At 41.9% G+C, this 144,179-nt stretch overlaps 1 protein-coding gene and 1 long non-coding RNA gene across 12 annotated transcripts; both read right to left on the bottom strand.

Moving 5' to 3' along the window:
- Positions 1-33,831: 33,831 nt before the first annotated feature.
- On the bottom strand, positions 33,832-125,970 carry LOC134503251 (uncharacterized). Of its 11 annotated transcripts, XM_063311997.1 has the most exons (28): positions 125,667-125,968; positions 124,862-124,897; positions 123,915-123,941; positions 123,396-123,452; positions 120,633-120,662; positions 120,109-120,165; positions 118,466-118,495; positions 117,942-117,998; positions 116,303-116,332; positions 114,190-114,219; positions 113,666-113,722; positions 112,068-112,097; positions 111,051-111,080; positions 110,527-110,583; positions 107,424-107,450; positions 106,961-107,017; positions 105,200-105,229; positions 104,604-104,732; positions 102,929-102,958; positions 102,405-102,461; positions 100,315-100,344; positions 98,186-98,215; positions 97,662-97,718; positions 96,754-96,780; positions 96,229-96,285; positions 71,944-71,970; positions 71,420-71,476; positions 60,386-60,552 (listed from the first exon to the last, which is right to left on the bottom strand). In XM_063311997.1, the coding sequence occupies exons 1-28, from the start codon at positions 125,739-125,741 to the stop codon at positions 60,550-60,552; spliced, it is 1,221 nt and encodes a 406-aa protein (XP_063168067.1). In that variant the 5' UTR covers positions 125,742-125,968; the 3' UTR covers positions 60,386-60,549. The 11 variants fall into 11 exon arrangements, 5 of the variants coding, with proteins under 5 accessions (XP_063168067.1, XP_063168068.1, XP_063168070.1 ...); XM_063311998.1 differs by lacking the exons at positions 60,386-60,552; positions 71,420-71,476; positions 71,944-71,970 and adding exons at positions 89,359-89,526; positions 95,531-95,593; XR_010068517.1 differs by lacking the exons at positions 60,386-60,552; positions 71,420-71,476; positions 71,944-71,970 and adding exons at positions 89,500-89,526; positions 95,531-95,593 and having other exon boundaries at positions 96,754-96,783; positions 104,676-104,732; positions 125,667-125,969.
- Positions 125,971-135,558: 9,588 nt separating this feature from the next.
- Positions 135,559-138,798, bottom strand: LOC134503256 (uncharacterized). The gene is made up of 2 exons (XR_010068524.1): positions 137,712-138,798; positions 135,559-136,569 (listed from the first exon to the last, which is right to left on the bottom strand). It is a non-coding gene; the product is annotated as an uncharacterized LOC134503256 (long non-coding RNA).
- Between the last annotated feature and the right edge of the window lie 5,381 nt (positions 138,799-144,179).

Genomic DNA, 144,179 nt, shown 5'->3' with positions numbered 1-144,179 from the left:
GCCCCACTTTTCACCTTACTCTTAGTTAAAACCAAAGACGACTATCTGCTCTTTGGTTTTGACAAGATATTAACACTGTCTTTTGCTATCTTGCTGCTCTCACACGAAGGTCACTAAGGGTTAAATTGAACTAATTGATAGCAAAATATGTTGTGCCAGGTATAATGTTTTATGAATTGTCTTATGTAAGACTGTGAATGTTTTATCTCTATCTATCTCTATCTATCTATCTATCTATCTATATCAAAAGGCCATAGTTGTTTGCCATTAATTGCAACCTTTTCCAAAGGCTCAAGAGTGTGCATAAGATGCATGCTGACGTCCACAGATGAGGGCAACTTGCCAGACACTATTTCCCTCCAGGTTCTTTGAGACCATACAATCCCCAGTATCCAAACGCACCAAGGTTGAAGTACAAGGAACACTACAGTATATTGTTGAATGCTGATCTCTCCACCCGGTTCCCCAATCTGGGGCCATATCGCTTAAGACTATGTGCCAATTTTCTCACAGTTCGGTGAACCAGAAGCTGGTTTCATGCCCGGGACAATTAACACCATCCCTTCTCAGTCCCCGCTCACTGGCTTTTCCTACCTGCTTGTAGACATGTACTTTCCATGGCAAAAAAACCCCAAAGTTGTTTGCTGTTTTTTAACCTGGGGATTTCCTGAGGTTCCCTATCTACTGTAAGTACTAACCAGGCCTGGCCAGCTTTATTTTTTTCAAGATCAACGAAGGTTGCCTATGTGTTATCACCTGCTGGACATTGTTCTAATTATATACATCTTATGCCTAGCAGACTTGCCTTTTTCCAAGGCTGATTTAGGCTGACCGTTCCCACCGTTCAACATCATTTTTAACCAGAAAGTGATTTTTGTTTAAAAAAACAAAGAGAAGATGTTGATGCAAATGCAATTTTTTAATTTTTATTTTTGCAAAGCTTCTGCCATCCTCCAGTATAGCAAAGGGGCAGTTCTCATTGCCCATCATCTTCTATTACAAAGGTAGAGAAATCAAAATTTCAAAATTTATATCTAAATTATACTACTGAGATTTGTGAATTTCACTTTTAATTCAGGTTGGGGTGGCAGTGTCAAAAGCAATCAGGAGGCATTCCTTGGAATCTTGGTCCATCAGTCTGGATATATCCGATCTTCAATTACTGGAAAAAAACAAGCAAACCCACTATTAGCAATAAGCCATGTTTGATCTGCAGGTTTAAGTAAGTCCTCTGTTTAAGCTGTCCTCTGTTTAAGTCAGTTTAAGCTGTCCTCTGGCAGCTTTTCCAATAAATCAGAAAGTGCCTTTTCCAAAACATAATAAATTGGCAGAAAACTATTAAGAAATAAATGGTCTGATAACATGGTGGAGAGTTGAGCAATTCCTTGAACACCCAGGCAACTCATCAAGCCACTTAGCTGTCCTCCTCCCTACCTTGAAACAAAGAGATAAAGTTCACACTGTGGTGTTTGTCCAAAAACCTACTGTAGGCTACAGTGTAATAGAGGTTTAAAATTGGACAGTCATCTTTTCTTTCCTATTTTTGCCCTCAGACTGGTAACTAACAGCATGTATCTCTTATATTTTATGAAAATAACACATTCATTTATTTTTCCACCCGTATGATCATGAGGGAAACCTTTGTGACATCTTAGGGGGGCAAGGCAGCTTCCGTCATGCCCGGCAGATGGCAAAGCATCCTTAGCTACACCCTTCAGGAAGACCCACCGTCCCCTTTGTGCCCACTGTTTCTTACAGTGGCTTCTCCAATAGAAGGGGACACGGTCAGTGATTGGGGCAGGCAGAAGAAGAGGCAGGCCCAAGCTCTCTGGACCACGGGGCACGGCGGGGGGAGGCTCAGTGGCATTAAGGGCGGAACAGGGAGGGTGGAGGAGGAAGTGGACGAAGTTTTCCATATACATTTCCATGATGCAGCAGTGAAAAGGCACCCAGAGATGTTCTGGCCCAACTGGTAAGGAAAGGAAGATGGGATCTGGTTCTTAACCTCTCTTAAACACAAGAACGTTGATTTGATCCCTTTCCTTATCACTTAAGCACACTGACTGTTGCTGAGAGGACAGAGTCCTTCATCACACCTGAGGAGCAATGGAGGTTTTAAACTTTACACACAAAAATGGGTATTTCATTTCAAAATGGAAAGTCAGGCGTATTTGTTGCATTCCCAAATTAACTGATACCCTGCACATTCTCTAAATACACAGAAGATTTGCAGTACTCACCCCTTGTTGACCCTAAATTAAATCATAAAACACTACAGTTATTCCTCCACGTAATCATTTTTCCCCCATTAGTCACCCACAAAAACCCACTACTGCTCTGAAGATCTCTTAAATCAAAGCACTGTGATCTGATCCCTTTTGGTCTTGTTTCAGGATGCTGCCCATGTGAATGGGCGGCATAATTTATCCTTCCAGGAGAGAGCAAGTAGTTTCAGGGCAGGTTGCCAAGAACCCACCTCTGCAGCCACCAGAATCAGGCCACCCTTTCCTCAGTCCCTGTGATGTCCTCTGGTGGCTTCTCCAATAGAAGGGGACACGGTCAGTGACTGGGGCAGGCAGAAGAAGAGGCAGGCCCAAGCTCTTTGGACCACGGGGCACGGCGGGGGGAGGCTTCGTGGCATTAAGGGCGGAACAGAGAGGGTGGAGGGGAAAGTGGACAAAGTTTTCCATATAAATTCCCATGATGCAGCAGTGAAAAGGCACCAAGAAATGTTCTGGCCCAACTGGTAAGGAAAGGAAGATGGGATCCGGTTCTGCAACGTCACTTTGATTCAGGATTAAAAATTGATAACGTTGATATAATTGTTTTAAAAGAAATCCCTATGGGCAAAAGCCCCACCTCAGTCATGCAAAGAAAGGCCCCTCCCTTTTGCAGAGAACCACCGCAAAATCGATAGTAAAACTCATGTTTGCAAAAGTGTTTAAAAGCTGGAATAAAAAGTGTGGAATTGTTTTAGCTCTTAAGTTTGATAAAGCATATGTAAAACCTCTTTGGAACATCTGTCTACTCGCAATGTAAGAGCCAACATCTGGATGACCCCAGAAGAATGGACTCTTCGTTTCTACACCAGACAGAAAAAAGTTAGCTCAACAAAATTCCATACTGCTCCCATCCCTCTTTTTCCTAATCCTCTCCTTGCTGCTCATCTCTTCTCACAGATGGACCCTATATCAAAGAAAGAACATTCACCGGAGCTACTGTATATATTGGAGGAAGTGCCCAATCTTCTGGAGCAAAATGCTTCCTCCAGATCAAAGATGGGGCCTCAATGTCAGTCAGCAGCCCGTTTCTGCTTCCAGATCTTTGCAAAGAATTAATTTGGGGGACTGAAGACAATGCTCCGAAGGAAGGCAGAAGCAGCAACTTGAATATAGAGAGGCAAACCCAGGAGGAATTTGGCACATTCAACTGCTCTCTGGCTTCAGTGCTTATTCACCAAGGAAGTTAAAGTAAAACTCATCCAGGTCCCAGCTTAGAGGATTAAGGGCAAAAGAGTTTCTCTCAGTCTAGGCTACCAGTCTAATGGAGTTTTAAAATAGATAGATGAAGATGGGTATTTAATTTCAAAAGGGAAAGTCAGGCATATTTATTCCATTCCTGAAATACACCAATAACCTCTCTCAAACAGAAGCACTTTGATTTGATCCCTTTCCTTCTCACTGAAGCACACTGACCCTTGTTGAGTGGACAGAGTCCTTCATCACACCTGAGGATGGTAATGTTATTTTTGCAGTGCAGGGCAGGCTGCAGAGCACCCATGTAAATCAAAGCAGGTATTTAATTTCAAAATGGAATGTCAGACATATTTGTTGCATTCCCAAAATACACCAATAACTAGTACATTCTCTAAATAAACAGAAGATGCGCAATACTCACCCCAGATAGGCCCTAAATTTAAAAATAAAACAGTACAGTTATTTCTCCATTCTGTTTGTCTTCCTTTTAGTCACCCATAAAAACTTGGTAATGTTTTCCAAATCTCTTAAACTAAAGCAGCTTCATTTGATCCCTTTTCTTCTTACTGAAGCCCCCACCCCTCAACATCTCTTTGCTATTTGTTAGCATATCATATGCTATTGATGTCCAGCAATATATTATAGGACCTTTGGTTGTCAAATCATAGGGCAATGCATTTAAAATTTCTTTAACCCATAGCTGGCAGCCTGGTTTCGTTATATTCTAAACTGACTTTGATTCAATGATCTCAGGATAACGCACTACTTTTCAAAACTTCCTATCCCCTATAGAATCCGTCCAGATGATTTGAACTGGCAGGGTTGATGCACTCCAGGTTCTTTCAATTAAATGATGCCATTTATCAGCAGCCTGGAAAGCACTTTCTCCGAAGAGCAGCTGTCCCCTGGAATGAGGCTGCTTCCACCATGCTGGTTTCAGAAATCCTTGAAGACTGGCCTTTGGTGAGGATGACTGAAACCCCTTTGGGGGAGAGTGGGTATGTCTCTTGTGGTTACCTGTTTTTTTGACATCTTTTGTTCCTTGTCTTATTGTTGTAATGTTTTATTATTATTTTTCCTGTGGTTTTACTTTGTGAACTGTCCAGAGTGGTGGTGGTGGTGGTGGTGGTGATTTTTATCCTGCCTTTATTATTTTTATAAATAACTCAAGGCAGCCACCATACCTAATGCTCCTTCCTCCTCCTATTTTCCCCACAACCAGAACTCTGTGAGGTGAGTTGGGCTGAGAGAGAGTATTCCTGGGCTTTTCCAATCTGCTGGTCTCTCATGTGTGAACTGGCTGTAAATTACAGTGACAGAAGAAGTCCCTTTCTGGATTTCAACCCTTTATTTTGGTCACAGTAATGGGTAAGTGTTCTCCAACTGGTGGATGCACAAAAGACACTGATCACCTGCACATTCTCTAAATACACAGAAGATTTGCAATACTCACCCCAATTACTCCTGAGACCTAATTTAATAATAAAACAGTACAGTTATTTGTCCATGCAATCATTTTTTTTACCTTTTAGTCATCCACAAAAACTTAACACAGCTTTGCAGATCTCTTAAATCAAAGCAGTTCAACCTGATCCCTTTGGTTCTTATTTCAGATCTCTGCCCCATGTGAATGGGCAGCAAACTTCATCTAACCTGAGGATTGCACCTAGTTGTAGCAATGCAGGGCAGGTTGCCAAGAACCCCTATCTTCATCCTGCAGAACCACACCATTGTTACCCAGTGTCTGTGTCTCTTCAGGTGGTTTTATCACCCCACTCCCACACTGGTAATCATAACACTTATTTTCAACGTCTATGACTTGTAATCTTTTCTGGTTTTGACTTTTTTACATTCTGTAAGTGCACATTTTTTTACATTCTCTAAGTACACATTCTCTGAGTGCAGAGTCTCAGGAAAATTCCAATTCTCATGGAACATGAAATTTGATCAATTATATTGAAGGTTTCTGTTCTAGGTGTGATCCCCTCCCTCTGTCTGCAGCCATCTGGGAGGGTAAGGCAAGATCTCAACTGCCCAATTGCCCCATCCTCTGAAGAACTCTGCAGTTCTTCTTGGACCAGAGAGCCTTATTGTTGTGCTCCAGGAAGTGAAAGGAAGACCAAGAATTCTTATATTTCCTCCAGCTTTGTCTGGGGTTTTAGGAGAAATCAACCAACGGACCCACAGAATGACTTAAATTCACCACAGAACTTTGACTTTCTATATCTTCTGTCAACAGCAGGAATCAGGATCTGCTGGAAAACTTGGGGACACTGGAAAAGTCTGTATGAAAGCGAAAACAAATTTCCCTCTCAGGATGTCCTCTTAGAAAGGTTGAGTTGGGTTTTCTTGGTGGGGAGGGTGGTGGGCGGTGGCGGGGGTAAATTAGCATGTGTTAGTGATTCTACAGTGATGAGCAAAAGCCCCACCTCAGTCATGCAAAGAAATGCCCCTCACTTTTACAGAGCACCATTGCAAAATCAATAGTGAAACTTACCTCTTCAATAATCTTTCCAACCTGGAATAAAAAGTGTGGAATTATTGTTTTGTTTGAAAAGTTTAAGAAAGGATATGTAAAACCTCTTTGGAATGTCTATCTCCTAGCAATGTAAGAGTCAACATCTGGATGACCCCAGAAGAATGGACACTTCATTTCTACACCAGACAGAAAAAGGTTAGCTCAACAAAATTCCATACTGCTCCCATCCCTCTTTTTCCTAATCCTCTTCTTGCTGCTCATCTCTTCCCACAAAAGGAACCAGTATCAAAGAAAGAACATCCAAGAGAGCTATATTATGGAGAAAGTGCCCAATCGTCTGGAGCAGAATGCTTCCTGGAGATCAAAGATGGGGCCCCAGTGTCAGTCAGCAGCCCGTTTCTGCTTCCAGACCTTTGCAAAGAATTAATTTGGGGGACTGAAGAGAATGCTCTGAAGGAAGGCAGAAGCAGCAACTTGAATATAGAGATGGGTCCAGATAAAAGATGGGTCCCCAATGTCAGTGTGCCTGGCCATTTTGGAAAACACCCTGCATCAGCTGATTGGCTGCTGTACCCAGTGCCAAGCATTTCCACGCACCCCAGTATAAGATCGTTGCTGGACTGAAATACCAATTTGTTACTGGTGGCCTGATAAATGATACATACGAGTCATTCATTTTATCATTTCAGGTCTCTGCCCCATGTGAATGGGCAGCAAACTTTATGTAACCTGAGGATTGCACCTAGTTGTAGCAATGCAGGGCAGGTTGCCAAGAACCCCTATCTTTATTCTGCATGACCACACCATTGTTCTCCAGTGTCTGTGTCTCTTAAGGTGGTCCTTCCAAAAATCTTAAGATGCCTTTTCCAAATCCTAATATTTTTGGAAAAATGCAGACCCCACTCCCACACTGGTAATCATAACACTTATTTTCAATGTCTATCACTTGTAATGTTGTCTGGTTTTGAGTTTTTGACATTCTCTAAAATGCACATTTTTTTACATTCTCTACGTACACATTCTCTGAGTGCAGAGTCTCAGGAAATTTGGGGACCTGCTGGGGAAACCTGTCATGTCTGTACCAATTTGAAAACAATTTTCCCTTTCAGGATATCCTATCATAAATATTAAGGTTCCTGCCAGATAGCCAAGCGCTTGCAGATTACTCGGTTGTCGATGGAAAGGGTTCAGAACGTCTGCAGCCAGCGCTACCGGCTGTGATCAGACAGTTTCAGCCCGGTCAGTTTAAGATTTAATTGCTGCTCTTCTCCAACAAAGAGAAGGCCAGACCCCGAGTTTCCCTGGTACTTTCTCTGTTTACAGGGACCTTTTCAGGTCAAAGAAGAGGATCCCATTTCACCCTTGAACAACCGCGCTTTAGTTGAAATTGAGCTGCTATACAAAATCAGGAAAAAGAAAAAAACGTTATTTCATGAGTATTGGCCACTTAATCTGAGGAGGAGCGAATCTGGTAAATCCATATCAAAAATCCCAAAAGGTTATACATTGTTGAAGCAGCCAAGGAAAGCCAATGATGCTGCGCTGCTCATCTCTCTCCTGCCAAGGAGATTCCGGGGGTGGGTAGGTGGGTAGAAGCAGTGTATGGGACAGAGAAATCTGTTAAATAACTTGATTTCAAAATGCTTCCCCTCCAGCTTTGCAGGAGTTTTAATCCAATTATTCAGGCACACATGAGGACACTACTGAGCCAATTATCCAAAAAGAGGGGGAAAAGCAGAGTCCTACACAAAACCCTTGGGACATTCCTCAACTCAAAGAAATGTGAGCTTCTTGCTCGAAATCTATTGCAAAAGGTTTATGAAGTGTTCTTTCAAAAACATTACTCACTTCATTCACTAGTTGCTCCGTGGTGTCCTTTGCCCACAATGGAGAAATTCACAATGACATTCTCTTCTTATTTCTTTACAACATATACAACCAAGGGGGAGCGATTTGAAACCGTTTTCATAATATATTTACCTATGCTCTTACATCTCTTCTAATTTTTTAATTTACACTATGCTTGAGTAGCCATGTGATCCAACAAGTTAGGAGTCTGTCACAGAGAGACGCAGGAGTCTATCATAATGGTTACATCATCATCTTATGGCTGCTGTGCACCCTTCATCTCTTTGACCCCCAAACTTCTCATCAGCTGTTATTCATGCCTAGTGTCACATATCAACCACTGAAATCTCTCTATTCCTAGGGTGGCCACATCTGGGTCACAAAAATCCATGAGAGCTGTAAATTCACCACAGAACTTTGACTTAAATGCAACTTTCTATATCTTCAGTCAACAACAGGAATCAGGATCTGCTGGAAAACTTGGGGACACTGGTAAAGTCTGTATGAAACCAAAAACAAATTTCCCTCTCAGGATGTCCTATTAGAAAGGTTGAGTTGGGTTTTTTTGGTGGGGAGGGTGGCGGGCGGTGGCGGGGGTAAATTAGCATGTGTTAGTGATTCTACAGTGATGAGCAAAAGCCCCACCTCAGTCATGCAAAGAAATGCCCCTCCCTTTTACAGAGTACCATTGCAAAATAAATAGTAAAACTTACATCTTCAAGAATCGTTCCAACCTGGAATAAAAAGTGTGGAATTATTGTTTTGTTTGAAAAGTTTAAGAAAGGATATGTAAAACCTCTTTGGAACATCTGTCTCCTAGCAATGTAAGAGCCAACATCTGGATGACCCCAGAAGAATGGACTCTTCATTTCTACACCAGACAGAAAACAGTTAGCTCAACATAATTCCATACTGCTCCCATTCCTCTTTTTCCTAATCTTCTTCTTGCTGCTCATCTCTTCTCACAGATGGACCCTATATCAAAGAAAGAACATTCACCGGAGCTACTGTATATACTGGAGAAAGTGCCCAATCTCCTGGAGCAGAATGCTTCCTGGAGATCAAAGATGGGGCCCCAGTGTCAGTCAGCAGCCCTTTTCTGCTTCCAGTCCTTTGCAAAGAATTAATGTGGGGGACTGAAGAGAATGCTCCGAAGGAAGGCAGAAGCAGCAACTTGAATATAGAGATGGGTCCAGATAAAAGATGGGTCCCCAATGTCAGTGTGCCTGGCCATTTTGGATAACATCCAGCATCAGCTGATCAGCTGCTGTACCCAGTGCCAAGCATTTCCACACACCCCAGTATTAGATCGTTGCTGGACTGAAATGCCAATTTGTTACTGGTGGCCTTGTAAATGATACATACGAGTCATTCATTTTATCATTTCAGGTCTCTGCCCCATGTGAATGGGTAGCAAACTAACCTGAGGATTGCACCTAGTTGTAGCAATGCAGGGCAGGTTGCCAAGAACCCCTATCTTCATCCTGCATGACCACACCATTGTTCTCCAGTGTCTGTGTCTCTTAAGGTGGTCCTTCCAAAAATCTTAAGATGCCTTTTCCAAATCCTAATATATTTGGAAAAATGCAGACCCCACTCCCACACTGGTAACCATAACACTTATTTTCAACTTTGACTTAAATGCAACTTTCTATATCTTCAGTCAACAGCAGGAATCAGGATCTGCTGGAAAACTTGGGGGCACTGGAAAAGTCTGTATGAAATCGAAAACAAATTTCCCTCTCAGGATCTCCTATTAGAAAGGTTGAGTTGGGTATTCTTGGTGGGGAGGGTGGTGGGCGGTGGCAGGGGTAAATTAGCATGTGTTAGTGATTCTACAGTGATGAGCAAAAGCCCCACCTCAGTCATGCAAAGAAATGCCCCTCCCTTTTACAGAGTACCATTGCAAAATAAATAGTAAAACTTACAGTTTTAACAACCTTTGCAGCCTGGAATAAAAAGTGTGGAATTATTGTTTTGTTTGAAAAGTTTAATAAAGGCTATGTAAAACCTCTTTGGAACATCTGTCCCTAGCAATGTAAGAGCCAACATCTGGATAACCCCAGACGAATGGACTCTTCATTTCTACACCAGACAGAAAAAAATTAGCTCAACAAAATTCCATACTGCTCCCATCCCTCTTGTTCCTCATCCTCTTCTTGCTGCTCATCTCTTCCCACAAAAGGAACCAGTATCAAAGGAAGAACATCCAACAGAGCTACATAATGCAGAAAGTGCCCAATCTTCTGGAGCAGAATGCTTCCTGGAGATCAAAGATGGGGCCCCAGTGTCAGTCAGCAGCCCATTTCCACTTCCAGATCTTTGCAAAGAATTAATTTGGGGGACTGAAGAGAATGCTCCTATGGAAGGCAGAAGCAGCAACTTGAATATAGAGAGGCAAACCCAGGAGGAATTTGGCACATTCAACTGCTCTCTGGCTTCGGTGCTTATTCACCAGGAAAGTTAAAGTAAAACTCATCCAGGTCCCAGCTTAGAGGACCTGGCAAAAGAGTTTCTCTCAGTCTAGGCTACCTGTCTAACGGAGGTTTAAAATTGATAGATGAAGATGGGTATTTAATTTCAAAAGGGAAAGTCAGGCATATTTATTCCATTCCTCAAATACACCAATAACCTCTCTTAAACAAAAGCACTTTGATTTGATCCCTTTTCTTCTCACTTAAGCACACTGACCCTTGTTGAGTGGACAGAGTCCTTCATCACATCTGAGGATGGTAATGTTATTTTTGCAGTGCAGGGCAGGCTGCAGAGCACCCATGTAAATCAAAGCAGGTATTTAATTTCAAAATGGAATGTCAGACATATTTGTTGCATCCCCAAAATACACCAATAACTAGCACATTCTCTAACTACACAGAAGATGCGCAATACTCACCCCAGATGCGTCCTAAATTTAAAAATAAAACAGTACAGTTATTTCTCCAGTCTTTTTGTTTTCCTTTCACAGTAATGGGTAAGTGTCCTCCAACTGGTGGATGGACAAAAGACACTGATCACCTGCACATTCTCTAAATACACAGAAGATTTGCAATACTCCCCCCAATTACTCCTGAGACCTAATTTAATAATAAAACAGTACAGTTATTTGTCCATGCAATCATTTTTTTTACCTTTTAGTCATCCACAAAAACTTAACACAGCTTTGCACATCTCTTAAATCAAAGCAGTTCAATCTGATCCCTTTGGTTCTTCTTTCAGGTCTCTGCCCCATGTGAATGGGCAGCAAACTTCATCTAACCTGAGGATTGCACCTAGTTGTAGCAATGCAGGGCAGGTTGCCAAGAACCCCTATCTTCATCCTGCATGTCCACACCATTGTTCTCCAGTGTCTGTGTCTCTTCAGGTGGTTTTATCACCCCACTCCCACACTGGTAATCATAACACTTATTTTCAACGTCTATGACTTGTAATCTTTTCTGGTTTTGACTTTTTTACATTCTGTAAGTGCACATTTTTTTACATTCTCTAAGTACACATTGTCTGAGTGCAGAGGCTCAGGAAAATTCCAATTCTCATGGAACATGAAATTTGATCAATTATATTGAAGGTTTCTGTTCTAGGTGTGATCCCCTCCCTCCCTCTGCAGCCATCTGGGAGGGTAAGGCAAGATCTCAACTGCCCAATTGCCCCATCCTCTGAAGAACTCTGCAGTTCTTCTTGGACCAGAGAGCCTTATTGTTGTGCTCCAGGAAGTGACAGGAAGGCCAATAATTCTTATATTTCCTCCAGCTTTGTCTGGGGTTTTAGGAAAAACCAACCAATGGACCCAAAGCATGGCTTAATACTCTCCCCTTCCTCTTCTCTTATTCTCAGTTTTCCCTGAATGTAAGTAAACATCCCCCACAAAAGTCCATTATTCCGGTTAAACCAACATGCTTTCCATTATGGACAGAACAATTCCCTTGACAATTGAGGGATGAGTAAGACCCAGAATCCGGACTCCAAGAACACCTTTGAGAAATACAGGTGCAGAGTGTTACTTTATGCTGCCTCACCCTTCAACGTTTCTGCACATTGATTGCGCTATAGGACCGAAAGAAGGTAGCAAAGGTTCCTTGGGCCAGCTTCCGTAGGGCAGGGCAGGTGGCAAAGCAGGATGAGCCCAGCGTTCCCCTTGTGCCTGCAGTTTCTTACGCTGGCTTCTCCAGTAAGAGGGGGCACAGTTAGTGATTGGGGGAGGCAGAAGAAGAGGAAGGCCTATGTCCTTTGGATCATGGGGGGTGGGAGGGGCGGATGTTTGCTGGGATTAAGGGCAAAAGAGTTTCCCCTGGTCTAGTTTCAGGAACCTATTTGATCTAAGATTCCATTGGAAAAAACAGACCGGTCTCTGTGTTTATGGGTAAGAGGGAGGAGTTAATAAATGCCCTGTGCACCTGAAGCCTCTGTTGGCCTCAAGAGATGCATTTTGAGCCTAGATTCCCCCAGGCCAAGTAACTTTCTTATATAACAACACCATTGTTATATAACATCCCTGGGAAGTTGGGAATATCTCCTCCATAACTACATAGGTTAGAGGTGGGCAATTTTCCTAAATTTACAGAAGACCTGTAGCAATCACCATGTTTTTGACCAATCCTCCCTAAAATAAATATATGAATGAAAGAAAAAAATTAACTTTTATTTCTCACTCTTTTTTTTATTATCTATACATAAAAAGCCATAACTGTCCTGCATATGTATATTTCACGAAGGGGATTGAGAATTCTTTCAAAGCACTGGTGGCCATGTTCTGCGTACAAGGCAAAGCATGTTCACACTATGGTGTTTATTCAAAAACCTACTGTAGGCTCCCAGTGTGAGGGAGGTTTAAAATTGACAGATGAAGATGGGTATTTAATTTCAAAAGGGAAAGTCAGGCATATTTATTCCATTCCTGAAATACACCAATAACCTTTCTTAAACAAAAGCACTTTGATTTGATCCCTTTCCTTCTCACTTAAGCACACTGACCCTTGTTGAGTGGACAGAGTCCTTCATCACACCTGAGGATGGTAATGTTATTTTTGCAGTGCAGGGCAGGCTGCAGAGAACCCATGTAAATCAAAGCAGGTATTTAATTTCAAAATGGAATGTCAGACATATTTGTTGCATTCCCAAAATACACCAATAACTAGCACATTCTCTAAATACACAGAAGATGTGCAACACTCACCTCAGGTAAGGCCTAAATTTAAAAATAAAACAGTACAGTTATTTCTCCAGGCTTTTTGTTTTCCTTTTAGTCACCCATAAAAACTTGGTAATGTTTTCCAAATCTCTTAAACTAAAGCAGCTTCATTTGATCCCTTTGCTTCTTAGTGAAGCCCCCACCCCTCAACATCTCTTTGCTATTTGTTAGCATATCATATGCTATTGATGTCCAGCAATATATTACAGGACCTTTGGTTGTCAAAGGTCCTGTCATCTTAGGGCAATGCATTTAAAATTTCTTTAACCCACAGCTGGCAGCCTGGTTTCGTTATATACTAAACTGACTTTGATTCAATGATCTCAGGATAACGCACTACTGTTCAAAACTTCCTATCTCCTATAGAATCTGTCCAGATGATTTGAACTGGCAGGGTTGATGCACTCCAGGTTCTTTCAATTAAATGATGCCATTTATCAGCAGCCTGGAAAGCACTTTCTCCGAAGAGCAGCTGTCCCCTGGAATGAGGCTGCTTCCACCCTGCTGGTTTCAGAAATCCTTGAAGACTGGCCTTTGGTGAGGATGACTGAAATCCCTTCGGGGGAGAGTGGGTATGTCTCTTGTGGTTACCTGTTTTTTTTGTCATCTTTTGTTCCTTGTCTTATTGCTGTAATGTTTTATTATTATTTTTCCTGTGGTTTTACTTTGTGAACTGTCCAGAGTGGTGGTGGTGGTGGTGGTGATTTTATCCTGCCTTTATTATTTTTATAAATAACTCAAGGCAGCCACCATATCTAATGCTCCTTCCTCCTCCTATTTTCCCCACAACCACAACCCCATGAGGTGAGTTGGGCTGAGAGAGAGTATTCCTTGGCTCTTCCAATCTGCTGGTCTCTCATGTGTGAACTGGCTGGAAATCACAGTGACAGAAGAAGTCCCTTTCTGGATTTCAACCCTTTATTTTGGTCACAGTAATGGGTAAGTGTTCTCCAACTGGTGGATGGACAAAAGACACTGATCACCTGCACATTCTCTAAATACACAGAAGATTTGCAATACTCCCCCCAATTACTCCTGAGACCTAATTTAATAATAAAACAGTACAGTTATTTGTCCATGCAATCATTTTTTTTTACCTTTTAGTCAGCCACAAAAACTTAACACAGTTTTGCAGATCTCTTAAATCAAAGCAGTTCAATCTGATCCCTTTGGTTCTTCTTTCAGGTCTCTGCCCCATGTGAATGGGCAGCAAACTTCATCTAACCTGAGGATTGCACATAGTTGTAGCAATGCAGGGCAGGTTGCCAAGAACCTAATCTTCATCCTCCATGACCACACCATTGTTCTCCAGTGTCTGTGTCTCTTCAGGTGGTTTTATCACCCCACTCCCACACTGGTAATCATAACACTTATTTTCAATGTCTATGACCTGTAATCATTTTTGGTTTAGACATTTTTACATTCTCTAAGTGCACATTTTTTTACATTCTCTAAGTACACATGCTCTGAGTGCAGAGACTCAGGAAATTTCCAATCCTCATGGATCATGAAATTTGATCAATTGTATTGAAGGTTTCTGTTCTAGGTGTGATCCCCTCCCTATGTCTGCAGTCATCTGGGAGGGTAAGTCAAGATCTCAACTGCCCAATTGCCCCATCTTCTGAAGAACTCTGCAGTTCCTCTTGGACCAGAGAGCCTTATTGTTGTGCTCCAGGAAGCGAAAGGAAGACCAAGAATTCTTATATTTCCTCCAGCTTTGTCTGGGGTTTTAGGAGAAATCAACCAACGGACCCAAAGAATGACTTAAATTCACCACAGAACTTTGACTTAAATGCAACTTTCTTCAGTCAACAACAGGAATCAGGATCTGCTGAAAAACTTGGGACACTGGAAGAGTCTGTATGAAACTGAAAACAAATTTCCCTCTCAGGATGTCCTATTAGAAAGGTTGAGTTGGGTTTTTTTGGTGGGGAGGGTAGTGGGTGGTGGCGGGGGTAAATTAGCATGTGTTAGTGATTCTACAGTGATGAGCAAAAGCCCCACCTCAGTCATGCAAAGAAATGCCCCTCCCTTTTACAGAGTACCATTGCAAAATCAATAGTAAAACTTACATTTCCAACAGTCTCTACAATCTGGAATAAAAAGTGTGGAATTATTGTTTTGCTTGAAAAGTTCAATAAAGGCTATGTAAAACCTCTTTGGAACATCTATCTCCTGGCCATGTAACAGCCAACATCTGGATGAGCGCAGAAGAATGGACTCTTCATTTCTACAGCAGACAGAAAAAGGTTAGCTCAAGAAATTCCATACTGCTCCCATCCCTCTTTTTCCTAATCCTCTTCTTGCTGCTCATCTCTTCCCACAAAAGGAAACAGTATCAAAGAAAAAACATCCAGCAGAGCTATATAATACAAGAACTGCCCAATCTTCTGGAGCACAATGCTTGCTCCAGATAAAAGATGGGTCCCCAATGTCAGTGTGCCTGGCCATTTTGCATAACACCCTGCATCAGCTGATCGGCTGCTGTACCCAGTGCCAAGCATTTCCACACACCCCAGTATAAGATCGTTGCTGGACTGAAATGCCAATTTGTTACTGGTGGCCTGATAAATGATACATACGAGTCATTCATTTTATCATTTCAGGTCTCTGCCCCATGTGAATGGGTAGCAAACTGAATCTAACCTGAGGATTGCGCCTAGTTGTAGCAATGCAGGGCAGGTTGCCAAGAACCCCTATCTTCATCCTGCATGACCACACCATTGTTCTCCAGTGTCTGTGTCTCTTAAGGTGGTCCTTCCAAAAATCTTAAGATGCCTTTTCCAAATCCTAATATTTTTGGAAAAATGCAGACCCCACTCCCAGACTGGTAATCATAACACTTATTGTCAATGTCTATCACTTGTAATGTTGTCTGGTTTTGACTTTTTGACATTCTCTAAATGCACATTTTTTTACATTCTCTACGTACACATTCTCTGAGTGCAGAGTCTCAGGAAATTTGGGGACCTGCTGGGGAAACCTGTCACGTCTGCAGCAATTTGAAAACAATTTTCCCTTTCAGGATATCCTATCATAAATATTAAGGTTCCTGCCAGATAGCCAAGCGCTTGCAGATTACTCGGTTGTCGATGGAAAGGGTTCAAAACCTCTGCAGCCAGCACTACCGGCTGTGATCAGACAGTTTCAGCCCGGTCAGTTTAAGATTTAATTGCTGCACTTCTCCAACAAAGAGAAGGCCAGACCCCGAGTTTCCCTGATATTTTCTCCGTTTACAGGGACCTTTTCAGGTCAAAGAAGAGGATCCCATTTCACCCTTGAACAACTGCGCTTTAGTTGAAATTGAGCTGCTATACAAAATCAGGAAAAAGAAAAAAACGTTATTGCATGTGTATTGGCCATTTAATCTGAGGAGGAGCGAATCTGGTAAACCCATACCAAAAATCCCAAAAGGTTATACATTGTTGAAGCAGCCAAGGAAAGCCAATGATGCTGCGCTGCTCATCTCTCTCCTGCCAAGGAGATTCTGGGGGTGGGTCGGTGGGTAGAAGCAGTGTATGGGACAGAGAAATCTGTTAAATAACTTGATTTCAAAATGCTTCCCCTCCAGCTTTGCAGGAGTTTTAATCCAATTATTCAGGAACACATTAGGACACTACTGAGCAAATTATCCAAAAAGAGGGGGAAAAGCAGAGTCCTACACAGAACCCTTGGGACATTCCTCAACTCAAAGAAATGTGAGCTTCTTGCTCGAAGTCTATTGCAAAAGGTTTATGAAGTGTTGTTTCAAAAACATTACTCACTTCATTCACTACTTGCTCCGTGGTGTCCTTTGCCCACAATGGAGAAATTCACAATGACATTCTCTTCTTATTTCTTTACAACATATACAACCAAGGGGGACCAATCTGAAACCGTTTTCATAATATTTTTACCTATGCTCTTACATCTCTTCTAATTTTTTAATTTACACTATGCTTGAGTAGCCGTGTGATCCAACAAGTTAGGAGTCTGTCACAGAGAGACGCAGGAGTCTATCATAATGGTTACGTCATTTCTTATGGCTGCCATGCACCCTTCATCTCTTTGACCCCCAAACATCTCATCGGCTTTTATTCATGCATAGTGTCACATATCAACCACTGAAATCTCTCTATTCCTAGGGGGGCCACATCTGGGTCACAAAAATCCATGAGAGCTGTAATTTCAGCACAGAACTTTGACTTAAATGCAACTTTCTATATCTTCAGTCAACAACAGGAATGAGGATCTGCTGGAAAACTTGGGGACACTGGAAAGGTCTGTATGAAACCAAAAACAAATTTCCCTCTCAGGATCTCCTATTAGAAAGGTTGAGTTGGATTTTTTTGGTGGGGAGGGTGGTGGGCGGTGACGGGGGAAAATTAGCATGTGTTAGTGATTCTACAGTGATGAGCAAAATCCCCACCTCAGTCATGCAAAGAAATGCCCCTCCCTTTTACAGAGTACCATTGCAAAATCAATAGTAAAACCTACCATTCCAGCAGTCTCTACAGCCTGGAATAAAAAGTGTGAAATTATTGTTTTGTTTGAAAAGTTTAATAAAGGCTATGTAAAACCTCTTTGGAACATCTGTCTCCTAGCAATGTAAGAGCCAACATCTGGATGACCCCAGAAGAATGGACTCTTCATTTCTACAGCAGACAGAAAAAGGTTAGCTCAAGAAATTCCATACTGCTCCCATCCCTCTTTCTCCTAATCCTCTCCTTGCTGCTCATCTCTTCCCACAAAAGGAACCAGTATCAAAGAAAGAACATCCAACAGAGCTATATCATGGAGAAAGTGCCCAATCTTCTGGAGCAGAATGCTTGCTCCAAAAAAAAGATGGGTCCCCAATGCCAGTGTGCCTGGCCATTTTGGAAAACACCCTGCATCAGCTGATCGGCTGCTGTACCCAGTGCCAAGCATTTCCACACACCCCAGTATAAGATCGTTGCTGGACTGAAATGCCAATTTGTTACTGGTGGCCTGATAAATGATACATACGAGTCATTCATTTTATCATTTCAGGTCTCTGCCCCATGTGAATGGGCAGCAAACTTCCCCTAACCTGAGGATTGCACCTAGTTGTAGCAATGCAGGGCAGGTTGCCAAGAACCCCTATCTTCATCCTGCATGACCACACCATTGTTCTCCAGTGTCTGTGTCTCTTAAGGGGGTCCTTCCAAAAATCTTAAGATGCCTTTTCCAAATCCTAATATTTTTGGAAAAATGCAGACCCCACTCCCACACTGGTAATCATAACACTTATTGTCAATGTCTATCACTTGTAATGTTGTCTGGTTTTGACTTTTTGACATTCTCTAAATGCACATTTTTTTACATTCTCTATGTACACATTCTCTGAGTGCAGAGTCTCAGGAAATTTGGGGACCTGCTGGGGAAACCTGTCACGTCTGTACCAATTTGCAAAGAATTTTCCCTTTCAGGATATCCTATCATAAATATTTAGGTTCCTGCCAGACAGCCAAGAGGTTGCAGATTACTCTGTTGTCGATGGAAAGGGTTCAAAACCTCTGCAGCCAGCGCTACCGGCTGTGATCAGACAGTTTCAGCCCGGTCAGTTTAAGATTTAATTGCTGCACTTCTCCAACAAAGAGAAGGCCAGACCCCGAGTTTCCCTGATATTTTCTCTGTTTACAGGGACCTTTTCAGGTCAAAGAAGAGGATCCCATTTCACCCTTGAACAACTGCGCTTTAGTGGAAATTGAGCTGCTATACAAAATCAGGAAAAAGAAAAAAACGTTATTCCATGTGTATTGGCCACTTAATCTGAGGAGGAGCGAATCTGGTAAATCCATATCAAAAATCCCAAAAGGTTATACATTGTTGAAGCAGCCAAGGAAAGCCAATGATGCTGCGCTGCTCATCTCTCTCCTGCCAAGGAGATTCCGGGGGTGGGTAGGTGGGTAGAAGCAGTGTATGGGACAGAGAAATCTGTTAAATAACTTGATTGCAAAATGCTTCCCCTCCAGCTTTGCAGGAGTTTTAATCCAATTACTCAGGCACACATGAGGACACTACTGAGCAAATTATCCAAGGGGCGGGGGAGCAGAGTCCTACACAAAACCCTTGGGACATTCCTCAACTCAAAGAAATGTGAGCTTCTTGCTCGAAGTCTATTGCAAAAGGTTTATGAAGTGTTCTTTCAAAAACATTACTCACTTCATTCACTACTTGCTCCGTGGTTTCCTTTGCTCACAATGGAGAAATTCACAATGACATTCTCTTCTTATTTCGTTACAACATATACAACCAAGGGGGACCGATTTGAAACCATTTTCATAATACTTTTACCTATGCTCTTACATCTCTTCTAATTTTTAATTTACACTATGCTTGAGTAGCTGTGTGATCCAACAAGTTAGGAGTCTGTCACAGAGAGACACGGGAGTCTATCATAATGGTTACGTCATTTCTTATGGCTGCCATGCACCCTTCATCTCTTTGACCCCCAAACATCTCATCGGCTTTTATTCATGCATAGTGTCACATATCAGCCACTGAAATCTCTCTATTCCTAGGGGGGCCACATCTGGATCACAACAATCCATGAGAGCTGTAAATTCACTACAGAACTTTGACTTAAATGCAACTTTCTATATATTCAGTCAACAACAGGAATCAGGATCTGCTGGAAAATTTGGGGACACTGGAAAAGTCTGTATGAAACAAAAAACAAATTTCCCTCTCAGGATCTCCTATTAGAAAGGTTGAGTTGGGTTTTTTTGGTGGGGAGGGTGGTGGGCGGTGGCGGGGGTAAATTAGCATGTGTTAGTGATTCTACAGTGATGAGCAAAAGCCCGACCTCAGTCATGCAAAGAAATGCCCCTCCCTTTTACAGAGCACCATTGCAAAATCAATAGTAAAACTTACCTTTCCAGCAGTATCTATTGCCTGGAATAAAAAGTGTGGAATTATTGTTTTGTTTGAAAAGTCTAATAAAGCATATGTAAAACCTCTTTGGAACATCTGTCTCCTAGCAATGTAAGAGCCAACATCTGGATGACCCCAGAAGAATGGACTCTTCATTTCTACAGCAGACAGAAAAAAGTTAGCTCAAGAAATTCCATACTGCTCCCATCCCTATTTTTCTTAATGCTCTTCTTGCTGCTCATCTCTTCCCACAAAAGGAACCAGTATCAAAGAAAGAACATCCGACAGAGATATATCATGGAGAAAGTGCCCAATCTTCTGGAGCACAATGCTTGCTCCAGATAAAAGATGGGTCCCCAATGCCAGTGTGCCTGGCCATTTTGCATAACACCCTGCATCAGCTGATCGGCTGCTGTACCCAGTGCCAAGCATTTCCACACACCCCAGTATTAGATCGTTGCTGGACTGAAATGCCAATTTGTTACTGGTGGCCTGGTAAATGATACATACGAGTCATTCATTTTATCATTTCAGGTCTCTGCCCCATGTGAATGGGTAGCAAACTGAATTTAACCTGAGGATTGCACATAGTTGTAGCAATGCAGGGCAGGTTGCCAAGAACCCCTATCTTCATCCTGCATGACCACACCATTGTTCTCCAGTGTCTGTGTCTCTTAAGGGGGTCCTTCCAAAAATCTTAAGATGCCTTTTCCAAATCCTAATATTTTTGGAAAAATGCAGACCCCACTCCCACACTGGTAATCATAACACTTATTGTCAATGTCTATCACTTGTAATATTGTCTGGTTTTGACTTTTTGACATTCTTTAAATGCACGTTTTTTTACATTCTCTCCATACACATTCTCTGAGTGCAGAGTCTCAGGAAATTTGGGGACCTGCTGGGGAAACCTGTCACGTCTGCAGCAATTTGCAAACAATTTTCCCTTTCAGGATATCCTATCATAAATATTTAGGTTCCTGCCAGACAGCCAAGAGGTTGCAGATTACTCGGTTGTCGATGGAAAGGGTTCAGAACTTCTGCAGCCAGCGCTACCGGCTGTGATCAGACAGTTTCAGCCCGGTCAGTTAAAGATTTAATTGCTGCACTTCTCCAACAAAGAGAAGGCCAGACCCCGAGTTTCCCTGATATTTTCTCGATTTACAGGGATCTTTTCAGGTCACAGAAGAGGATCCCATTTCACCCTTTAACAACTGCGCTTTAGTTGAAATTGAGCTGCTCCCATCCCTCTTTTTCTTAATCCTCTTCTTGCTGCTCATCTCTTCCTACAAAAGGAACCAGTATCAAAGGAAGAACATCCAACAGAGCTATATCATGGAGAAAGTGCCCAATCGTCTGGAGCAGAATGCTTCCTGGAGATCAAAGATGGGGCCTCAATGTCAGTCAGCAGCCCATTTCTGCTTCCAGATCTTTGCAGAGAATTAATTTGGGGGACTGAAGAGAATGCTCCTATGGAAGGCAGAAGCAGCAACTTGAATATAGAGAGGCAAACCCAGGAGGAATTTGGCACATTCAACTGCTCTCTGGCTTCAGTGCTTATTCACCAAGGAAGTTAAAGTAAAACTCATCCAGGTCCCAGCTTAGAGGATTAAGGGCAAAAGAGTTTCTCTCAGTCTAGGCTACCAGTCTAATGGAGGTTTAAAATAGATAGATGAAGATGGGTATTTAATTTCAAAAGGGAAAGTCAGGCATATTTATTCCATTCCTCAAATACACCAATAACCTCTCTCAAACAGAAGCACTTTGATTTGATCCCTTTTCTTCTCACTTAAGCACACTGACCCTTGTTGACTGTACAGAGTCCTTCATCACATCTGAGGATGGGAAAGTAATTTTTGCAACGCAGGGCAGGCTGCAGAGCACCCATGTAAATCAAAGCAGGTATTTAATTTCAAAATGGAATGTCAGACATATTTGTCGCATTCCCAAAATACACCAATAACTAGCACATTCTCTAAATACACAGAAGATTCGCAATACTCACCCCAGGTAAGCCCTAAATTTAAAAATAAAACAGTACAGTTATTTCTCCAGTCTTTTTCTTTTCCTTTTAGTCACCCATAAAAACTTGGTAATGTTTTCCAAATCTCTTAAACTAAAGCAGCTTCATTTGATCCCTTTTCTTCTTACTGAAGCCCCCACCCCTCAACATCTCTTTGGTATTTGTTAGCATATCATATTCTATTGATGTCCAGCAATATATTACAGGACCTTTGGTTGTCAAAGGTCCTGTCATCTTAGGGCAATGCATTTAAAATTTCTTTAACCCATAGCTGAGGTTAAACTGCCAAAACATAGGCACCCAGAAGAACGCATTGTAGATGCTGGTTCTGCCCTCCCCACCCAGTTAAGAGTGGGCAGTTCAGATGCCATTTTAGCATGTAGACTCAAGTGAGCATCTTGCAACTTTGAACTCCATGTTGTCCCCTCTTGCTACTTTCTCTCCAAGGAAAGTTTCACTCAGGAGGAACAGACATGTCATCTCCCATATTCTCGAAACGTTGAATATTTTTTGAATCCTAGCAATGAAATTTGAGTTCTTCTCAAAACTGGTCAGAGCATCTGTACATTTGCACATACATACCCACGCAAAAGCTGCAGAATTAATGTTCTGAAATATAAAATGGAAAGAACACAAAGTGAAATCAAGAGCCACCCTAGAGGTTCAATCTTATGTTGGCAAACAGTGGTCCCAATGTCTGTCGAATCTTTCAAAGCTACAGTGGCTTAATTCCTTGAATAAAGTTAGGGGAACACAACAGGAGGGGAAAATGCAATTTGGAATTTTTAAAATAAAACTTCAACAACAACAATATCAATAACCACAACAAGAGAGATTGTTTACTTGAGAGTACATCTAAACCTTTTGTGGTTAATAGACCGAGTTGATTAAACCAGTTTTATTGTTCACATGAGACATACAGGTAGTGCTGGACTTTAACCACAATTGGGATGTTGTGAATTCAGCTTCCCCAGTGGGCATTTTTGCTGGAAAACAGCAAAAACTCTTACAAAACACGGTCACGTGACCTCAGGATGCTGCAACCGGTGATAAATGCAAGCTGGTTGCCAAGTGCCTGAAATGCGATCATGTGACCATGGGTGGTGGTGGTGGTATGACATTTCGCAATGCTCGGAACTGCTTTACAGGCCATAAAGCACCCATTCCAAGGCCGTCATATCTTCAGACCATTGTTAAACAAACAGTCGCATATTGAGGACTACCTGTCTATCATTCCCCACCATAACTCAGTGAAGCATGTCCTGTGAATGAGTTTCTTCAGTCTATGATAGATCTATTTATATACCTCTTTATTTATATATTTATTTATGAAGTTTATGCCCCACCCCTCTCCGTAATGAAGTAGCTCTGGGAGGATTACAAATAAAAGTCATAAAAACCATTATAAAAATACAGAGAGTAGGAGAATTCCCCCAATGTTTGTGTACATTTCAGTTGCTCATTTTTATACATTTCAAGGGAAACTCCACTGGCAAAGTGGAGAAAAAGGATAATACAAGGTAAATGGACTCCAGATATCAGTTCAGAAATTGTGCATTGGGTTAATTTTCATCAAAAAGTGAGAGAGTTTTGGTCAGCACTCCTAGATTAAGTGTGTGATTTCCATACAGAGAGAAACCCATTATTTATTGGCATTTCCAATGAAAAGGGTTTAAATATCCAGAAAGGAGAAGGATCCAATAAGGTAAGTTGCTATACAGCTAGATGAACAAACATCTAAGCCACAGCAAGGATCATTACTTCGGTCGCTGTCAGACATCTTCCTGAGCACTTTTTGTTTATTTATTTAAAATACTTATCTGACCACCCATATAAAAACCAGAAGTCTGGGCAGCTCAAGGAAAGGAAGAAACCGAAAAACCAATGCTATTGTTGGAATTATCAGGGGTTGACTCAGCATTGTCTCACAAGCACAGTAAGCGGGTTTCTCTAGTAAAGACATCTCTATTGTGCTTCTGGGATGTCACATGGGTCACCTGATCTCCATTACTCTCTTGGCACCCCGACAAGCAGGAGGTGCTGCAGAATGGAGCTCTCGTCTTTTTCATATCACTTGCACGCAGCCATGTCTATTTCCATAGAAATGTCTACAAAGAACCAGTGATGATTAAATACTTTCTACTATGAATCTACCTGTATCCAGATCTACTGAATAAAAGTAAGCTATCTCTATTTTTATTGCTCTATTTTATTAACTACTATGTGAAGACTGAATTTATTTCTTAACGTAAGTAAGCTTAATGTGCAAGTTTTCTTTTGGTTCACACTTCTACTTTGCAAGATGGTTAGCTGCTTGGAGTTCTTTTATTAACCTTAAAAAAAAACTCCATCAGCTATGACAGAGGGGCTACTTGAATCACTTCAGGACCCCTGGTCCTTCTCATCCTTCTTCTTTCTCCCTCTTCTTAGAGCAGTTGACAATTCCTCTATCCTTCCCAAGCATGTCAACAAACCAAGAAGGATTAATGGGGATGCCATCTTGTGGCTCACCTTCTCTGGCCATTGTGATAGACAATCATGCCATCAAAGAGGACTTCAGGGCAAAAGTACAGGGCTTCCCTTAATAGGATAAATAAGAGCATTTCAAAACCTGAAGTAGGCTTTAGTCTCATCAAGTATGAGTGATCCTAATATGATCATCTATTAATTACTGCAAAATTCTAGGAAAGGAACAGATTACCACTACTCTATCTCCATGCTGCAAACTCTTAGAAACAGTGGCGCTCAGTAGAGTTGGTTATGCATGCAGGAACCTCACTCCTGGAATATTTAATGACAGATCAATGAAGGTAGAGCTCCAAAGACCTGATTTCTTCAACATGGGTGTCAATATCGATAACACTCAGTAGACCACAGTTACAGGAAGAGCAGATCAGGTGATCCTTTCCAGGAGGTACTATTTCTACGTGATATGCATGTGATTTCAAGGCTCCCGCAGTGTCCAAATATCCCCCTGTTCTTGTGCCATGTTCCATACACTAGTCTCTCTGCTGTGAAACACATTGCTCACAAATCTCTCCAAAGTGTCAACTAGTTCAGCCAATGCACCAAGGCCCAGGTTTATGTGGATGGTAGATTGCAATCTCCATCACGTTCATACGATCCCTTTTGCCCTTCAGTCAGCCAAGTCCCTCCTTACCGCAGGTGCAGCACTGGTGCCTCCCAAGGTGAGCAGGCCGAGGGCCAGGAAAAAAGCCACCACTTTGACTTGCATCTTTGTGTTCCTTCTGTCTCTCTTTCGCTCTGAAGAAGGGTTGGGGATACGGCCACCTGAAGCCTCTACTTATACTGGAAGTTATCGTGGGCAGAGCCCACTTTGGTAAACAATCAATCCTGGTAATCTCAAGAAATCTGCTTTTGTAAGCCCAACCCAGTGATTGATACAATAAAGGACCAAGCCCTTTCTCCCTTTCTATTCCATCCAAAGACCAAGACCTACAAATATTTTTTACCTTATCGCTGACTACACACCCCTTTCCCCTTCATTTATGACCCTGGGTTTCTTCCCTAATCACATTTGCACCCTCAGATTATTATGTGTTTCCTGGAGAAACATTAAATTTAAGAGAAACATTAACACATTAAACATCCCATTCCTGTTCCTTTCCCTGAAACGGTAAGGCAGTATCGATTTGTTTTGAGTTTCCTTCAGTTTATTCTTTTCCCTATCTAAAGATTTTTATCCTCTTTCTACCTATATTGACACCAGGTGGGGGGATGTTTTTATTTTTGAGTGAGTGGATATTTGTATTATGTATATGCATTTTGCTACACTTCTCCCAATGTTTATATTTTAGATAAATCAACTTTCCTACAATCAGAAATTAGAAACAGACCAAACATCAAAGTACAATTTTAGAGACTGATATAAAACTGCCAAACAGATCCGTATGAGAATATTAGTCATTTGAACCCCAACTCAATGGCTTATCATTCCTCCATCCCTTGAGCATTTTGAAAAGAAACTGGAGAGCAAATGACAGCTTATCATATCCCATTCTAGAACACATTTATCTTGTCCTCTGCTTGAATTCTCTACAGTGACCTGTTTTTTCTTATCACGAATTGTAATCCTTGAAGAGAATGGGCATGCCTGGAATGAAAATCCTATTATGGCAATTCCATGGAACAACTATTACTCCAATTTAAATTTCAGAGAATTAGAACTTTGTGGCCACCTGTTCAATGCCATAAATTATATGCTTTAGCATGGGAATGCATGGTTTTCTTTCTCCCCTAGGGCCTCACATATCCTTTGTGTGACATGCCAAGCCGTGCTCCATTAATCAGATAAGGGCCAAGACCAAGATATGGACAGGGTCTGATTTCGGATGGAATAATCTGATTTTTGAAACCCAAGAGTCTACTGGCCCTCTTCTTTACCAAAGATTCTTTTGCAATGGTGACCAATATGTGTAGCTTCAGGCTGTCATGTTGCATTGTGGGAGTTCTTCGAATTTGGTTTTGGAGTTGGAGATGTTTCATTAATATATTCGGTAACACCGTAAGGTCAGGAGTTTTACAGAGCTGTACTTAGTGGATTGCTGTGGGTTAAATATCCTTCTGCCTTGTCTGCTTTGCATATCCTTCTGTGGGATGGTTCCTTATTTACCTGTGGTTCCCTTTATTTACTTAAGCTGGGAGGCAAGTTTTTAGCACACACTGGCAAGGACCCAGCAAGGACTCAAGGGAACCACTTGAAGATAAAGGCCGATGGGAGGCCAGGGAGAACTTTCCAAGAGAATGTCTTGGGCACTGTTAGTCTGAATGTCAACAAAATGAATTGGGACCTGGAAGGAGACGAAGACCCTGCTGGAGAGCTTGAACAAAGTAGCGCTTTCACTCTTTATTCTCTCCAGAATAATCTTCCTATTTTTCTTGGTCCTGGTCCTTGGTTATATGGATGATTGTCTGATTGTAGTTTGTTTTTTAACTCTGTGTATGCCACCCTGACTCATGGTTGAACCGGCCATCAATATAAATATATACTAACAAAGATACTACAGAGCAGGGTTTCTGGAAGAGGTCACTAGGCATTCCATGGGATATCACGATTTATTTAAAAAATTATATGAAATTTGGTCAAGTTCGCATTAAAAAGGTAAGTTTTGTTCTTTATTTTTAGTTTAAGAACACTGTTAATGCAGACACAGTATACAGGCCTACCCATGAAACAAATATAATCATTTTGTAACCTCTGGCCTAGATTTCAGCCTGAATGTGCAGGGGTTCCCCGAGACCTGAGAAATATTTCAAGGGTTCCTCCTGGGTCCAAAGTTAGGAAAGGCTACTACAGGGGGTCTAGAAAGAAGGAAAGGCCCACCGAAAACCAAACCAAACCAAACCCCCACCAGAAACAAAAAAGTGTGAGGCAAAAATCAGGCACAAAGTAGATAAACAAGGAGTTTACAAGCATCATAGAATTACATTTAATTTTTCGATGTCTCATTGCTCAGTTTAAACTGATAAAACACTGTATCACTTTAAAAGCAACCAATATTTTCTAAATCCAATGTAGATAATGTATAAATATCAACAGTGATAGACAAGAGAGTAGAAATTGTAAAATAAGATTTGTAAATTGTGTCCAAACAATTAGAGGCTCTATGTTAAGGCAATAAGGTGAATTGCTTTGCTTTGCTTGTCTCCTGCCTTTTCTAATTTGTATTTTGATGAAGGAAGGAAGGAATTGAATTGTAATTGAGAGGATGCGGGGGGAACTGTCTTTGCTATTTTCCAGGAAGTTTCCTTCCATTTGTCTACATTTCCCCTCCTTTTCTTCACACACTTCTATCAGCTGCACAAGGCAGACCAGATCAGGAAACCGACTCCAGCCGAAGACGAGGATCGCACTTTCACAGAATCTGGCAGGTCTGCCTGGGCTTCCCCTTCCCTCTCTCTTCTGCCTCAGGGAGTGGGGGAGAATGTGGGGGGTGGAGAGCCAGACTGAGTCATTCTCTAAGGACTTCCCACCGCCCTTGGCTTCTCACACACCTCCTCTGCCTTGTGGTGGTCTTCAGGGCTTCTGGATGGCTTCTCCAAGGTCAGGTCCATAGTTCCCTAAACCTCCAATTTTTGTTTTCTAGATGAACGTGTTCCTTCAGGAATAGAGAGATTTGGGTCAAAAAACAGAGTTTAATTCAATTTAATTGATTTAGACGGCACCCAGCACCAACCGACTTGTGCCTCTGTCAGCATTTGTCTGCCATCAGGTTTTCAGTGCTGCCTTGAATCATTTGATGGCCATACAAATCCATTAACTTAATAGATCAAACAAATTAAAACATAAAAATAAATACCAGCTTTCCTGATCTGTATATTGGCTTCCTAACATGCAATAGCCAAATGTGGGTTTCAGGAAGGGTTCTTTCTGTTCTTTCATATCCCAGGATTCCTTCTTTTCTTTAACCTTGATGTTCAATGTCATTCATCTCAATGTGTGCCCCTGCTCTGTGTGTGTCTGTGTGCATGCGTGTATGCACCCGTGCAACAAATCCTCTTGTGGAATGGGAAAACTTTAGCAAAGAGTGATCTTTTAGTGCTGTTATTGTAGGGTTGATTAGGGATCAGGTGTGATGGAATCATTCTTCTGAATCAAGATTTGACCTTTTTTGTAATTAGCACAAGGATAAATGAACATATAAAGCTTGGATAAGTGCCTTGAGTGTCTTTGTTTAAAAAAATGGAGGGAGGGAAAGAAAACTTTGTTTCTCTTCCTTGCTAACACAGTCAGTGTGGGAAGATTTTTCTTAAGCATTAGTCTTAAGACTAATTCTTTATTGGCAAGTTTTAATTTGTTGTTTAAAAACGAAGCCACTGTTACGTATCTATTGTATTATGTGTAGTTGAGGACTGCTGGTTTTTTCACATTTTTCTTTGCATCCTTGTTTTCTTTCCAGTTTTATAGCGTATATTGTCTTGCATTTTATATTTAATTTGTTTTTCCAGTTGTTCCTACCTTTTAGTAATTAAAACAAATTAACAAAAGATTTAATCGACTCGGCATCCTTGGACTCCTTTCCTGGCCCCACCAAATATCATGTCTCTGGAAGCATATCAGGTGCATGGAGAGATAAAAACGTACTTACCCGGTTATCTGGGACCAGTTCGATCCTGTTGAACCCGAGGAAGCGGACAGGATCCTTCGGACTGCAAATGCTACCACGTGCCAATCAGACCCCTGCCCCTCCTGGCTGGTGAAAGCAGCGCGGGAGGTGACATGTGGCTGGCTCCAGGCGATGGTAAACACATCCTTGGGAGAGGGGTGTTCCCAGCAGACTTTAAGGACGCGCTGGTGCACCCCCTCCTCAAGAAACCATCGCTGGACCCTACTATACTGGACAATTTTCGCCCAGTTTCCCACCTCCCTTTTTTGGGGAAGGTGGTTGTGAAAGTGGCGGCTTTGCAGCTCCAGAGGATTCTGGATGAAACGGATTATCTAGACCCCTTTCAGTCAGGTTCAGGCCCAGTTATGGGATGGAAACGGCATCGGTCGCACTTATGGATGACCTCTGGCAGGAGCAAGATGGAGGCAGTGCATCCATCCTTGCTCTTCTTGACCTCTCAGTGGCTCTTGATACCATCGACCATGGTAGCCTTCTGGACCGACTTAGGGAGTTGGGGGTGGGTGGCATGGTTCTGCGCTGGTTCACCTCCTTCCTCCAGGGTCGGTCCCAGTCGGTGTTGATAGGGAGCGAGAGATCTGGCCCGCGGCCCCTCCTTTGTGGGGTGCCGCAGGGTTCAGTACTCTCTCCGCTCCTTTTTAACATCTACATGAAACCACTGGGCGAGATTATCCATCACTACAGGGTGAGGTATCATCAATATGCAGATGATGCCCAATTATACATCTCCATCCCGGGTGAAGTAAGTGATGCTTTGGCCACCCTTTCCGAATGCCTGGGGGCTGTGGGGGCCTGGATGGGGGACAACAGGTTGTGGCTGAACCCGGGGAAGACGGAGTGGCTATGGATTAATGGCTCCTCGATTTCTGGGAAATTGTCATCTTTAGTTCTGGATAGGGTTGCACTGCCACAGACAGACCCGGTGCGTAACTTGGGGGTCCTCCTGGACTCACAGCTCCTGCTCAAAGAGCAGGTGGCAGCTGTGGCTAGGAGGGCCTTTGTGCAACTTCATGTTGCCACCAGTTATGCCCTTCCTGCAGCGAGAGGCCCTTCAAACGGTCACTCGTGCCCTGGCTACCTCCCATACAGACTACTGCACTGCGCTCTACGTGGGGCTACCCTTGAAGAGTATCCGGAAGCTACAGCTGGTGCAAAATGTTGGGTTTCCTAAGATCAGCACACATCAATCCTTTGCTCCGCGAGCTGCATTGCTTGCCAGTTTGCTTCCGGGTCCAATTCAAGGTGTTGGGTATCACCTTTAAAGCCCTACATGACACGGGTCCAGGTTACCTAAGGGACTGTCTCCTCCCCATCACATCAACCCGTCCCTCCCAGTCGTGCGGAGAGGGCACGCTACGGACCCCGTCTGCAAGAGAATTCCATCTGGTGGGGTCCAGGAGGTGGGCCTTCTCTGCAGCAGCCCCTGCCTTTCGGAATATCCTTCCCCCGGAAGTGAGATTGGCTCCCTCCCTCCTGGACTTTAGGAAACAGCTAAAGAGCTGGTTCTGTAATTATGCCTGGGGCGGGAGAGAGAGTAGCCATTTCTGGGGATGGTTAGTTTCTTAGAAGGACCCAGGTCTGCCTGCAAATCATAAAGAACTTCCAGCCATTGAAGTTTTTATTATATTTATTGTATTATGTATTATAGTGTTTTACAGTTTTATATTTTTATTTATGTTTATTGTAAACTGCCCAGAGTCCCTTTTGGGAGATGGACGGTGATAAATTTGATTAATCAATCAATCAATCAATATTAGGTGCATGGAGAGATAAAAAAATATATAGGCTGTTGTTTGGATTATACAGGTGGTCCTCGACCAGTGACCATTCGAAGTTACAACAGCCCTGAACGAGGAGACTGACAGCTGAAATGCCTGGTGTCTTCTTTCTGATCTCTTGGGCCAAACACTTTCCAGCACTCTGCACATGCACCAACACTTATAAAGTAGACCACATCAGGAAACTGATTCCACCCGAAGACTAGAATTGTACTTAAACAGAATCTTTTTTTTAATAAATTATATTGCTTTTTAATTAATAACAAAAAGAAAAAGAAAAACAAGACGCAAAACTAATAATAATGAAGATACATACATTATCAAGAAGGAAAAAACATTAAAAAGTGCTATTGCAAAAAAATGAAAAAATGCAACAAAGAAACTTGGCATAGTATATCATTATAACAATTACAAATCTCTCTCTATATATTTATCTAATGCAAATATTATTCAGGTAGGTGTTTGTGTGTGATACATTTATATGACTATTGTTTGTTTTTTACCTACTGTATTTGGTATAAAAGAGTCCCATATTTCATTATACTTGACCGTGCAAAGTCTGCATCTCTAGGCAATCTGCTCATAAGTGGCAAGCGCAATCAGGTCTTCGATCCATTGAATAAATGGGGCCATACATTTATCTTTCCAATGCTGCAATATCAGTCTTTTGGCCATAGTAAGGGCATGGAGAGTCCGTTTACATTGTCCAGTTGTCCAGTTCCATGTACTAGGTAAGTAGTTCAAAAGAATATTTCCCTCTGAAAATGTTAGGTTTTGTCGCACAATCTAATTTATAGAGTCCACTACTTTCTCCCAAAACTTAGTAAGTGTAGGGCATTGTACAACATATGCTCTAAGGAGGCACTGTTGTTATTACATCTCCAACAACATGCTGCTTTGGACAATCCTTTTCTATACAAACGTCGTGGAGTCCAGTACATTCTAAATATTGTTTTGTGTTGGATAAGTCATAGTTTAAGGTCCATTGACACTCTTGCGATAGAAGTTAAGACATTTTCCCATTGTCTAGGCAATGTAGGAACCTCTAATTCTTTATTCCACTCATCTCTTAACATCTGCATATTAAACTGATTTCTTGATAACAAATATCTATCAAAGCTAATCATAGGGGGGTCTTTTTAGTTCTAAAGCATTTAACAAGCTGTTCTTGTATCTCAGGTGTCTCAGAAGCAGAAAATGCTGCTGGTCCAAACAATGTTGTTAACAGAGAGCCAGTTGGGCCTAGTGGTTAAGGTGCAGGGCTAGAGACCAGCAGCCTGTGAATCCTAGTCCCGCTTTAGGCACAAAAGCCAGCTGGGTGACCTTGGGCCAGTCCCTCCCTCTCAGCCCAACCCACCTCACAGGGTTGTTGTTGTGGGGAAAATAGGAGGAGGAAGGAGTACTGGTATATTCCCCGCCTTGAGTTTTTTATAAAACTAATAAAGGTGGGATAAAAATTAAATAAATATACGTAGCAGCTGTAAATATTGCCATTGGGATACATCCGATAGATGATATTTATCTCTTCACACAGCATATGTTAAAAATTCATCTTCATCATCTATCAGTTGGTCCAAAGTCAGTATCCCTGCTTCCATCCAACTTTTCCACATCACCGTCTTTTCCCCAATTTTTAATGTTGGGTTTCTCCATAAAGTCAATTTAGCATGGGAAAAAGGATCAAGTCTTTTTTCATTATTATTAAACATTACATTCCATAGCTTTCTGACACAATCATTTACAGTGAGATTAGCGTTCTGTTGTATTTAGATCCTAATATTGTCCATCCAACCAAAGGTGCCATATATGTATATTCCAATGCTGCCCAAATTGGAAAATTAGCATCAGTTGTGGGCTTCCCGTGCTTAATACTTGACAATAGGTAAGCTTGATGATATAGCTCCAGACTTGGAACACCAAATCCTCCTTCATTATTTGGTAATTGCATTTTCTGTGAAAATATTCTCAGAAGTGAAGAACCCCATAAAAAACTCCCAAAGAATTTATTTTCTGAGAATATTTTCCAGATATTTGAAAAGGAATTCCTCTCAGAATATAAATTAGTCTGGGAATAAGATGCATCCTGAGAGTATTCACCTTTTCCCAAAGGATGAGGTTTAAGGACTCCCGTCTATCCATATCTAAAGAAACCTCTTGACATATTTTATCCATATTAGGTGGAACTGAGTTATATCTTTTGGTATGCACATACCTAAGTATTTTAATGGATTTGGTACAAATACGGAATCGCTATTCCTTAAATAGATGGGTAACTAAATTTTTACCTACTGGCATCAGTTCCATTTTACTAAAGGCATCTGTCATTTGCATCAACACTGGAACAGCAGTATGAGCTTTAGTAATAAACAAAGGAATATAATCTGCAAATAAAGCCAATTCAACTGAATTATCTAATACTCCGTAAATCTCCCTATGTTGTCTAATAGCACAAGCCAAGGGTTCCATGCAAATATTGAAAAGCAAGGGTAAAAGCGGACATCTTTGTCTGGTTCCTCTAAATAATGGGAAAGTAGCAGAAAGAATACCATTAATCTTAACTTTAGATGTGGGTGACTCATCTTAATCCATTTTATAAATTTCAAAGGAAATCCAAACCTGTTTACAACAGCAAACACGTACTGTCTACATAGTTTCTCAAAGCTTTTTCTGCATATAAAGGTACAGTTTCAAATTTGCCTTTATTTTTATTCAAATCTATTAAGTCTACAACTAACCTAATGTTGTCTGCTGCTTACCTAGTTCTTATAAACCCTGCCTGATCACTAAGGAATGGTATCACTTGCTGTAATCTATTTGCTATTTGCTGAGCCAACCATTTTCTCCCCCCTCTAACCCAACCGAGGCCTAGGAGTTCCCCAAATCTTTGATGGATGGCTTTGTGCCCAGCTCTTTTGGGAAGAAAGCTATGGGTTTAGCTTTTGGATTGATCCACAGGACCCTTTCAGTCCACTGGGTTGTAGATGGATTAAGGAGGTAACAAAGTTCACTCTGAGACACAACTGTTCTGCAAGGTCATGTTCCTTTATTTGCAAGAAGAAAGCTTTTGTATAGTCAGTATCAGGGAAAGGTTCAACAGCAAGTAAAAAGAATCATTTGGGTCAGCAATGGTATCCTTGGTGAAATCTCTGAGCAGAGGGCATCTGGAACTCTGCTGGTAGGTTTTTATTACTGTAAAGAAGAAAATAAACATCCTTAACAATTTAAATATCATGAGGCTCTCAAGAAGAAATCCTCACCATCACTATCAAGAAGAAGATCTCTGCAGAAGGATTACTGGATTCATTTCTCCTTTATGGAGAAGGAATCACTTGGCAACATCTGGAGTATCTCATAGATAAGAATAAGAATATGGTGATTGTGCAGGTGGAAGGTCTTGAAGCTGTTGATGCCGGGGACACATGACCAAGGCTCTTGAGTCCATACCTGATTGGGAACTTCCCATTAGAAGCAGAATTCTAAATCAGGTAGACCCCAGATCTGCTTCAACAAGGAAGTTATGTTCTTCTGTGGTGTTTCCTGCTCCCCAGCCCTGGTGATATAAAATGAACTTCTTCCTTTTAGGCAACATCAGCTGCCTAAGGTATGATTGATTTTCTTTTTTCTTTTTTATCTGTTCAATCATGTCCGATTCTCGGAGACTGCCTGGACAAGCCCCTGTACTTTCCTTGGCAAGATTTTTGAAAGTGGTTTGCCATTGCTTTCTTCCTAGGGCTGAGAGAGAGCGACTGGCCCAAGGTCACCCAGCTATCTTTGTGCCTAAGGCAGGACTAGAACTAACGGTCTCCCGGTTTCTAGCCCAGTGCCTTAACCACTTCACCAAACTGGCTCTCTCAGAATTATACAAGCTTACCAAAACATTGATGATACAAGAGCACTGAAGTGAGAGACCTACAAGTGTTCCTTGTAGTTTGACCCAGTGGTCATGTGATCATTTTTTGCAAATTTCATAGCCAGATTCCAACAAGCAAAGGCAATGGGGAAGCCGGCAGGAGGCAGCAAATGGTGATCACATGATGTTGCGCCTATCCACCGTGTGGGGTTCACTTCATGAGGGAACTTCTGCAACTGCCATTGTAATTTGAAATGGTGACATGATGTCATGCTTTATGACTGTGTTGCTTAGCAAGAGAGTTTCCAGTTACCAGTTACCATCTGTAAGCAAGGACTACGGTTTATTCTTTGGAAGTGTGTTCTGCAAACATAGTTATTATTATATATTATATATATTATATGGGAACATAGACCTTGGTTTTCTTAACTGAGATTTAACATGCTCTGTAAACCAAGCCAGTTTTCTATCTGAGACCAGTCTGGTGTAGGAAAGGAGGGGAAAGTGTGCTTAGTGAGTATTTAGTGAATAAAATATGTCCTAGAAGTAGTAAAAGAAATTTTCAAACAATTATAGACACGTTACTATAGAGGGCATGATTGGGTGACAGGGGAATGCTTTTCTTTGAAACACAACATGGTCTCTTAACCATTCACACTCTACTGACCACAAGGAGGAGCGGGATATACTGTAGACAAAGCCTTGGGTCCCTCTGAGTTCTTTCCCTGTTTCTCTCTTACCCTGCCTAGACTTCATTAATGTGATGGCCAATCTGAGAGTCTCTTCCTTCCTGCCTTTGTCCCTGAGGCAAGCACAAATAGGCACACCTTCCTCTCAAATCTTCTTGCTCAGATGAAGCTAAAGCTACCAGGTCATAATTTGTGGCGGTCGTAATTTCAGGCCCTGTCAGAAATCAACTTTGGGGTACCATCGCAACTCCAAACGGCCTTTAAGCCGCTGGTCGCTAAGTGGAGACTACCGGTACCAGCATTTCTTCCTCCTTCCTATAAATAAACCATCCTATTAAAATTACAAACATTGTCTTTTTACGCTTTGACAGGTTGGATCCCACACCCTCTCTAGGAAAAAGAAATGCATTTTCCAACACTTACCCCCTTGTTATTGAAGCTGTTGGGCCCAAACTGGTTGCTATCAAACTTTCCACTATTCTGAAAATAGAACAGAAGAGGACATGTTAGTGATTCATCTTTCCAGGGGTCAGCAGTCTTTGAGAAACCACTGTAGACCGGCTTTGAGGAATATCCACTTTATTTATACAGACATTTCGGGAGAGAGGAGCAAGGAGGAATAGGGCCATCCCTTGGTACCTTTGAGAACTGGCAAAATAGAGGCACCCAGAAGGACTTATTCTAGATGCTGGTTCTGCCCTCCCCACCCAGTTAAGAGTGGGCAGTTCAGATGCCATTTTAGCATGTAGACTCAAGTGAGCATCTTGCAACTTTGAACTCCATGTTGTCCCCTCTTGCTACTTTCTCTCCAAGGAAAGTTTCACTCAGGAGGAACAGACATGTCATCTCCCGTATTCTCAAAACGTTGAACGTTTTTGGAATCCTAGCAGTGAATTTTAACTTCTGCTCAAACTAGTCAGAGCATCTGTACATTTGTGCATACATACCCCTCCAAAAGCTCCAGAATTAATGTTCTGAAATATAAAATGGAAAGAACACAAAGTGAAATTAAGATCAACCCTAGAAGTTCAATCTTATGTCAGCGAACAGTGGTCCCAATGTCTCTTGAATCTTTCAAAGCTGTGATGGCTTTATGTCTTGAATAAAGTTAGGGGAACAACAAAAGGGGAAAATGCATATTTGAATTTTTGAAGTAAAACTGCAACAACAAGAACAACAACAACAACAAGTGAGATTGGTTATTTGGGACTAAATCTAAACATATTGTGGTTAATTGTCCGAGTTGATTCACCCAGTTTTACTGTTCAGATGACATCATTCTCCCTAATCACTCAGTTAAGCACGTCCTGCGAATGAGTTTTTCAGTCTTTGATCGAAGGATTTTTGCCTGGTCTTTTTGAGGAAGAAGGAACTGGTTTAGCTTTTGGATTAATCAAAACTGAGGAAATATACTTAAGGCTTTTTACTCAGATTTTTGAAAATGTTTTTACCTCCTACAGAGGAATGAATAAGACAAATTAGCTCCAGGCATAGGGACTGGAAACCTCTTATGGACTATTTGCGTAAAAATGAAAAAAATGAACTTGTGATTCATGGTTTTGATGATTCAATAGTATAGATTATAGAAAGAAGAGTATTATGATGTAACTTTAGAGAGAGGAATTAAAATATGTTTGTAGTTATAACTGTTGTGAAGAGTATCGGAAGCCACTGCTCTGTATCTTTTTTCTTTCCCTCCTATTTTTCTTTAACTTTTTTCTTTTCTTGCACTTTTTGCTTTCCCTTTGACTTATTTCTCTTTCTCATTTCTTTTTCCTTTATATTAGTTTGTATTAATTTTTATCTTCTGTTTTAAAAAGATGTAATAAAAATTAGATATAGATATATAAAAATTAGATCCAAGGATAAAAGTATTCTCCATACTTACTCCATTTACATAGTCCCTGGCTTGTCTGCCTGCATTCTGCAAAGTAGAATAAACAGAGTTTTTATTTTCTTTCCCTGAAGAATTGGAAAAAGCATGAAAAAGTTCTTCATGTTTCATGAATATTGGAAAACTTGACAGACATAAGAAGTGACATAAGAGGTTGAGCAGGATCCTGCCTGGTTAATCTTTGAAGGGAGACCACCAGGGTCTATAGCCAGACTGGGAAACTAAAACCAGCCCAGAAGAAGGCACTGATAAATCATTTCTATAACACATACATTTTTAGATATCTATTTCTCCTAACTATGTATGAATGCAGTTCTTCTAATAAACATATTAGTTTCACAATCAATTCCCCAAATGTTTGTGTGCATTTCAGATGCTCATTTTTATACATTTCAAGGGAAACTACACTGGCAAAACTGAGAAAAAGGAAAAATAGAAAGTAAATGGACTCCAGGTATTTGTTCAGAAATTGTGGATTCAGTTAATTTTCATTAAAATTCTGAGAGATTTTTGCTCATCACCCCTAGGTTAAAGTGTGTGATTTGCATACAGAGAGAAACCCACTATTTCTTAATATTTCCTATGAAAAACGGGTTAAATATCAAGAAAGGAGAAGGAGCCAATCAGGAATGTTGCTGCACAGCTAGATAAACAAACATCTAAGCCAGAGCAAGGATCATTAGTTGGGTCACTGTCAGACATCTTCCAGAGCACAATTTATTTATTTGTTTAAAATATTTATGTGACCACCCATCATAAAACCAGGACTCTGGGCAGCTCACAATCATAATATAAAAACAATATCATAGGAATAGAAAAAAGAAAAGCAAAAGAACAATGAAAACAGAAAGAGAAAATCCAATGCTGTGACGGATGGGCTACTCGAATCTATGCAGGACCCCTGGCCCTTCTCATCCTTCTTCTTTCTCCCTCTTCTTGCAGTAGTTAACTATTCCTCTCTCCTTCCCAAGTATGTCAACAAACTGAGAAGGATTAAGGGGGATGCCATCTTGTGGCTCACCTTCTCTGGCCATTGAAGTAGACAGTCATGGAATCATAGGGGATTCAGGGCAATTACCTTGGGCTTCGCTTAGTATCATAAATAAGAACACTTCAAAACCTGAAGTAGGCTTTAATCTCATCACATATGAGGGATCCTTCTATGATCCTCTATTAGCTCCTGCAAACTTCTAGGAAAGGAGCAGATTATGACTAGTCTGTCTCCATGCTGCAAAGTCTTAGAAACAGTGGCACTCAGTAGAGTTGACTGTGAATGCGGGAACCTCACTCCTGGAATATTTAATGTCAGATCAATGAAGGTACAGCTCCAAAGACCTGTGTCATGTCCCCCGTTGCGATGTATACATACATCACAATGGGGAACATGCCTTTCCGGAGAAGGGGAGTGGGGAGGAAGGAATCAGTGCTAATCCTATAAGTACTGAAAGACAATACAGCTAAAGGACAAAGGAGCCATACCTTTGCCCTGATCCGGGAAGTCATCAACCTATCTCCCTGACATCTCTGCATTGCCACGGCAGACACACCTGCTCCGGACACGGGAAGAGGACAGAGGTAATCAGTGCTAATCCCCCTGATCGCCCATCGAGACTCCAGGATCGCCCCCTGATCGCCAATCGAGACTCCGGGATCGCCGTCGGTCAGGACTTTGGGACAATGGGGGGTGGGGAGGGGTCAGGTCCACACTGCGGGTATTTACTGGCTACCTCGCACACCATGTGCTCATTCCCGTCTTTCTCTGTGTCTGCAATCTACTCTAAATAAACCAGATATCCTTAGCCCTGGCTGGTGAGTCTGTTTTTTTTTTTAGAATAAGGCAACCATCACAACCTGACTTCTTCAATGTAGGTGTCAATATCGATAACACTCAGTAGACCACAGTTACAGAAAGAGCAGATGAGCAGTTCCTTTCTTGGCTGTTTTATTTCTATATGATATGCACGTGATTTCAAGGCTGCCAGCATGTCTAAGTATCCTCCCTGTTCTTGTGCCACATTCCATATACTACTCTCTCTGCCATGAAACGCATTGCTCACAAATTTCTCCAAAAGTGTCAACTAGTTCAGCCAATGGACCAAGGTCAACGTTTATGCGGATGGTAGATCTAAATCCCCATCACATGCATACGATCCCTTCTGCTCTTCAGTCAGCCAAGTCCCTCCTTACCGCAGGTGCAGCACTGGTGCCTCCCAAGGTGAGCAGGCAGAGGGCCAGGAAAATAGCCACCACCTTGACTTGCATCTTTGTGTTCCTTCTGTCTCTCTTTCCCTCTGAAGCAGGGTTGGGGATATGGCCACCTGAAGCCTCTACTTATACTGGAAGTTATTGTGGGCAGAGCCCACTTTGGTAAACAGTCAATTCCTGGTAATCTCAAGCAATCTGCTTTGGTGAGCCCAACCCAGTGATTGATACACAGAAGGACCAAGCCCTTTCTCCCTTTCTTTTCCATCGAAAGACCAAGATACACAAATACTTTTTACCTTATCGCTGACCACACACCCCTTTCCCCTTCATTTATGACCCTGGATTTCTTCCCTAATCACATTTCTACCCTCAGATTATTATGTGTTTCCTGGAGAAACATTAATTTTCAAAGAAATATTAACACATTAAACATTCTGTTCTTGTTCCTGTTCATGAAACAGTAAGGCTGCTGTCATGTTCACCGTTTCAATGTGCATTGTACATCGTAATGTTTTGCATGTCAAGTTAAGTGCTGGACGCGTGTTCTGTTTGGGAGGCGTCTGCAAACTCCTTCTCCTGGGTTTGTTATCTATCTTCAGGAGAGTGGAATGTGTTTGGGTTATCTACTGTGTTCCAGGTTTTCTTCCCAGGAGATCAGAAGAACTCGTTACCAGCACCTGGGGTGGGGAATTTGAAACGGTTGGGAGAGGGGAGGGATTACGTTTGCGCCGAGGGTTTTTAGTTTGTATTTGGCGTGCTGTTCTTCATTCTCAGCTTTCTCTGTATTTACATGCTATTCTTTAATAAACCAGATATTCTTAAGCTTTGACTTGTGAGTCTGAGTCTGTTAGGATAGGTAATCATTACATAAAGCTGAGAAACTAAACGTTTAACCATTAGCCCTGTTCCAGATCTGATCTGTGAGGGAGGAGAGCTAGTGATGACAGAACCTAAATCCAGGAACAGTGTAAGCAAAGAAACGAGTGACAGGTGCCTGATTCCATGGTTAGGAAACCCAACAGGAACCCGACTCCAGAACCATATGGGGTCCAGGAGGGTTCGAGTTCCAGCTCTGAGGAAGAGGAGGTTGGAGAAGGAAGGGCACCAAAAACCACCGGAGAGTCGCCAGGCGAGCTAATCACCTGGGATGAGGCACAGGGACCACTACCAGGGACGTCTAGGATGTCCTGGAAGCAGCGGTACCCATTATCCCCCACCATCGTAAGGACAGAGGGGAGGCAGCAGGTCGGAACATGACCTTGCAGAACAGTTGTGCCTCAGAGTGAACTTTGTTACCTCCTTAATCCATCTGCAACCCAGTGTGGCCAGGCGAGCTAATCACCTGGGATGAGACACACCTGGGATGAGGCACTGCTTATTAATAGATGATATTTAAATTGTTAACAATGTTTATTTTCTTCTTTACAGTAAAAACAAGAAAAATCCTACCAGCAGAGTTCCAGATGCCCTCTGCTCAGAGATTTCACCAAGGATACCATTGCTGACTCAAATGGTTCTTTTTACTTGCTGTTGAACCTTTCCCTGATACTGACTATACAAGAGCTTTCTTCTTGCAAATAAAGGAACATGACCTTGCAGAACAGTTGTGTCTCAGAGTGAACTTTGTTACCTCCTTAATCCATCTACAACCCAGTGGATTGAAAGGGTCCTGTGGATCAATCCAAAAGCTAAACCCATAGCTTTCTTCCCAAAAGAATTGGGCACAAAGCCATCCATCAAAGATTTGGGGAACTCCTAGGCCTCGGTTGGGTTAGAGGGGGGAGAAAATGGTTGGCTCAGCAAATAGCAAATAGATTACAGCAAGTGATACCATTCCTTAGTGATCAGGCAGGGTTTATAAGAACTAGGTAAGCAGCAGACAACATTAGGTTAGTTGTAGACTTAATAGATTTGAATAAAAATAAAGGCAAATTTGAAACTGTACCTTTATATGCAGAAAAAGCTTTGAGAAACTATGTAGACAGTACGTGTTTGCTGTTGTAAACAGGTTTGGATTTCCTTTGAAATTTATAAAATGGATTAAGATGAGTCACCCACATCTAAAGTTAAGATTAATGGTATTCTTTCTGCTACTTTCCCATTATTTAGAGGAACCAGACAAAGATGTCCGCTTTTACCCTTGCTTTTCAATATTTGCATGGAACCCTTGGCTTGTGCTATTAGACAACATAGGGAGATTTACGGAGTATTAGATAATTCAGTTGAATTGGCTTTATTTGCAGATTATATTCCTTTGTTTATTACTAAAGCTCATACTGCTGTTCCAGTGTTGATGCAAATGACAGATGCCTTTAGTAAAATGGAACTGATGCCAGTAGGTAAAAATTTAGTTACCCATCTATTTAAGGAATAGCGATTCCGTATTTGTACCAAATCCATTAAAATACTTAGGTATGTGCATACCAAAAGATATAACTCAGTTCCACCTAATATGGATAAAATATGTCAAGAGGTTTCTTTAGATATGGATAGACGGGAGTCCTTAAACCTCATCCTTTGGGAAAAGGTGAATACTCTCAGGATGCATCTTATTCCCAGACTAATTTATATTCTGAGAGGAATTCCTTTTCAAATATCTGGAAAATATTCTCAGAAAATAAATTCTTTGGGAGTTTTTTATGGGGTTCTTCACTTCTGAGAATATTTTCACAGAAAATGCAATTACCAAATAATGAAGGAGGATTTGGTTTTCCAAGTCTGGAGCTATATCATCAAGCTTACCTATTGTCAAGTATTAAGCACGGGAAGCCCACAACTGATGCTAATTTTCCAATTTGGGCAGCATTGGAATATACATATATGGCACCTTTGGTTGGATGGACAATATTAGGATCTAAATACAACAGAACGCTAATCTCACTGTAAATGATTGTGTCAGAAAGCTATGGAATGTAATGTTTAATAATAATGAAAAAAGACTTGATCCTTTTTCCCATGCTAAATTGACTTTATGGAGAAACCCAACATTAAAAATTGGGGAAAAGACGGTGATGTGGAAAAGTTGGATGGAAGCAGGGATACTGACTTTGGACCAACTGATAGATGATGAAGATGAATTTTTAACATATGCTGTGTGAAGAGATAAATATCATCTATCGGATGTATCCCAATGGCAATATTTACAGCTGCTACGTATATTTATTTAATTTTTATCCCGCCTTTATTAGTTTTATAAAAAACTCAAGGCGGGGAATATACCAGTACTCCTTCCTCCTCCTATTTTCCCCACAACAACAACCCTGTGAGGTGGGTTGGGCTGAGAGGGAGGGACTGGCCCAAGGTCACCCAGCCAGCTTTCGTGCCTAAGGCGGGACTAGAATTCACAGTCTCCTGGTCTCTAGCCCTGCACCTTAACCACTAGGCCCAACTGGCTCTCTGTTAACAACATTGTTTGGACCAGCAGCATTTTCTGCTTCTGAGACACCTGAGATACAAGAACAGCTTGTTAAATGCTTTAGAACTAAAAAGACCCCCCTACGATTAGCTTGTATAGATATTTGTTATCAAGAAATCAGTTTAATATGCAGATGTTAAGAGATGAGTGGAATAAAGAATTAGAGGTTCCTACATTGCCTAGACAATGGGAAAATGTCTTAACTTCTATCGCAAGAGTGTCAATGGACCTTAAACTATGACTTATCCAACACAAAACAATATTTAGAATGTACTGGACTCCACGACGTTTGTATAGAAAAGGATTGTCCAAAGCAGCATGTTGTTGGAGATGTAATAACAACAGTGCCTCCTTAGAGCATATGTTGTACAATGCCCTACACTTACTAACATTTTCAGAGGGAAATATTCTTTTGAACTACTTACCTAGTACATGGAACTGGACAACTGGACAATGTAAACGGACTCTCCATGCCCTTACTATGGCCAAAAGACTGATATTGCAGCATTGGAAAGATAAATGTATGGCCCCATTTATTCAATGGATTGAAGACCTGATTGCGCTTGCCACTTATGAGCAGATTGCCTAGAGATGCAGACTTTGCACGGTCAAGTATAATGAAATATGGGACTCTTTTATACCAAATACAGTAGGTAAAAAACAAACAATAGTCATATAAATGTATCACACACACACACCTACCTGAATAATATTTGCATTAGATAAATATATAGAGAGAGATTTGTAATTGTTATAATGATATACTATGCCAAGTTTCTTTGTTGCATTTTTTCATTTTTTTGCAATAGCACTTTTTAATGTTTTTTCCTTCTTCGTAATGTATGTATCTTCATTATTATTAGTTTTGCGTCTTGTTTTTCTTTTCCTTTTTGTTATTAATTAAAAAGCAATAAAATTTATTAAAAAAAAGATTCTGTTTAAGCACAACTCTAGTCTTCGGGTGGAATCAGTTTCCTGATGTGGTCTACTTTATAAGTGTTGGTGCATGTGCAGAGTGCTGGAAAGTGTTTGGCCCAAGAGATCAGAAAGAAGACACCAGGCATTTCAGCACAAATAGTTGTATTCAGACAAACAGCGAACATAAAGAGTTTCTCATGCAGATCCCTGGATGGGGTTCAAAAGCTTCTTAAATACAAAAAGGCATATTTACAAGCTCAGACACATGTGCAAGCACACGTGCTCACACAGAGCAAAAGAGAGGCTGCTGGATTCAAAAAACAGAAGAAGCAAAAGGAAATGGGGGGGGGAGCAAGAGGCAAAAGGCAGTTTTCTTATATCATCATTGAATACTTAAACCTTGTTACATTTTAACCTGAGAAAAATGATACCTGACCTTCTGCTGACACTTAAGAAACAATCTATTACCATGATACCATGGTGTTTCTGTGTCTTATTCCCAAGCAGAACAACAAATAACAACAATAAGGCTGATAGAAATGTTAAAGAAAAGGAGGGGAAATGGAGATAAATGGAAGAAAACTTCCTTAAAAATAGCAAACACAGATTCCCCCCACCCCCTCAATTACAATTAAATTCCTTCTTTCCTTCATCAATATAAAATTTAGCAATAGCAGGAAACAAGCAAAGCAATTTACCTGCACTGCTGGTTTTCTAGATGCTTGGCTCAAGAATATGTAGATTTTCTCTGTGTTGAGAATGAAATGCCCAGCTTAAACCAATAACAAACCTTACTTTCTCACATTCTTTCTCATTGTCTTTGCTGCTTGGCGAGTCTCAAACTAGAGAGAAAAGAGGATTCAATTTAATTTAATCTGGAAATGATTTTTGGATTAGAACCCTCATAATGGGCTTGAACAGCATCCAAAATTTGGGATTCCCTTAACATGGAGCCTCTAATTGTTTGGACACAAATTACTGTAGTTCTTAATCTTATTTTACAATTTCTACTGTCTTGACTATTGCTCTTGATATTTATACATTACTTGGATTTAGAAAATATTGGCTGCTTTTAAAGTGATATAGCGTCATCTTAAACTGATCAATGAGACATAAAAAATTTAACCTAATTCTATGATGCTTGTAAACTCCTTGTTTATCTACTTTGTGCCTCATTTTTGCCTCCCACTTTTTTGTTTTTGGTGGGGGTCTGTTTTATTTGGTTTTTGGTGGGTCTTTCCTTCTTTCTAGACTCCCTGTAGCAGCCTTTCCTAAATTTGGACCCGGGAGGAACCCTTGAAGTATTTTTCTAGGGAACCTCTGCACATTCAGACTCAAACATAGTCCAGAGGTTACAAAATTATTACATTTGTTTCATGGGTAGGATTGTATATCTGCATTAACAGTGTTCTTAAACTAAAAATAAAAAAATGAAACTTATGTTTTTAATGTGAACTTGCCCAAAATTCATATAATTTTTAAAATAAATTATGATCTCCCAGGGAACCCCTAGTGACCTCTTGCAGGAACCGAAGTTTCCATGGAACCCTGGTTGAGAGACCCTGCTCTGTAGTATCTTTGTGAAAGGTGAAAGGTCCCCTATACAAGCTCTGAGTCATGTTTGACCCTTTCAGGGGATGCTGCTTCTTGGCAGAGTGCTAGAAAGCATTTGGCCCAGGAGAGATCAGAAAAATCATACACCAGGCATTTCTATAAAAATAATTTTATTTACAGAAAACAAACATATTTAAAGGCTTTTTGCTGTGAGGAGAGATTTCTCTCAGCTGCATACTCTCTGCAAACCTACACAGAAGGGAAACTGAAACTAGAACAAGTCCAGGCAAGTTCTTCCCTTAGGCAATGCAACCATTAACACGTGAAAAGGGGACAATTAAATTCAACCTCTTCACCCGGCCAAAATGATTAGTTACAATAGTAACCTTAATCTGTAGTAGAAGACAATATATTAACACTGCTTTCACGATGTTTACTTGGCAGACTATAGCAGAGTGGTTTGCCATTGTCTTCCCCAGTCATCACCTTCCCCAGCAAGCTGAGTACTCACTTTACCAACCTCAAAAGGATGGAAGGAGCATTGACCTGAGCCAGCTACCTGAGGATCCAGCTTCCACTGGGATTGAACTCGTGTCATGGGGAGAGTTTCGGTTGCAAAACTGCCACCTACCAGTCTGCACCACATGAGGCATCAAAATCAGTATCTTTGTAGTATATACTTATATGGCTGACCTGTTCAACCATGAGTCAGGGTGGCATGCACAGAATTAAAAAACAAACTACAATAAAGCAATAATCCATATAACAAAGTACCAGAACCAAGAAAAATAGCATGATTATTCTGGAGAGAATAAAGAGTGAAAGAGCTACTTTGTTCTAGCACTCCAGCAAGGTCTTTCTCCCTTCCAGGTTCCCAATTAATTTTGTTGACATTCAGACTAACATTGCCCAAGACATTCTCCTGAAAGTTTCTTCCCCCACCTCCCATCAGTTTTTATCTTCAGGTGGTTCCCTTGAATTCCTGCTGGGTCCTTGCCAATGTGTGCTAATCAACCTCCCTCCCAGCTTAAGTAAATAAAGGGAACCACAAGTAAATAAAGAACCATCCCATAGAAGCATATGCAAAGCAGACAAGGCAGAAGGATATTTAACCCATGGCAAACAACAAAGTACACGTCTACAAAATTCCTAACCTGATGGTGTTACAGAATATATTAATGAAGCATCTCCAACTCCAAAACCAAACGTGGAGAACTCCCACAATGCAACATGCCAAGCTGAAGCTAGACATATTGGTCACCGGTGACACCCTCAGTCCTTTAGTTGCTAAATCAGTATTCCTTACCCAAGCCACTTAAGGAATGTGAAGGAATCTTTATTAGAACTAGCAATCCATTGCACATTAAAGATTTGAGTGAGGAAAACCTGTGCAATCAACAGTTTAAATCAACAGGACATTCCACCACCACCACCCACCAGTGATTTGCAGGTTGCCACATTCTCTCTTTCCACCCCCTCTCTTCCCAGGTTGAATAATTTACTTTTATTACAGTGCCCTTTGATCTGTCTGAGGTGCTGAATTTCTCAGTGTAGCTTCCTGCTTGCATAACCTGCAGGCTTGCAAATTCACGAATGCTCCGCTGCCAGCACTTCACGCCTCTTGCCATTTTTACTTCAAAGTACAAACGCCTGCTCTTCAGCTTTGAAATGGAGATGAGCACCACCCCCTAGAGCCGAACACAACTGGGCTTAATGTCAAGGGAAACCTTTACCTTTACTACCACCCTACACTTCAAAGTGTTCCCCATGGCCCTGCTGGTCTCTGTGAGCTGGTCGGGTGGCCTTTCCTCACGCTGTGGCAGGATGACATCCTGGCATCACTGTTGGAAAGTAACCTTTGTTAAAGAAGAGGGCCAGTAGATTCTAGTATTTCAAAAATCTCACCTCCCTGAAAATCACCTTCCTTCCCCACTTCTCCAATGATATTTGGTAAATGTAGAATATCAATACATTTTATATTTATGTGTTCTGTTTCCCCCCTTCCTTTGTCCTCAACTTCAGCTTTGCTGGGAATCGATCATGAAATCTTTCTACTAAATTGGGGGCCACTACATGACTGCTGTCCACCCACTCACTCTGAGATTTGGGGAAATGTTTCTACTGAACTTACTGGAACTTCCCTCACTGTTGTCTGGAATCTAATATCTCTTGCACTTCAAAGTGCTGCTCTCCATTTACTAGTATTGGGGTCAGTGGAGCTTGGGGCTGCCGGCATTCTGAGTCCTTAACTGGTTTCAGGAGACTGGAGTGGAAATCAGGGTGGATTTTTCTCAGATTGTTTGGTAATTGCAGTTGCACCTTCTCATCATTAAAGTGATGGGAAAAGGTCCCACATACTTTGGACCTAGCTTTTTTGAAGGCTGCGAGGACTTTAAGAATTTGGTGGGTAAATATACTTTCTCCCCCATTTTAAATTCCCATTCTGGTGCTCTTTTTTGGTCAGCATACTTCTTGTAATCTTCCTTAGTGGTTTTCAATGCGCCCTCTATTACTAGCCACCCATCCGCTATGTGCTTCACCCACTCGTCTAAGGGGATGATTTTGGACTTGCCCTTTGGCAATTCTGGGAATGTCACAAAGTCCTGCCCGTTTACTACCTGAAAGGGGGAGAACCCTGTACCTTGGTGTACCAAATTTTTATAGGCTACTTCTGCAAACATGAATAGATCTACCCAGTCATCCTGTTGGTAGCTGATATAACATCTAAGGTACTGCTCCAGTACCTGGTTAGATCATTCACATTGGCCATTTGTGGCCGGATGATGACTGCAAATTAGTCCCTGCCCCACCCTAATCATCTTGAGGAAGGCCCCCAAAACTTTGAGGTGAATTGTATGCCCCAATCACTCACAATCCACTCAGGTGTTCCATGTAATCTATACTCATGTTGCGTGAACATTTTGGCTAGCTGCCTTGCCATTGCTATGCTAGTACAAGGGATGAAGTGAGCCTGTTTTGAAAATAGATCAGTTACTACCCAGATCATCATTTTCTTGCGGCTTTCAGGCAAATCCACTATGAAATCCATAGATATTTGCTTCCAAGGCTGTGTGGGGTTTGCTACATTCTGTAACAGCCCTCTGGGCTTCCCTCCCACTCTTTTGGCCATGGCACAAGTTGGGCAACCAGCTACATACTCCTCTGCATCTTTACGAAGGGTTGGCCACCAGAATTGCCACCTTAAGAGGTGTAAAGATTTTAGGAATCCAAAATGCTCAGCTGATTTCGCATCATGGCACCTCTCAAGTGTTTCCCTCCTCAGGGTTTCCGGAATGTACAGTTTCCACCAAAACTCTTGCCTCTCTGTCAGTTTGTCTTTGTTATCCAGCAATCATGAGTCAATCTTTAAAGTGGAGCACAATTCATCTTGAAAGTCCCTTTCTACCCTAAGTGTGGGCTTGTGCTTTTGGCTGCTAGTGACCACTGCCATCCCAGTCTGCCGGGTGGGGATGATGGCATCTACCACTTTTTCCCTTTGGCTATTGTGCTGTGGCAGCCGGGATAAAGTGTCAGCTAGGAAATTTCTTCCTCCAGGCAGGTTTCAAAGTGAAATTGAACATGCTGAGGAATTGTGCCCATCTAATCTGCTTGGGCTTCAGCAAAGGATCATTACCTTGTCGTGGTGCTGGAGCTTGAGCACCTCAATGATGCCATGAGCTAAACTGTGAAGGGCCACCCAAGACGGGAAGGTCATGACAGAGAGCTCAGACTAAATGCGATCCCTGAGGAAGGTAGTGGCAACCCACCCCAGGATTCTTGCCGTGAAAACTAAATGGATCAGTACAACCAGAGATATGTCGGTATACCATCGGAAGATGAGACCCCCAGGTCGGAAGATGGTCAAAATGCTACTGGGGAGGAACAGAGGATGAGCTCAACTAGCCCCAGACGTGATGACGCAGCTAGCTCAAAGCCGAAAGGATGGCTAGCGGCCGATGGTGCTGGTGGTGAACGGCAAATCCGATGTTCTAAGGATCAACACACCATTGGAACCTGGAATGTAAGATCTATGAACCAGGGCAAATTGGATGTGCTTATTGGTGAGATGTCAAGATTAAAGATAGACATTTTGGGCATCAGTGAACTGAAGTGGACTGGAATGGGCCACTTCACATCAAATGACCACCAGATCTACTACTGTGGTCAAGAGGACCACAGAAGAAATGGAGTAGCCTTCATAATTAATAGTAAAGTGGCTAAAGCAGTGCTTGGATACAATCCAAAAAACGAAAGAATGATCTCAATTCGAATTCAGGGCAAGCCATCTAACATCACAGTGATCCAAATATACGCCCCAACCACAGATGCTGAAGAAGCTGAAGTAGAGCAGTTCTATGAGGATCTGCAGCACCTACTGGACAACACGCCTAAAAGAGATGTTATTTTCATCACGGGAGACTGGAATGCTAAGGTGGGCAGTGAAATGACACCTCAAATTACAGGTAAGTATGGCCTGGGAGAACAAAACGAAGCAGGACATAGGCTGATAGAATTTTGCCAAGACAACTCACTCTGCATAACAAACACTCTCTTCCAACAACCTAAGAGACGGCTTTATACATGGACTTCACCAGATGGACAACACCGAAATCAGATTGATTACATCCTTTGCAGCCAAAGGTGGCGGACATCTATACAGTCAGTAAAAACAAGACCTGGAGCTGACTGTAGTTCTGATCACAAACTTCTTCTGGCACAATTTAGGATCAGACTCAAGAGATTAGGGAAGACCCACAGATCAGCTAGATATGAGCTCACTAATATTCCTAAGGAATATGCAGTGGAGGTGAAGAATCGATTTAAGGGACTAGACTTAGTAGATAGGGTCCTGGAAGAACTCTGGACAGAAGTTTGCAATATTGTTCAGGAGGCGGCAACAAAATACATCAGAAAGAAAGAGAAAACCAAGAAGGCAAAATGGCTGTCTGCTGAGACACTAGAAGTAGCCCAAGAAAGAAGGAAAGCAAAAGGCAACAGTGAAAGGGGGAGATATGCCCAATTAAATGCAAAATTCCAGAGGTTAGCCAGAAGAGATAAGGAATTATTTTTAAACAAGCAATGCGCGGAAGTGGAAGAAGACAATAGAATAGGAAGGACAAGAGACCTCTTCCAGAAAATTAGAAACATCGGAGGTAAATTCCAAGCCAAAATGGGTATGATCAAAAACAAAGATGGCAAGGACCTAAGAGAAGGAGAAGAGATCAAGAAAAGGTGGCAAGAATATGCAGAAGACCTGTATAGGAAGGATAACAATATCGGGGATAGCTTTGATGGTGTGGTCAGTGAGCTAGAGCCAGACATCCTGAAGAGTGAGGTTGAATGGGCCTTAAGAAGCATTGCTAATAACAAGGCAGCAGGAGATGAGGGCATCCCAGCTGAACTGTTCAAAATCTTGCAAGGTGATGCTGTCCAGGTAATGCATGCTATATGCCAGCAAATTTGGAAAACACAAGAATGGCCATCAGACTGGAAAAAATCAACTTATATCCCCATACCAAAAAAGGGGAACACTAAAGAACGTTCAAACTATCGAACAGTGGCACTCATTTCACACGCCAGTAAGGTAATGCTCAAGATCCTGCAAGGTAGACTTCAGCAATTCATGGAGCGAGAATTGCCAGCTGTACAAGCTGGGTTTAGAAAAGGCAGAGGAACTAGAGACCAAATTGCCAATATCCGCTGGATAATGGAAAAAGCCAGGGAGTTTCAGAAAAGCATCTATTTCTGTTTTATTGATTATTCTAAAGCCTTTGACTGTGTGGACCATAACAAATTGTGGCAAGTTCTTAGTGGTATGGGGATACCAAGTCATCTTGTCTGCCTCCTGAAGAATCTGTATAACGACCAAGTAGCGACAGTAAGAACAGACCACGGAACAACGGACTGGTTTAAGATAGGGAAAGGAGTATGGCAGGGCTGTATACTCTCACCCTACCTATTCAACTTGTACGCAGAACATATCATGTGACATGCTGGGCTTGAGGAATCCAAGGCTGGAGTTAAAATCACTGGAGGAAACATTAACAATCTCAGATATGCAGATGATACCACTCTGATGGCTGAAAGCGAAGAGGAACTGAGGAGCCTTATGATGAAGGTGAAAGAAGAAAGTGCAAAAGCTGGCTTGCTGCTAAACCTCAAAAAAACCAAGATTATGGCAACCAGCCTGATTGATAACTGGCAAATAGAGGGAGAAAATGTAGAACCAGTGAAAGACTTCGTATTTCTAGGTGCGAAGATTACTGCAGATGCTGACTGCAGTCAGGAAATCAGAAGACGCTTAATCCTTGGGAGAAGAGCAATGACAAATCTCGATAAAGTAGTTAAGAGCAGAGACACCACACTGACAACAAAGGCCCGCATAGTTAAAGCAATGGTGTTCCCCGTAGTAACATATGGCTGCGAGAGCTAGACCATAAGGAAGGCTGAGAGAAGGAAGTTCGATGCTTTTGAACTGTGGTGTTGGAGGAAAATCCTGAGAGTGCCTTGGACTGCAAGAAGATCAAACCAGTCCATCCTCCAGGAAATAAAGCCAGACTGCTCACTTGAGGGAATGATATTAAAGGCAAAACTGAACACTTTGGCCACATAATGAGAAGACAGGACACCCTGGAGAAGATGCTGATGCTAGGGAGAGTGGAGGGCAAAAGGAAGAGGGGCCGACCAAGGGCAAGGTGGACGGATGATATTCTAGAGGTGATGGACTTGTCCCTGGGGGAGCTGGGGGTGTTGACGACCGACAGGAAGCTCTGGCGTGGGCTGGTCCATGAAGTCATGAAGAGTCGGAAGTGACTAAACGAATAAACAATAACAAGCACAACAGGAGGGGAAAATGCAATTTGGAATTTTTAAAATAAAACTTCAACAACAATATCAATAACAACAAGAGAGATTGGTTACTTGGGAGTAAATCTAAACCTTTTGTGGTTAATTGACTGAGTTGATTAACCCAGTTTTATTGTTCACATGAGACATGCAGTTGGTGCTGCACTTTAAACACAATTGGGATGTTGTGAATTCAGCTTCGCCAGTGGGCATTTTTGCTGGAAAACAGCAAAAACCCTTACAAAGCACGGTCACGTGACCTCAGGATGCTGCAACCGGTGATAAATGCAAGCTGCTTGCCAAATGCCTGAAATGCGATCATGTGACCTGGGGGGGGCGGGGTGGTATGACATTTTGCAATGCTCGGAACTGCTTTACAGGCCATAAAGCACCCATTCCAAGGCCGTCATATCTTCAGACCCTTGTTAAACGAACAATCGCATATTGAGGACTACCTGTCTATCATTCCCCGCCATAACTCAGGGAAGCATGTCCTGCCAATGAGTTTCTTCAGTCTTTGATAGATCTATTTATCTACCTCTTTATTTATATATTTATTTATGAAGTTTATGCCCCGCCCCTCTCAGTATTGAAGTAGCTCTGGGAGGATTACAAATAAAAGTCATAAAAACCATTATAAAACAACAAAAAGCAGGAGAAATGAAGGTAAAGGATAGATGGATTTTTACCTGGTCTTTTTGAGAAAAAAGGAACCGGTTTAGCTTCTGGATTAATCAAAACTAAGGAAATAAACTTAAGGGTTTTTACTCAGCCTTTTGAGAATGTTTTAACCTCCTACAGAGGAATGAATAACACCTATTAGCTCCGGTCTCAGGGACTGGAAACCTCTTATGGATTTTGGGGTAAAAATGGGGAAAAAATGAACTTGTGATTCATGGTTCCGATTATTATATTGGATTGATTATAAAAAGAAGAGTATAAAAATAATAAAGGCGGGATAGAAAATAAAATTAAATAAATAAGTAAAATAATAAATAAATAAGTAAAATTATGATGTGACTTGAGAGAGAGAGATGAAAATATGTTTGAACTTATAACTGCTGTGAAGAATATTGGAAGCCACTGCTCTCTGTCTTTTTTCTTTCTTTTCTATTTTTCTCGAACTTTTTTCTTTTCTTGCACTTTTTGCTTCCTCTTTGATTTCTTTCTCTCTCTTTTTTTCTGTATATTAGTTTGTATTAAGTTTTAACTTCTTTTTTAAAAAAGTTTAAATATATATATATATATATATACACACACACAAACACACACGTTCCAAGCATACAATTAGTCTGCATACTTACTCCATGTACATAATCCCTGGCTTCTCTGCCTCCATTCTGCAAAGTAGAATAAACAGCTTTTAGTTTCTTTACCTGAAGAATGGGAAAAAGCACTAACACGATACTCATCTTTTGTGAATATCAGAGAATTTGAAAGGCATGAGAAATGACAGCACAGGTTGAGCAGGATCCTGCCTGGTTAATCTTTGGAGGGAAATCCCAGATGTAGGCACTGATAAACCATTTCTATATCACATACATTTTAATATCTATTTCTCCTAATTGTATATGAATGCAGTTCTCCTAATAAACATACTTTTTCCCCCATCAATTCCCCAAATATTTGTGTACATTCCAGTTGCTCATTTTTATACATTTCAAGGGAAACTCCACTGGCAAAGTGGAGAAAAAGGAAAATAGAAGGTAAATGGACTCCAGGTATCTGTTCAGAAATTGTGCATTGGGTTAATCTTCATCAAAAAGTGAGAGTGTTTTGGTCAGCACTCCTAGATTAAGTGTGTGATTTCCATACAGAGAGAAACCCATTATTTATTGGCATTTCCAATGAAAAGAGTTTAAATATCCAGAAAGGAGAAGGATCCAATCAGGTAAGTTGCTGTACAGCTAGATGAACAAACATCTAAGCCACAGCAAGGATCATTACTTCGGTCACTGTCAGACATCTTCCTGAGCACTTTTTGTTTATTTATTTAAAATACTTATCTGACCACCCATATAAACACCAGAAGTCTGGGCAGCTCAAGGAAAGGAAGAAACCGAAAAACCAATGCTATTGTTGGAATTATCAGGGGTCGACTCAGCATTGTCTCACAAGCACAGTAAGTGGGTTTCTCTAGTAAAGACATCTCTATTGTGCTTCTGGGATGTCACATGGGTCACCTGATCTCCATTACTCTCTTGGCACCCCTACAAGCAGGAGGTGCTGCAGAATGGAGCTCTCGTCTTTTTCATATCACTTGCACGCAGCCATGTCTATTTCCATAGAAATGTCTACAAAGAACCAGTGATGATTAAATACTTTCTGCTATGAATTTACCTGTATCCAGATCTACTGAATAAAAGTAAGCTATCTCTATTTTTATTGCTCTATTTTATTAACTACTATGTGAGGACTGAATTTATTTCTTAATGTAAGTAAGCTTAATGTGCAAGTTTTCTTTTGGTTCACACTTCTACTTTGCATGATGGTTAGCTGCTTGGAGTTCTTTTATTAACCTTAAAAAAAAACTCCATCAGCTATGACAGAGGTGCTACTTGAATCACTTCAGGACCCCTGGTCCTTCTCATCCTTCTTCTTTCTCCCTCTTCTTAGAGCAGTTGACAATTCCTCTATCCTTCCCAAGCATGTCAACAAACCAAGAAGGATTAATGGGGATGCCATCTTGTGGCTCACCTTCTCTGGCCATTGTGATAGACAATCATGCCATCAAAGAGGACTTCAGGGCAAAAGTACAGGGCTTCCCTTAATAGGATAAATAAGAGCATTTCAAAACCTGAAGTAGGCTTTAGTCTCATCAAGTATGAGTGATCCTAATATGATCATCTATTAATTACTGCAAAATTCTAGGAAAGGAACAGATTACCACTAGCCTATCTCCATGCTGCAAACTCTTAGAAACAGTGGCGCTCGGTAGAGTTGGTTATGCACGCGGGAACCTCACTCCTGGAATATTTAATGACAGATCAATGAAGGTAGAGCTCCAAAGACCTGATTTCTTCAACATGGGTGTCAATATCGATAACACTCAGTAGACCACAGTTACAGGAAGAGCAGATCAGGTGATCCTTTCCAGGAGGTACTATTTCTACGTGATATGCATGTGATTTCAAGGCTCCCACAGTGTCCAAATATCCCCCTGTTCTTGTGCCACATTCCATACACTAGTCTCTCTGCCGTGAAACGCATTGCTCACAAATCTCTCCAAAAGTGTCAACTAGTTCAGCCAATGGACCAAGGCCCAGGTTTATGTGGATGGTAGATTGCAATCTCCATCACGTTCATACGATCCCTTTTGCCCTTCAGTCAGCCAAGTCCCTCCTTACCGCAGGTGCAGCACTGGTGCCTCCCAAGGTCAGCAGGCCGAGGGCCAGGAAAAAAGCCACCACCTTGACTTGCATCTTTGTGTTCCTTCTGTCTCCCTTTCCCTCTGAAGCAGGGTTGGGGATACGGCCACCTGAAGCCTCTACTTATACTGGAAGTTATTGTGGGCAGAGCCCACTTTGGTAAACAGTCAATTCCTGGTAATGTCAAGCAATCTGCTTTGGTGAGCCCAACCCAGTGATTGATACACAGAAGGACCAAGCCCTTTCTCCCTTTCTTTTCCATCGAAAGACCAAGATACACAAATACTTTTTACCTTATCGCTGACCACACACCCCTTTCCCCTTCGTTTATGACCCTGGATTTCTTCCCTAATCACATTTGCACCCTCAGATTATTATGTGTTTCCTGGAGAAACATTAAATTTAAGAGAAATATTAACACATTAAACATCCCATTCCTGTTCCTGAAACATCAACATTAAACATCCTATTCCTGTCCCTGTCCCTGTCCCTGTCCCTGTTCCTGTTCCTGTTCCTGTTCCTGTTCCTGTCCCTGTCCCTGTCCCTGTCCCTGTCCCTGTCCCTGTCCCTGTCCCTGTCCCTGCACCTGTTCCTGTTCCTGTTCCTGTACCTGTACCTGTCCCTGTCCCTGTCCCTGTCCCTGTCCCTGTTCCTGTCCCTGTCCCTGTCCCTGTCCCTGTACCTGTACCTGTACCTGTCCCTGTACCTGTACCTGTTCCTGTTCCTGTTCCTGTTCCTGTTCCTGTTCCTGTTCCTGTTCCTGTACCTGTTCCTGTTCCTGTTCCTGTTCCTGTTCCTGTTCCTGTTCCTGTTCCTTTACCAGTACCTGTTCCTGTTCCTGTCCCTGTCCCTGTCCCTGTTCCTGTTCCTGTACCTGTTCCTGTTCCTGTTCCTGTACCTGTTCCTGTTCCTGTTCCTGTACCTGTACCTGTACCTGTACCTGTACCTGTACCTGTCCCTGTCCCTGTCCCTGTCCCTGTCCCTGTCCCTGTCCCTGAAACAGTAAGGCAGCATCCATTTGTTCTGAGTTTCCTTCGTTTATTCTTTTCCCTATCTAAAGATTTTTATCCTCTTTCTACCTATATTGACACCAGGTGGGGGGATGCTTTTATTTTTGAGATATTTGTATTATGTATATGCATTTTGCTACACTTCTCCCAATGTTTATATTTTAGATAAATCAACTTTCCTACAATCAGAAATTAGAAACAAACCAAACATCAAAGTACAATTTTAGAGACTGATGTAAAACTGCCAAAGAGATCCATATGAGAATATTAATCATTTGAACCCCAACTCAATGGCTTATCGTTCCTCCATCTCCGGAGCATTTTGAAAAGAAACTGGAGAGCAAATGACAGCTTATCATATCCCATTCTAGAACACATTTATCTTGTCCTCTGCCTGAATTCTCTACAGTGACTTGTTTTTTTTCTTATCATGAATTGTAATCCTTGCAGATAATGGGCACGTCTGGAATGAAAATCCTATTATGACAATTCCATGGAACAACTATTAGTTCAATTTAAATTTCAGAGAATTAGAACTTTGTGGCCACCTGTTCAATGCCATAAATTATATGCTTTAGCATGGGGATGCATGGGTTTCTTTCTCCCCTAGGGCCTCACATATCCTTTGAGTGAAATGCCAAGCCGTGCTCCAGAAAGCAGATAAGGGTCAAGACCGAAATATGGAGAGGGTCTGATTTTGGATGGAATAATCTGATTTTGAAACCCTAGAGTCTACTGGCCCTCTTCTTTCCCAAAGATTCCTTTGCAGCGGTGACCAATATGAGTAGCTTCAGGCTGGCATGTTGCATTGTGGGAGTTCTCCACGTTTGGTTTTGGAGTTGGAGATGTTCGTTCATATATTTGGTAACACAGGTGTTATAGAGGTGTACTTAGTTGATTGCTGTGGGTGAAATATCCTTCTGCCTTGTCTGCTTTGCATATTTATTTATTTATTCTTTATTAAGTTATCAAATTTTTATCAAATTAAAAAATAAAAATAAACATCAGCTTCCCCTTTCTGTATCTTGGCTTCCTAATATGCAACAGGCAGCTTTGTCTAGTGGTTAAGGAGCTGGGCTAGAAACCAGGAGTCTGGGAGTTCTAGTCCCGCCTTAGGCAGGAAAGCCGGCTGGGTGACCTTGGGCCAGTTCCTCTCTCCCAGCCCAGCCCACCTCACAGGGACATTGTTGTTGTGGGGAAAATAGGAGGGGGAAGGTGTCATGTTCCCCGTTACGATGAGTGCTTTACATCGTAACGTTTCACATGCCTTTCCCTGATGCGGGGTTGGGGGGTGCAGTTACGCATTGTTGCGCTGGGCTGGTTATCTGCTTTCTGGGTTTGGAATGTGTTTGGGCTACGCTTGGGTTTCAAGGTTTTCCTCCCAGGAGATTGGCACTGTCCGTTGCTAGCACCTGGGGATAAGGGAGTTGGAAGCGGTTGGCTGAAGGGAGGGGTTTCGTTCGCACGGAGGGTTTTTAGTTTGTAGTTCGCACGCTTTTGTTCATTCTCAGCTTTCTCTGTATTTGCATACTAATCCTTCAATAAATCAGATTTCATAAAGTTATACTTGTAAGCCTGGTTCAATTAGGTTAGGCAATCATTACAGAAGGAGTATTACGTATGTTCGCCACCATGAGTTATTTATAAAAATAATAATGTTGGGATAAAAAAGAAATAAAATAAAATAAAATGTAGATTTCAGGAAGGGTTCTTTAAGTCCTCTCATGGCCCAGGATTTCTCCTTCTCTTAACCATTGGTGTTCAATGTCGTTCTCTCAATGTGTGCCCCTGCTGTGTGTGTGTGTGCAACAAATCCTCTCGTGGAATGGGAAAGTTTTAGCAAGGAGGGATATTTTGATGCTGATACTGTCGGGTTGGTTAGGGATCAGGTGTGATGGAATCGTTCTTCTGAACCAAGATTTGAACTTTTTTAAGTTAGCACAGGGATAACTGAACATATAAAGCTTGGATTAGTGCCTTGATTGTCATTGTTAAAAAAAAAAAAGGAGGGAGGGGAAGAAATCTTCATTTCCCTTTGCAAATACAGTCAGTGTGGGAAGATTTTTTTTTAAGCATTGTAAAACTAATTCTACAGTATATTGGCAAGTTTTAATTTGTTGTTTAAAAACGAAGCCACTGTTACGTATCTATTGTATTATGTGGAGTTGAGGGGAGCTGTTTTTTACGGATTTTTCTTTGCATCCTTTTTTCTTTCCAGTTTTTTAGCACATATTATTTTGCATTTTATATTTAATTTGTGTTTTCAGTTGTTTCTACATTACAGTAATCAAAACAAATTAGCAAGAGATTTAATGGACTCGGCATCCCTGGACTCCTTTCCTGGCCCCACCAGATATCATGTCTCTGGAAGCATATTAGGTGCAGGGAGGGATAAAAAATATGTAGGCTGTTGTTTGGATTATACAGGTAGTCCTCGACCAGCGACCCTTCGAAGTTACAACAGCCCTGAACGAGGAGACTGACAGCTCGTCCTCGCAGTGTGCCGCCATCATGTGATTGTCTTTTGTGACCTTCACTGCTGGCTTCAGACAAGCAAAGTCAATGGGGATGCCGGCAGAAGGTGGCAAATAACGATCATTGGATGTCATTCCTAACGACCGTGCAGGATTTGCATCATAAGCACAACTGCAACTGCCCGGACTGCTGTTGTAAGTCGACATGGTCCTGTGATGTCATGGTTTACGACCACAGTGCTTAGCAATGGAGGTCCCGTGCCCAATTACGGTTGCTAAGCGAGGACTACCTGTATTAAATGTTCTTTGACAGTTCTCTGCTGGCTACTCTTTTCTCAAACAACCCATAATTAGGGGTGGAATGTCTTTGGATCCTGTAGCTCTAATATTTCACACCTTTTTTGCAACCTCAACCCACAGGGTAACTGGGAGCAGTGGGAACCCAAACAACCAAAATAATAATTTCTTGGTTTTAGGTTTAATAGGGTTAAGATTGTTGTAGTATTACTGATTATAAAAGTAGACAATTTATATGTTTTTAATAATTTGATTTTTATTACAGTGGACAGAAATGTATAGAATAGTGTTAGGAAGGAAATAATTGAATAATTGTTGTGTTTAGGGGAGGAAAGCTGGTTCAGAGATTTATGCTTTTATATGTTGTTTAATATAAGGGGAAGGAGCAATTATTTAGTGATTTCTATATGAGCTGATGGATTGATTTATAAAAATAATGTGATCTTGCTTGATACAGTGTAAGGGATTGATTATGGAAATTGCTATATATTCCTGTTGAAAGACGGAAGTCACTTCTTTATGTAATCTTTAAAATTCTTTTTCTTGTGTATCTCACTTTTTTAGTTTTTTTTCTGTAGTTTTTTGCTTTTGGTATTTTTTAACTTTGCTTTACAATTAATACAATTCTTATTTTTTTAAAAAGGGAACCCCAACTAGCAGAGGGCCAGAATATCACCAGAGACTCCATTTTCACAGAATCGCTTTAGGACCTGCTCTCAGATGTCAGAAAAGATAGTCAAACCTCAGGGAAGCACTTGGAATGACAAACCAGATTGTTGTGGAGGAGTTAGTTTAATCCCAAAAAAACAGAGTCTATTTCAGATTAAACCTAATCCTCTCAGGGTTAATTGATTGAGTCCATTAAGATTGTTTTCTCCCCCCTCTAACCCAACCGAGGCCTAGGAGTTCCCCAAATCTTTGATGGATGGCTTTGTGCCCAATTCTTTTGGGAAGAAAGCTATGGGTTTAGCTTTTGGATTGATCCAAAGGACCCTTTTAATCCACTGGGTTGTAGATGGATTAAGGAGGTAACAAAGTTCACTCTGAGACACAACTGTTCTGCAAGGTCATGTTCCTTTATTTGCAAGAAGAAGCTTTTGTACAATCAGTAGCAGAGAAAGGTTCAACAGCAAGTAAAAAGAACCACTTGAGTCGGCAATGGTATCCTTGGTGAAAAGTCTGAGCAGAGGGCAGCTGGAACTCTGCTAGTAGGTTTTTATTACTGTAAAGAAGAAAATAAACATCCTTAACAATTTAAATATCATGAGACTCTCAATAAGCAATCCTCACCATCACTATCAAGAAGAAGATCTCTGCAGAAGGATTTGTTGTTTATTCTTTTAGTCGCTTCTGACTCTTCGTGACTTCATGGACCAGCCCACGCCAGAGCTTCCTGTCGGTCGTCAACACCCCCAGCTCCCCCAGGGACAAGTCTGTCACCTCTAGAATATCATCCATCCACCTTGCCCTTGGTCGGCCCCTCTTCCTTTTGCCCTCCACTCTCCCTAGCATCAGCATCTTCTCCAGGGTGTCCTGTCTTCTCATTATGGCAGAAGGATTACTGGATTCATTTCTCCTTTATGGAGAAGGAAGCACTTGGCAACATCTGGAGTATCTCATAGATAAGAATAAGAATATGGTGATTGTGCCAGTGGAAGGGCTTGAAGCTGTTGATGCTGGGGACACATGACCAAAGCTCTTGAGTCCATACCTAATTGGGAACTTCCCATTAGAAGCAGAATTCTAAATGAGGTAGACCCCAGATCTGCTTCAACAAGGAAGTTGTTATGTTCTTCTATGGTGTTCCCTGCTCCCCAGCCCTGGTTTCATAACAAAATGAACTTCTTCCTTTTAGGCAACATCAGCTGCCTAAGGTATGATTGATTTTCTTTTTTCTTTTAATCTGTTCAATCATGTCTGATTCTCGAGACTGCCTGGACAATACCCTGCACATTCCTTGGAAAGATTTTGGAAAGTGGTTTGCCATTGCCTTCTTCCTAGGGCTGAGAGAGAGCGACTGGCCCAAGGTCCCCCAGCTGTCTTTATGCCTAAGCCGGGACTAGAACTCATGGTCTCCCAGTTTCTAGCCTGCTGCCTTAACCACTTCACCAAACTGGCTCTGTCAGAACTACATAAGGTTAAAAAACCATTGATGATACACCAGCGCTGAAGTGAGAGACCTAAGAGTCTTCCTCATGGTTCCATCCTGCAGTCATGTGATCACTTTTTCCAACCTTCATAGCCAGATTCCGACAAGCAAAGGCAATGGGGAAGCTGGCAGGTGGCAGCAAATGGTGATCGCATGATGTTGCGCCTAACCATCAAGTGGAGTTCGCTTAATGAGGGAACTGGTGCAAATGCCATCATAATTTGGCAGTGACATAATGTCATGCTTTATGACCATGTTGCTTAGCAACAGAGTTGCCAGCTCCAGTTACCATCTGTAAGCAAGGACTATGGATTATTCTGTGGAAGTATGTTCTGGGAACATAGTGATTATTATATATTATATATATATTATATGGGAACATAGTTCTTGGTTTTCTTAATCAGGATTTAACATGCTCTGTAAACCAAGCCAGTTTTCTATCTGAGAACAGTCTGGTGTAGGAAAGGAGGGGAAAGTGTGGTTAGTGAGTATTTGGAGAATAAAAGATGTTCTAGGAGTAGTCAAAGAAATTTCCAAACAATTATGCACATGTTAGTATAGAGGGGACGATTTTGTGAATAGGGAACGCTTTTCTTTCAAACACAACACTGCCTCTAAACCATTCACAGTCAACTGACCACAAGGAGGAGCGGGATCGAGATAGAGACTCGGGTCCCTCTGGTTCTTTCCCTGTTTATTTCATTCCCCTGCCTAGTCTCTATTTATGTGATACCTAATCAAAGAGTTTCTTCCTTCCTGCCCTTGGCCCCGAGGCAGGCACACAAAGGCACACCTTCCTCTTCAATCTCCTTGCTCAGATCAAGCTATAGAAACCAGGCTTTTGCTTTTCTTCCCCCTTCCTATCAATAAGCCTTCTTCCTATTAAAATTACACAACCTCTGTTTTTACTCTTTGACAGGTTGGATCCTACTTTCTCTCTAGGAAGGCAAAACGCATTCTCCAACACTTACGCCATTGTTATTGAAGCTGCCACCTCCAAACTGGTTGTTATCGAATGCTCCGCTATTCTGAAATAGAGCAGAAGAGGACATGTTAGTGATTTGTGGTTCCCAGGGGTCAGTTGTCTTTGAGAAACCACTCTGGACCGGCTTAGAGGAATACCCACTTCATTTACACATGCATTTCGGGAGAGAGGATCACAGAGGAATAGGGCCATCGCTTGGTACCTTTCTGAACTGCCAAAACATAGGCACCCAGAAGAACGCATCGTAGATGCTGAGTCTGCCCTCCCCGCCCAATTAAGAGGGGACGATGAAGATGCCATTTTATCGGATACACTAAAGTGAGCATCTTGCAACTTTGAACTCCATGTTGTCCCCTCTTGCTACTTTCTCTCCACGGAAAGTTTCACTCAGGAGGAACAGACATGTCATCTCCCATATTCTCGAAACGTTGAACGTTTTTGGAATCCTAGCAATGAAATTTGCGTTCTTCTCAAAACTGGTCAGAGCATCTGTACATTTGCACATACATACCCCTCCAAAAGCTCCAGAATTAACGTTCTGAAATATAAAATGGAGAGAACACAAAGTGAAATCAAGAGTCACCCTAGAGGTTCAATCTTATGTTGGCAAAAAGTCCCAATGTCTGTCGAATCTTTCAAAGCTACAATGGCTTAATTCCTTGAATAAAGTTAGGGGAACACAACAGGAGGGGAAAATGCAATTTGGAATTTTTAAAATAAAACCTGAACTATAATAACAAGAGAGATTGTTTACTTGGGAGTAAATCTAAACCTTTTGTGGTTAATTGACTGAGTTGATTAACCCACTTTTACTGTTCACATGAGACATACAGGTAGTGCTGGACTTACAACCACAATTGGGATGTTGTGAATTCAGCTTCCCCAGTGGGCATTTTTGCTGGAAAACAGCAAAAACCCTTACAAAACACGGTCACGTGACCTCAGGATGCTGCAACCGGTGATAAATGCAAGCTGGTTGCCAAGTGCCTGAAATGCGATCATGTGACCGTGGGGGGGCGGGGTGGTATGACATTTCGCAATGCTCGGAACTGCTTTACAGGCCATAAAGCACCCATTCCAAGGCCGTCATATCTTCAGACCATTGTTAAACAAACAGTCGCATATTGAGGACTACCTGTCTATCATTCCCCGCCATAAGTCAGGGAAGCATGTCCTGCGAACGGGTTTCTTCAGTCTTTGATAGATCTATTTATATACCTCTTTATTTATATATTTATTTATGAAGTTTATGCCCCGCCCCTCTCAGTATTGAAGTATTTCTGGGAGGATTACAAATAAAAGTCATAAAAACCATTATAAAACAACAAAAAGTAGGAGAAAATGAAGGTAAAAGATAGATGGATTTTTACCTGGTCTTTTTGAGAAAAAAGGAACCGGTTTAGCTTCTAGATCAATCAAAACTAAAGAAATAAATTTAAAGTTTTTTACTCAGCTTTTTGAAAATGTTTTTACCTCCTACAGAGGAATGAATAACACCTATTAGCTCCGGTCTCAGGGACTGGAAACCTCTTAAGGATTTTTGGGTAAAAATGGGGAAAAAATGAACTTGTGATTCATGGTTCCGATTATTATATAGGATTGATTATAAAAAGAAGACTATAAAAATAATAAAGGCGGGATAGAAAATAAAATTAAATAAATAAATAAAATAATAAATAAATAAGTAAAATTATGATGTGACTTGAGAGAGAGAGATGAAAATATGTTTGAACTTATAACTGCTGTGAAGAATATTGGAAGCCACTGCTCTCTGTCTTTTCTCTTTCTGTTCTATTTTTCTCGAACTTTTTTCTTTTCTTGCACTTTTTGCTTCCTCTTTGATTTCTTTCTCTTTCTCTTTTCTTTCTTTATATTAGTTTGTATTAAGTTTTAACTTCTTTTTTAAAAAGTTGTGAAGAAGAACTGCTGTGAAGAATATTGGAAGCCACTGCTCTCTTTTTTTTTTCTTTTCTATTTTTCTTTAGCTTTTTTATTTTTAAAAAAGTTTAAATACATAAATGAATAAACAAAGCATGCAATTAGTCTGCGTACTTACTCCACGTACATAGTCCCTGGCTTCTCTGCCTCCATTCTGCAAAGTAGATAAGAGCTTTTATTTCCTTTACCTGAAGAATGGGAAAAAGCACTAACACGATACTCATCTTTTGTGAATATCAGAGAATTTGAAAGGCATGAGAAATGACACCATAGGCTGAGCAGGATCCTGCCTGGTTAATCTTTGGAGGGAAATCCCAGAAGAAGGCACTGATAAATCATTTCTATATCACATACATTTTAATATCTATTTCTCCTAATTGTATATGAATGCAGTTCTCCTAATAAACATACTTTTTTTCCAATCAATTCCCCAAATGTTTGTGTACATTTCAGTTGCTCATTTTTATATATTTCAGGGGAAAGTCCACTGGCAAAGTGGAGAAAGAGAATCATAGAAGGTAAATGGACTCCAGGCATCTGTTCAGAAATTGTGCATTGGGTTAATTTTCATCATTATTTTTTGGCATTTCCAATAAAAAGGGTTTACATATCAAGAAAGAAGAAAGCCAATCAGGAAAGGTGCTGCACACCTAGATGAACAAACACCTAAGCCAGAGCAAGGATCATTACTTGGGTCACTGTCAGACATCTTCCTGAGCACGTTTTATTTATTTATTTAAAATATTTATCTGACCACCCATATGAAAACCAGAACTCTGGGCAGCTGACACTCATAATATAAAAGCAATATCAAAAGAACAATGAAAACAGGAGCAGAAAAACCAATGCTATGACAGATGTGCTACTCAAATCACTCCAGCACCCCTGGTCCTTCTCATCCTTCTTCTTCCTCCCTCTTCTTAGAGCAGTTGACAATTCCTCTCTCCATCCCAAGCACGTCAACACTCCGAGAAGGATTAAGGGGGATGGCATCTTGTGGCTCACTTTCTCTGGCCATTGAGGTAGACAGTCATGCCATCATAGGGGATGTCAGGGAAATTATCTTGGGCTTAGCTTAGTAGGATAAATAAGAGCACTTCAAAACCTGAACTAGGCTTTAGTCCCACCAAGTATGAGTGATCCTAATATGATCATCTATTAGTTACTGCAAACTTCTAGGAAAGGAACAGATTACCACCAGTCTATTTCCATGCTGCAAACTCTTAGAAACAGTGGAGCTCAGTAGAGTTGGTTGTAAATGTCAGAATGTTAGTCCTGAAATATTTAATGATAGATCAGTGAAGGTAGAGTTCCAAAGACCTGTTTTCTTCAACATGGGTGTCAATATCGATAACACTCAGTAGACCACAGTTACAGAAAGAGCAGATCAGGTGATCCTTTCTAGGCTGTACTATTTCTATGTGATACCCATGTGATTTCAAGGCTTCCAATGTGTCCAAATATCCCCCCTGCTCTTGTGCCACGTTCCATACACTAATCTCTCTCTTGTGAAACACATTGCTCACAAATCTCTCCAAAAGTGTCAACTAGTTCAGCCTATTGATCAAGACCCATGTTTATATGGATGGTAGATCACCATCCCAATCACGTTCATACGATCCCTTCTGCCCTTCAGTCAGCCAAGTCCCTCCTTACTGCAGGTGCAGCATTGGTGCCTCCCAAGCTGAACAGGCAGAGGGCCAGGAAAATAGCCACCACCTTGACTTGCATCTTTGTGTTCCTTCTGTCTCTCTTTCCGTCTGAAGAAGGGTTGGGGATACGGCCACCTGAAGCCTCTACTTGTACTGGAAGTTATTGTGGGCAGAGCCCACTTTGGTAAACAGTCAATTCCTGGTAATCTCAAGCAATCTGATTTTGTGAGCCCAACCCAGTGATTGATACAAAAAAGGACCAAGCCCTTTCTCCCTTTCTTTTCCATCCAACAACCAAGATCTACAAATATTTTTTACCTTATCGCTGACCACACACCCGTTTCCCCTTCATTTATCACCCTGGATTTCTTCTCTAATCACATTTGTACCCTCAGATTATTATGTGTTTCCTGGAGAAACATTGATTTTAAAAGTAATATTAACACATTAAAGATCCCGTTCCTCTTCCTGAAATATCATTATTAAACATCCCGTTCCTGTACCTGAAACAGCAAGGCTGCATCCATTGATTTGAGTTTCGTTCAGTTTCTTCTTTTCCCTATCTTAAGTTTTTTATCCTCCTTCTCCCTATATGGGCAGTGGATTGGGAGTGGAGGGAGGTAGTGGGTTGTTGTTGTTTTTGAGTGAGTAGATATTTGTATTATGTACATGCCAAGCCATACCCCAGAAAGCGGATAAGGGTCAAGACCGAGATATAGACAGGGTCGGATTTCAAATGGAATAACCTGATCTTTGAAACTCTAGAATCTACTGGCCCTCTTCTTTACCAAAGATTCCGGTGCCAATCTGAATGTTGCATTGTGGGAGTTATCCACGTTTGGTTTTGGAGTTGGAGATGTTTCATTAATATATTCGGTAACAGCGTCAGGTCAGGAGTTTTATAGAGCTGTACTTGTGGATTGCTGTGGGTTAAATATCCTTCTGCCTTGTCTGCTTTGCATATGCTTCTATGAGATGGTTCTTTATTTACTTGTGGTTCCCTTTATTTGCTTAAGCTGGGAGGGAAGTTGGTTAGCACACATTGGCAAGGACCCAGCAAGGAATCAAGGGAACCACTTGGAGATAAAGGCCGATGGGAGGCAGGGAAATAACCTTTCAGGAGAATGTCTTGGGCAATGTTGGTCTGAATGTCAACAAAATGAATTGGGAACCTGGAAGGAGACGAAGACCTTGCTGGAGTGCAAGAACAAAGTAGCGCTTTCACAATTTATTTATTCCTTTTCTTTATTCCCTCCAGAATAATCATCCCATTTTTCTTGGGTCTGGTACTTTGTTATATGGAGTATTGTTTTACTGTAGTTTGTTTTTTAATTCTGTGTATGCCACCCTGATTCATGGTTGAACTGGGCGGCCATAAAAATGTATACTACAAAGATACTACAGCGCAGAGTCTCCCAACCTGGGTTCCATGGGACCCTAGGTTTCCGCAACAGGTCACTAGGGCTTCCCTGGGAGACCACAATTTATTTTAAAAATTATATGAAATTCGCGCAAGTTCACATTACACAATGCAGGTGAATTGCTTTGCTTTGCTTGTCTCCTGCCTTTTCTAATTTGTATCTTGATGAAGGAAGGAAGGAATTTAATTGTAATTGAGAGGATGTGGGGGGAACTGTCTTTGCTATTTTCCAGGAAGTTTTCCTCCATTTGTCTACATTTCCCCTCCTTTTCTTCATACGTTTCTATCAGCCCCACAAGGCAGATCAGATCAGGAAACCGACTCCAGCCGAAGACGAGAATCGCACTTTCACAGAATCTGGCAGGTCTGCCTGGGCTTCCCCTTCCCTCCCTCTTGTGCCCCAGGGAGTGGGGGAGAATGTGGGGGGTGGAGGGGTGGAGAGGCAGACTGAGTCATTCTCTAAGGACTTCCCACCGCCCTTGGCTTCTCACACGCTTCCTCGGCACTTGTGGTTGTCTTCAGGGCTTCTGGATGGCTTCTCCAAGGTCAGGTCCATAGTTCCCTAAACCTTCAATTTTTGTTTTCTAGATAATTGCATTCCTTCAGGAGTAGACAGGTTTGGGTCAAAAAATAGTGTTCAATTCAATCTAATTGAATTAGAGAGCATGCAACACCAACTGACATGTGACTCTGTCAGCATTTGTCTGCCACCAGTTTTTCAATGGTGCCTTGAATCATTTGATGGCCATACAAATCGAGTAAATAAATGAATCAAACAAATTAAAAAATAAAAATAAACATCAGCTTCCCCTTTCTGTATCTTGGCTTCCTAATATGCAACAGGCAGCGTGGTCTAGTGGTTAAGGAGCTGGGCTAGACACCAGGAGTCTGGGAGTTCTAGTCCCACCTTAGGCAGGAAAGCCAGCTGGGTGACCTTGGGCCAGTCCCTCTCTCTCAGCCCAGCCCACTTCACAGGGATGTTGTTGTTGTGGGGAAAATAGGAGGGGGAAGCAGTATTAGGTATGTTCGCCACCTTGAGTTATTTATAAAAACAATAATGGTGGGATAAAAAATAAATAAAATAAAAAATGTAGATTTCAGGAAGGGTTCTTTAAGTTCTCTCATGGCCCAGGATTTCTCCTTCTCTTAACCATTGGTGTTCAGTGTCGTTCATCTCAATGTGTGCCCCTGCTGTGTGTGTGTGTGTGCAACAAATCCTCTCGTGGAATGGGAAAATTTTAGCAAAAAGGGATATTTTAATGCTGATACTGTTGGGTTGGTTAGGGATCAGGTGTGATGGAATCGTTCTTCTGAACCAAGATTTGTACTGGTCATTGACCATAATAAAATTGAATTGAACTGATTTGTACCAAGATTTGACCGTTTTTCAATTAGCAGAAGGATAAATGAACATATAAAACTTGGGAAAGTGCCTTGATTGTCTTTGTTAAAAAAAAAAAAGGAGGGAGGGGAAGAAAACATTTCCCTTCTTTGCAAATACAGTCAGTGTGGGAAGATTTTTTTTTAAGCATCTGTATAACGACCAAGTAGCAACAGTAAGAACAGACCACGGAACAACAGACTGGTTTAATATTGGGAAAGGAGTACGGCAGGGTTGTATACTCTCACCCTACCTATTCAACTTGTACGCAGAGAGGGCATCCTATGGACCCCGTCTGCATGAGAATTCCATCTGGCGGGGACCAGGAGGTGGGCCTTCTAGGCAGCAGCTCCCGCCCTCTGGAACACCCTTCACCTGGAAGTGAGGTTAGCCCCCTCCCTTCTGGACTTCAGAAAACAGCTGAAGGCCTGGTTTTGTCATCATGCCTGGAGTGGGGAGGCTGGTTGGTTCCCTAGTCTTGCAGGGACTGGTCTTGTTCCCCTTTGGGTGGAATTATATCTGCTGTTACTTGGATTTTATCATATTTTATATCTGTGTTGATTGATATTATTTATGTTTTTATTGAATTTTAAACATTTTCTTGTGAACCGACCAGAGACCCCACAGGGGGGAGATGGGCGGTGATAAAAATATGATAAATAAATATAAATAAATAAATAAAGTTCACTCTGAGGCACAACTGTTCTGCAAGGTCATGTTCCTTTATTTGCAAGAAGAAAGCTTTTGCATAGTCAGTAGCAGAGAAAGGTTCAACAGCAAGTAAAAAGAACCATTTGAGTCAGCAATGGTATCCTTGGTGAAATCTCTGAGCAGAGGGCATCTGGAACTCTGCTGGTAGGTTTTTATTATTGTAAAGAAGAAAATAAACATCCTTAACAATTTAAATATCATGAGACTCTCAAGAAGAAATCCTCACCATCACTATAAAGAAGAAGATCTCTGCAGAAGGATTACTGGATTCATTTCTCCTTCATGGAGAAGGAATCACTTGGCAACATCTGGAGTATCTCATTGATAAGAATAAGAATATGGTGATTGTGCAGGTGGAAGGGCTTGAAGCTGTTGATGCCGGGGACACATGACCAAGGTTCTTGAGTCCATATCGGCTTGGGAACGTCCCATTAGAAGCAGAATTCTAAATCAGGTAGACCCCAGATCTGCTTCAACAAGGAGGTTGTTATATTCCTCTATGCTGTTTCCTGCTCCCTAGCCTTGGTTTCATAACAAAATGAACTTCTTCCTTTTAGGAGAAATCAGCTGTCTAAGTTATGATGATTGCATAGCAGAAAAGGACTTTGTCCAGAGTTGGACATTGGGATTTTAGCAATAGGAAGATATTGAACAAATTTAGTCCTTAACAGAGAGGTTCAGAATTATACAAGCTTACAAAACCTTCAAGTTACAACAACGCTCAAAAAGAGGGGCTTAAGAGTATTCCTCATAGTTGTGGCCATCACAGCATCCCCACAGTCACATGATCATGATTTGAATGCTTGGCAACTGACTCCCAATTAGAACATCACAGCACCCCGTGGTCATGTGATCGCCTTTTGCGACCTTCATAGCTGGATTCCAACAAGCAAAGCCAATGGGGAAGCCGGCACGTTGCAGCAAATGGCAATCACATGATGTGATGCTTAACGACCAAGTGGGGTTAACTAAATGACGGCAACCGGAATTGCTGCAACTGGCATGGTGACACGATCTCACACTTCATGACCGCAACACTTAGCAATGGAGTTGCTGGTCCCCATTACCCTAAGTAAGCAAGGACTACCTGTACTGTGGTTTATTCTTCGGAAATAAAGGGGAAAGTGTCATTAGTGAGTATCTGGAGAATAAAAGATGTTCTAGTGTCCTAACAGTCAGGAACCACGCTGAGACGAGGAATAAGTCTCTTGTGTTTTATTACTGCTACATTAGGCAGAAAATCCTAACAAACTGAAGAAGCGTGGGAAAACCCAGACAGATAAACCCCAAAAGTCAAGGTGGGTCTGTTCTGTGTCTCTTTGAATGGCTGCTCAACTCCTCACTACTACGCATGCATTTTCCCCCCTGGATAGGGGCCCCCTCCTGCTCACCATCAGTGCTCATGACATCTAGAAGTAGTAAAAGAAATTTCCAAACAATTATGCATATATAGAGGGGACAATTTTCTGACAAGGGAACGCTTTTCTTTAAAACACAGCACTGTCTCTCAACCATTCACACTCTACTGACCACTACAACAAACAGGATATAGAAAGAGACGTGGGTCCCTTGGAGTTCCCTCTTTATTTTATTTCCCTACCTAGTCTCCAGTTATGTGATACCTATCCAAGAGTCTCTTCCTTCCTTCCTTTGTCTCCTAGGCAAGGACACATAGGCACACCTTCCTCTTGACTCTCCTTGCTAGGATGTAGCCACAGGTACCAGGCTTTTCTTCCCCCTTCCTATCAATAAGCCTTCTTTCTATTAAAATTACAAAACCTGTCTTGGTACATTTTGACAACTTGGATCCTACTCTGTCTCTAGAAAGACAAAACACATTATCCAACACTCACCCCCTTGTTATTGAAGCTGTTGGGCCCAAACTGGTTGCTATCAAACCTTCCACTATTCTGAAAATAGAACAGAAGAAGACATGTTAGTGATTCATCTTTCCAGGGGTCAGTTGTCTTTGAGAAACCACTGTAGACCGGCTTTGAGGAATATCCACTTCATTTACAGATGCATTTCGGGAGAGAGGAGTAAAGAGGAATAGGGCCATCACCTGGTACCTTTGAGAACTGGCAAAATAGAGGCACCCAGCAGGACTCATTCTGGATGCTGACTCTGCCCTCCCCGCCCGGTTAAGAGTGGGCAGTGAAGATGCCATTTTAGCATGTAGACTGGAGTGAGCATCTTGCAACTTTGAACTCCATGTTGTCCTCTCTTGTTACTTTCTCTCCAAGGAAAGTTTCACTCAGGAGGAATAGACATGTCACCTCCCTTATTCGTGAAATGTTGAATGTTTTTGGATTCCTAGGATTGAATTTTGAGTTCTGTTCAAACTGGTCAGAGCATCTGTACATTTGCTAATACATACCCCTCCAAAAGCTCCAGAATTAACATTCTGAAATATAAAATGGAAAGAACACAAAGTGAAATTAAGATCAACCCTAGAGGTTCAATCTTATGTCGGCGAACAGTGGTCCCAATGTCTGTTGAATCTTTCAAAGCTACAATGGCTTAATTCCTTGAATAAAGTTAGGGGAACACAACAGGAGGGAAAAATGCAATTTGAAATTTTTAAAATAAAACTTCAACAACAACAATATCAATAACAACAACAAGAGAGATTGGTTACTTGGGAGTAAATCTAAACCTTTTGTGGTTAATTGACTGAGTTGATTAACCCAGTTTTATTGTTCACATGAGACATACAGGTAGTGCTGGACTTTAACCACAATTGGGATGTTGTGAATTCAGCTTCCCCAGTGGGCATTTTTGCTGGAAACATGACCCTTTGTCATGGTCAGATCATGCCCTGGTGGCCCTGAGATTCTCTCATGCTGCCCCCCTCCACAGGGAGGCAGGACCCATTTGATTGGTCCAACCCCGGTGACTGATGGACCCGGCTGGGTTTCAGAGGGAGCTGGGGGTTATACCCGAGTCTCTCCTGCATGGTCCAGTGGAGGCCCTGGCTGCTGCCTGGAATAGGGAGGAGGCTGGAGCCTTGGACAGGATCGCGCCTATGCAGCCTCTCTTGTCCACCCAAACCCGGCACTCCCCATGGTTTACAGAGGAGCTGAGGGTTTTGAAGAGGGTTAAGAGACACCTAGAGCGCCGCTGGAGGAAGACAAAAAGCAAACCCGACCGAACACAAGCTAAAGTCACAATTAAGGCCTACCTTGTGGCGGTAAGAGAATCGAAGCACCAGTACTTCTCTGCTCTTATTGCATCCGCAGAATGCTGCCTGGTGGCCCTGTTTAAGGTTACCCGATCCCTTTTAGGGAAAGGGGAGTCAGAAATCCATCTACAGGGCCGTGCGGAGGAATTTTCGGGGCACCTGCAGGATAAAATCGCTCGGATCCATACCAAGTTGGACTCCAAGCATGAGACAGAGTCAGAGGAGATACCCAGGGAACGTACTTACCAGGTTATCTGGGACCAGTTCGATCCTGTTGAACCTGAGGAAGTGGACAGTATCCTTCGGACTGTAAATGCTACCACCTGCCAATTAGACCTATGCCCCTCCTGGCTGGTGAAAGCAGCACAGGAGGTGACATGTGGCTGGGTCCAGGCAATGGTAAACATATCCTTGAGAGAGGGGGTGTTCCCAGCAGACTTTAAGGAAGCGCTGGTGCGCCCCCTCCTCAAGAAACCATTGCTGGACCCTACTATACTGGACAATTTTCACCCAGTCTTCCACCTCCCCTTTTTGGGGAAGGGGGTTGAGAAAGTGGTGGCTTTGCAGCTCCAGAGGATTCTGGATGAAACGGATTATCTAGACCCCTTTCAGTCAGGTTCAGGCCCAGTTATGGGATGGAAACGGCATTGGTCACACTTATGGATGACCTCTGGCAGGAGCAAGATGGAGGCAGTGCATCCATCCTTGCTCTTCTTGACCTCTCAGTGGCTTTTGATACCATCGACCATGGTATCCTTCTGGACCGACTTAGGGAGTTGGGGGTGGGTGGCATGGTTCTGCACTAGTTCACCTCCTTCCTCCAGGGTCAGTCCCAGTCGGTGTTGATAGGGAGCGAGAGATCTGGCCCGCGGCCCCTCCTTTGTGGGGTGCCGCAGAGTTCGGTACTCTCTCCGCTCCTTTTTAACATCTACATGAAACCACTGGGCGAGATCATTCGTCACTACGGGGTGAGGTATCATCAATATGCAGATGATACCCAATTATACATCTCCATCCCAGGTGAAGTAAGTGATGCTTTGGCCACCCTTTCTGAATGCCTGGGGGCTGTGGGGGCCTGGATGGGGGACAACAGGTTGTGGCTGAACCCGGGGAAGATGGAGTGGCTATGGATTAATGGCTCCTTGATTTCTGGGAAATTGTCATCTTTAGTTCTGGATAGGGTTGCACTGCCACAGACAGACCCGGTGCGTAACTTGGGGGTCCTCCTGGACTCACAGCTCCTGCTCAAAGAGTAGGTGGCAGCCATGGCTAGGAGGGCCTTTGCGCAACTTCATGTTGCCACCAGTTATGCCCTTCCTGGAGCGAGAGGACTTTGAACGGTCACTCATGCCCTGGTTATCTCCCATATAGACTACTGCAATGCACTCTACATGGGGCTACCCTTGAAGAGTATCTGGAAGCTACAGCTGGTGCAAAATGTAGCCGTGTGGGCGATCTTGGGTTTCCTAAGATCAGCACACATCACTCCTTTGCTCCGCGAGCTGCATTGGTTGCCAGTTTGCTTCCAGGTCCAATTCAAGGTGTTGGTTATCACCTTTAAAGCCCTACATGACACGGGTCCAGGTTACCTAAGGGACTGTCTCCTCTCCTCTCCATCACATCAACCCATCCCTCCCGGTTGTGCAGAGAGGGCATGCCACGGACCCCGTCTGCAAGAGAATTCCATCTGGCGGGGTCCAGGAGGCGGGCCTTCTCTGCAATAGCACCTGCCCTTCGGAATATCCTTCCCCCAGAAGTGAGATTGGCTCCCTCCCTCCTGGACCTTAGGAAACAGCTAAAGACCTGGTTCTGTAATTATGCCTGGGGCAGGAGAGAGAGTAGCCATTTCTGGGGATGGTTAGTTTCTTAGAAGGACCCAGTTCTGCCTGCAAATCATAAAGAACTTCCAGTCATCGAAGTTTTTATTATAGTTATTGTATTATGTATTATAGTGTTTTACAGTTTTATATTTTTATTTATGTTTATTGTAAACTGCCCAGAGTCCCTTTTGGGAGACAGGCGGTGATAAATTTGATTAATCAATCAATCAATCAATCAATATTAGGTGCATGGAGAGATAAAAAATATATAGGCTGTTGTTTGGATTATACAGGTGGTCCTCGACCAGTGACCATTCGAAGTTACAACAGCCCTGAACGAGGAGACTGACAGTTCATCCTCTCAGTGTGCCATCATCATGTGATTGTCATTTGTGACCTTCACTGCTGGCTTCTGACAAGCAAAGTCAATAGGGAAGCCAGCAGGAGGTTGCAAATGATGACCATTTAATGTCGCTCCTAAAGACCGTGCAGGATTCACTTCATAATCGCAACTGGAACAGCCAGAACTGCCATTGTAAGTCAACAGGGTCATGTGATGTCATGCTTTACGACCACATCACTTAGCAATGGAGGTCTTGTGCCCAATTATGGTTGTTAATGAGGACTACCTGTATTTAAATGTTCTTTGGTGGTTCTCTGCTGGGTACTGTTTTCTCAAACAACCCATAATTAGGGGTAGACAATCTTTGGATCCTGTAGCTCTAATATTTCAGGCCTTTTTTTTCAACCTCAACCCACAGGGTAACTGGGAGCAGTGAGAATCCAAACAACCAGAGAGCCACAATATCCCCAGAGACTCCATTTTCACAGAATCGCTTTAGGACTTGGTCCTGCCCTCAGATGTCAGAATGTCAGGGAAGCACTTGGAATGATAGACCAGATTGCTGTGGAGGAGTTTGTTTAATCCCCCCAAAAAACCAGAGTCTATTTCAGATTAAACCTAATCCTCTCGGGGTTAATAGATTGAGCCAATTGACACAGTTTTCTCCCCTCTCTAACCAAACCAAGGCCTATGAGTTCCCCAAATCTTTGACGGATGGCTTTGTGCCCAATTCTTTTGGGAAGAAAGCTATGGGTTTAGCTTTTGGATTGATCCACAGGACCCTTTCAATCCACCGGGTTGTAGATGGATTAAGGAGGAAACAAAGTTCACTCTGAGGCACAACTGTTCTGCAAGGTCATGTTCCTTTATTTGCAAGAAGAAAGCTTTTATATGTAGTCAGTATCAGGGAAAGGTTCAACAGCAAGTAAAAAGAACCATCTGAGTCAGTAATGGTATCCTTGGTGAAAAGTCTGAGCAGAGGGCATCTGGAACTCATTTGGTAGGTTTTTATTACTGCAATATCAAACTTTTGGCCATAGTAAGGGCAAATAGAATCCATCCATGTTGTCCAGATGTCCAATTCCATGTACTAGGTGTGTAGTTCAAAAGAATATTACCCTCTGAAAATGTTAGGTTTTGTCACACAATCTAATTTATAGAGTCCACTACTTTCTCCCAAAACTTAGTAAGTGTAGGGCATTGTACAACATATGCTCTAAGGAGGCACTGTTGTTATTACATCTCCAACAACATGCTGCTTTGGACAATCCTTTTCTATACAAACGTCGTGGAGTCCAGTACATTCTAAATATTTTTGTTGTATAAGTCATAGTTTAAGGTCCATTGACCTATATGGAGAGCAGCACTTTGAAGTGCAAGAGATATTAGATTCCAGACAACAGTGAGGGAAGTTCCAGTAAGTTCAGTAGAAACATTTCCCCAAATCTCAGAGTGAGTGGGTGGACAGCAGTCATGTAGTGGCCCCCAATTTAGTAGAAAGATTTCATGATCGATTCCCAGCAAAGCTGAAGTAGAGGACAGAGGAAGGGGGGAAACAGAACACATAACATATAAAATGTATTGATATTCTACATTTACCAAATATCATTGGAGAAGTGGGGAAGGAAGGTGATTTTCAGGGAGGTGAGATTTTTGAAATACTAGAATCTACTGGCCCTCTTCTTTAACAAAGGTTACTTTCCAACAGTGATGCCAGGATGTCATCCTGCCACAGCGTGAGGAAAGGCCACCCGACCAGCTCACAGAGACCAGCAGGGCCATGGGGAACACTTTGAAGTGTAGGGTGGTAGTAAAGGTAAAGGTTTCCCTTGACATTAAGCCCAGTTGTGTTCGGCTCTAGGGGGTGGTGCTCATCTCCATTTCAAAGCTGAAGAGCAGGCGTTTGTACTTTGAAGTAAAAATGGCAAGAGGCGTGAAGTGCTGGCAGCGGAGCATTCGTGAATTTGCAAGCCTGCAGGTTATGCAAGCAGGAAGCTACACTGAGAAATTCAGCACCTCAGACAGATCAAAGGGCACTGTAATAAAAGTAAATTATTCAACCTGGGAAGAGAGGGGGTGGAAAGAGAGAATGTGGCAACCTGCAAATCACTGGTGGGTGGTGGTGGTGGAATGTCCTGTTGATTTAAACTGTTGATTGCACAGGTTTTCCTCACTCAAATCTTTAATGTGCAATGGATTGCTAGTTCTAATAAAGATTCCTTCACATTCCTTAAGTGGCTTGGGTAAGGAATACTGATTTAGCAACTAAAGGACTGAGGGTGTCACCGGTGACCAATATGTCTAGCTTCAGCTTGGCATGTTGCATTGTGGGAGTTCTCCACGTTTGGTTTTGGAGTTGGAGATGCTTCATTAATATATTCTGTAACACCATCAGGTTAGGAATTTTGTAGACGTGTACTTTGTTGTTTGCCATGGGTTAAATATCCTTCTGCCTTGTCTGCTTTGCATATGCTTCTATGGGATGGTTCTTTATTTACTTGTGGTTCCCTTTATTTACTTAAGCTGGGAGGGAGGTTGATTAGCACACATTGGCAAGGACCCAGCAGGAATTCAAGGGAACCACCTGAAGATAAAAACTGATGGGAGGTGGGGGAAGAAACTTTCAGGAGAATGTCTTGGGCAATGTTAGTCTGAATGTCAACAAAATTAATTGGGAACCTGGAAGGGAGAAAGACCTTGCTGGAGTGCTAGAACAAAGTAGCTCTTTCACTCTTTATTCTCTCCAGAATAATCATGCTATTTTTCTTGGTTCTGGTACTTTGTTATATGGATTATTGCTTTATTGTAGTTTGTTTTTTAATTCTGTGCATGCCACCCTGACTCATGGTTGAACAGGTCAGCCATATAAGTATATACTACAAAGATACTGATTTTGATGCCTCATGTGGTGCAGACTGGTAGGTGGCAGTTTTGCAACCGAAACTCTCCCCATGACACGAGTTCAATCCCAGTGGAAGCTGGATCCTCAGGTAGCTGGCTCAGGTCAATGCTCCTTCCATCCTTTTGAGGTTGGTAAAGTGAGTACTCAGCTTGCTGGGGAAGGTGATGACTGGGGAAGACAATGGCAAACCACTCTGCTATAGTCTGCCAAGTAAACATCGTGAAAGCAGTGTTAATATATTGTCTTCTACTACAGATTAAGGTTACTATTGTAACTAATCATTTTGGCCGGGTGAAGAGGTTGAATTTAATTGTCCCCTTTTCACGTGTTAATGGTTGCATTGCCTAAGGGAAGAACTTGCCTGGACTTGTTCTAGTTTCAGTTTCCCTTCTGTGTAGGTTTGCAGAGAGTATGCAGCTGAGAGAAATCTCTCCTCACAGCAAAAAGCCTTTAAATATGTTTGTTTTCTGTAAATAAAATTATTTTTATAGAAATGCCTGGTGTATGATTTTTCTGATCTCTCCTGGGCCAAATGCTTTCTAGCACTCTGCCAAGAAGCAGCATCCCCTGAAAGGGTCAAACATGACTCAGAGCTTGTATAGGGGACCTTTCACCTTTCACAAAGATACTACAGAGCAGGGTCTCTCAACCAGGGTTCCATGGAAACTTCGGTTCCTGCAAGAGGTCACTAGGGGTTCCCTGGGAGATCATAATTTATTTTAAAAATTATATGAATTTTGGGCAAGTTCACATTAAAAACATAAGTTTCATTTTTTTATTTTTAGTTTAAGAACACTGTTAATGCAGATATACAATCCTACCCATGAAACAAATGTAATAATTTTGTAACCTCTGGACTATGTTTGAGTCTGAATGTGCAGAGGTTCCCTAGAAAAATACTTCAAGGGTTCCTCCCGGGTCCAAATTTAGGAAAGGCTGCTACAGGGAGTCTAGAAAGAAGGAAAGACCCACCAAAAACCAAATAAAACAGACCCCCACCAAAAACAAAAAAGTGGGAGGCAAAAATGAGGCACAAAGTAGATAAACAAGGAGTTTACAAGCATCATAGAATTAGGTTAAATTTTTTATGTCTCATTGATCAGTTTAAGATGACGCTATATCACTTTAAAAGCAGCCAATATTTTCTAAATCCAAGTAATGTATAAATATCAAGAGCAATAGTCAAGACAGTAGAAATTGTAAAATAAGATTAAGAACTACAGTAATTTGTGTCCAAACAATTAGAGGCTCCATGTTAAGGGAATCCCAAATTTTGGATGCTGTTCAAGCCCATTATGAGGGTTCTAATCCAAAAATCATTTCCAGATTAAATTAAATTGAATCCTCTTTTCTCTCTAGTTTGAGACTCGCCAAGCAGCAAAGACAATGAGAAAGAATGTGAGAAAGTAAGGTTTGTTATTGGTTTAAGCTGGGCATTTCATTCTCAACACAGAGAAAATCTACATATTCTTGAGCCAAGCATCTAGAAAACCAGCAGTGCAGGTAAATTGCTTTGCTTGTTTCCTGCTATTGCTAAATTTTATATTGATGAAGGAAAGAAGGAATTTAATTGTAATTGAGGGGGTGGGGGGAATCTGTGTTTGCTATTTTTAAGGAAGTTTTCTTCCATTTATCTCCATTTCCCCTCCTTTTCTTTAACATTTCTATCAGCCTTATTGTTGTTATTTGTTGTTCTGCTTGGGAATAAGACACAGAAACACCATGGTATCATGGTAATAGATTGTTTCTTAAGTGTCAGCAGAAGGTCAGGTATCATTTTTCTCAGGTTAAAATGTAACAAGGTTTAAGTATTCAATGATGATATAAGAAAACTGCCTTTTGCCTCTTGCTCCCCCCCCCCATTTCCTTTTGCTTCTTCTGTTTTTTGAATCCAGCAGCCTCTCTTTTGCTCTGTGTGAGCACGTGTGCTTGCACATGTGTCTGAGCTTGTAAATATGCCTTTTTGTATTTAAGAAGCTTTTGAACCCCATCCAGGGATCTGCATGAGAAACTCTTTATGTTCGCTGTTTGTCTGAATACAACTATTTGTGCTGAAATGCCTGGTGTCTTCTTTCTGATCTCTTGGGCCAAACACTTTCCAGCACTCTGCACATGCACCAACACTTATAAAGTAGACCACATCAGGAAACTGATTCCACCCGAAGACTAGAGTTGTGCTTAAACAGAATCTTTTTTTTACTAAATTTTATTGCTTTTTAATTAATAATAAAAAGGAAAAGAAAAACAAGACGCAAAACTAGTAATAATGAAGATACATACATTATGAAGAAGGAAAAAACATTAAAAAGTGCTATTGCAAAAAAAATGAAAAAATGCAACAAAGAAACTTGGCATAGTATATCATTATAACAATTACAAATCTCTCTCTATATATTTATCTAATGCAAATATTATTCAGGTAGGTGTTTGTGTGTGATACATTTATATGACTATTGTTTGTTTTTTACCTACTGTATTTGGTATAAAAGAGTCCCATATTTCATTATACTTGACCGTGCAAAGTCTGCATCTCTAGGCAATCTGCTCATAAGTGGCAAGCGCAATCAGGTCTTCGATCCATTGAATAAATGGGGCCATACATTTATCTTTCCAATGCTGCAATATCAGTCTTTTGGCCATAGTAAGGGCATGGAGAGTCCGTTTACATTGTCCAGTTGTCCAGTTCCATGTACTAGGTAAGTAGTTCAAAAGAATATTTCCCTCTGAAAATGTTAGGTTTTGTCGCACAATCTAATTTATAGAGTCCACTACTTTCTCCCAAAACTTAGTAAGTGTAGGGCATTGTACAACATATGCTCTAAGGAGGCACTGTTGTTATTACATCTCCAACAACATGCTGCTTTGGACAATCCTTTTCTATACAAACGTCGTGGAGTCCAGTACATTCTAAATATTGTTTTGTGTTGGATAAGTCATAGTTTAAGGTCCATTGACACTCTTGCGATAGAAGTTAAGACATTTTCCCATTGTCTAGGCAATGTAGGAACCTCTAATTCTTTATTCCACTCATCTCTTAACATCTGCATATTAAACTGATTTCTTGATAACAAATATCTATCAAAGCTAATCGTAGGGGGGTCTTTTTAGTTCTAAAGCATTTAACAAGCTGTTCTTGTATCTCAGGTGTCTCAGAAGCAGAAAATGCTGCTGGTCCAAACAATGTTGGTAACAGAGAGCCAGTTGGGCCTAGTGGTTAAGGTGCAGGGCTAGAGACCAGCAGCCTGTGAATCCTAGTCCCGCTTTAGGCACAAAAGCCAGCTGGGTGACCTTGGGCCAGTCCCTCCCTCTCAGCCCAACCCACCTCACAGGGTTGTTGTTGTGGGGAAAATAGGAGGAGGAAGGAGTACTGGTATATTCCCCGCCTTGAGTTTTTTATAAAACTAATAAAGGCGGGATAAAAATTAAATAAATATACGTAGCAGCTGTAAATATTGCCATTGGGATACATCCGATAGATGATATTTATCTCTTCACACAGCATATGTTAAAAATTCATCTTCATCATCTATCAGTTGGTCCAAAGTCAGTATCCCTGCTTCCATCCAACTTTTCCACATCACCGTCTTTTCCCCAATTTTTAATGTTGGGTTTCTCCATAAAGTCAATTTAGCATGGGAAAAAGGATCAAGTCTTTTTTCATTATTATTAAACATTACATTCCATAGCTTTCTGACACAATCATTTACAGTGAGATTAGCGTTCTGTTGTATTTAGATCCTAATATTGTCCATCCAACCAAAGGTGCCATATATGTATATTCCAATGCTGCCCAAATTGGAAAATTAGCATCAGTTGTGGGCTTCCCGTGCTTAATACTTGACAATAGGTAAGCTGATATAGCTCCAGACTTGGAAAACCAAATCCTCCTTCATTATTTGGTAATTGCATTTTCTGTGAAAATATTCTCAGAAGTGAAGAACCCCATAAAAAACTCCCAAAGAATTTATTTTCTGAGAATATTTTCCAGATATTTGAAAAGGAATTCCTCTCAGAATATAAATTAGTCTGGGAATAATATGCATCCTGAGAGTATTCACCTTTTCCCAAAGGATGAGGTTTAAGGACTCCCGTCTATCCATATCTAAAGAAACCTCTTGACATATTTTATCTATATTAGGTGGAACTGAGTTATATCTTTTGGTATGCACATACCTAAGTATTTTAATGGATTTGGTACAAATACGGAATCGCTATTCCTTAAATAGATGAGTAACTAAATTTTTACCTACTGGCATCAGTTCCATTTTACTAAAGGCATCTGTCATTTGCATCAACACTGGAACAGCAGTATGAGCTTTAGTAATAAACAAAGGAATATAATCTGCAAATAAAGCCAATTCAACTGAATTATCTAATACTCCGTAAATCTCCCTATGTTGTCTAATAGCACAAGCCAAGGGTTCCATGCAAATATTGAAAAGCAAGGGTAAAAGCGGACATCTTTGTCTGGTTCCTCTAAATAATGGGAAAGTAGCAGAAAGAATACCATTAATCTTAACTTTAGATGTGGGTGACTCATCTTAATCCATTTTATAAATTTCAAAGGAAATCCAAACCTGTTTAGAACAGCAAACACGTACTGTCTATATAGTTTCTCAAAGCTTTTTCTGCATATAAAGATACAATTACAAATTTGCCTTTATTTTTATTCAAATCTATTAAGTGTCATGCGCTGCCTGCCTCTGAATAATACACAGACACTGGTTCGATGGATCAGGCTCTGGTTTATTCACAGCGCAGTTACAGCGTCGGAAGGAAAAAAGCTGAGAGTGACAGGAGCGCGCCGGTGCGGGGTTTAAATACCCTGCGCCGGTCAGCGCCCCCTCACTCGCGGTCACGTCACCCCCCTTTGTCCAATACGTTGCCCTGCCGGTGGGTGAGGGGTTGTGAGGCCCCGCTGGCGTTCCGGGATCGCCCATCATCGGGTTTTCTATTCATCCGGTGATTGCTGTCAGCTGGGCGATCCCCGTTGTATTGGCGCTGATGGCTCGGGTGTGCTCCGTGATCCGTTTAGTTATTGTTTGTTGGCCGTTAGTCGTTGTGAGTTGATGGCTACTTATCTTGAGCCCCTTCTCCTGTTTCCTTGCTATTGTCATGTGTGCCATTGCGCTGATGACTTCAGCTCAACGGCACTCATGACATACTGCCCCCTGTCCGAATAGTGCTCCCCCCCGGTTTTCTGGTTTTTTTTTTTTTTTTTTTCAAAATTCCCGCCGGAGTAGTTGTCGCCCCTCCCTTTGCTCCTCCCTCTACCACGTGCCTTCCCAGGGTGTGTCCATGGTGCGCATGCCCGGGTCACGCCCTGGCGTGCGCATGCTCCAGCCACACCCTGTTTGTTTGGCTCAGTTCGGCGAGGAGAGAGGCGTGGCTGGTCGGGTGCTTATCAGCTCCAGGTAGGGCCCTTCTTTTTTTCATTTAAAGTGCGTCGCCTTTGTTATATCTCCTGGGCGTTGCCCCCAGGTTGCCCTGTTGACTTGCTTGCCACTCCCCCGCGGCCGGGGGGCGGGGGGAGGGTGCTGGTGAAAGCTTGTCACCACCTCGTGGGCCCGGGGCGGGGGGAGTGAGTCCCGCGGGGGGGAGGTCCACCCAAGTCGCGGGCTTGGGGGGGCCCTTTCCCTTGGGGCACGGGAGGCTGGGGGGGCCTGCGGGGGGGGGGGTTTGCAGGGGACGGCTTGCTGACCTTGGTTGTGGCTTGTCGGGGTATGCCCAGTGAAATGCTCTGGTTAGGTCAGGCGCGTTAACGTTGTGCGCCGCCACCCATTCAGGGTGGGGGAAGTGTTTCCACCTGACCAGATAGTGTAGAGTTCCTCGTTGCTTGCGGGAGTCGAGTATGTCCCTTATCTCGAAGTGGTGTTGCCCGTCGATCATCACCGGTGAGGGCTGTGGCGTGCTTGGGTGCCATCGAGAGGTGGTTGCCGGTTTCAGGAGGCTGGTGTGGAACACCGGGTGGAGTCTCCGTAGGTTGTGTGGCAGGTCCAAGCGTATTGCTACCGGGTTCACTATTTGGGTGACTCGGAACGGCCCGATGTACTTAGGCCCCAGTTTTTTCGAGGGTTGGGTTGACTTTAGGAACTTGGTGGATAGGTAGGCCATATCCCCCGCTTGGAACGTCGGTTGTTGGCGCCGGTGCTTGTCGGCTTGCTCTTTGTAGGCTGCCTGTGCATCCTTCAGCGCCGCCGTGATTATTGGCCATGATTCCGCGATCTTCCGTCCCCAGTCGCTAGCGTCCACCTGGGGTTCCGGGGGTTGAGGTAGCTCTGGTATGGGGACGAAGTCGCGCCCCGAGACTACTTCGAACGGAGTTTTCCCCGTGCTCGTGTGGACGGCGTTGTTGTATGCGACTTCGGCGAACGGGAGCAGTTCAGCCCAGTCGTCTTGGTGATAGTTAGTATATGAGCGTATGAATTGCTCTAAGGTGGCATTAAGAACCTCTGTGGCTCCGTCCGTCTGGGGGTGCCAGGCCGTAGATAGGGCCTGTTGGGTCCCCGTCAGCTTTAGGAAGGCCCGCCAGAATTTGGAGGTGAACTGTGTGCCCCTGTCGGTCACCACACGTGCGGGACATCCGTGTAGCCTGTACACGTGGATGAGGAAGAGTTTGGCTAGCTGTTGTGCGGATGGGACCGACGTGCAGGGGATGAAGTGGGCCTGCTTTGAGAAGTAGTCCTTCACCACCCAAATGGCCGTTTTCTTCTGGCTGGGTGGGAGGTCCACTATAAAATCCATAGAGATTTCCTCCCATGGGCGGGAGGGTTCTGCCACCCGTTGTAATAGCCCCGCGGGTTTGCCTGGTGCCCGTTTGGCCCTAGCACACGTTGGGCAGGACGCTACGTATGCTTTTACGTCTCGCCTGAGCGCGGGCCACCAGAATTGACGCCGTGTTAGGTGTAGGGTCTTGAGGAACCCAAAGTGTCCTGCTTGTTTGGCGTCATGTGACCTATGCAAGATCGCCTGGCGTTGCGAGTCCGGGACGTAGATTCTGCCTTCCCCCCATGCTAGGTCCTGTGCCATCGTTACCTTGTCGGGGTTTGCCAGGAACCAGGGGTCGGTTTTGAGGGCGGCGGCGAGGTCCGTGCGCATTCCCCCTGGTAGTTGCGGTTGGCTTCTTCCGGTCGCCGGTTGTCCCGCCGTCGGCTGCGCCGTAGAGTCGAGCTGCCTCCGAGCGCCGCTTCGGGTGGTCACGGCCATCCCCAGTTGCGAGGCGGATAGGACCGTCCCAATGGTGTCTGGGGCGGGCTCTTCGTCTTGGGGCAGTCGGGAGAGGGCGTCGGCCAGGAAGTTCTTTTTGCCCGGCATGAACTTCAGCTGGAAATTAAAGCAGCTGAAGAATTGGGCCCATCGGACCTGTTTTGGGCTAAGGCGTCTGGGCGTTCGTAGGGCCTCGAGGTTCTGGTGGTCGGTCCAGACCTCGAATGGTTGGGTGGCTCCCTCGAGTAGGTGTCGCCATGTCTCTAGCGCTGATTTTACCGCGAAGGCTTCTTTCTCCCAGACGTGCCATCGCCTTTCTGTCTCGGAGAACTTCCTTGACAGGTAGGCGCATGGTTTCAGGAGTCCCGTGGGGTCTTTCTGTAGCAGGATGGCCCCCAGGGAGAAGTCTGAGGCGTCGGCTTGGACCACGAACGGCCGTTCTGGGTCCGGGTGCGCAAGGATTGGCTCCGTAGTGAACAGCGCTTTCAGCTTGTTGAATGCGGTCTGGCACGCGGGAGTCCAATTCAGCACTGTGCCCGGGTTCTTGGCGCGTCGGGTGTCCCCCACCCCTTTGGTTTTGAGGAGGTCCGTTAGGGGGAGGGCTATCTCTGCGAACCCCCGGGCGAATGACCTGTAAAAATTCGCGAATCCGAGGAAGCTCTGTAGTTGGCGTCTGTTGCGGGGGCGCTCCCAGTTTAGCACCGCCTCGACTTTTGCGGGGTCCATTTCTATGCCGTCCCCGGAGATTTGGTACCCCAGGTAGTCTAGGCGCGCTTTGTGAAACTCGCACTTTGTAGGCTTGGCATAGAGCTGCGCCCTTCTGAGCTTGTCGAGGACTTGCCTGACTAGGGTCACATGTTCCTCGTGCGTTTTTGTGTAAATAAGGACGTCGTCGATGTAGACCAGGACCCCTTTGAACAGATGTTCATGCAGTACCTCATTGATGAGCTGCATGAACACCCCAGGGGCCCCCGCAAGTCCGAAGGGCAGTACTTTGTACTGGAAGGCGCCTAGGGGGCAGTTGAACGCAGTCTTCCATTCGTCCCCCTCCCTGATTCGGATGCGATAGTACGCCTCGTGAAGGTCCAGTTTGGAAAAGACTTTGCCCGTGGACAGGTGGGCGAGCATGTCCTTCACCAGGGGTAAGGGGTATTTGTTGGACAGGGAAGCCGCGTTTAGGCCCCGGTAGTCAGTGCAGAGCCGTAGGGTGCCATCTTTCTTCTCCCGGAATAAGACGGGGGCTCCGACCGGTGAGCATGCTGGCTCTATGAATCCCCTGTCTAGGTTTTTATCGATGAACTCCCGGAGGGTTGCCATCTCCTTCGGGGTCATCGAGTAGATCTTTGGTCTAGGTAAGGGGACGTCGGGCAGTAGGTCGATCCGGCAATCCGTCTTGCGGTGGGGGGGTAGTTGGTCAGCTTCTGCCTCTCCGAAGACCTCGGAGAAGTCGGCGTATTGTTCCGGTAGGTCTGCTGTGGTAGCGGCGTTGTCTTGTGTAGTCGCCTCCGCTCGTCCTACAGTGGGGTTGGTTCTGCCCGCTGGAACTGGTGCTCGATACTCGCCGTCGCCGAATGTGAAGGTGCGGGTCTCCCAGTTGATGCGCGGGTTGTTTGTCGCGAGCCATGGCATCCCCAGGACTGCAATGGGCCGTCCGATGTGAGTGACGACGAACGATGTGCGTTCGGTGTGAGTGCCCATTTGCAGGGTGACCGGCTCGGTTTGCAGCGTGGCTGGTTTCCCTCCCGCTGTGGAGCTGTCCAGCTGGTGGAATGCCAGCGGCGTGGGGAGGGGGAAGCAGCGGAGGTCGAGTTTGGCGACTAGGTCGGGGTGGATGAGGTTTTTTGAGCACCCCGAGTCCACTAGTGCCGCGGCCGTGGTGGCTCCGTTGCCGGCAGAGAGTTTGATTGCCGCCATTATTACGGGGCTTTCGTCATTCCGTCGAGGTGGTCCGCGCTGCTGTCCCACCGCCTGCCTCGCAACGCGTTTCAGGGCAGGCGGGGAGCTTTTCCCTCCGGCTGGTCGGGGTCTACGTTATCCTCTTCCCCCCAGTAGGCGTCCCAGCCTTCCTCTGGTGTCGCTGTGGCCACGGTCATTCGGCAGTGAGGGGGCGGCCCCAGGTTGGGTGGTTTGGGGCTAATTTTCGGGGTGGGTTTAGGCGCACTGGTCGGCGGTCGGTTGGCGAAGCAATCCACCGTCTTGTGCCCTAATTTGCCACACTTCCCGCAGGGCTCCCGATTGAATTTCTTTTTTGGGTATATGGGGCCGGCCATCCCCACATGTGGTGCGGGTACCTTTTTTCCGGCATAGTTTGTGTCTTCCGTGGTTGTCATGAGGAAGGTGCGGTGCGCGTGTTCGGCTTTCCCCGCGAGGTGGATCCACCCGTGTAGCGTTTCTGGGTCGTCGCGGTAGAGGGCCCATTGGAGAACGTCACGATTGAGCCCCCTTTTGAACATTTCCAGCAGGGTGGTCTCGGACCAGTCGCTGACCTTCCCCGCGAGGGCTTTGAACTCCAGGGCGTAGTCAGGGACCGTGCGTGTGCCCTGTTTAAGTCTTTGGAGTGCGCTTTTCGCCCTTACTTTGGCTAGGGGGTCTTCGAAGTAGTTTTTCATCTCATTGATGAAGGCAGGGAAGGTGGCGAGGGCGGGGGAGCTGGACTCGTACAGTTGGACGTACCAGTCCGCCGCCCTGTCTTGTAGTTTGATCGCCACGGCGGCGATCTTGTCGGCTTCGGAGTCGTAGGAGTGTCCGTGCCTCCCCATGAACTCCCTGGCGTTCGTTACGAAGAACGAGAGTTTCGTGGGGTTCCCATCGAAGAAGATGGGGAAGTCCTTTGGGGCCCGGGCGTTTTGCGCGGCCCTGCCTCTCGCTTCCCGGTCTGTGGTGTCGTCCGCCTGTGCCGTCTGCTGACCCTCCGCTGGCCCGTGGGGGTTCGGTGCTTCGCTCGGGGTGTGGGCCTGTGCGGGGACGTCGTTGGGTGGCGCGGGGGGCATAAGCGACTGGAGCATGGTCCGGAGTTCCGTCAGTTGAGCCCGCATGGCCGCGAGTTCGGCTCGTGCCTCCTCGTCCACAGCCCGCGCCGCCGCTGGGGCCGGTTCCGTTGGTGCGTCAGCGGGGGTGGGTTGCCGGCGGGGTTCATCCTCCCTCTGCCGCTGGTCCGCTTCCTCCGCCGTCTGCTGGGTGTCTCCATCGTCCTCCTCCGTGTTGACCGCCGTTGGGCTGTCGCTCCACGCCCGTTGCTGGGGTGCGATGTGGGGCGCGGGGTCCTCCGCTGGTTTCGGAAGGCATGCTGCTCCCTCCCGCGGTCGGGTTGCCTCCATCGCCATCTCCCCTTGGGGTTGGAGCTGAGGCTCGGGTCGGGTGGGGTGGGCGTCCATGGCTCCGGGAGTCTGCGGTGCCTCTGGCCTTGGTCGGTCCTCCTCTGTCTCTTGCCGCGCGGCTCGCCCTCCTTGCCCGCGTCGCTCCGGCTTCATCTTGCTGGTCTTCTCGCCGTCTATTCCTCCCGCGGCTCGTTGTCATCCGGTGGGGCTCGGCGAGGCTGAGTTTATGACTCTCAGCTTTATGTCATGCGCTGCCTGCCTCTGAATAATACTCAGACACTGGTTCGATGGATCAGGCTCTGGTTTATTCACAGCGCAGTTACAGCGTTGGAAGGAAAAAAGCTGAGAGTGACAGGAGCGCACCGGTGCGGGGTTTAAATACCCCGCGCCGGTCAGCGCCCCCTCACTCGCGGTCACGTCACCCCCCTTTGTCCAATACGTTGCCCTGCCGGTGGGTGAGGGGTTGTGAGGCCCCGCTGGCGTTCCGGGATCGCCCATCATCGGGTTTTCTATTCATCCGGTGATTGCTGTCAGCTGGGCGATCCCCGTTGTATTGGCGCTGATGGCTCGGGTGTGCTCCGTGATCCGTTTAGTTATTGTTTGTTGGCCGTTAGTCGTTGTGAGTTGATGGCTACTTATCTTGAGCCCCTTCTCCTGTTTCCTTGCTATTGTCATGTGTGCCATTGCGCTGATGACTTCAGCTCAACGGCACTCATGACATTAAGTCTACAACTAACCTAATGTTGTCTGCTGCTTACCTAGTTCTTATAAACCCTGCCTGATCACTAAGGAATGGTATCACTTGCTATAATCTATTTGCTGTTTGCTGAGCCAACCGTTTTCTCCCCCCTCTAACCCAACCGAGGCCTAGGAGTTCCCCAAATCTTTGATGGATGGCTTTGTGCCCAATTCTTTTGGGAAGAAAGCTATGGGTTTAGCTTTTGGATTGATCCACAGGACCCTTTCAATCTACTGTGTTGTAGATGGATTAAGGAGGTAACAAAGTTCACTCTGAGGCACAACTGTTCTGCAAGGTCATGTTCCTTTATTTGCAAGAAGAAAGCTTTTGTATAGTCAGTAGCAGAGAAAGGTTCAACAGCAAGTAAAAAGAACCATTTGAGTCAGCAATGGTATCCTTGGTGAAATCTCTGAGCAGAGGGCATCTGGAACTCTGTTGGTAGGTTTTTATTACTGTAAAGAAGAAAATAAACATCCTTAACAATTTAAGTATCATGAGGCTCTCAAGAAGAAATCCTCACCATCACTACCAAGAAGAAGATCTCTGCAGAAGGATTACTGGATTCATTTCTCCTTTATGGAGAAGGAAGCACTTGGCAACATCTGGAGTATCTCATAGATAAGAATAAGAATATGGTGGTTGTGCAGGTGGAAGGGCTTGAAGCTGTTGATGCCGGGGACACATGACCAAGGCTCTTGAGTCCATACCTGATTGGGAACTTCCCATTAGAAGCAGAATTCTAAATCAGGTAGACCCCAGATCTGTTTCAACAAGGAAATTTTAATATTCTTATATGGTGTTTCCTGCTCCCCAGCCCTGGTTTCATAACAAAATGAACGTCTTCCTTTTAGGCAAAATCAGCTGTCTAAGTTATGACTGATCACAGAGCAGAAAGGGACTTTCTCCACAGTTGGACATTGGGATCTCAGCAGTAGGAAGCTACTTAGCAGAATTAAGTCCTTAACAGAGAGGTGTTTTTTTTTTAATCTGTTCAATCTCAAAGACTGCCTGGACAAGCCCCTGCACTTTCCTTGGCAAGATTTTTGAAAGTGGTTTGCCATTGCCTCCTTCCTAGGGCTGAGAGAGAGCGACTGGCCCAAGGTCACCCAGCTGTCTTTGTGCCTAAGGCAGGACTGGAACTCACAATCTCCCACTTTCTAGCCTGGTGCCTTAACCACCACAACAAACTCTCTCATAATTATGCAAGCTTACAAAACCTTCGGAGTTCCAACAGCCCTAAATGTGGGCGATGTAAAAGTGTTCCTCATAGTTGGGGCCCTCACAGCATCTTCTCGGAAAGTGACAGTTTACCACTAGTCTATCTCCATGCTGCAAACTCTTGGAAACAGTGGAGCTCAGCAGAGTTGATTGTGAAGGCAGGAACCGCAGTCCTGGAATATCTAATGTCAGGTCAAGGAAGCTAGGGCTGCAAAGTGGGTGTCACGTGATCACAATTTGGATGCTTGGCATACCAGCTCACAAATATGATGTCACAGCATCCCACGGTTATGTGATCACCTTTTTTGACCTTCATAGCCAGATTCCAACAATCAAAGGCAATGGGCAAGCCAGCAGGAGGCAACAAATGGAAATCACATGACATTATGCCTAACAACCATGAGGGGTTCACTTAATGATGGCAACCAGAACTGCTGTAATTTGGCATGGTGACATGATGTCAAACTTTATGACCACCTCACTTAGCAATGGAATTGCTGCTCCCAATTACCATTGGTAAGTGAGGACTATCTGTAGTATGGTTTATTCTTTGGGAAAAGTGTGTTCTGAAAACATAGTTATTGGTTTTTCTTAATCCAGATTTAACATGCTCTGTAGAGCAAGCCACAGTTTTCAGTCTGGTGTAGGAAAGAAGGGAAAACAGTGGTTAGTGAGTATTTGGAAAGTAAAAGATGTTCTTGAAATAGTAAAAGAAAGTTCCAAACAATTATCGACATGTTAACAAAGAGGGGGTAATTTTGTGACTGGGGAATGCTTTTCTTTAAAACACAACACTGTCTCTACCGACCACTAGAAGGAGCAGGAGCGGGGGCAGGGCTAAAAACAGAGAGTTAATTGACATGCTCACTGGTGATTATAGTAACTGAAGTCCAGTGCACTTTGTTGAGTTGTTCTGAATAGTGATTCTGGGCTTTCGAGAGACTAGGAGTCCAAAAACATGGCTCACAATCAGTTCTAGGACTAAAGAAAAATGCATAGTTTGGAGATCTATGATACCAGCTGTTGAAATGGGGGCTTCACAACACTGTCTCTTAACCATTCACAGTCTACTGACCACTAGGAGGAATGGGCTATAGATAGAGACTCGGGTCCCTCTGAGTTTTTTCCCTGTTTATTTCTTACCCTGCCTGGTCTCCATTTATGTGATACCTAATCGGAGAGTCTCTTCCTTCCTGCCTTTTTCTCCTAGGCAAGCACACATAGGCACACCTTCCTCTCAAATCTCCTTGCTAAGATGTAGCCAAAGATACAGGTAGTCTTCACTTAACAATCACAACTGCGCCCAGATTTTCGATTGTAAATTGTAATGGTTAAGTGAGTCCAGACTTGTTTTTACAACCTTTTTTTTTTTACCACGGTTGTTAAGCGAGTCACAGCAGTCATTAAGTGATTCAAGATCAGGGCTTGTGGTTTCCTTCAGCTGTTAAGTGAACAAAACGGCTGTTAAATGAACCAGGAGTTACTTTTCAGTAGTGTGGGGGACAGAGTGTGATAGTTGTAAGTTTTTCACCAAAATTTGACTATGGAAATGCTTCTCACACTACAGTTGTATTATTTTCAGTTAATATTACTGTTATTTTAACTCATATTAGTGGTTGCTTATTAAAAACTTTTATTGTAAGGGCTTCATTGGAATCTTTGTTCTACAGTACAGTACTTGTTGTTGTTTATTCGTTTAGTCGCTTCCGACTCTTCGTGACTTCATGGACCAGCCCATGCCAGAGCTTCCTGTCGGTCGTCAACACCCCCAGCTGCCCCAGGGACGGGTCCGTCACCTCTAGAATATCATCCATCCATCTTGCCCTTGGTCGGCCCCTCTTCCTTTTGCCTTCCACTCTCCCTAGCATCAGCATCTTCTCCAGGGTGTCCTGTCTTCTCATTATGTGGCCAAAATATTTCAGTTTTGCCTTTAATATCATTCCCTCAAGTGAGCAGTCTGGCTTTATTTCCTGGAGGATGGACTGGTTTGATCTTCTTGCAGTCCAAGGCACTCTCAGAATTTTCCTCCAACACCACAGTTCAAAAGCATCGATCTTCCTTCGCTCAGCCTTCCTTATGGTCCAGCTCTCGCAGCCATATGTTACTACAGGGAACACCATTGCTTTAACTATGCGGGCCTTTGTTGTCAGTGTGATGTCTCTGCTCTTAACTATTTTATCGAGATTGGTCATTGCTCTTCTCCCAAGGATTAAGCGTCTTCTGATTTCCTGACTGCAGTCAGCATCTGCAGTAATCTTTGCACCTAGGAATACAAAGTCTTTCACTGCTTCTACATTTTCTCCCTCTATTTGCCAGTTATCAATCAAGCTGGTTGCCATAATCTTGGTTTTTTTGAGGTTTAGCTGCAAACCAGCTTTTGCACTTTCTTCTTTCACCTTCATCATAAGGTTCCTCAGTTCCTCTTCACTTTCAGCCATCAAAGTGGTATCAACTGTATATCTGAGATTGTTAATGTTTCTTCCAGAGATTTTAACTCCAGCCTTGGATTCCTCAAGGCCAGCTTGTCGCATGATGTGTTCTGCATACAAGTTGAATAGGTAGGGTGAGAGTATACAGCCCTGCCGTACTCCTTTCCCAATCTTAAACCAGTCTGTTGTTCCGTGGTCTGTTCTTACTGTTGCTACTTGGTCGTTATACAGATTCCTCAGGAGGCATACAAGATGACTTGGTATCCCCATACCACTAAGAACTTGCCACAATTTGTTATGGTCCACACAGTCAAAGGCTTTAGAATAGTCAATAAAACAGAAATAGATGTTTTTCTGAAACTCCCTGGCTTTTTCCATTATCCATCGGATATTGGCAATTTGGTCTCTAGTTCCTCTGCCTTTTCTAAACCCAGCTTGTACGTCTGGCAATTCTCGCTCCATGAACTGCTGAAGTCTACCTTGCAGGATCTTGAGCATTACCTTACTGGCATGTGAAATGAGTGCCACTGTTCGATAGTTTGAACATTCTTTAGTGTTTCCCTTTTTTGGTATGGGGATATAAGTTGATTTTTTCCAGTCTGATGGCCATTCTTGTGTTTTCCAAATTTGCTGGCATATAGCATGCATTGCCTTGACAGCATCATCTTGCAAGATTTTGAACAGTTCAGCTGGGATGCCGTCGTCTCCTGTTGCCTTGTTATTAGCAATGCTTCTTAAGGCCCACTCAACCTCACTCTTCAGGATGTCTGGCTCTAGCTCACCGACCACACTGTCAAAGCTATCCCCGATATTGTTATCCTTCCTATACAGGTTTTCTGTATATTCTTGCCACCTTTTCTTGATCTCTTCTTCTTCTGTTAGGTCCTTGCCATCTTTGTTTTTGATCATACCCATTTTTGCCTGGAATTTACCTCCAATGTTTCTAATTTTCTGGAAGAGGTCTCTTGTCCTTCCTATTCTATTGTCTTCTTCCACTTCCACGCATTGCTTGTTTAAAAATAATTCCTTATCTCTTCTGGCTAACCTCTGGAATTTTGCATTTAATTGGGCATATCTCCCCCTATCACTGTTGCCTTTTGCTTTCCTTCTTTCTTGGGCTACTTCTAGTGTCTCAGCAGACAGCCATTTTGCCTTCTTGGTTTTCTCTTTCTTTGGGATGTATTTTGTTGCCGCCTCCTGAACAATGCTGCCAACTTCTGTCCAGAGTTCTTCCGGGACCCTATCTACTAAGTCCAGTCCCTTAAATCTATTCTTCACCTCCACTGCATATTCCTTAGGAATATTAGTGAGCTCATATCTAGCTGATCTGTGGGTCTTCCCTAATCTCTTTAGTCTGATCCTAAATTGTGCAAGAAGAAGTTCGTGATCTGAACTACAGTCAGCTCCAGGCCTTGTTTTTACCGACTGTACAGATGTCCGCCACCTTTGGCTGCAAAGGATGTAATCAATCTGATTTCGGTGTTGTCCATCTGGTGAAGTCCATGTATAAAGCCGTCTCTTAGGTTGTTGGAAGAGAGTGTTTGTTATGCAGAGTGAATTGTCTTGGCAAAATTCTATCAGCCTGTGTCCTGCTTCGTTTTGTTCTCCCAGGCCATACTTACCTGTAATTCGAGGTGTCATTTGACTGCCCACCTTAGCATTCCAGTCTCCTGTGATGAAAATAACATCTCTTTTAGGCGTGTTGTCCAGTAGGTGCTGCAGATCCTCATAGAACTGCTCTACTTCAGCTTCTTCAGCATTTGTGGTTGGGGCGTATATTTGGATCACTGTGATGTTAGATGGCTTGCCCTGAATTCGAATTGAGATCATTCTATCATTTTTTGGGTTGTATCCAAGCACTGCTTTAGCCACTTTACTATTAATTATGAAGGCTACTCCATTTCTTCTGTGGTCCTCTTGTCCGCAGTAGTAGATCTGGTGGTCATTTGATGTGAAGTGGCCCATTCCAGTCCATTTCAGTTCACTGACGCCCAGAATGTCTATCTTTAATCTTGACATCTCACCAATAACCACATCCAATTTGCCCTGGCTCATAGATCTTACATTCCAGGTTCCGATGGTGTGTTGATCCTTAGAACATCGGATTCGCCGTTCACCACCAGCACCGTCAGCCGCTAGCCGTCCTTTCGGCTTTGAGCTAGCTGCGTCATCACGTCTGGGGCTAGTTGAGCTCATCCTCTGTTCCTCCCCAGTAGCATTTTGACCATCTTCCGACCTGGGGGTCTCATCTTCCGATGGTATACCGACATATCTCTGGTTGTACTGATCCATTGAGTTTTCACGGCAAGAATACTGGAGTGGGTTGCCATTACCTTCCCCAGGGATCGCATTTAGTCTGACCTCTCTGTCATGACCTTCCCGTCTTGGGTGGCCCTTCACGGTTTAGCTCATGGCATCATTGAGGTGCTCAAGGTCCAGCACCACGACAAGGTAACGATCCTTTGCTGAAGACAGTACAGTACTAAACAGGTTTAAAGGTTCTGTACATTACTGTAACTTCTTTTTCCTGCTGTAGCAAACACTGCAGCTTTTGTTACTGTACAGTACTGTATATAAACCTGATCTTTATAACAAAAACTTATATACAGTACCTGGCTGTTCCCTCTTTATGGAAGCATTCATATATTGATGCGTGGGTGAGGGGTACCAAAAGAAATTAATAAAGATCAAAGAAATTAAATAAAAATAAAATAAATACAGTATAGTAAAAATAAAATGAAATAAAACAAATCTCCTAGATCAACAACAGCCACTAAGACTAAGACACTACAGTAAATAAAATGCTTACCTTACAGTAGTAAAACAGCAGTAGATACAGCAGCTTGTACTTGCTGCCTTCTGCTTCTAAATACTGTAAAGGAAGGAAATTCGTGGAATAAACAACTGTTTTAAAAACAGTAAGCCAGCATTCAATATTGCTAAATATAATTAAAAATTAGACAGGCAGAGGATGGAACATGCATGCCACCATACAAATCTCTACTTAAGTTAAGCAAAAGCTGGGAAAAAGTTGAAGGCAAGCATAAGCAGAGTACTGCATGGAAAAAGTGCTTCCCTTTCCGGTACGGCACTGTCAGGCCCACGCAAGTCTCCCTCTGCGCCTGCTAAATCATAGGAAGTGGCGCGACCACGTTGCCCGGCCTGCTGCCTTGGAAATCCAGAGGACTTCCTGGTACCAAAGGGCGGTCATGTGACCCAAAATGGCCACCGCTTCCAGGATGGCGGAAACTGGATCACCTGATCGCAAAGGCCTTCTGATGGTCGTAATGTCAGGCCCCAGTCAGAAACCTACTTTTGGGCACCATCATAAATTCCAATGGCCTTTCAGCCGCCAGTTGGTAAGTGAAGACTACCTGTACCAGCTTTTCTTCCTCCTTCCTAAAAATAAACCTTTTTATTAAAATTCGAAAACATGTCTTGGTACTTTTTGACAGGTTGGATCCTACTCTCTCTTTAGGAAGACAAAACACATTCTCCAAAACTTACGTCCTTGTTACTGAAGTTGTTGGGCCCAAACTGGTTGTTTTCAAACATTCCCGTATTCTAAAAGTAGAGCACAAGAGGAGAGGTTAGTGATATGACGTTCCCAGAGGTGAGTTGTCTTTGAGAAACTACTGTAGACCGGCTCTGAGGAATATCAACTTTGTTTACAGATACATTTTGGGAGAGAGGAGCAAAGCAGAATAGGGCCATCCCTTGGTACCTTTGAGAACTGCCAAAATAGAGGCACCCAGCAGAACTCATTGTAGATGCTGATTCTGCCCTCCCTGCCTGGTTAAGAGTGGGCAGTTGAGATGCCGTTTTAGCATGTAGACTCAAGTGAGCATCTTGCAACTTTGAACTTCATGTTGTCCTCTCTTGCAACATCCTCTCCAAGGAAAGTTTCACTCAGGAGGAATAGACGTGTCATCTCCCATATTCTTGAAATGTTGAATGTTTTTGGAATCCTAGCATTGAGTTTTGAGTTCCACTCCAACTGCTCAAGGCATTTGTACTTTTGCTAATACATACCCCTTCAAAAGCTCCAGAATTATTCTTCTACTGAAATATAAAATGGAAAGAACACAAAGTGAAATTATGAGCGACCCAAAAGGTTCAATCTTATGACTATGAGCAGAGCATCTAGGTAGGATAGAATATATAGAGAAAGTATCATGATGGAACTTTAGAGAGAAGCATTAAAATATGTTTGTACTGATAACTGCTGGGAAGAATATCAGAAGCCACTGCGCTGTACCTTTATTGTTCCTTTCAATTTTCCTTTAATTTTTTTTTTCTTGCACTTTTCTTTCTCTTTGATTTCTTTCACTTTATCCTTTAATTTTTTTATTTATATAAGTTTGTATTAATTATATATTCTTTTCTAAAAAAATTAATAAACATTATATATAGATGTAGATCTAGATATATATTCTAAGCATACAATTATTCTAGGAACAGAAATAGAAAAACCAATGCTATGACAGATGGTCTACTTGAATCATTCCAGGACCCCTCATCCTTCTCGTCCTCCTTCTTCCTCCCTCTTAGAGCAGTTGACTATTCCTCTTTTCTTCCCAAGCTTTTCAAAACACCAAGAAGGATTAATGGGGATGCCATATCGTGGCTCAATTTCTCTGACCATTGAGATAGTCATGTAATCATAGGGGACTTCCAGGCTAAAGTCCAGGGCTTCCCTTAATAGGATAAATAAGAGCACTTCAAAACCTGAAGTAGGTTTTAATCTCATCCCCTATGAGGGATCCTTCTATAGTACTCTATTAGTTGCTGCAAACTGCTAGGAAAGGAACAGGCTTTCTTCCTCCTTCCTATCAATAAACTTCCTTTCTATTAAAATTACAAAACCTGTCATGGTACTCTTTGACAGGGTGGATCCTACTCTGTCTCTAGAAAGACAGAACACATTCTCCAAAACATACCCCATGGTTATTGAAGCTGTTGGGCCCAAACGTTTTGCTATAAATCCTTCTGCGATTCTGAAAATAGAGCAGAACAGGACATGTTAGTGAGTTGTGGTTTCCAGGGGTCAGCTGTCTTTGAGAAGTCACTGTAGACCGGCTTTGAGGAATACCCACTTCATTTACACATCCATTTCAGGAGAGAGGAACAAAGAGGAATAGGGTCATCACCTGGTACCTTTATGAACTGCCAAAACATAGGCACCCAGCATGATGCATTGTAGATGCTGATTCTGCCCTCCCCGCCCAGTTATGAGTGGGCAGTTGAGATGCCATTTTAGCATGTAGACTGGAGTGAGCATCTTGCAACTTTGAACTCCACATTGTCCTCTCTTGCAATGTCCTCTCCAAGGAAAGTTTCACTCAGGAGGAATAGACGTGTCACCTTGATATTCTTGAAAGTTGAATGTTTTTGGAATCCTAGCATTGAATTCTGAGTTCTTCTCAAAACTGGTCAGAGCATCTGTACATTTGCTCATACATACCCTTCCAAAAGCTCCAGAAGTACAATTCTTCTGAAATGTAAAACGAAAGAACACAAATTGAAATTATGAGCAACCCGAAAGGTTCAATCTTATGACTACAAGCAGAGCATCTAGGTAGGATAGAATATAGAAAGAAGAGAATCATGATGGAACTTTAGAGAGACAGATTAAAATACGTTTGTACTGATAAGTGCTGGGAAGAATATCAGAAGCCACTGTATCGTTTTTTTTCCTTTCTATTTTTTGTTAACCGTCTTTCTTTTCTTGCACTTTTTCTTTCTCTTTGATTCTTTCTCTTTTAATTTTTTTTCTATACATATATTTGTATTAATTTTTATCTTCTTTTCTAATTTTTTTTTAATAACAATTATATGTAGAGTTAGACCTAGATATAGCCAACTTCAGGTCTTGAAGGGCTCTTATTTATCCCACTAAGGGAAGCCCTGGATGTCCCTTAGTAGGATAAATACAATTATTCTAGGCATAAAATTATTCTAGGAACTAAAACATAAAAACCAATGCTATGTCAGGTTGGTACTTGAATCACTCCAGGACCCCTGGTCCTTCTCATCCTTCTTCTTTCTCCCTCTTCTTACAGCAGTTGACTATTCCTCTCTCCTTCCCAAGCATGTCAATAAACTGAGAAGGATCAGTGGGGATGCCATCTTGTGGCTCACTTTCTCTGGCCACTGAGGTAGAGAGTCATGCCATCATAGGGCACTCCTGGGCAAAAGTCCAGGGCTTCCCTTAGTAGGATAAATAAGAACACTTCAAAACCTGAAGTAGGCTTTAGTCTCATCACATATGAGTGATCCTAGTATGATCCTCTATTAGTCACTGCAAACTGCTAGGAAAGGAACAGATTACCAGTAGTCTATCTCCATGCTGCAAACTCATAGAAACAGTGGAGCTCAGTAGAGTTGGTTGTGAAGGCAGGAACCTCAGTCCTGGAATATTTAATGTTAGATCAAGGAAGGTAGAGCTCCAAAGACCTGATTTCTTTAAAGTGGGTGTCAATATCCCCACGGTCACATGATCACAATTTGGATGCTTGGCATACTGGCTCACAGTTATAATGTGACAGCATCCTGCAGTCATGTGATCACCTCTTGTGACCTTCATAGCTGGATCCCACGAAGCAAAGACAATGGGGAAGGCAGGAGGAGGCAGCAAATGGCGATCAAATGATGTTGCACATAACAACCATGCAGGATTCACTTAATGATGGCAACAGGAACTGGTGCAACTGCCATCGTAATTTGGGACAGTAACATGATGTCACACTTTACAACCATGTCTCTTAGCAATGGAGCTGCCAGTCCTGATTACCATCGGTAAGCAAAGACTTTGGTTTATTTTTCAGAAGTGTGTTCTAGGATCAATGTTATTATTATATATTGTATCTATTATCTGGGAACATAGTTCTTGCTTTCTTAATCCAGATTTAACATGCTCTGCAAACAAGCCACAATTTTCTGTCCGAGACCAATCTGGTGGGGAAAAGAAGGGAAAGTGAGTATCTGGATAAGAAAAGATGTTGTAGAAGTAGTAAAAGAAAATTCCAAACAATTATGGACATGTTAACATAGAGGGGATGATTTTGTGAATGGGGAACATTTTCTTAAAAACACAACACTGTCTCACAACCATTCACACTGTACTGACCACTACAACAAACAGGATATAGATAGAGACGTGGGTCCCTTGGAGTTCCCTCTTTATTTTATTTCCCTGCCTAGTCTCCAGTTATGTGATAGCTAATCTGAGAGTCTCTTCCTTCCTGCCTTTGTCTCCTATGCAACCACACATAGGCATACCTTCCTCTTGAATCTCCTTGCTCAGATGAAGCTACAGATACCAGGTCATAATTTGTGATGGTCATAATTTCGGGCCCCATCAGAAATCTACTTTGGGGTAGCATTGTAACTCTTGAATCCCCTTGCTAGGATGTAGCCACAGATACCAGGCTTTTCTTCCTCCTTCCTGTCAATTAGCCTTCTTTCTAATAGAATTACAAACCTTGTCTTTTTACTCTTCAAAGAAAAGTTGAATGTTTTTGGAATCCTAGCATTGAATTTTGAGTTCTTCTCAAAACTGGTCAGAGCATCTGTACATTTGCTCATACATACCCCTCCAAAAGCTCCAGAAGTACAATTCTTCTGAAATGTAAAACGAAAGAACACAAATTGAAATTATGAGCAACCCGAAAGGTTCAATCTTATGACTACAAGCAGAGCATCTAGGTAGGATAGAATATAGAAAGAAGAGAATCATGATGGAACTTTAGAGAGACAGATTAAAATACGTTTGTACTGATAAGTGCTGGGAAGAATATCGGAAGCCACTGTATCTTTTTTTTCCTTTCTATTTTTTGTTAGCCATCTTTCTTTTCTTGCACTTTTTCTTTCTCTTTGATTCTTTCTCTCTTAATTTTTTTCCTATATATATATTTGTATTAATTTTTATCTTCTTTTCTAAGTTTTTTTTAATAACAATTATATGTAGAGTTAGACCTAGATATAGTCGACTTCAGGTCTTGAAGAGCTCTTATTTATCCCACTAAGGGAAGCCCTGGATGTCCCTTAGTAGGATAAATACAATTATTCTAGGCATAAAATTATTCTAGGAACTAAAACATAAAAACCAATGCTATGTCAGGTTGGTACTTGAATCACTCCAGGACCCCTGGTCCTTCTCATCCTTCTTCTTTCTCCCTCTTCTTACAGCAGTTGACTATTCCTCTCTCCTTCCCAAGCATGTCAATAAACTAAGAAGGATCAGTGGGGATGCCATCTTGTGGCTCACTTTCTCTGGCCACTGAGGTAGAGAGTCATGCCATCATAGGGCACTCCTGGGCAAAAGTCCAGGGCTTCCCTTAGTAGGATAAATAAGAACACTTCAAAACCTGAAGTAGGCTTTAGTCTCATCACATATGAGTGATCCTAGTATGATCCTCTATTAGTCACTGCAAACTGCTAGGAAAGGAACAGATTACCAGTAGTCTATCTCCATGCTGCAAACTCATAGAAACAGTGGAGCTCAGTAGAGTTGGTTGTGAAGGCAGGAACCTCAGTCCTGGAATATTTAATGTTAGATCAAGGAAGGTAGAGCTCCAAAGACCTGATTTCTTTAAAGTGGGTGTCAATATCCCCACGGTCACGTGATCACAATTTGGATGCTTGGCATACTGGCTCACAGTTATAATGTGACAGCATCCTGCAGTCATGTGATCACCTCTTGTGACCTTCATAGCTGGATCCCACGAAGCAAAGACAATGGGGAAGGCAGGAGGAGGCAGCAAATGGCGATCAAATGATGTTGCACATAACAACCATGCAGGATTCACTTAATGATGGCAACAGGAACTGGTGCAACTGCCATCGTAATTTGGGACAGTAACATGATGTCACACTTTACAACCATGTCTCTTAGCAATGGAGCTGCCAGTCCTGATTACCATCGGTAAGCAAAGACTTTGGTTTATTTTTCAGAAGTGTGTTCTAGGATCAATGTTATTATTATATATTGTATCGATTATCTGGGAACATAGTTCTTGCTTTCTTAATCCAGATTTAACATGCTCTGCAAACAAGCCACAATTTTCTGTCCGAGACCAATCTGGTGGAGAAAAGAAGGGAAAGTGAGTATCTGGATAAGAAAAGATGTTGTAGAAGTAGTAAAAGAAAATTCCAAACAATTATGGACATGTTAACATAGAGGGGATGATTTTGTGAATGGGGAACATTTTCTTAAAAACACAACACTGTCTCACAACCATTCACACTGTACTGACCACTACAACAAACAGGATATAGATAGAGACGTGGGTCCCTTGGAGTTCCCTCTTTATTTTATTTCCCTGCCTAGTCTCCAGTTATGTGATAGCTAATCTGAGAGTCTCTTCCTTCCTGCCTTTGTCTCCTAGGCAACCAGCCATAGGCACACCTTCCTCTTGAATCTCCTTGCTCAGATGAAGCTACAGATACCAGGTCATAATTTGTGATGATCATAATTTCGGGCCCCATCAGAAATCTACTTTGGGGTAGCATTGTAACTCTTGAATCCCCTTGCTGGGATGTAGCCACAGATACCAGGCTTTTCTTCCTCCTTCCTGTCAATTAGCCTTCTTTCTAATAGAATTACAAACCTTCTTTTTACTCTTTGACAGGTTGGATCCTACTCTCTCTCTAGGAAGACAAAATGCATTCTCCACACTTACGTCCTTGTTGTTGAAGCTGTTGCCTCCAAACCAGTTGTTTGTAAACTTTCCGCTATTCTGAAAATATAGCAGAAGAGGGGATGTTAGTGATCGGTGGTTCCCAGGTGTCAGCTATCTTTGAGAAACCACTGTAGACTGGCTTTGAGGAATATCCACTTTATTTATACACACATTTCGGGAGAGACGAGCAAAGAGGAATAGGGCCATCACCTGGTACCTTGGAGAACTGCCAAAATAGAGGCACCCAGCAGAACTCATTGTAGATGCTGATTCTGCCCTCCCCGCCCAGTTATGAGTGGGCAGTTGAGATGCCATTTTAGCATGTAGACTCAAGTGAGCATCTTGCAACTTTGAACTCCATGTTGTCCTCTCTTGCAATGTCCTCTCCGAGGATGTTTCACCCAGGAAGAATAAACGTGTCACCTTGATATTCTTGAAAAGTTGAATGTTTTTGGAATCCTAGCATTGAATTTTGAGTTCTTCTCAAAACTGGTCAGAGCATCTGTACATTTGCTCATACATACCCCCCAAAAAGCTCGAGAAGTACAGTTGTTCTGAAATATAAAATGGAAAGGACACAAATTGAAATTATAAGCAACCCAAAAGGTTCAATCTTATGACTACAAGCAGAGCATCTAGGTAGGATAGAATACAGAAAGAAGAGAATTATGGTGTAACGTTAGAGAGGCAGATTAAAATACGTTTGTACTGATAACTGCTGTGAAGAATATCAGAAGCAACTCCTCTGCGTCTTTATTTCTTCCTGTCTATTTTTCCTTAACTATTTTTCTTTCTTCGCACTTTTTCTTTCTCTTTGATTTCTTTCCCTCTCTCCTTTCAAGTTTTTCTTTATATAAGTTTCTAGTAATTTTTACCTTCTTTTCTAAGAAGTTTTAATAAAAAATTTGTAGATATGTATGCCAAGCATACAGTTATTCTGCGTACAGAAACAGAAGAACCAATGCTATGACAGATAGGCTACTTGAATCACTCAAGGATCCCTGGTCCTTCTCATCCTTCTTCTTCCTCTCTCTTCTTAGAGCAGTTGATGATTCCTCTATCCTTCCCAGCATGTCAACAAACCAAGAAGGATTAATGGGGATGCCATATCGTGGCTCAATTTCTCTGACCATTGAGATAGACAGTCATGCAATCATAGGGGACTTCCAGGCTAAAGTCCAGGGCTTCCCTTAATAGGATAAATAAGAGCACTTCAAAACCTGAAGTAGGTTTTAATCTCATCCCCTATGAGGGATCCTTCTATAGTACTCTATTAGTTGCTGCAAACTGCTAGGAAAGGAACAGTTTACCACTGGTTCCTCTCCATGCTACAAACCCATAGAAACATTGGAGCTCAGTAGAGTTGGTTGTGAATGCAGGAACTTCAGTCCTGGAATTTTTTTTTTTAATTTATTTATTTATTTTTCGGATCTCTATCACCATCCATCTCTCCCGAAAAGGGGATTTCTGCAGCTGCCATTGTAATTTGGGATGGTAACATGATGTCACACTTTATGATAGTGTCGCTTAACAATGGAGTTGCCATTCCCAATTACCATACGTAAGCAAGGACTGCCTGTGATATGGCTTATTCTTTGGAAGGAGTGAGTTCTGAGAAAATAGCTATTGGTTTTTCTTAATTGACATTTAACTCGCTCTGTAAACCAAGCCACAATTTTCTGTCTGGTGTAAGAAAAAAGGGGACAGTGTGGCTAGTGAGTATTTGGAGAACAAAAGATATTCCAAACAATTATCGACATGTCAATAAAGAGGGGATGACTTTATGACTGGGGAATGCTTTTCTTCAATACTCAGCACTGTCTCTAAACCAATCACACTCTACGACCACTAGAAGGAGCAGAATATAGACAGACACTCTGGCCCCTCGTAGTTCCCTGTTTCTCTCGTACCCTGCCTAGGCTTCATTTATGTAATAGCCAATCTGAGAGTCTCTTCCTTCCTGCCTTTGTCTCCTAGGCAACCAGCCATAGGCACACCTTCCTCTTGAATCTCCTTGCTCAGATGAAGCTACAGATACCAGGTCATAATTTGTGATGGTCATAATTTCGGGCCCCATCAGAAATCTACTTTGGGATAGCATTGTAACTCTTGAATCCCCTTGCTAGGATGTAGCCACAGATACCAGGCTTTTCTTCCTCCTTCCTGTCAATTAGCCTTCTTTCTAATAGAATTACAAACCTTCTTTTTACTCTTTGACAGGTTGGATCCTACTCTCTCTCTAGGAAGACAAAATGCATCCTCCACACTTACGTCCTTGTTGTTGAAGCTGTTGCCTCCAAACGGGTTGTTTGTAAACTTTCCACTATTCTGAAAATACAGCAGAAGAGGGGATGTTAGTGATCGGTGGTTCCCAGGTGTCAGCTATCTTTGAGAAACCACTGTAGACTGGCTTTGAGGAATATCCACTTTATTTATACACACATTTCGGGAGAGACGAGCAAAGAGGAATAGGGCCATCACCTGGTACCTAGGAGAACTGCCAAAATAGAGGCACCCAGCAGAACTCATTGTAGATGCTGATTCTGCCCTCCCCGCCCAGTTATGAGTGGGCAGTTGAGATGCCATTTTAGCATGTAGACTCAAGTGAGCATCTTGCAACTTTGAACTCCACGTTGTCCTCTCTTGCAATGTCCTCTCCGAGGATGTTTCACCCAGGAAGAATAAACGTGTCACCTTGATATTCTTGAAAAGTTGAATGTTTTTGGAATCCTAGCATTGAATTTTGAGTTCTTCTCAAAACTAGTCAGAGCATCTGTACATTTGCTCATACATACCCCTCCAAAAGCTCCAGAAGTACAATTCTTCTGAAATGTAAAACGAAAGAACACAAATTGAAATTATGAGCAACCCGAAAGGTTCAATCTTATGACTACAAGCAGAGCATCTAGGTAGGATAGAATATAGAAAGAAGAGAATCATGGTGTAACGTTAGAGAGGCAGATTAAAATATATTTGTACTGATAAGTGCTGGGAAGAATATCAGAAGCAACTCCTCTGCGTCTTTATTTCTTCCTGTCTATTTTTCCTTAACTATTTTTCTTTCTTCGCACTTTTTCTTTCTCTTTGATTTCTTTCCCTCTCTCCTTTCAAGTTTTTCTTTATATAGGTTTCTAGTAATTTTTATCTTCTTTTCTAAGAAGTTTTAATAAAAATTCTGTAGATATATATACCAAGCATACAGTTATTCTGGGTACAGAAACAGAAAAACCAATGCTATGACAGATAGGCTACTTGAATCACTCCAGGACCCCTCATCCTTCTCATCCTTCTTCTTCCTCTCTCTCCTTAGAGCAGTTGATGATTCCTCTATCCTTCCCAGCATGTCAACAAACCAAGAAGGATTAATGGGGATGCCATCTTGTGGCTTATCTTCCCAGGCCATTGAGATAGACAGTCATGTAATCATAGGGGACTTCCAGGCTAAAGTCCAGGGCTTCCCTTAATAGGATAAATAAGAGCACTTCAAAACCTGAAGTAGGTTTTAATCTCATCCCCTATGAGGGATCCTTCTATAGTACTCTATTAGTTGCTGCAAACTGCTAGGAAAGGAACAGTTTACCACTGGTTCCTCTCCATGCTACAAACCCATAGAAACATTGGAGCTCAGTAGAGTTGGTTGTGAATGCAGGAACTCCAGTCCTGGAATTTTATTTATTTATTTGTTTGTTTGTTTGTTTATTTATTTTTCAGATCTCTATCACCACCCATCCCTCCCGAAAAGGGGATTTCTGCAGCTGCCATTGTAATTTGGGATGGTAACATGATGTCACACTTTATGATAGTGTCGCTTAACAATGGAGTTGCCATTCCCAATTACCCTACGTTAAGCAAGGACTGCCTGTAATATGGCTTATTCTTTGGAAGGAGTGAGTTCTGAGAAAACAGCTATTGGTTTTTCTTAATTGACATTTAGCTCGCTCTGTAAACCAAGCCACAATTTTCTGTCTGGTGTAAGAAAAAAGGGGACAGTGTGGTTAGTGAGTATTTGGAGAACAAAAGATATTCCAAACAATTATCGACATGTCAATAAAGAGGGGATGACTTTATGACTGGGGAATGCTTTTCTTCAATACTCAGCACTGTCTCTAAACCAATCACACTCTACGACCACTAGAAGGAGCAGAATATAGACAGACACTCTGGCCCCTCGTAGTTCCCTGTTTCTCTCGTACCCTGCCTAGGCTTCATTTATGTAATAGCCAATCTGAGAGTCTCTTCCTTCCTGCCTTTGTCTCCTAGGCAACCAGCCATAGGCACACCTTCCTCTTGAATCTCCTTGCTCAGATGAAGCTACAGATACCAGGTCATAATTTGTGATGGTCATAATTTCGGGCCCCATCAGAAATCTACTTTGGGGTAGCATTGTAACTCTTGAATCCCCTTGCTGGGATGTAGCCACAGATACCAGGCTTTTCTTCCTCCTTCCTGTCAATTAGCCTTCTTTCTAATAGAATTACAAACCTTGTCTTTTTACTCTTTGACAGGTTGGATCCTACTCTCTCTCTAGGAAGACAAAATGCATTCTCCACACTTACGTCCTTGTTGTTGAAGCTGTTGCCTCCAAACTGGTTGTTTGTAAACTTTCCGCTATTCTGAAAATACAGCAGAAGAGGGCATGTTAGTGATCGGTGGTTCCCAGGTGTCAGCTATCTTTGAGAAACCACTGTAGACTGGCTTTGAGGAATATCCACTTTATTTATACACACATTTCGGGAGAGACGAGCAAAGAGGAATAGGGCCATCCCGTGGTACCTTGGAGAGCTGCTAAAATAGAGGCACCCAACAGCACTTGTTGTAGATGCTGATTCTGCCCTCTCTGCCCAGTTTGAACTCCATGTTGTCCTCTCCTGCAACCTTCTCTCCATGGAAAGTTTCATTCAGGAGGAATAGACATGTCATCTCCCATATTCTCGAAATATTAAATGTTTTTGGAATGCTAGAATTGAATTTTGAGTTCTCAAAACTGGTCAGAGCATCTGTACATTTGGTAATACATACCCCTTCAAAAGCTCCAGAATTAATGTTCTGAAATGTAAAAGTGAAAGAACACAAAGTGAAATTAAGAGCAACCCCATAGGTTCAATATTATGTCAGTGAACAGTGACATAATATTGAAACTAATGACTCTCGAATCTTTCAAACTTACTATGGCTTTATTTCTTGAATAAAGATAGGGAAACAGAAGAGAAGGAGAAAATGCATGCTGCAATTTTTAAAATAAAACTTTAACAACAATAACTACAACAACAACAGAGATTGTCTATTTGGGACTGAATCTAAACCTTTTGTGTTTAATTGACTGAGGTGATTAACCAAGTTTTATTGCTCTCATGACACAGATATTAAGCATGTCCTGTGAATGAGTTATTCAGCCTTGATCGATGGGTTTTTACATGGTCTTTTGAGAAAGAGGGAACTGGTTTAGCTTCTGCATTAATCAAAACTGAGGAAATATACTCAAGGCTTTTTACTCAGCCTTTGAAAAAGTTTTTACCTCCTACAGAGGAATGAATAACACAAATTAGCTCCAGGCACAGGGACTGGAAACCTCTTATGGACTGTTTGCGTAAAAATAGTAAAAAACAAAGAACTTGTGACTTATGTTTTTGATGACTAGATAGGATAGAATATAGAAAGAAGGGTATTATGATGTCACTTTACTGAGAGAGATTAAAATATGTTCTTACTTTTAACTGCTGTGCAGAATATTGGAAGCCACTGTATCTTTTTTCTTTCCTTTCTATTATTCTTTAACTTTTTTTCTTGTCTTGCACTTTTTGCTTCCTCCCTGATTTCTTTAACTTTCTCCTTTCTTTTTTTACTTTGTATTAGTTTGTGGTAATTTTTATCTTCATATTTAAAAAGTTTGAAAAAAATTTCTATATCTATTACATCTATATCTATATCACCTATATCTACATCTGTATCTATATTATCCAATCATACAATTATTCTTCGTACTTCCTCCATGTATATACTCGCTGGAACATCTCCCTCCATTCTGGAGAGAAGAATTTAGAAAAACGTATATTTCCTTTCCCTGAAGAATTAGAAAAAGCACAAACAAGATCGTCGTGTTTTGTGAATACTGGAGAATTTGACAGACATAAGGAATGACAGCAGAGGTTGAGCAGGATCCTGCCTGGTTAACCTTTGGAGGGGAGACCCCCAGGGTCTATAGCCAGACTGGGAAACTAAAACAATCCCAGAAGGAACTGGTGAATCATTTCTATATCACATACATTTTAATATCTATTTCTCCTAATGGTATATGAATGCAGTTCTTCTAATAAATATACTTTTTAACAATTAATTGCCCAAATGATTGTGTCCATTTCAGACACTGATTTTTATACATTTCAATGGAAACTACACTGGCACAGTTGAGAAAAAGGATAATAGTAGTTAAGCGGACTCCAGGTATCTGTTCAGAAGTTGTGCATTGGGTTGATTTTCATTAAAATTCTGAGAGAATTTTAGTCATCACCCCTTGCGTTAAGTGTGGGATTTGCATACAGAGAAGAACCCACTATTTCTTGATATTTCCAATGAAAAGGGTTCAAAGAAAGGAGAAGGAGCTAATCAGGAAAGGTGCTGCACAGCTAGATGAACAAACATCTAAGCCACAGCAAGGGTCATTACTTGGGTCACTGTCAGACATCTTCCTGAGCACTTTTTATTTATTTATTTAAAATACTTATCTGGCCACCCATCTTAAAACTAGAACTCTGGGCAGCTCACAATCAAACTTTAAGAACAATATCAGAGAAAAAGAAAAGAAAAGAAAAGCAAAAGAACAATGAAAACAGAAGCAGAAAAACCAATGCTATGACAGATGTGCAACTGGAATCCCTCTAGGACCCCTGGTCCTTCTCATCCTTCTTCCTTCTCCCTCTTCTTAGAGAAGCTGACTATTCCTCTCTCCTTCCCAAGAATGTCAACAAACTGAGAGGGATTAATGGGGATGCCATCTCGTGGCTCACCTTCTCTGGCCATTGAGATACAGACATGCCATCATAGAGCACTTCAGGGCAAAAGTCCAGGGCTTCCCTTAGTAGGATAAATAAGAGCACTTCAAAACCTGAAGTAGGTTTTAATCACATCCCATATGAGGGACCCTTCTATAGTCCCATTACATTTGAGTGATCCTTCGATGGTCCTCTATTAGTTCCCGCAAACTTCTCAGAAAGGAACTGATTACCACTAGTCTACCTCCATGCGGTAATCTCTTAGAAACAGTGGTGTTCAGTACTGTTGGTTGTGAATGCAGGAACCTCAGTCCTGGAATATTTCTGTCAGGTCAATGAAACTAGAGTTCAAAAGACCTGATTTCTTTAAAGAAGGGGAAGTGTGGTTAGGGAGTATTTGGGGAAATAAAGGATGTTCTAGAAGTAGGAAGTTCCAAACAATTACAGACATGTAAATATAAAGGGTATGATTTTGTGACTGGGGCAAGCTTTTCTTTAAAACATTGGTCATGCAGAGACCACTGGGTGTGACAGTGGCCCAGTGGCATCACCCGAAGGGGCGGGTCTGAAAACAGTGAGTTAACCGACATTCTAGCCAGCAATTATAGTAGCTGACGTCCGCTGCATGTGGAAGGCAACCGCTTGGGGAGTTGTTCTGAATGGTGATTCTGGGCTTTTGAGAGTCTAAGAGTGCAAGAGCATGGCTCACAATCCATACAGAAAAGTGCATAGTTGGCAGATCTCTGATACCAGCTGTTGAAGCTGGGACTTTGCAACACTCTTTCTTAACCGTTCACACTCTATTGACCACAAGGAGGAACAGGATATAGAGAGAGACTCGGTTCCCTCTGAGTTCTTTCCCTGTTTCTCTCTTACCCTGCCTAGACTTTATTAATGTGGTAGCCATTCTGAGAGTCTCTTCCTTCCTGCCTTTGTCCACTAGGCAAGCACACCTAGGCACACGTTCCTATCAAATCCCCTTGCTACGAGGTAGCCACAGATGCCAGGCTTTTCTTCCCCTTTCCTATCAATAAGCTTTCTTTCTATTAAAATTATACAACCTGTCTTTTTACTCTGACAGGTTGAATCCTACTCTCTCTGTATGAAGACAAAATGTATTCTCCAACACTTACACCATTGACTTTGAAGCTTTTGCCTCCAAACAGGTTGTTACCAAATGCTCTGCTATTCTAAAAACAGAGAAAAAGAGGACATATTAGTGATTCATGGTTCCCAGGGATCAGCTGTCTTTGAGAAACCACTGTAGACTGGCTTTGAGGAATATCCACTTGATTTACACATAGATTTCACTAGAGAGGAGCAAAAAGGAATACGGCCATCACTTGGTACCTAAGAGAACTGCCAAAATAGAGGCACCCAGCAGAACTCATTGTAGATGCTGATTCTGCCCTCCCCGCCCAGTTATGAGTGGGCAGTTGAGATGCCATTTTAGCATGTAGACTCAAGTGAGCATCTTACAACTTTGAACTCCACGTTGTCCTCTCTTGCAATGTCCTCTCCGAGGATGTTTCACCCAGGAAGAATAAACGTGTCACCTTGATATTCTTGAAAAGTTGAATGTTTTTGGAAACCTAGCATTGAATTTTGAGTTCTTCTCAAAACTGGTCAGAGCATCTGTACATTTGCTCATACATACCCCTCCAAAAGCTCCAGAAGTACAATTCTTCTGAAATGTAAAACGAAAGAACACAAATTGAAATTATGAGCAACCCGAAAGGTTCAATCTTATGACTACAAGCAGAGCATCTAGGTAGGATAGAATATAGAAAGAAGAGAATCATGGTGTAACGTTAGAGAGGCAGATTAAAATACGTTTGTACTGATAACTGCTGTGAAGAATATCAGAAGCAACTCCTCTGCGTCTTTATTCCTTTCTATTTTTCCTTAACGGTTTTTCTTTTCTTGCACTTTTTCTTTCTCTTTGATTCTTTCTCTTTCTCCTTTAATTTTTTTCTTTATAGATGTTTCTATTAATTTTTATCTTTTCTAAAGATTTTTAATAACTATTATATGTAGATCTAGATCTAGATATATATTCCAAGCATACAATTATTCTGGGTAGAGAAACAGAAAAAGCAATGCTATGACAGATGGGCTACTCGAATCACTCCAGCACCCCTGGTCCCTCTCATCCTTCTTCTTCCTCCCTCTTCTTACAGCGGTTAACTACTCCTCTGTCTTCCGAAGCATGTCAAGAAACCGAGAGGGATTAATGGGGATGCCATATCGTGGCTCACTTGCTCTGGCCATTGAGATAGACACTCATGCAATCATAGGGGACTTCAGGGCAATTATCTTCGGCTTAGCTTAGTAGGATAAATAAGAGCACTTCAAAACCTGTGGTAGGCTTCAGTCTCATCATATACGAGGGAAAATTCTATTATACTCTATTAGTTGCTGCAAACTGCTAGGGAAGGGACAGTTTACCACTAGTCTATCTCCATGCTGCAAACCCATAGAAACATTGGAGCTCAGTAGAGTTGGTTGTGAATGCAGGAACCTTGGTCCTGGAATATTTAATGTTAGATCAAGGAAGGTAGAGCTCCAAAGACCTGATTTCCTTAAAGTGGGTGTCAATATCCCCACGGTCACGTGATCACAATTTTGATGCTTGGCATACCGGCAGAGCATCTGTACATTTTCTCATACATACCCCCCAAAAAGCTCGAGAAGTACAGTTGTTCTGAAATATAAAATGGAAAGGACACAAAGTGAAATTATATCTAGGTAGGATAGAATATAGAAAGAAGAGAATTATGGTGTAACGCTAGAGAGGCAGATTAAAATACGTTTGTACTGATAACTGCTGTGAAGAATATCAGAAGCAACTCCTCTGCGTCTTTATTTCTTCCTATTTTTCCTTAACTATTTTTCTTTCTTCGCATTTTTTCTTTCTCTTTGATTTCTTTCCCTCTCTCCTTTCAAGTTTTTCTTTATATAGGTTTCTAGTAATTTTTATCTTCTTTTCTAAGAATTCTTAATAAAAATTCTGTAGATATATATACCAAGCATACAGTTATTCTGGGTACAGAAACAGAAGAACCAATGCTATGACAGATAGGCTACTTGAATCACTCCAGGACCCCTCATCCTTCTCATCCTTCTTCTTCCTCTCTCTTCTTAGAGCAGTTGACGATTCCTCTATCCTTCCCAGCATGTCAACAAACCAAGAAGGATTAATGGGGATGCCATCTTGTGGCTTATCTTCTCAGGCCATTGAGATAGACAGTCATGCAATCATAGGGGACTTCCAGGCTAAAGTCCAGGGCTTCCCTTAATAGGATAAATAAGAGCACTTCAAAACCTGAAGTAGGTTTTAATCTCATCCCCTATGAGGGATCCTTCTATAGTACTCTATTAGTTGCTGCAAACTGCTAGGAAAGGAACAGTTTACCACTGGTTCCTCTCCATGCTACAAACCCATAGAAACATTGGAGCTCAGTAGAGTTGGTTGTGAATGCAGGAACTTCAGTCCTGGAATTTTTTTTTAATTTATTTATTTATTTTTCGGATCTCTATCACCACCCATCTCTCCCGAAAAGGGGATTTCTGCAGCTGCCATTGTAATTTGGGATGGTAACATGATGTCACACTTTATGATAGTGTCGCTTAACAATGGAGTTGCCATTCCCAATTACCATATGTAAGCAAGGACTGCCTGTGATATGGCTTATTCTTTGGAAGGAGTGAGTTCTGAAAAAATAGCTATTGGTTTTTCTTAATTGACATTTAACTCGCTCTGTAAACCAAGCCACAATTTTCTGTCTGGTGTAAGAAAAAAGGGGACAGTGTGGTTAGTGAGTATTTGGAGAACAAAAGATATTCCAAACAATTATCGACATGTCAATAAAGAGGGGATGACTTTATGACTGGGGAATGCTTTTCTTCAATACTCAGCACTGTCTCTAAACCAATCACACTCTACTGACCACTAGAAGGAGCAGGATATAGACAGACACTCTGGTCCCTCGTAGTTCCCTGTTTCTCTCGTACCCTGCCTAGGCTTCATTTATGTAATAGCCAATCTGAGAGTCTCTTCCTTCCTGCCTTTGTCTCCTAGGCAAGCAGGCATAGGCACACCTTCCTCTTGAATCCCCTTGCTAGGATGCAGCCACAGATACCAGGCTTTCTTCCTCCTTCCTATCAATAAACTTCCTTTCTATTAAAATTACAAAACCTGTCATGGTACTCTTTGACAGGGTGGATCCTACTCTGTCTCTAGAAAGACAGAACACATTCTCCAAAACATACCCCATGGTTATTGAAGCTGTTGGGCCCAAACATTTTGCTATAAATCCTTCTGCGATTCTGAAAATAGAGCAGAACAGGACATGTTAGTGAGTTGTGGTTTCCAGGGGTCAGCTGTCTTTGAGAAGTCACTGTAGACCGGCTTTGAGGAATACCCACTTCATTTACACATCCATTTCAGGAGAGAGGAACAAAGAGGAATAGGGCCATCACCTGGTACCTTTATGAACTGCCAAAACATAGGCACCCAGCATGATGCATTGTAGATGCTGATTCTGCCCTCCCCGCCCAATTAAGAGTGGGCAGTTGAGATGCCATTTTAGCATGTAGACTGGAGTGAGCATCTTGCAACTTTGAACTCCACGTTGTCCTCTCTTGCAATGTCCTCTCCAAGGAAAGTTTCACTCAGGAGGAATAGACGTGTCACCTTGATATTCTTGAAAGTTGAATGTTTTTGGAATCCTAGCACTGAATTCTGAGTTCTTCTCAAAACCGGTCAGAGCATCTGTACATTTGCTCATACATACCCCTCCAAAAGCTCCAGAAGTACAATTCTTCTGAAATGTAAAACGAAAGAACACAAATTGAAATTATGAGCAACCCGAAAGGTTCAATCTTATGACTACAAGCAGAGCATCTAGGTAGGATAGAATATAGAAAGAAGAGAATCATGATGGAACTTTAGAGAGACAGATTAAAATACGTTTGTACTGATAAGTGCTGGGAAGAATATCGGAAGCCACTGTATCTTTTTTTTTCCTTTCTATTTTTTGTTAGCCATCTTTCTTTTCTTGCACTTTTTCTTTCTCTTTGATTCTTTCTCTTTTAATTTTTTTTCTATATATATATTTGTATTAATTTTTATCTTCTTTTCTAAATTTTTTTTAATAACAATTATATGTAGAGTTAGACCTAGATATAGCCGACTTCAGGTCTTGAAGGGCTCTTATTTATCCCACTAAGGGAAGCCCTGGATGTCCCTTAGTAGGATAAATACAATTATTCTAGGCATAAAATTATTCTAGGAACTAAAACATAAAAACCAATGCTATGTCAGGTTGGTACTTGAATCACTCCAGGACCCCTGGTCCTTCTCATCCTTCTTCTTTCTCCCTCTTCTTACAGCAGTTGACTATTCCTCTCTCCTTCCCAAGCATGTCAATAAACTGAGAAGGATCAGTGGGGATGCCATCTTGTGGCTCACTTTCTCTGGCCACTGAGGTAGAGAGTCATGCCATCATAGGGCACTCCTGGGCAAAAGTCCAGGGCTTCCCTTAGTAGGATAAATAAGAACACTTCAAAACCTGAAGTAGGCTTTAGTCTCATCACATATGAGTGATCCTAGTATGATCCTCTATTAGTCACTGCAAACTGCTAGGAAAGGAACAGATTACCAGTAGTCTATCTCCATGCTGCAAACTCATAGAAACAGTGGTTGTAAAGGCAGGAACCTCAGTCCTGGAATATTTAATGTTAGATCAAGGAAGGTAGAGCTCCAAAGACCTGATTTCTTTAAAGTGGGTGTCAATATCCCCACGGTCACGTGATCACAATTTGGATGCTTGGCATACTGGCTCACAGTTATAATGTGACAGCATCCTGCAGTCATGTGATCACCTCTTGTGACCTTCATAGCTGGATCCCACGAAGCAAAGACAATGGGGAAGGCAGGAGGAGGCAGCAAATGGCGATCAAATGATGTTGCACATAACAACCATGCAGGATTCACTTAATGATGGCAACAGGAACTGGTGCAACTGCCATCGTAATTTGGGACAGTAACATGATGTCACACTTTACAACCATGTCTCTTAACAATGGAGCTGCCAGTCCTGATTACCATCGGTAAGCAAAGACTTTGGTTTATTTTTCAGAAGTGTGTTCTAGGATCAATGTTATTATTATATATTGTATCTATTATCTGGGAACATAGTTCTTGCTTTCTTAATCCAGATTTAACATGCTCTGCAAACAAGCCACAATTTTCTGTCCGAGACCAATCTGGTGGAGAAAAGAAGGGAAAGTGAGTATCTGGATAAGAAAAGATGTTGTAGAAGTAGTAAAAGAAAATTCCAAACAATTATGGACATGTTAACATAGAGGGGATGATTTTGTGAATGGGGAACATTTTCTTAAAAACACAACACTGTCTCACAACCATTCACACTGTACTGACCACTACAACAAACAGGATATAGATAGAGACGTGGGTCCCTTGGAGTTCCCTCTTTATTTTATTTCCCTGCCTAGTCTCCAGTTATGTGATAGCTAATCTGAGAGTCTCTTCCTTCCTGCCTTTCTCTCCTATGCAACCACACATAGGCATACCTTCCTCTTGAATCTCCTTGCTCAGATGAAGCTACAGATACCAGGTCATAATTTGTGATGGTCATAATTTCGGGCCCCATCAGAAATCTACTTTGGGGTAGCATTGTAACTCTTGAATCCCCTTGCTAGGATGTAGCCACAGATACCAGGCTTTTCTTCCTCCTTCCTGTCAATTAGCCTTCTTTCTAATAGAATTACAAACCTTGTCTTTTTACTCTTCAAAGAAAAGTTGAATGTTTTTGGAATCCTAGCATTGAATTTTGAGTTCTTCTCAAAACTGGTCAGAGCATCTGTACATTTGCTCATACATACCCCTCCAAAAGCTCCAGAAGTACAATTCTTCTGAAATGTAAAACGAAAGAACACAAATTGAAATTATGAGCAACCCGAAAGGTTCAATCTTATGACTACAAGCAGAGCATCTAGGTAAGATAGAATATAGAAAGAAGAGAATTATGGTGTAACGTTAGAGAGGCAGATTAAAATACGTTTGTACTGATAACTGCTGTGAAGAATATCAGAAGCAACTCCTCTGCGTCTTTATTTCTTCCTGTCTATTTTTCCTTAACTATTTTTCTTTCTTCGCACTTTTTCTTTCTCTTTGATTTCTTTCCCTCTCTCCTTTCAAGTTTTTCTTTATATAAGTTTCTAGTAATTTTTACCTTCTTTTCTAAGAAGTTTTAATAAAAAATTTGCAGATATGTATGCCAAGCATACCATTATTCTGCGTACAGAAACAGAAGAACCAATGCTATGACAGATGGTCTACTTGAATCATTCCAGGATCCCTCATCCTTCTCGTCCTCCTTCTTCCTCCCTCTTAGAGCAGTTGACTATTCCTCTTTTCTTCCCAAGCTTTTCAAAACACCAAGAAGGATTAATGGGGATGCCATATCGTGGCTCAATTTCTCTGACCACTGAGATAGTCATGTAATCATAGGGGACTTCCAGGCTAAAGTCCAGGGCTTCCCTTAATAGGATAAATAAGAGCACTTCAAAACCTGAAGTAGGTTTTAATCTCATCCCCTATGAGGGATCCTTCTATAGTACTCTATTAGTTGCTGCAAACTGCTAGGAAAGGAACAGTTTACCACTGGTTCCTCTCCATGCTACAAACCCATAGAAACATTGGAGCTCAGTAGAGTTGGTTGTGAATGCAGGAACTTCAGTCCTGGAATTTTTTTTTTTTAATTTATTTATTTATTTTTCGGATTTCTATCACCACCCATCTCTCCCGAAAAGGGGATTTCTGCAGCTGCCATTGTAATTTGGGATGGTAACATGATGTCACACTTTATGATAGTGTCGCTTAACAATGGAGTTGCCATTCCCAATTACCATACGTAAGCAAGGACTGCCTGTGATATGGCTTATTCTTTGGAAGGAGTGAGTTCTGAGAAAATAGCTATTGGTTTTTCTTAATTGACATTTAACTCGCTCTGTAAACCAAGCCACAATTTTCTGTCTGGTGTAAGAAAAAAGGGGACAGTGTGGTTAGTGAGTATTTGGAGAACAAAAGATATTCCAAACAATTATCGACATGTCAATAAAGAGGGGATGACTTTATGACTGGGGAATGCTTTTCTTCAATACTCAGCACTGTCTCTAAACCAATCACACTCTACTGACCACTAGAAGGAGCAGGATATAGATAGACACTCTGGTCCCTCGTAGTTCCCTGTTTCTCTCGTACCCTGCCTAGGCTTCATTTATGTAATAGCCAATCTGAGAGTCTCTTCCTTCCTGCCTTTGTCTCCTAGGCAAGCAGGCATAGGCACACCTTCCTCTTGAATCCCCTTGCTAGGATGCAGCCACAGATACCAGGCTTTCTTCCTCCTTCCTATCAATAAACTTCCTTTCTATTAAAATTACAAAACCTGTCATGGTACTCTTTGACAGGGTGGATCCTACTCTGTCTCTAGAAAGACAGAACACATTCTCCAAAACATACCCCATGGTTATTGAAGCTGTTGGGCCCAAACATTTTGCTATAAATCCTTCTGCGATTCTGAAAATAGAGCAGAACAGGACATGTTAGTGAGTTGTGGTTTCCAGGGGTCAGCTGTCTTTGAGAAGTCACTGTAGACCGGCTTTGAGGAATACCCACTTCATTTACACATCCATTTCAGGAGAGAGGAACAAAGAGGAATAGGGCCATCACCTGGTACCTTTATGAACTGCCAAAACATAGGCACCCAGCATGATGCATTGTAGATGCTGGTTCTGCCCTCCCCGCCCAATTAAGAGTGGGCAGTTGAGATGCCATTTTAGCATGTAGACTGGAGTGAGCATCTTGCAACTTTGAACTCCACGTTGTCCTCTCTTGCAATGTCCTCTCCAAGGAAAGTTTAACTCAGGAAGAATAGACGTTTCACCTTGACATTCTTGAAAGTTGAATATTTTTGGAATCCTAGCATTGAATTCTGAGTTCTTCTCAAAACCGGTCAGAGCATCTGTTCATTTGCTCATACATACCCCTCCAAAAGCTCCAGAAGTACAATTCTTCTGAAATGTAAAACGAAAGAACACAAATTGAAATTATGAGCAACCCGAAAGGTTCAATCTTATGACTACAAGCAGAGCATCTAGGTAGGATAGAATATAGAAAGAAGAGAATTATGGTGTAACGTTAGAGAGGCAGATTAAAATACATTTGTACTGATAAGTGCTGGGAAGAATATCAGAAGCAACTCCTCTGCGTCTTTATTTCTTCCTGTCTATTTTTCCTTAACTATTTTTCTTTCTTCGCACTTTTTCTTTCTCTTTGATTTCTTTCCCTCTCTCCTTTCAAGTTTTTCTTTATATAGGTTTCTAGTAATTTTTATCTTCTTTTCTAAGAATTCTTAATAAAAATTCTGTAGATATATATACCAAGCCTACAGTTATTCTGGGTACAGAAACAGAAGAACCAATGCTATGACAGATAGGCTACTTGAATCACTCCAGGACCCCTCATCCTTCTCATCCTTCTTCTTCCTCTCTCTTCTTAGAGCAGTTGACGATTCCTCTATCCTTCCCAGCATGTCAACAAACCAAGAAGGATTAATGGGGATGCCATCTTGTGGCTTATCTTCTCAGGCCATTGAGATAGACAGTCATGCAATCATAGGGGACTTCCAGGCTAAAGTCCAGGGCTTCCCTTAATAGGATAAATAAGAGCACTTCAAAACCTGAAGTAGGTTTTAATCTCATCCCCTATGAGGGATCCTTCTATAGTACTCTATTAGTTGCTGCAAACTGCTAGGAAAGGAACAGTTTACCACTGGTTCCTCTCCATGCTACAAACTCATAGAAACATTGGAGCTCAGTAGAGTTGGTTGTGAATGCAGGAACTTCAGTCCTGGAATTTTTTTTTTAATTTATTTATTTATTTTTCGGATTTCTATCACCACCCATCTCTCCCGAAAAGGGGATTTCTGCAGCTGCCATTGTAATTTGGGATGGTAACATGATGTCACACTTTATGATAGTGTCGCTTAACAATGGAGTTGCCATTCCCAATTACCATACGTAAGCAAGGACTGCCTGTGATATGGCTTATTCTTTGGAAGGAGTGAGTTCTGAGAAAATAGCTATTGGTTTTTCTTAATTGACATTTAACTCGCTCTGTAAACCAAGCCACAATTTTCTGTCTGGTGTAAGAAAAAAGGGGACAGTGTGGTTAGTGAGTATTTGGAGAACAAAAGATATTCCAAACAATTATCGACATGTCAATAAAGAGGGGATGACTTTATGACTGGGGAATGCTTTTCTTCAATACTCAGCACTGTCTCTAAACCAATCACACTCTACTGACCACTAGAAGGAGCAGGATATAGACAGACACTCTGGTCCCTCGTAGTTCCCTGTTTCTCTCGTACCCTGCCTAGGCTTCATTTATGTAATAGCCAATCTGAGAGTCTCTTCCTTCCTGCCTTTGTCTCCTAGGCAAGCAGGCATAGGCACACCTTCCTCTTGAATCCCCTTGCTAGGATGCAGCCACAGATACCAGGCTTTCTTCCTCCTTCCTATCAATAAACTTCCTTTCTATTAAAATTACAAAACCTGTCATGGTACTCTTTGACAGGGTGGATCCTACTCTGTCTCTAGAAAGACAGAACACATTCTCCAAAACATACCCCATGGTTATTGAAGCTGTTGGGCCCAAACATTTTGCTATAAATCCTTCTGCGATTCTGAAAATAGAGCAGAACAGGACATGTTAGTGAGTTGTGGTTTCCAGGGGTCAGCTGTCTTTGAGAAGTCACTGTAGACCGGCTTTGAGGAATACCCACTTCATTTACACATCCATTTCAGGAGAGAGGAACAAAGAGGAATAGGGCCATCACCTGGTACCTTTATGAACTGCCAAAACATAGGCACCCAGCATGATGCATTGTAGATGCTGGTTCTGCCCTCCCCGCCCAATTAAGAGTGGGCAGTTGAGATGCCATTTTAGCATGTAGACTGGAGTGAGCATCTTGCAACTTTGAACTCCACGTTGTCCTCTCTTGCAATGTCCTCTCCAAGGAAAGTTTCATTCAGGAAGAATAGACGTTTCACCTTGACATTCTTGAAAGTTGAATATTTTTGGAATCCTAGCATTGAATTCTGAGTTCTTCTCAAAACCGGTCAGAGCATCTGTTCATTTGCTCATACATACCCCTCCAAAAGCTCCAGAAGTACAATTCTTCTGAAATGTAAAACGAAAGAACACAAATTGAAGTTATGAGCAACCCGAAAGGTTCAATCTTATGACTACAAGCAGAGCATCTAGGTAGGATAGAATATAGAAAGAAGAGAATCATGATGGAACTTTAGAGAGACAGATTAAAATACGTTTGTACTGATAAGTGCTGAGAAGAATATCGGAAGCCACTGTATCTTTTTTTTTCCTTTCTATTTTTTGTTAGCCATCTTTCTTTTCTTGCACTTTTTCTTTCTCTTTGATTCTTTCTCTTTTAATTTTTTTTCTATATATATATTTGTATTAATTTTTATCTTCTTTTCTAAAAATTTTTTAATAACAATTATATGTAGAGTTAGACCTAGATATAGCCGACTTCAGGTCTTGAAGGGCTCTTATTTATCCCACTAAGGGAAGCCCTGGATGTCCCTTAGTAGGATAAATACAATTATTCTAGGCATAAAATTATTCTAGGAACTAAAACATAAAAACCAATGCTATGTCAGGTTGGTACTTGAATCACTCCAGGACCCCTGGTCCTTCTCATCCTTCTTCTTTCTCCCTCTTCTTACAGCAGTTGACTATTCCTCTCTCCTTCCCAAGCATGTCAATAAACTGAGAAGGATCAGTGGGGATGCCATCTTGTGGCTCACTTTCTCTGGCCACTGAGGTAGAGAGTCATGCCATCATAGGGCACTCCTGGGCAAAAGTCCAGGGCTTCCCTTAGTAGGATAAATAAGAACACTTCAAAACCTGAAGTAGGCTTTAGTCTCATCACATATGAGTGATCCTAGTATGATCCTCTATTAGTCACTGCAAACTGCTAGGAAAGGAACAGTTTACCACTGGTTCCTCTCCATGCTACAAACCCATAGAAACATTGGAGCTCAGTAGAGTTGGTTGTGAATGCAGGAACCTCGGTCCTGGAATATTTAATGTTAGATCAAGGAAGGTAGAGCTCCAAAGACCTGATTTCCTTAAAGTGGGTGTCAATATCCCCACGGTCACATGATCACAATCTGGATGCTTGGCATACCGGCTCACAGTTATAATGTGACAGCATCCCACAGTCATGTGATCACCTCTTGGGACCTTCATAGCTGGATTCTAAGAAGCAAAGACAACAAGGAAGCCAGCAGGAGGCAGCAAATGGAAATTATATGTCGTTACGCCTAACAACCATGCGGATTTACTTAATGATGGCAACCGGAACTGCTGCAAATGCCATTGTAATTTGGCACAGTAACATGATGTCACACTTTATCACTGTGTCACTTAGCAACGGAGTTGCCGGTCCCAATTATCATCAGTAAGGAAACACTATGGTGTATTCTTTTGGAAGTGTGTTCTCAGAACATAGTTATTGTTATATATTATATATATTATCTGAGAACATAATTCTTGGTTTTCTTAATCCAGATTTAACATGCTCTGTAGACCAAGCCACAGTGTTCTGTCTGAAAGCCATCTGGGGTAGGAAAGAAGGGGAAAGTGTGGTTAGTGAATATTTGGTTAATAAAAGATGTTCTAGAATTAGTAAAAGAAAGTTCCAAACAATTATGGACATGTTAATATAGAGGGGACGGTTTTGTGAATGGGAAACTCTTTTCTTTCAAACACAGCACTGTTTCTCACCCATTTACGCTCTGCTGATCACTAGGAGAACAGTATATAGAGACTTGGGTCCTTTGGAGTTCTCTCTTTATTTTATTCCCCTGCCTAGTCTCCAGTTATTTGATAGCTAATCTAAGAGTCTCTTCCTTCCAGCCTTTGTCTCGTAGGCAAGCACACACAGGGGCACCTTCCTCTTCAATCTCCTTGCTAGGATGTAGCCACAGATACCAGGCTTTTCTTCCTCTTTCCTACCAATAAACCTTCTTTCTATTAAAATTACACAACCTGTCTTGGTACACATCAACAGGTTGGATCCTATCCTTTCTCTCTAAGAAGACAAAAGACATTTTTGAGACAAGTAAAGTAGGTAAAAAGTAAAGGCTTTTTACTCAGCCTTTTGAAAATGTTTTTACCTCCTACAGAGGAATGAATAACACAAATTAGCTCCAGGCACAGGGACTGGAAACCTCTTATTGATTTTTTGCATAAAAATGAAAAATATAAACTTGTGATTCATGGTTTTGATGATTAGATAGTGGCATCACCCGAAGGGGCGGGTCTGAAAACAGTGAGTTAACCGACATTCTAGCCAGCAATTATAGTAGCTGACGTCCGCTGCATGTGGAAGGCAACGGCTTGGGGAGTTGTTCTGAATAGTGATTCTGGGCTTTTGAGAGTCTAAGAGTGCAAGAGCATGGCTCACAATCCATACAGAAAAGTGCATAGTTGGCAGATCTCTGATACCAGCTGTTGAAGCTGGGACTTTGCAACACTCTTTCTTAACCGTTCACACTCTATTGACCACAAGGAGGAACAGGATATAGAGAGAGACTCGGTTCCCTCTGAGTTCTTTCCCTGTTTCTCTCTTACCCTGCCTAGACTTTATTAATGTGGTAGCCATTCTGAGAGTCTCTTCCTTCCTGCCTTTGTCCACTAGGCAAGCACACCTAGGCACACGTTCCTCTCAAATCCCCTTGCTACGAGGTAGCCACAGATGCCAGGCTTTTCTTCCCCCTTCCTATCAGTAAGCCTTCTATTAAAATTACACAACCTGTCTTTTTACTCTCTGACAGGTTGGATCCTACTCTCTCTGTATGAAGACAAAATGCATTCTCCAACACTTACGCCATTCCTGTTGAAGCTGTTGCCTCCAAACTGGATGTTAGCAAATGGTCTTGTATTCTAAAAATAGAGCAGAAGAGGACATGTTAGTGATCTGTGGTTCCCAGGGGTCAGCTATCTTTGAGAAAACACTGTAGACCGGCTTTGAGGAATATCCACTTCATTTACACATCCATTTCAGCAGAGAGGAGCAAAGAGGAACAGGGACATCACTTGTCTTTCAGAACTTCCAAAATAGAGGCACCCAGCAGGACTCATTGTAGATGCTGGTTCTGCCCTCCCCGCCCAGTTCAGAGTGGGCAGTTGAGATGCCATTTTAGCATGTAGACTCAAGTGAGCATCTTGCAACTTTGAACCCCATGTTGTCCTCTCTTGCAACCTTCTCTCCAAAAGTTTCACTCAGGAGGAACAGACATGTCATCTCCCATACTCTCGAAACGTTGAAGGTTTTTCAAATCCTAGCACTGAATTTCGACTTCTGCTCAAACTGGTCAGAGATTCTGTACATTTGCACATACATACCCCTCCAAAAGCTCCAGAATTAATGTTCTGAAATATAAAATGGAAGGAACACAAAGAGAAATTTAGAGCAAGCCCAGAGGTTCAGTCTTATGTCAGCGAACAGTGGTCCCAATGTCTCTCGAGTCTTTCAAAGCTACAGTGGCTTTATTTCTTGAATAAAGTTAGGGGAACACAATAGGAGGGGAAAATGCGTATTGGAATTTTTAAAATAAAACTTCAGCAATAACAACAGCATCAAGAGAGATTGGCTATTTGGGACTGAATCTAAACCTTTTGTGGTTAATTGTGAACCACCCAGAGTCCCCCGTATGAGGAAGATGGGCAATGATAAAAATATGATAAATAAATAAATAAATGACTGAGTTGATTAACCCAGTTTTACTGTTCACTGACAGAGATATCAGTTACCAACCCTCCCACCCCCACCCCCATAATCAGTTAAGCATGTCATGTGAATCACTTTTTCAGTCTTTGATAGATGGATTTTTACTTGGTCTTTTTGAGAAAAAAGGGAACTGGTTTAGTTTTTGGATTAATCAAAACTAAGGAAATAAACGTAAGGGTTTTTACTCAGCTTTTTAAAAATGTTTTTACCTCCTACAGAGGAATCAATAAGACAAATTGGCTCCAGGCACAGGAACTGGAAACCTCTTATGGATTTTTTGCATAAAAATGAAAAAAATAAACTTGTGATTGTTTTGATGATTAGATAGGATAGATTATAGAAAGAAGGGTATTATGATGTAACTTTAGAGAGAGGGATTAAAATATTTTTGTACTTATAACTGTTGTGAAGAATATTGGAAGCCACTGCTCTGTATCTTTTTTCTTTCCTTCCTATTGTTCTTTGACTTTTTTCTTTTCTTGATATAGATATAGATATATAGATGATATACATATAGATATATAAAAATAGATCCAAGGATAAAAGTATTCTGGGTACTTACTCCATGTACATAATCCGTGGCCTGTCTGCCTGCATTCTGCAAAGTAGAAGGAACAGAGCTTTTATTTCCTTTCCCTGAAGAATTGGAAAAAGCACGAAGAAGATCCACATGTTTTGTGAATATTGGAGGACTAGACAGACATAAGAAGTGGCATAAGAGGTTGAGCACTGAAATAGGCAGTCATGCCATCATAGGACACTTCAGGGCAAAAGTCCAGGGCTTCCCTTAGTAGGATAAATAAGAGCACTTCAAAATCTAAAATAGGCTTTAGTCGCATCATGTATGAGGGATCTTCTATGATCCTCTATTAGTTCCTCCAAACTTCTAGGAAAGGAATAGATTACCACTAGTCTATCTCCATGCTGCAAACTCTTAGAAACAGTGGCACTCAGTAGAGTTGTTTGTGAATGCGGGAACCTCAGTCCTGGAATATTTAATGACAGATCAATGAAGGTAGAGCTCCAAAGACCTGATTTCTTCAACGTGGGTGTCAATATCGATAACACTGAGTAGACCACAGTTACAGAAAGAGCAGATGAGGAGATCCTTTCTCGGCTGTTTTATTTCTATGTGATACGCATGTGATTTCAAGGCTGCCAGCATGTCCAAATATCCCCCCTGTTCTTGTGCCACATTCCATACACTAATCTCTGTGCTGTGAAACACATTGCTCACAAATCTCTCCAAAAGTGTCATCTAGTTCAGCCTATTGATCAAGGCCCACATTTATGTGGATGGTAGATCACCATCCCCATCACGTTCATACAATGCCTTCTGCCCTTCAGTCAGCCAAGTCCCTCCTTACCTCAGGTGCAGCTCTGGTGCCTCCCAAGCTGAGCAGGCAGAGGGCCAGGAAAATAGCCACCACCTTGACTTGCATCTTGGTGTTGCTTCTCTCTCCCTTTCCCTCTGTAGAAGGGTTGGGAATAAGGCCACCTGTAGCCTCCACTTATACTGGAAGTTATTGTGGGCGGTGCCCACTTTGGTAAACAGTCAATTCCTGGTAATCATGAGCAATCTGCTTTTGTGAGCCCAATCTAATTATGCATCTACTGAAAAACCAAGCCCTTTCTCCCTTTCTTTTCTATCCAAAGAGCAAGATCCACAAATACTTTTTACCTTATGGCTAGCCACACACCCCTTTCCCCTGCCAAAAGCACCCTGAACCTTAACACTTTCATAGCATTGAAACTTTATCAGTGTAGAAGAACATTAAAGCAGACTCCAATCTGAATGGCCAGCCCAGCCCCTGAATTCATTTGATATGTGGGGTGGGTGTTCTGCAGCTTCACAGAAACATAGGCAGGGGCCACTTGTGGGGTGAGCTTGCCCACCCCTTCTCCCCACCTAAATGCTTTAAAATGCAAACAGAGCCATCAGCTGGGGACTTTGTGGGCTCACGGAAAAGGGCCTTCAGCTCCGTTGGCATCTTGAGCAAGACATGGACTGTGTTTGCCCCGTTGTGTTTGTTGTGCCCTCTGCTGGCTGAGCCTTCTGCTCTTCCAGGTCCTGCCGACGTTGGAAGAAAGACCAGGCTGCTGGACAAGATCCTCCTTTCCTTCTAATTAGAAGCAATAACTCACCTGATGAAATGTACCAAAAAGCAGTAGTGGTGGTGGGAGTAGTGACTGCTCGCTTCTCTTTGCTGGGTTAAGGAAGCTTCAACGACAATAAAGTAACAGAAGCATCCATTCTTGTCCTTTCATAATTTCAAGGCATACAAATTACTAAGCTTCAACCACAACCACAGCCTACATGACAACCCTCCTCTGTCTGGTAAGCCTGGCATCAGCCCTGGGGCATGTGAAGACTGCAGGGCCATCTCCTGCTGGGCCACATACTGCACGGCCATCTACCTGGCAGGGGGGCTGATCCCTCACTCTTTCTCACCTGAGTGCAGCAGTTGTGCTGCTGCCATTGGGTAATGGTATGTGGGAAGGACCTTGGGAGACGGGGCAAAGAGATGCTGCCAAGGGAATGGTCAGATAAGAGACAGTACAGCCCGCAGCTGGATAGTGGGTGGGGGAAGAGGCTCAGGAGGGGCCTTCTTGGGCTGTAAAGGAGACGGCAGGAGTATTGTACTTTCAGACTCGCAAGATTGATCTCAGCCTTACCAGGTAGACCAAACAGGAAACACAACCAGATAACCTAATTCTACTCTCTTGTAAAGGTACGTTAACTGAATCTTGCAAGTCTGAAAGTACTGTGATGTGTGTGGCTCTGGCTTGGCATATGGCACAACAATCCAACTCAAGGGACTGATAAACCCTGGTTTATATTATTCATTCATTTATGTATTTATTTAGCAAATCTATATAGCTGCCCATCTCAAGGAATGTGACACTGGGCAGCATACAACCACAGTAACAATTAAAACAGTGTAATGGTCATTAAAACACTTAAATACAAATAAAACATTAAAACAAAAAATAACCAGGATTGTGGGAGAATAACCATCACCAACATAGTACAACCACCTCACAGGCTCCCCGTGGTATTCCCAAGGTTGCTGGAAAAACCAGGTTTTTTATTTTAATTTTAATTCAGAGCTGTCATGAGTAAAGATGGCGAGCAGGGGGCTCCCATCCAGGCTGTAAAGCGCATGCATAGCACTGAGGAATTGGGCAGCCATTCAAAGAGACACAGATCGGGACCGCCTTAGCCTTTGGGGTTTATATGTCTGGGTTTTTCCCACGCTTCTTCAGTTTGTTAGGATTCCTGTTACGTACAAGCAATAAAACATTAGAGACCAGTTCCTTGTCTCAGCATGGTTCCTGGCTGTTAGGACAAGAGCTTTATTAAATTTTTCAACATATACATAAAATACATAAAAACTAAAAAGAATGAAACAAAGAATACTACAAGAAAAAAGAGAACTAAAAAAGTGCAAAAAAACAAAGAAGACCATTACATGGTAATGTCCAACATTCTTTGTTTTGTTGTTTATTTGTTTAGTCGCTTCCGACTCTTCGTGACTTCATGGACCAGCCCACGCCAGAGCTTCCTGTCGGTCGTCAACACCCCCAGCTCCCCCAGGGACGAGTCCGTCAGCTCTAGAATATCATCCATCCACCTTGCCCTTGGTCGGCCCCTCTTCCTTTTGCCCTCCACTCTCCCTAGCATCAGCACCTTCTCCAGGGTGTCCTGTCTTCTCATTGTGTGGCCAAAGTATTTCGGTTTTGCCTTTTTATTCTACAACAAAGATATAAAGGTAAAGGTAAAGGTTTCCCTTGACGTAAAGTCCAGTCGAGTCCGACTCTAGGGGGCGGTGCTCATCTCCGTTTCAAAGCCTTGGAGCCGGCGTTGTCCATAGGACACTTCCGGGTCATGTGGCCAGCATGACGACTCGGAACGCCGTTATCTTCCCGCCGAAGCGGTACCTATTAATCTACTCACATTTGCATGTTTTCGAACTGCTAGGTGAGCAGGAGCTGGGACGAGCAACGGGAGCTCACCCCGCTGCGCGGTTTCGAACCGCCGACCTTCCGATCGACAGCTCAGCGGTTTAACCCGCAGCGCCACCGCGTCCCCTACAACAAAGATATACATAGCTCAATATCAATCACTTCTGCTAATTTAAACTAAGATAAACATTATTTCTATAAAGCGTTTCCATCTCAGTATAACATTCTCCTCTAAAACAAACTCTCTCTCCCTCTTAAAAAAATAAAAAAACTTTTCTAACATAATTATTCACCTAATAAACGAGTAATCACATATTATCCTACTTCACTAAAATTTGTCTCTTCTCTGCCTGCTAAAATAACAGAAAATAGATTGTCTACATTTGGTTAATATTATTCAATAAGAAAAAACAGGAAAAGCAAAAGGATCCATCAAAGCCATCCAAATATTTAGGCAATTAGCCAAAGCATCTATATACTTAAACATTACATCTTACTGCGATTGTATATTTCAACAATAACCTTTAAATGTCCTTTTTACCCAAGGTAAAATCATTATCACCAAAGCAAAAACATCAGTCTAAATCTTTAAGAGACCATCCTGATAAACACACTTAAACAATTATCCCACTTCAACATAGACTAAGGCATTTACGTATCTCAGTATTACACGCAGAGCTTTCCCCTTACAAGTCTCAAATTCAACAGCCAGCCTTGATTCCTGGTCTTAATTTTCCAGGAACACAGCCAATCATATCTCTCCCTTTGTGCCCGAAACTCTTCCTTCTTCAGAATCAGGGTTAGCTCTCCACACTCCAATTTTTCTCTCTTCACTTTTTGACTTGAAAATATTAATCATTTTCCTATTTAAAATAAGGAGCGCTATTCTCAAAGTATGTGGTATGTGGGAAGGACCTTGGGAGACATTCACCCTTGTCATCTTCAAATTTTTGGTAGGCTTTAGACTCCACAAGATCTGAGGGAGGGTCCAGGGCTTGGGTGGTGTCAAGACAGAGTTGTTTAAAGATTGCTTTCATTTCTTCCATGTCTGTCACAGGAAAGTGGAGGCAGATCGCTCAGAATTCAACTCCGCAGATTCAACCAGTGGGGAAATCTTTTATAATCCTCAAAACATTCAGAAAATTGCAACAAAAAAGCAAAAATCTTTAAATCCCAACATTACAATTTAAATATTAAAAAAGACAAATTTCCAAATTAATAAATTCCAAAAATAATGAAAATCACTAAGAGGTTCCACATCTCTTTGTTGCAAAAAGCTTCTCTTTGGTAACCAATAAACAACAACAACAACAAAAAGCCCTTGGTGTTTTAGAAATGGGGTGGCAAGATTTAGGGTCTGTTTCACGGCTTTGGCACAGCCCCACCTCCCAGCAGTCTCAATCACGGGTTGATTGCAGGGACTCTGTTCCAAGGCCACCCCCACTGCAAGAAACTGCTGTTTGGAGAACAAAAGGGGTGATTTCCTGGATTCTCTTTACCTCCAGAGAATTCTTTAGGCTGCAGGGACCCAGCCCGCACCTAGAAAATGCTGCACCACCAGTGCTGCTTAAAAAAGCAGTACCGATTGGTCTGCCGTTTCCTACAGGAAGTCCACCACCTCATAGGCTCCCCGTGGGACACCCAAGGTTGCTGGAAAAGCCAGGTTTTAAGGGGTTATGCTTATCTCTTACTGTAGAGAGTAAGGAACTGACCTTAATGGATATATGCAAAAAACATTGCCTAGGCAAAATTTACTGTATTATGCACACACACCAAATGGTGGTCTGTTCAACAAACCATGACAGCACTACTTAGAGAACCAGGCCTTGGTTATATGAGGTTGAAGTAGTAGCACACACACACACACAAACACACACCCAAAAACCCCCACCAATGGCTAGTAACTTAGCCCTCAAAGTCTTTTGCCCAGCCTCTCTTTACCCATCCCTCCCCCTCACTTCTCCAAGGCTTTCCATCTATGTCACATCCAATTCTATAACGCGTTTCTCTTTCTTCCTCTTTGGATTCTCTACAGTAACCTGTTTTTTTCTTATGGTGAATTATAATCCTTGAAGATAATGGTCAGGTGCAGGATGAAAATCCTATTGTGGCAATTCCATGGAACATCTACAGGCCCAATTTAAATTTCAGAGAATTAGAACTTTGCAGCCATTTGTCCAATGCCATAATTTATATGCTTTAGCACAGGGTCTGATTTCGGATGGAATAATCTGATTTTTGAAACCCTAGAGTCTATGGGCCCTCTTCTTTACCAAAGATTCCTTTGCAATGGTGACCAATATGAGTAGCTTCAGTCTGGCATGTTGCACTGTGGGAGTTCTTCAAATTTGGTTTTGGAGTTGGAGATGTTTCATTAATATATTCAGTAACATGATCAGGTCATGAGTTTTATAGAGGTGTATTTAGTTGATTGCTGTGGGCTAAATATCCTTCTGCCTTGTCTGCTTTGCATATGCCTCTATGGGGTGGTTCTTTATTTACTTGTGGTTCCCTTTATTTACTTAAGCTGAGAGGGAAGTTGATTAGCACACACTGGCAAGGACTCAAGGGACACCACCTGAAATAAAGGCCGATGGGAGGCAAGGAAATAATCTTTCAGGAGAATGTCTTGGGCAATGTTAGACTGAATGTCAACAAAATGAATTGGGAACCTGGAAGGAGAAGATCTTGCTGGAGAGCTAGAACAAAGTAGCTCTTTCACTATTTATTTATTCTTTCTCTTTATTCCCTCCAGAATAATCATCCTATTTTTCTTGGCCCTGGGCCTTGGTTATGTGGACTATTGTTTTCTTGTAGTTTCTTTTTTAACTTTCTGTATGCCACCCTGACTCATGGTTGAACTGGGCCGCCATAGAAATCAACAAGCGAACAAAAGAGTAAACTCTTTGTTGATTTGGAGACTACAGAAAGTCCAGAAAGAAGGAAAGACCCACCAAAAACCAAACCAAACCAAAACCCCACTAAAGACAAAAAAGTGGGAGGCAAAAATCAAATCAATCGATAAACAAGGAGTTTACAAGCATCATAGAATTAGGTTAAATTTTTCAATGTCTCATTGATCAGTTTAAAATGACACTGTATCATTTAATAAATAACCAATATTTTCTAAATCCAAGCAATGTATAAATATCAACAGCAACAGTCAAGACAGTAGGCAGCATAAAATAAGATTAAGAATTTGTGTCCAAACAATTAGAGGCTCCATGTTAAGGGAATCCCAAATTTGGATGCTGTGCAAGCCCATATTGAGGGTTCTAATCCAAAACTCATTTCCAATTAAATTAAACTGAATCCTCTTTTCTCTCTAGTCTGAGACTCAATAAGCAGCAGAGAGAATGAGAAAGACAGAAAGAAAGTTTTGTTTTTTATTCTCAATAATTTTATTAAAGATTATATTATACAAATAAAAGTTACACAACTACAAGCTAGAAAAATACATTAAAAAAGAAAAAAATGAAATTAAGAAAACAAGTGCAAAGAAATAAAAAGAAAAAATCGAGAAAGAAACCTCCCCCTTCATCCCCATCAAGTATTGTCAACATTAACAACTTATCTCTCTCTCTTAAAACACAACCAAACATCTCTTCAATCCATACCTCGCCCCTCACTCCTTATTAAAGAGCAAAAGTCCAGTAAGGGGTATCAGAAATAGCAACACAAATATGACCAATAACGTCCATTACACCCAAACTGAGTCCCTCCTTTCCATTTAAACAAATCCCTTCTATTTCCTTTCTTCAAATAATCAAAGTTCAATCCCACTTAATAAACAATTAAACACGACCAGAAATAACCAAAATTAAACATTACCAAAAATGACCATCCTCATCCAGTCCTGATCAAGAAATCATTAAACATCCCCCAAAATAGCAACTCGTTTTATAACCCTGATCAAATAAACCGATTCTGTGTTCCTTCTTTCTGCGAACGATCTATAAATTTCTCAGAAAAAGTCCTAGCACCTGCCTTCTCACACTCCCTTCTTCTTGTCTGTCAAAATTCTTCTCATCAACTCCGTCAGGTCCCCTTTGCGCTGCCATTATGACAACTCCGGGAAAATCCACTTGCAAGTCTAGTCTAAAGAAGTAGTCCAGACCACTCATGTCATTTGTTATTTGTGCATCTTTTAGATCATCATCTTTCATTTGTAAATCCATTTTTCCCATCTCCTTCTTACAGGCTGTAATTTTTAATTTTAATTTTTAATCCCACCTGTAAGTCAGTTTCCGTTTTATTCAGTGGGCTTTGTTCCTCTGCAATAACACCAACCGATGCTACCAAAGAGTTAAAATAGTTCAAAAACCTCCTGTGGCCACAAAGCGAACATTTCTTTTAAAGTAGCCACCTGCTGCCCTCCAGTGTCCAATCTTCAAAGCCGCATTATCAGTTAAAATATAAACAAGAAACATTTTCCCGTGGGAGAGAGAAAGATCTTTTCAGTCAGCTTCAAAATCTTTCAAGCCAACTTCCATGGGGGATAGGCAACTTGAGATGTGTCTCCGTGAGCTCCGCGATTGACCCAGCAACATGGACTTTTTTGGGCTCAGGCAGGATTTCCTAAAGCCCAGAAGTGTTCTCCGGATTAAGAGAACCCCAGGAAATACCCTATTTGTCCTCCAGGCAGCTTGAAAGCAGCCAGACGATCTCAAAACAGCATTCCGCGATCGATTGGTAAACTAGCAGCTGGGAGGCAGGGATTGCCATCATTTCCTAAGCCGTGTTGAAGCCTTAAACAGACTCAAAAGCTGCCCACCCCACTTCTAAAACACCATTTTTTTTCTTTTCTATTATTATTAAGGAGAGGCTCTTTGCAACAAAGAAATGTGGAATCTCTTGATGGTTTTCATTACTTTTGGAAGTTATTAATTTGTTAATTTGGATTTTTTTCCCTAAATATATATATATATATATATATTTCTCTACTTTTTTCTTTTTACATTGTATTGTTAGATTTAAAGACTTTCTCCTGTTTACTGTTACTTTTTTCAAAGTTTGAAGGATTACAAAAAAATTACCCACTTTGTTGAATTTGCGGAGTTTAGCTTTGACCTATTTGCTTTCTCATGAGAAACGGCTTTGTTTACCTTTATTCTTCACCCCCTGCTGATTAACACTTTCTTTCTGAAAGAGAGCCTTTTGTGTAATGTCCTGAGGCACTAGAGGGCACCATAACTATTTTTAAGGAGCTGTATCTCAAGGTTACTTATGCTTTGGACCATCTCTTGGGAAAAAAAATATTGGATAATAAGGTCCTGGTCTCAAAGAAAAAAATGAGGAGTAACATCCCAAAGCCAAAAAGTGAAGGGAAGAATATTCACCTCTGGAATGTTAATTTTGAAGAAGGAAAAGCTTTGGGTGCAAAAGGAGTGGAAATGGCTGCATTCTTGGAATACCAAGATCAAAGACAAGATTTAAGCCTCAAGGGACAGAAGGTCCTTGAAGATGAGTTGGACTTTACAAGGCAGGTTGAGGATTGCAAGGAGAAAGCCTTGTGTGTAATATTGAGATATATACAGTAAATGCCTTAGTTTACTTTGAAGTTGGTAAATTGTGTTTATTAGGATGATCTTCTAAAGGCTTAGACAGATGTTTTTTGCTTTTGGGTTAATGAATTTATCTTGGGTAAAAGGATATTTATTTATTTATCAAGCTTTATTATCTTTATAAATAACTCAAGGCAGCAAACATACCTAATACTCCTTCCTCCTCCTATTTTCCCCACAACAACCCTGTGAGGTGGGTTGGGCTGAGAGAGAGGGACTGGCCCAAGGCCACCCAGCCGGCTTTCATGCCTAAGGCGGGACTAGAACTCTCATACCATGCCTGATTGGCTCTTGGGCTGAGAGAGAGGGACTGGCCCAAGGCCACCCAGCCAGCTTTCATACCTAAGGCAGGACTAGAACTCAAAGACACCTGGTTTCTAGCCCAGCACCTTAACCACTAGACCAAAGTAAATAAGGTTATTGTTTAAATATGTAATGGTGTAGATATGTTTCACTATATAGTTTTTTTTGTTAGGAGTAAAAGTGTAATGGGGAAGAATAATATTTGATTATCTGTCTATTAAGTGGGGAAAAAATTTATGTTATAAAAATATTTTTATATATATCCATTTTAAGGGAAAAATAGTGTTTTAGGGGAAATGTTATATTGAGAATGGAAATGTTTCGTAGAAGTAATGCTCAGTTCCAGTTTGAACTAGAGTAAGACATTGATACTGATTTATTTATATCTTTGTTGTAGAAAGTCAGAAGTTAGTATGTATGTAATATCTAGTATGTAGTAGTTTTTTTGTATTTTCATGCTTTTTAGTTCCTTTTTTCTCTTGTAGTATACTTTATTTCATTTCTTGTAGTTTTTATGTATTTGTTGAAAAACGTAATAAAGCTTTATTTAAAAAAATCTTTCAAGTCTGTCTAATGCCTTAATCCATTTACAACTTTCTGAAGTGAACAATAATCACCCTTTTGCTGAATATTGCAAAAAAACACAAATCTTTCAACTTATAGTTCAACTTTGTCTTAAAAAAGGATTGAAGGAAACTCCTCGTGATTTCAATAAAACTTGCCAGTCTGAAGGTTACAGCTAATCCGACATTCTCTCTTTAGCTTCAGAGAGAAATCAGCTGCCTGAATCCTGCCTTTTCTGCTGCAATGTGTTCTTCTCTTTTTGCCACTAGAATTCTGTTCGAAAACCTTCTTAGTAAATATATAAAACTTACCTCTGTGTCAGTGATTTCCATGGGCCGGGACAGGACACATAGTTCCCTACACCTTCAATTTCCAGCCAGCAGGAGGTTTCAAATGGCAACCATTTAAAGTTGCACCTAACAACCGTGCAGGATTCACCTGACAACCACAAATGAAATTGCCAGAACTGCCTGAACTCTGTTGCAAGTCAGTGTGGTCACCTGAAGTCACACTTTACAACCGCATCGCTTAACAAAAATGTTCCCTGGCCCAATTACCATCATTAACTGGGAACTACTGTATTTAAATATTCTTTGATGGTTCTCTGCTGGGTACTTTTTTCTCAAACAACCCATAATTAAGGGTGGAAAGCCTTTGGATCCTGTAGCTCTATCATTTCAGGCCTTTTTTTTTCAATTCCCACCCAAAGGGTAATTGGAAGCAGTGAGAAGCCAAACAACCACAGAGCCAAAATATGTCCAGGGACTCCACTTTCACAGAATCTCTTTAGGACTTAGACCTGCTCTCAGATGTCAGAATGGATAGTCAAACCTCAGGGAAGCACTTGGAATGAAACACCAGATTGCTGTGGAGGAGTTAGTTTAATCCCAGAGAAAACAGAGTCTATTACAGATTAAACCTGATCCTCTCGGGGTTAATTGACTGAGTCAATTGACACCGTTTTCTTCCCCCTCTAACCCAATTAAAGCCTATGAGTTCCCCAAATCTTTGATGGATGGCTTTGTGCCCAATTCTTTTGTGGAAAAAAAAAACGGTATCGGTTTAGCTTTTGGATTGATCCACAGGACCCTTTTAATCCACTGGGTTGTAGATGGATTAAGGAGGTAACAAAGTTCACTTTGCGGCACAACTGTTCTGCAAGGTCATGTTTATTATTTGCAAGAAGAAGCATAGTCAGTAGCAGAGAAAGGTTCAACACCAAGTAAAAAGAATCATTTGAGTCAGCAACAATATCCTTGGCAAAACGTCTGAGCAGAGGGCATCTGGAACTCTGCTGGTAGGTTATTAGTACTATAAAGAAGAAAATAAAACATCCTTAAAATTTAAATATCATGAGACTCTCAGTAAGTAATCATCACCATCATTTACAATAAGAAGATCTGTACACAATTACTGGATTCATTTCTCATTTATGGAGAAGGAAGCGCTTGGTAACATCTGGAGTATCTTAGAGATAAGAATAAGAATATGGTGATTGTGCAGGCTCAACGGCTTGAAGCTGTTGATGCTGGGGACAAATAACCAAGGCTCTTGACTCCATATCTGATTGGGAACTTCCCACTGGGAGCAGGGTTCTAAATCAGGTAGATTTCTGATCTGTTTCAACAAGGAGGTTGTAATATTGCTTTATGCTGTTTCCTGCTCCCCAGCCATGGTTTCATAACAAAATGAACTTCCTTTTAGGCAAAATCAGCAGTCTAAGTTATGATGGATCCCACAGCAGAAAGGGAAGTTGACCAGAGTTGGACATTGGGATCTCAGCAGCAGGAAGCTACTTAACAGAATGAAGTCCTGAACAGAGAGGTTCAGAATTATATAAGCTTACCCAGATTTCAGGTCCATTAACAGAATTCTGCCATACAAATACAAAAAAACAAATAGAGAAACAACGAAAAAACCATCAGGACATTGTTTCCACATTAACATGCTCATAAAAAATCTGTTCTATCCAAGCTGCAGTACAGACCCTCTTGGGAATGTTTAATTATGCCTCAAAAACATGAAGAGAAAGAGGGGTAAAAGATAACTCCTACTGAATTTACACAACATGCTAGACCAGGCTAAAATGAGATCAACTATGATTTAGTATGTTGAGAGAAAGGCATCTATTGTCTTAGCAGGGTGTGCAAATGAGTTTATCACCCTAATATAGGTGGTCCTCATTAAACAACCACTCATTCAGCAACCATTCAAAATTACAACAGTGCTGAATGAGGGGGACTTATGACTGTTCCTCATAGTTGCAGCCGTCACATAATCCCCACGGTCATGTGATCATGATTTGGGTGTTTGGCAAGAGGCTCATGATTATGACATCACAGCATCCCACGGTCATGTAATCATCATTTGCAACCTTCATAGCTGGATTCCAACAAGAAAAGTCAATGAGGAAGCTGGCAGGAAGTCACAAATGGAGATCACATATTGTCGCTCCCAACAACCGTGCGGGGTTCGCTTAATGATGGCAACTGGAACTACTGCAACTGCCATCATAATCTGGCACAGCCACATAATGTTGCAATTTATGACCGCATCACTTAGCAACAGAGTTGCCGGTACCAATTATCATCAGTAAGCAAGGACTACCTGTAATTTGGATTATTCTTTGGGAAGAGTCTGTTCTGAGAATATAGTTATTAATTTTTCTTAATCCAGCTTTAACAAGCTCTGTACAGCAAGCCACAGTTTTCAGTCTGGTGTAGGAAAGAAGGGAAATCAGTGGTTAGTGAGTATTTGGGGAATAAAAGATGTTCTTGAAGTAGTAAAAGAAAATTTCAAACCACTATGGACATGTTAATATAGAGGGGACAATTTTGTGACTGGGCAAGCTTTTCCTTAAAACATTGGTCATCCAGAGACCACTGGGGTGTGACAGAGGCCTAGTGACATCATCTGAAAAGGCGGGGCTGAAAACAGAGAGTTAATTGACCTGCTCGCTGACGATTGGATCCTATTCTCTCTCTAGGAAGACAAAACACATTCTCCAACACTTACGCCATTGTCATTGAAGCTGTTGTCGCCAACCTTGTTGTTAACAAAACTTCTGCCATTCTAAATATAGAACAGAAGAGGGCATGTTAGTGATTTGTGGTCCCCAGGGGTCATCTGTCTTTGAGAAAGCACTGTAGACCAGCTTTGAGGAATATCCACTTCATTTATGCATCCATTTTGGGAGAGAGGAGCAAAGCAGAATAGGGCCATCCCTTGGTACCTTTGAGAACTGCCAAAATAGAGGCACCCAGCAGAACTGACTGTAGATGCTGATTCTGTCCTCCCTGCCCGGTTAAGAGCAGGAAGTTGAGATGCCATTTTAGCATGTAGACTCAAATAAGCATCTTGCAACTTTGAACTCCATGTTGTCCTCTCTTGCAATGTCCTCTCCAAGGAAATTTTCAGTCAGGAGGAACAGACATGTCATCTCCCATATTCTCGAAATGTTGAATGTTTCTGGAATCCTAGCATTGAATTTTGAGTTCTTCTCAAAACTGGTCAGAGCATCTGTACATTTGCTAATACATATCCCTCCATAAGCTCCAGAATCATAGCTGTTCTGAAATATAAAATGGAAAGGACAGAAAGTGAAATTAAGAGCAACTCTAAACTATCAATCTTACATCAGCAAACAGTGGTCCCAAATGTCTCTCTAATCTTACAAAGCTACTATGGCTTTATTCCTTGAAAAAAGCAAGGGGGAAATGCATATTGGAATTTTTAAAATTAAACTTCAACAACAAGAGAGATTGGCTATTTGGGACTAAATCTAAACCTTTTGTGGTTGATTGACTAAGTTGATTAACCCAGTTTTATTGTTCATATGACACAGACATCATTCTCCCTCATAACTCAGTTAAGCATGTCCTGCAAATGAGTTTTTTCAATCTTTGATAGATGGCTTTTTGCCTAGTCTTTTTGAGGAAAAAGGAACTGGTTTAGCTTTTGGATTAATCAAAACTAAGGAAATAAACTTAAGGGTTTTTACTCAGCTTTTTGAAAATGTTTTTACCTCCTACAGAGGAATAAATAACACAAATTAGCTACAAGTATACAATTATTCTGAATACTTACTCCATGTCATTGAAACTGTTAGATCCTACATTGTTGTTGCCAACCTGCGTACGTTCTGCAAAGTAGAATAAATAGAGCTTTTATTTTATTTTCTCTGAAGAATTGGAAAAAGCATGACCAAGATCGTCATGTTTTATGAATATCAGAGAATTTGAAAGGCCTAAGAAATGACAGCAGAGGTTGAGCAGGATCCTGCCTGGTTAATCTTTGGAGGGGAGACCTCCAGGGTCTAAAGCTAGACTGGGAAACTAAAACATATCCCAGAAGAAGACACTGGTGAATCATTTCTTTATCACATACATTTTTGGATATATATTTCTCTTAATGCAGTTCTTCTAATAAACATATTAGTTTCACAATCAATTCCCCAAATGCTCATTTTATACATTTCAATGGAAACTACACTGGCAAAGTTGAGAAAAAAGGATAATAGAAGGTAAGTGGACTCTGGGTATATATTCAGATATTGTGAATGCAGTTAATTTTCATTAAAATCCTGAAAGATTTAAGTTTTGTTTACATACAGAGAGAAACCACTATTTCTTGGCATTCCCAATTAAAATGGTTTAAATATCAAGAAAGGAGAAGGAGCTAATCAGGAAAGGTGCTGCACAGCTAGATGAACAAACGTCTAAGCCACAGCAAGGGTCATTACTTGGGTCACTGTCAGAAATCTTCCAAAGCACTTTTTTTATTTATTTATTTAAAATACTTATATGACCACCCATCTTAAAACTAAAACTCTGGGCAGCTCACAGTCAAACTTTAAGTACAATATCATAGAAAAAGAAAAAGAGAAAGAATGAAAAAAGAAACAGAAAAACCAATGCTATGACAGATGTGCTACTCAAATCACTCCAGGACCCCTGGCCCTTCTCATCCTTCTTCTTTCTCCCTCTTCTTAGAGCAGTTGACTATTCGTCTCTCCTTCCCAAGCATGTCAACAAACTGAGAAGGATTAAGGGGGATGCCATCTTGTGGCTCATCTTCTTTGGCCTTTGAGGTAGACAGTCATGCCATCATAGGGGACTTCAGGGCAAATATCTAGGGCTTCCCTTAGTATCATAAATAAGAGCACTTCAAAACCTGTAGGCTTTAATCTCATCACATATGAGGGACCCTTCTATGGTCCTCTATTAGTTCCTGCGAACTTCTAGGAAAGGAATAAATTACCACTAGTCTATCTCCATGCTGCAAACTCTTAGAAACAGTGGAGCTCAGTAGAGTTGGTTGTAAATGTCAGAATGTTAGTCCTGGAATATTTAATGGTAGGTCAATGAAACTAGAGCTCCATAGACCTGATTTCTTCAAAGTGGGTGTCAATATGGATAACGCTAAATAGACCAGTTACAGAAAGAGCAGATGAGGAGATCCTTTTTAGGCTGTACCATTTCTAGGTGATCTGTGATTTCAAGGCTGCCAGTGTGTCCAAATATCCTGTTCTTGTGCCACGTTCCATATACTGATCTCTGTGCTGTGAAACACATTGCTCACAAATTTCTCCAAAGTGTGAACTAGTTCAGCCAATGCACCAAGGCTCAAGTTTACACAGATGGTAGATCTCAGTCCCCATCAAGTTCATATGAACCCTTTTGCCCTTCAATGAGCCAAGTCCCTCCTTACCTCAGGTGCAGCTCTGGTGCTTTCCAAGGTGAGCAGGCAGAGGACCAGGAAAATAGCCACCACTCTGACTTGAATCTTTGTGTTCTTTCTGTCTCTCTTTCCCTCTGAAGTAGGGTTGGGGATAAGGCCACCTGAAGCCTCTATTTATACTGGAAGGTATCATGGGCAGTGCCCACTTTAGTGAACAGCCAATTCTTATTATCATAAGAAATCTGCTTTTGTGAGCCCAACCTAATGATTCATCGGCAGAAGGACCAAGCCCTTTCTCCCTTTCTTTTCCATCCAAAGACCAAGTTCCACAAATACTTTTTACCTTACGGCTGACTAAACACCCCTCTCCCCTTCCATCTTGACCCCGTATTTCTTCTCTGATCACATTTTTACCCTCAGATTATCAACTGCTAACGTTTTTGCCTAAGGGAGTGAAATTGTATTTTATAATGTTTTCTCCTGTCCCTGAAACATGAAGGCAGCATCAACTGATTTCAGTTTCATTCAGTTTCTTCTTTTAACCTACCTTAAGTTTGTTTATTCCCTTTCTACCTCAATTGGGAGGGGGGAGTTTGGTTTTTGAGTGGGTGGATATTTGTATTATTTATTTATATGAATTTTGGTACACTTCTTCTAATGTTTATATTTTAGATAAATGTAATTTTCCTATAGAGGGACACAGTGGCGCTGTGGGTTAAACCGCTGAGCTGCTGAGCTTGCCGATCGGAAGGTTGGCAGTTCGAATCCACGTGACGGGGTGAGCTCCCGTTGCTAGTCCCAGCTCCTGCCATCCTAGCAGTTTGAAAGCATGCAAATGTGAGTAGATTAATAGGCACCGCTTCGGCAGGCAGGTAACGGTGTTCTATTTAGTCATGCTGGTCACATGACCACAGAAGTGTCTACGGACGAACACCGGCTCTTCGGCTTTGAAACAGAGATGAGCACCGCCCCCTAGAGTCGGACACGACTGGACCTAATGTCAAGGGAAACCTTTACCTTTACCTAATTTTCCTATAATCAGAAATTAGAAACACACCAAACATCAAAGTACAATTTTAGAGACCAATATAAAATTGCCAAAGAGATCCGTATGAGAATATTAGTCATATGAACCCCAATTCAACTTTTTATCATTTCTCCATCTCTGGAGGGTTTTAAAAAGGAACTGGAGAACACCACTTCTCACGAACAGCTTAAGTGGTGTTCCTGTTGAACTGGATGATCTTTGTGGTCCCTTCTGATTCTACAGTACTGTGACTCTGTTTCTATAATAATATGACCTGCTGCTGTGTGAAATCTTGCAACATTATATGTAACCAAAAAAAAGTTTGATAAAAGAAAATTAACACAGCATTCATCAGCCAACTTGGCACATGTGAAGATGTGAGAAAGATGATGCTTCATTGGCTGTTAATAAACAGAGCAAAATGAGAGATGGATTAAACAGTGGCAGATCCTCAGAGGCAAGTTTGACAAGCTATAGGGACTTTATTAAATTTCCCTTATAGAACTGCTGAACGTGAGATGTTAAACCTGGGTCTGAAGATCCTGCAAAGTAAGAATCGTTGTTGACATGTGGAAGTAAGTGATGGAACTCTTTACTAGCTAGTTGTCATCTAACATATTCTGTTCATTCTCTGATGGGATCTGAGGTCAGGCTACTCTCATTTCAATTTTTGATGTCTAAAAATCTTTCTCTGATGGGTAAGTGGATATTTGAATGACTTTTGATACACATCTCCCATTGTCCATGTTGAGGTAATTAGCCTGCATATTTTTTTAAGGCTGTGCAACTTGTCAAAGAGGTGCTTTGGAGCATTCAGGAATATAAGTACAATATAGTACCTGTGCGCCATACCTTAAAGGAGCTGTGTCTTTTCCAGGAATTCTGCGGATGTCTTTTGCAGCTGCCCTGTAATCCTGGGAAAAAGGTGTGGCTGCTTTTAAAAGGTTCAGACGGATGACATGTCCCATTCCTAGATGTTCCTGGGCTCTTCAGGTCCTTTCTGCAACTGAATCAGCCCAGTCTTTACGCACTATAATGCATATACATTTTGCATATGGTCATTTTTCTTACCTTCCAGGCAAATGCATTATGCAAGTAAGAAGCAAGCACATACTGCATGTTGTTGGTAACAGCACATCATCTCTCTCTTTTTCTCTCTCTCATTGTTTTTCAGGTTGTTTAGAAGAAGGAAGGAAGGAATTCTGTCATATGCTGAAGGCCAGAAGATCTATACATCTTGTACAAAATTGTGATCAGTTTCATTTGGCTAATCCATCAAAATACAATCAATGGGACCCAGATACTGTCTATGGGAGTGCAGTTAGAATGCCAACTCGTTATTATACGTTAAAGGAAAAGGCCTATTCTCAGAACTTCTGATTTTAACTCTCTAGGACCAAACTAATAAGAGCAAGGGCAACAAAAGGCATTCTTCTAAGATGCTTCTACCCCTCCCCTCCTCATCACAAATGTCCTGGTGTTCTCCCATACAAAGCTTAACCCCGCTTAGTTTTTTGAGATCATCCAAGACCTCATTGAATGCTAATCCTGGCAAATATAGAGTATCAAACAATTAGCATCCTCACCCTTTCTGAATGTTGTAAGGGAGGAGGTTAAAGATGATAAGAGGATATGGACTGTTTGAGCTGTAACAGCACCCAAGATAAAGTCTTACACTGAGGTATTTGAAGAAATAGATTTTAGGTCACACGGCTGAAAAATTATCAAGAGATATCAAGGCAGGCAGAAGTAAGTATAAAGAACAAACCTGAGAAAGAAAGAAAAATCTGCCAAGTATAAGGAGAAAAATGTAATGTACAGCCCAAAAATTGAGGATACAAGCAGGCACCATTTTCCATAAAGTCTACAAATATATGTATGGCTTATTTTTATTTTTTTAATATAATTTTATTTAAAACATTTAAAAGGAAGATAAAAACTAATACAAACTAATATAAAGTAAGAAAAAGAAAGAAATCAAAGAAGAAGCTAAAAGTGAAAGAAAAGGAAAAAAAAGAAAAATAGAAAAGAAAGAAAAAAGAAAGAAGTGGCTTCTGATCTTTACAGCAGTTATAAATACAATTATAAATTTACCTCTCTCTCTGTGGTTACAACATGACTCTCTTCTTTCTATAATCTATCCTATCTAATACCAAAACCATAAATTGTAAGTATGAACTTATGAAGTTCATAAGTTCATTTTATTCTGTTTTATGCAAAAAGTCCATAAGGGGTTTCCAGTCAGCAATAAACACAGATATTGTCTTTTCTCTGACCAAGGAAGTCAATTTAGCCATCTCAGCAAGTTCCATCATCTTCACTAGCCATTCCTCCCCTGGGGATAATGCCGAATTTTTCAATCTTTGTGCATACAATAGTCTCATATACAAAAACAAAGTTCCATGACTTTTTTCCAACAATCACAAAAGAAAAACCTCTGGTCTCAATTGTATATTAATCTTTAAAATCCTCTGAATCCGTGTACGTATCTGAATCCAAAATTTTCTAGCCTTTTTACACATCTACTAAGCATGATAAAATGTCCCTTCTTGCTCACATTTCCAACATAAATTTGAAATGCCTTTGTACATTATAGACAATTTCTCTGGTGACATATACCAACAGTACATCATTTTATAAAAATTGTCTTTAAGATTATAACATAGTGTAAATTTCAATCCTTTTAAGCACATATTTTCCCACTGTTCCATCTGTATATTATAGTTAAATTTTTAGCCCACTTTATCATACTTTCTTTCACTTGTTCTTCTGTTTCA

The sequence above is a fragment of the Candoia aspera genome, chromosome 10 (assembly GCF_035149785.1).
Source record: "Candoia aspera isolate rCanAsp1 chromosome 10, rCanAsp1.hap2, whole genome shotgun sequence".
NCBI classification, from domain to species: domain Eukaryota; kingdom Metazoa; phylum Chordata; class Lepidosauria; order Squamata; family Boidae; genus Candoia; species Candoia aspera.
Note: the sequence above shows the minus strand (reverse complement) of the source record. Positions and strands in the feature narration are given on the sequence as shown.

Excerpts from the sequence above, each read along its gene's own strand:
- LOC134503251 (XM_063311997.1), bottom strand. The coding sequence starts at position 125,741 with ATGCAAGTCAAGGTGGTGGCTATTTTCCTGGCCCTCTGCCTGCTCAGC. Across the intron at positions 117,999-118,465 it reads CTTCTGGAGCTTTTGGAGGG|AATCGCAGAAGGATTTATAG; the intron begins GTATGTATGAGC and ends CTCTATTTTCAG. Across the intron at positions 110,584-111,050 it reads CTTCTGGAGCTTTTGGAGGG|AATAGCAGAGCATTTGGTAA; the intron begins GTATGTATGAGC and ends CTCTGTTTTTAG.